Below are 102,912 nucleotides of genomic sequence, written 5' to 3' on the forward strand. Positions count from 1 at the left end.
AAGTAAACATTCTTTCAACCTTTTACGTCATAAATAAGCAATGAACAGAGCGCGAAAAATGTGAAAATCATAAAAAAGTAAGTAAAATATTGAACGTACTTTTATTCAATGTCAACACCGTTCTTCTATTTTCTTTGATATTTCCACTTCCTGTTCTTTTATGATTTTCAAATATTATGTATTCTTAGATGCCACAAAATAATGTGTGCGTAATGTGTTTTTGAGACAAGTAGCATGCTGTTTGTGGATGATCAAATGCCTGAATGGCATCACCTTTACAGTCCACACCGTTACGCTGAATGAGTAACGGTGATGACAACATCGTAACGGTGTGCACAAATATATACACACATTATGGTGTGAATAAACTTCGTTTTCATGTCGCCGATTGTTTTTCAAACAACATCGCAAATTTTACATGGAATTTATCAGACAAAAATGGAGAATTAATACAATTGGAATCAGTTCTGTCAGAATTCCCGAATGTCATCACCATTACGTTCCACACCGTTACGCTGAATGAAAAACGGTGTTGACAACATCGTAACGGTGTGGAGAAATTTATACAAACAATATGATGAATAAAGTTGGTATTCATATCGCCGATTGTCTTTCAAACAACATCACAAATTTTACATGGAACTTATCTGACATACTTTCTAGTAAAAAACACGATGCGAATAAACAAAAATATTAAAGTATAAGATAATCTGTCCACACCGTTACAAATGTGACAACACCGTTACGCCGCATAAAAAGAAGACTTTTATATACATTAAGATTCAACAAAAACTGCAAACGTGTTCTAACATCATAAAGTCTTCAAAAAGGTGTCCGATGAAAGAAGAATTTAGTATATAAACATGTACCCAAACATTTTATAGAAATTCTTAAAGTTGTAAAACGTAATTGAAATGTGTATTTACACCGTTACGCACTTAATGTTCTGATAAAGTCACTGACGATTTGGAATTGATGTAATAGCCACTCATGATCACTTTATACAATGAAACAACGCCAAAAAATTCATTTAAATTTAGTTCAAATAAAATAATATTATGAAACAAGTATTTATGTCCGTAACGGTGTTCTCTTCACAGCTTTTGACGAGCGTCAAATAAGCCTTCATAATCGCGATCTGGGTCACATTAGGTCGTGCCCAGCTTAGGTTGACGTCGGTCTCACATGTACCTAACTGATAAACGGTCTGTCGACACTGCTTTACTAATTGTGTTTTTGAATATTTTTTATTAAGAATGGAACCTAATCAAATATTCACCCAACTCTTAAACTATTGCTGCTAAAGGGTTGACACTTTAAAAACATGTGTACGCACCTCCATATTTTGGTTCAGAGGTTTTGGGAGGTATTAAACATTACTTTTCCGTGCGTCTGTCTGTACGTTCCCGAAGTTCGTGTTTTCAACTCCTCTTTAAACCCAGTAGGATTGATCTCGCTCAAAATTTCACAGTTGAATGACCTTAATGTGTAGATGGTCGTAAAGTTAGGAATTTTGAGTGCGACGAGTTTTGGCAGTTTTATGGCCCTTTGTTTGTTTTTCATGTCCAAACGCTTGTGTTTTAACTCCTTACCTACAGGTTGGATCTCGCCTAAACTTTCACAGTTGAATGGCATATATGTGTAGATGATCATAAAAAAGGAATTCGGTTTTTGGCAGAATGATTTCCCTTTGTCTGTTATTCCACTATATAATATATAGTCCCCAAATTTTGTGTTTTCAATTCCTCTTTAACTTCTGGGTGGATCTCTCTCAAACTTACACAGTTGAATGACCTGAATGTGTAAGATGATTAAATAGAATGCGACAAGTTTTGGCAGAATTATGTCCCAAATTATGTTGTTATTTTTTCACAATTGAATATATATTATCAACATTTGGTGTTTTCAAATCCTCTTTAGCTACTAGTTGGACATCGCTCAAACTTTCACAGTTCAATGACCTTAATGTGCAGAAACTCGTAAGGAAAGGAAAAGGAAAACAATTTAGGTCAGAATTATGGCCCTTTGTCTGTTTTTTACTAATGAATATATAGTCCTTAAATGTTGTGCTTTCAGCCCTCTAACTTCTTGGCCGCTTTAGCTCAAACTTTCACAGCTAAATAATCTGAATATATAGATGATTGTTGAAGAAAGAATTTTGGCTCTGAACAGTTTTGGTAGAATATGGCGCTTTGTCTTTTTGTCAGGCTTAGGATATATTGTCCAAATATACGTTCTCAACTCCTCCGTAACTGCTTGGCGCAATTTGCAGTGAAAGAACTGCATCTGTACATTTTGTTTGTACAATTTTATGTTTGAACATTAAATACTAACAAATAATTCATTCTAACTGTACAGAACACATTTATAGTATTTAGTTACTTTAGCCCCTGCTATATTTTCTTAGCTGCCCTAACTATTCTAATTTGTATGTTTAGGGGGAGGTGTAAGTTGTAAATATTTGTTGGGTTTTCACAGTCGAGCCGATCTTGTAATGTTAGAGCTATTTTCCTTTGCAGCATTAATATCTTCATTAAAATTGCTATCATCATTGAAAATTAAATTTTCTTCACTATATAATACATTAGAATCACTAGTACTTTTATAAACAAACTGATTTCGTGATTAACACTTCTTTAAGTGGTCAACATGTACAGCAAATTCTTTCTTCGAACTAAGATGTTGAATCTGATAGATGATATCAGTTACCTTTTTCAGAATCTTATATGGTCCAATCCACCTTAAACCTAATTTTTGTTTTACATTAGGTGGATACCAACGCAACACAACATCATTTTTATTGAAATTTCTGGGTTTCAAACCTTTGCATAGGCTTTAGTTTGCCTTTCTGCTGCCTGTTGTAAACTTTCTTCACCCTTTTCATAAGAACATATCATGGATTTTATTAGCCATTCTACATATTCCGATGGGCAGAGAATTATCTCTGAAATGTTTGTTGCACTTTACATGATATCAACGGATCAAGACATGTTTCGACCAAATATCAGTTGATTTGGTGAGCACTTTGTACTCTCATGTACAGACGAACGATAGGCTAACATTATGAACGTTAATGGTCATCCCAGTTATACCTCGATTCATTAACGAACATAGGGCCAAAATATATTCGTTCTGTTGTAATTTTCTACCATTATACCGTCATATTTAGGATTATATGGAACTGTTCTGTTTTTGTTTAATTTCAAGCAATTAACACATATGAGAAAAAAGTTGTGATTCAAACTCTGGCCCTTGATCAGCGTGTATCAAAGAGGGAACCCCAAATCTACACATGAATGCAAATGCCTCAGTGCATTTAGTGAAATAATCACTGACCACCATGACGTATGATTTACCATTTCTGGGCATTCGCAATGGACCCATTATATCTAGGTCTATCCTGTCTAATGGTTGATAAGTAATATCTTGCTTTAAAATTGATTTACATTTACCAGGAGCAGGCGTTCGTCTTTAACAAGTCTCACACTCTGCGACCCAACGGCGGATATCAGATTAAAAGTATGGCCAATAAAATCTTGTCTTTATCGTTTTGTCTCTTCATAAATGTCCTGCAGTTCTACTTGTATGGAGTAATTTAAATATTTCGGTTCTTAATATGTCAGGTTCAACCAACCGTTCAACCATAAGCTCCCGAATGTTCTTATATATTGCGGAAATTTTGCGATAACATAACCGTAGCCAGGAGTGGTGCGTTGGGTGCGTTCGCAACCAATATTTTTCGACGAGTAAAAAACATTGAACTATAAGTTGCACCCAATTTTATTTGACGCAATGACAATAATTTATCCTTTTCCGAAATCCACTGAGTCTTCGTGTTTAAACGTTACAATAATGTTGAATTCAATAGGCTACCGACAGTTCACCTTATAATTAATTTCTCGATGAAGTCATTTCCAAGATAGCGCGATATTTTTATTTACAAGTTAACACACTGAGGCGTCTGCACCACTACCAGCGTACGTCTATGACACATAGTCGCCTGTCTTCATTGGCACTTGTAAACATCCACTATGGATTCCAGCACACCTTGCCCGACATCATATCGCGATATTCCCACCTACATCCCCGCAAAATGGAATTGGAATCTTTGTTATAAATACATATTTGTTTTCTGTATAATGAAAAATTATTAACCTGGCACTCTTATCCGTATAAAATCAAAATATAATTATAGATATTTATACTAAATGTTATGTAACCTTTGTCATCGTTATAAATGTCTGTTAAGGCTAACTATAATAGATACCAATGATCATCGCAATGATGAAGCCTGCTTATTGAGGGTTGAAATCCCAGTCCAATAACCTTTTTCGACTATCATCTAAATGGCTGGAAAAACAATTTGATTAACTCGAATAAATAATCTTTTAAAAATGAAAGTAACTGTTAGAAGATAATAACCGGAATGTTATGCCAGCTTCCAAAAATGACTGAAATCAAAAGGACACCATGTCAACTATTGCGGAAGACCAATGAGTCACAGGTTAATAATTTTTCATTTTACCATGATTTATAACAATTACACATTGTGTACAGCATTTCGACAGACTGCGTTGTCTTTGTGTAATATCCCCGTACAACCATTTTCAGATCAACTAAATGGTTCTCCAGCAAAGAAAATATCAGCTATGCTCAAAACAGGATAAAGGTTTAGTTGTATGGCAAGAAAACAAATCATTTTTACAAATAAATGTAGCTTTTTTTAAATTTAACAAAACTTAATGGCATATGTTATGCTCCACATACAGAACTTTCCACAATGTTTTCATTACGTCAAACTTGACACTAGGAAATATGTCCTACTCTTAAACTGTTGTTATACTTGGTTTAAAACGCTATAACATATGATCAGGTGGACGTGAACGTTTGATGTTCATTAACTGTGACGAATCTTGAGCATAATGGGCAAATACGTACATCTTTTTCTTCAACGTCCTGGTATACATAGTTAAGGACTTTGAGACCAGTAGTTTGTGGTGCATGGTCTTATAGCTTAGCCTTAATTGTTAATTAATTGTTCTATGTTTCTGAAATTCGTTTAAAAAATATAACAAATTTGCTAAAAATAGTTTAATAAAAACATAAAAGTAACTATAAAACTTCAGTCTCTAAATACAGATGAAACGTAACCAGAATTCAGAATTTACGTTTCTTTGTCATTTTTTTTATATGGGGAGGCCCTCCAAAACCCTCCCGATTGCAGGAGGGAGACGCCCCCCTCCCGCACCTACTCCCTTCGCCACTTCGTCGCTCAATAACAATCGTTGATGGGAAAATTCGCACCCCCTTTTCAAAACCCTGGCTACGGGCCTAGATAACAACTTTGTTTTTCCTTTATTGGCTTTAACCGTGACCTTTTTTAAATTGAATGATTATTGCTTTATCAACGTCTTGAGTCTGACAATCTTTTATCTCATTTATTGACCATAAGTGTGACCATTTTTCTTGCCCGCTATCAGCATACACCATTTCTTCTACAGAAACGCTATCAACTATGAATGTATGAGGCCAAGTGTTGCCTTGCCATAAATTAACACAAGATAAACAACCGGTATCACATTTTTCTGTCGGATTTAAATCAGCCAATGCTACACCTTTCACCTCATTTACAACACAGTCCGGACAACAACTTACACAGTCCTCTCTCTTACATCTCTTAGAAATGCGTGATAAGGCATCAGCATTATAATGTAATGATCCTTTCCTGTACTGTATATCAAAATCATGTGTGCCAACAAGTGTCAACCACCTTGCCAACATTCCTTTAGGTTCTCTGAAATTTTGCAACGAAGTTTAAGATGCATGGTCAGTCCTTGTCAAGAATGTTCTACCCCACAAGTAGTGCTTGAAGTACTTGACACTGCTGCCAACAACTCAATCATGGTTGTGCAATATTTGCGATGTGATTTGTTCAGTGACAAGCTTTCATAACTGATCACGCGTTCCTCATTCTGTATTTGAGACAACACAGCTCCTATTCATGTTTACGAACCATCAGTATCCAAGATAAACATGCCCTTATCGTCGTGTAATCCTAAAATAGGTGAAGATATTAATTTTTCTTTTAACATCTCTAAGCTATATTGACATTCTACTTACCAAACAAATCGTATTTTGTTTCTAAGTCTGTTCAATTAAAGGCGCAGCCAATAAAGCAAAATTAGGAATACACCTTCTGTAATACTTTAATAAGCCAATGAAACTTTTCACCCATGTCTTTTTTCTTGGAACAGGCCACTTTTGTACTACGTATATTTTTCTGGATTACATGATATTTTATTTTCCGAAATTGATGGCCCAAATAGTCTTCTTTCTTATAAAATAAAGCGCATTTGTTTAGGTTTTAGGGGTAACTTTGCATTACACAATCTCTTCAATACATCTGTTAAGTTATCTAATATTCCCTGAAAACTTTTCCCGAAACAAATAATTTCATCGAGGTAATATAGCCATTTTTTCCCCATTGCATTCCTATTTCAGAAGTAGAACCTGCATTAGACAGACCAAAAGGCATGACCTTAAATCTATAGAGACCAATATGTGAGTTGTATGAAATCATTTGCTTGTGTTTTTCCGACATTTTAACTTGCTAATAGCCGCTGGTGAGGTCTTATGTGCAAAAATATCTATTCCTGCCAAGATATTTTTTTAAACCACATAGCGCCCTTTTCATACTCGAGATGTGCGTTCAAAGGCGCTTTACATTTCCCTGATCACTGGGTTATAAGTCGTCCGTTAACATCTTGGCGCAGTATGCAGCCACGGCACATTGGCTTATTTCCCTCACGAGTACTCATTTATACACCTGGGTCGAGAGGAGCAGATGTGGGATTAATTTCTTGCTGAAGGAAATTCCAGTGGCCAGGGCGGGATTCGAACCCAGGACCTCTCGATCCCTGGTGTATCTGATGCTTCACTGATTTTTTGTAAAGGATTTGCATGTTTTTTGTAACTGCATTTTATTTTCTGTAGTCTACACAGAATCTTACAGACTCGTCAGCTTTCTTGATGAGAACAATGGTAGCACACCAATATTCTCTGTATATCTTTCTCTACCATCTCCCGTTGAAATAAAGGAACCCTACGTTAAGGAATTTAAATCGGTTTTGCATTCTCAGCCATATGAATTTCATGCTCAATTAAGTCAGTATTTGTGACTTTTCCTTAATTGTCTGAAAAGGTATCCTGATATGCTTTCAAAAGAGATTTAACTTTTGTTTGCTCTTCCACAGTCAATGTTTCTACCGAACCTGCCATCAATAGTTTCATATTTTTTGGAAGTGCGTTATTGACATTATGTGAATCTTGTGAGATACCCTTTTCTTCAAATGTGTTAACTTTACTAACTGACTGCATGCTAGCAATACTTGTGTTTCTGTCAACTTTAACATTCCCATCTGTTAAATTGATTAAAAATATTGAAGCATAAGCTTTTTTAGAGTCAACAAAGGTCCTTTCCATCAAAATACCTTTCCTCAACAACAAGCGATACGGTTCAATAACTGCAATTAAACCCTCAATATTTGCTTTGACTTTTACCTCAGATTGTGCTGGGATTTTTAATTTTTTTACACAGACGAATTCTTGCGTTTTCCTATCTGCATAGTACTCTTTGAGAATCTGAGAATGACATCAAAATCTTTCAAGAAATCACCTTCTTAGATAGAGGTGACGTCATTATGCTGTTAAGCAAAGGACTGTATCGCCTGAAATCGTGTAAAAGAAGATTATCATTTTGTGTTTGAATGTTCCTTATATGTAGATTTAAGATGTAAATATATACCCTCATATTACAAAAATATTCAAAATATTCAAACAATTATTTAACTTATGTCTTCCGATATATTTATGTTAAGAAAACTTGAGCCTTGGTCCATGCATCATTTTTGTTAGATTCATTAATAGCTATCTGCCCATTTATATATACTTAATAATTTAACGTATTCAATGCATGTCGTCTATCTATTTATAATGTCGACTATTTTCACTGACTCAATATGTTAATTGCTGCTGTTTTTGTTTGGTATATGAATGAATAGTAGGTATTTATCCACGATTTAACTATAGATTGGTTAAGTTAACCAATAATGGTATTAAATATGTATGTTTGAATGGTAATAATACTGTGTAATCTATGAAATCCATGGCACCCATCTACTATATATTTTTCGAAATTTAGTTTGTATCCGTTCGCACTTATATAGCGATTGTCATACAATTCCTGTGCGGTAACATAAAACATTCATGTAAATAGGTATACAGTTGATAACGTTTCAATTATTATACTCACATAAATCTAATGACAAACAAACATACAATATGTACTCTTCAAACACCTACTATTTCGTTTCGCTTATGTGGTTTTGTCTTAAAATAAATACTCTCTTTTTTGTGATCAGAATCTAATGTTTATCCAAAATCTCATCTATTGTAGTTCATATAATAGTTCATTTTAAAGGAATACAGTGCACTTTAGAATATGTATCACTCAGTGTGTCCTGTATTTGGTGTATTTTTGTGTCAGTTCTTATTATAGTCTTATTATGGTTTTGTGCGACGACTAAATCGACGATAAATTGATGAAACATGTATTGATAAGTATAACTATTCCTCTATAATACTATGTAAACTATGATTCATACACTGCTGTTAATTATTGATAGATATTACTTATGCATGTAAAATTAAAAACCTCGTTGACTTGAAAATGTAAGTACTTGCAATATCTGCGTGTATATGTATATGTGTGTTGTTATCTTTTTGCGTGTACTAAAATGTGTCAACATGGTCCATTGGCTTTCTGGAAATGTTGTAAATAAATATTTAATCTTGAATTGTGAATCTATAATAATCCAATCATTTAGTTAGCTTAATGATGAGGATTACTTTTCTAATAAGGAAACCAGTAAATATGATGCCATCAGTTTACACTATAATTTTATCATATGTAAAACAAAAACAAACTACAAAGTCAATGCGGGATAATATCATACGCCGCACACTAAGAATGTGTATTCAAATGATGGGATAAAAAGCATATTTTTTAAAAGAGAAAGCTCTTTTTTAAATACAAGTTATTTCAAGCTTCATGTTTACGATCCTCTTTTTTGCATACGTACTCTATAGTATTGCTTCAAAATCACAGGCTGCAGCATTTTCGAATATTTTGTACATGTTTTTACACGATCATTGCACTAAAACCGTTGAGGCCCTATTAATCATACAAGGCGCCCCCTTTCAGCAGTCGAAGTATGCGATTCCGAACCAGACGCCGGTCGGGTTGATGGAGGCGTTGATGAGGTCGTGCGGTTTGAGGGTGCCTATGAACTTACCCGTGAAACCCTCTGTCACGTTGTAGCCCTCTCCTTCCATAAGACCGAGCTTAGACAGAGGCATCTGGACCTGCAAAGCGAGTGCTATTGATAACAAGTAGCCACGTTCTGTGTTACATAACTCAGGATAATGCGGATCACAGCGCGCGAACAATACATTTGGTACATTTTCCAACTTCTTGGGGATGACGTATTTCGAGTTAAATGAAGTCGCTTGAGAAATGTAGAAAAGTTATTTTCTCCAAAAACTTACAATATGTCATGCGTCTACCATAAAAACGGATTTGTTCAATGGCATATCACTTAGGGAACATGAGGATCACTGTGCTAGAAAAAGATGTCTTGCACATCTACACTTCACGGTTATATTTCAAGTATATATTCAATGTCTCCAGATATGTAAAATTAGTTTGCTCCACAAACAAATAACATTTTCAATCGGACAAACCAGCAAACGGACCGACGTGACTCTCTTAGAAGTCTACATTTTAAGATTTTCAAGACGCACCCACCTGAATTGGACCACCGGCATCGTTCAGATTCAGAAACGCGAACGCTCCACCTTTGGCATCTACGCTCATAGGCTTGAACCATACTTCAAACGTGTTGTCCTGAATATGTAACATTACACATGCTATAAAATAAAACTTTAAAAAGTTTAATGTGTTTAAGGACTGAACCGTGAAGCAAGTGTAAAGAATAACTGCATGAGTCTCTCTTTCACTATTTAGTAATGCAAGTATATGGCCTACACACCGATATAAATAAAATAAAAATTGTATATGGATGTTCGTTCTTTTTTACACATTACGCAAACATTGTTTGCGATATATAGATTCTGTATTCTGAGTCGGTGACCGATACGTAGAATTAATATAAATAAGTTTAACAAATTGTTGATCTATGTCTCTTCCTCTTTTACACATTACGAATACATATTCTGCGATATCTGTATTTTGTATTCTTGGTCGATATCCTATATATACAATTAATATTCATGTAGTTGTAGCTTAATGTTGTTTTAAACATCAATGACAGCCACCTTAATGATCCTGCGTCCCTGAATCCCGTGAAACTCTTGATTGACCCGTATTACTCCGTCGTTCTGCAGCAGCCGCTTGGTTTCCGGCTTCACGTTGCCCAGGTCAATAGACATAAGCAATGGCGCCGCCATGATGGCCCACATTGCCATCTGTACCTGCTGCTGGTCGTAACTAAGACCGTAGTCACCCACGATTATCTGCAAATCGCATAATTTGGGAATTAATGATTGGCAATTCGCTAGAACCACAAATTATTGCTCCGATTAAAAAAAATCAAAGTTGCCCTGGGCAGGCTTACAATTAAAATTACGTTCGCAGAATGATTAAATATTTCCGCTTAAACTGCCATCGATTTGTGTGAATGACTGGAAAGTACCGCAACCAATCTGACGGAGACTGTCATTGAACTTGCCAAATTATCATGAAACATCTTGTACGCATGTTAACGAATCATTGGCGATAGCTGTATCAAATAATTGACCAAAACTCGACAGTCGTCAACACACAATTTTAATTGTCGCATAGTTCGTCGTGACACAATAAACGTAAAAAGAGTCCAATTCTGATTTCATTAAGTTTTATTTCTGCTTATTAACACAACACAACGTTTTTATAATGTTGGTCAAATACAAGATACATGCGAAGCCCGCAACGGGCCCAGCCCGCGAAAGCAAGCAACAATGCCCTTCTATCAAATCTAACCGCGGAATCTTCCTTGCTACATAAAACATCTCGTTTTATACTAAAATACACATCAACATAAAATAACACAATTCCTTTTACAATATATTTGATTGGTCAAAGCGTTATATTGATTACTCGTAGATTTCTAATTGGTTTGGTCAAAGAATTCCCTTAATGCTTGTTTCTTGCCGATTGGCTGACCGCTAGAGTACTGTTCCAATATGACACCCCCGGGAACGGAATAACCAAATTATTTATGTGTTTACCCATTTATCGAATAATCCTTTCAGACATCTGATTTGACTATTTGTGGTGATAATAAGGTATTATTGTAATCGTCGGTACTCGCACAGTTCAATGGATTTAAGAGATTGTTAAATACACATTGCTGAATAACAGATTCATTCGTCTATAATTATCTTATCTTTGACCTTTCAAATTGTTGATTTAGCCTACTTTAACAATGAATGTAAAGGTATTCTGGTTTTTACTTGCAAGAGATCTTAATTAAAGTTTTATTTTATGTATACTCTTATATTATTTATCATTTAACAAATAATAATAATTTTCAAATAATCATGGCCAATATATCACAAAGATTTATTATTAAATTTCCAAACTTCATTTATGTTATTATTGTTTCTACCATTCAAATATTTTCTTTATAGAACGCTTATAGAGAATACTAGGTCGGTGCCGAATAAAGCAAAGTTTATTTTGCGAGGCTTAGAAAATCTGAACCACGAGCCTTGGCGAGTGGTTCAGATTTTCGTGCCGAGCAAGATAAACTTTGCTTTATTCGGCACCGACCTAGTATTCGATTTATCCCATCAATTTTCTTAATCGTAAATTATTTCTTTAAAAATAGAATAGGAAAATCGAACTAGACGGAAAATCCCAAAGATATTTTAAGCAAACATTGTTTCATAATTAATATCGTGTCGAGCCTCATACATTACAAAAAGATCAGTAACTAACCTGTTTTTCTGTTTATCATACCTCTACGTCCCCGATTTTTAAGAAATATTGAAAAAAGACACTAAACAACTGCATCTTTAGCGTGAAACAACTTGCATTGTGTCGTATGACGTGTTAATAATGACGTCACGATTACGCGCACTTAATATTTGTAAATAATGTTTATTTGCTTTTTGAGTTGCACTTTGTGTTAAAAATATTTACATCTTGGTATCAAATTGTTTGTTTTGTTGAATCTGATTCGATTTTACTAAAAATGATTACTTTTTAGTTGATTCCGAGTAATATGAACATTCTTCGCCGCGCGTGACAGCTTTATTTCAGCACTGCTGAAATAGAGGAAAATTTATTCCACAGTGGTTTATTTCGACAATGCACGTCTGATGATGGGATAAAATATTTTATTAAACATTAGATGCTCTTACGTTACACAATGAAGTTTGTAATTGTACCAACTTCTGGTTTTATGCAGAATATCAACTACTTTCGAGTATTCAACAAGACATTTGATTCAAATATTCTACCCATTTTCAAATATTAGTTCACATTCCAAGCAGAAATAAACCACCATAATATTGATGTCCGTCATTTATGCGATTAATATTTTAGCAATTGTATACGGTCACGAATGACAGACTTGCGAATGAATATTATACAAAAATAGAAATACATGCCATGTTATCACATTATGATAATTATTCAACATAAATTATTAATTTAAGTTTACGACTTCCGACTTCTCACTTATTAACAATGAAACAATGTATATGTATTTCCTGAATCAACACAGATTGTTCGTACCATATCTGGATCGTTAAAGTTTCCGGGACCGGCTACGAGACTGAAGCTGCCAGTGTCGTTGCCATAGAATTGAATAATGTCCTTGACACTGTCCCACGAGTCCTGGATGTCGGCGTAATTACGCCAGATGTTGCAGTAACTCGCGATCTTTTTGTAGTCCGGCTGAAAAGAAACATGGGGGTCGAAAAATGGATTTGTTGCTTTTGCTTTTCTGCTGGATATACACGGTGTGGGATTTTTCAAAGATCACGCTGGTATAAACGAAGTAATATATCACCACAGAAAATGCATACATGTATGTCCATTCTGAGTGACAAAACCACACATGTTCATGTTATGATGGGCCTCCTCTAATACTTTATTTATAAAATGCACACTGCATGAATGGGATGTTTATATGAACACGTATCATAATGTTATATAATATGTAAACATATATTAACATGTTAGAAAACGCTAGAGGTTCTCTACGCACCACTTGTCCATTAAAGACCACATAGGCTGGCCAGCTGCAGGAATACAGCATAGGTCTGCCAGTCTGGTTCAGGAAGAAAGACATGGCGGGATAGCCTGCAATTAGAAAAATAGCATGGTTCTGCCAGTCTTGTTCAAGAAGAATGACATGGCGGGATAGCCTGCAATTAGAAAAACAGCATGGGTCTGCCAGTCTGGTTCTGGAAGAATGACATGGCGGGACAGCCTACAATGAAAAAAGCATGGGTCTGTCAGTCTGGTTCAGGAAGAATGACATGGCGGGATAGCCTGCAATGAAAAAAGCATAGGTTTGCCAGTCTGGGTCAGGAAGAATGACATGGCGGAATAGCCTGCAAATAGAAAAACAGCATGGGTCTGCCAATCTGGATCAGGAAGAATGACATGGCGGGATAGCCTGCAATGAAAAAAGCATGGGTCTGCCAGTCTGGTTCAAGAAGAATGACATGGCGGGATAGCCTGCAATGAAAAAAGCATAGGTTTGCCAGTCTGGTTCAGGAAGAATGACATGGCGGGATAGCCTGCAAATAGATAAACAGCATGGGTCTGCCAGTCTGGTTCAGGTAGAATGACATGGCGGGATAGCCTGCAATGAAAAAAGCATAGGTCTGCCAGTCTGGTTCAGGAAGAAAGACATGGCGGGATAGCCTGCAAGTAGAAAAAAGCATGGGTCTGCCAGTCTGTTTCAGAAAAAAGCACTCTGTTGGAAAACTTAAAATGAGTAAACGGGATGGGTCTATCAGTCTTGCTCAGGAAGAAAGACATTGCGGGCATGACCTGCAATGAAAAAAACAGCATTGGTCTGCCAGTCTGGTTCAGATAGACATTGTGAAATAGCCTGCAATGAAACAAAATCAGCATGGGTCTGCCAGTCTGGTTCAGGACAAAGGGCATAGATAGCCTGCAATAAGAGAACAGCATAGGTCAGCATGTCTTGTTCAGGAATAAAGACATGGCGGGATAGCCTGCAATGAGTAAACAGCATGGGTCTTCCAGTATGATTAGGAAGAAAGACATGGCGGGATAGTCTGAAATAAAAAATGTCTGCCAGTCTGGTTCAGGAAGAAAGACATGCGATGAAAACAACAGCATGGGTCTGCCCGTCGGGTTAAGCAAGAAAAACATTGTGGAATAGCATAGGTCTGCCAGTCTGATTCAGGGAGAAGGTTATGGCGGGATAGCCAGCAATGAAAAAAACATCATGGTTCTGCCAGTCTGGTTCAAGAATAATACATTGCGGGGTAGCCTGCAATAAAAAAATGTGTGTGCCTGTCTTGTTCAGCAAGAAAGACATGAAGGGATAACCTGCGATGAAAAAACAGCATGGGTCTGCCCGTCGGGTTAAGCAAGAAATACATTGTGGAATAGCATAGGTCTGCCAGTCTGATTCAGGGAGAAGGTTATGGCGGGATAGCCAGCAATGAAAAAAACATCATGGTTCTGCCAGTCTGGTTCAAGAATAATACATTGCGGGGTAGCCTGCAATAAAAAAAATGTGTGTGCCTGTCTTGTTCAGCAAGAAAGACATGGAGGGATAACCTGCGATGAAAAAACAGCATGGGTCTGCCAGTCTGGTTCAGGAAGAAAAACATTGCGTGATAACCTGCGATGAAAAAAAAACAGCATGGGTCTGCTAATCTGGTTCAGGAAGAAAGACATTGCAGAATAGCCTGCAATGCTAAAAAACAGCACGGGTCTGCCAATCTTGTTCAGGACGAAGGACATTGCGGGGTAGCCTGCAGTTAGAGAACAGCATGTGTCTGTCAGTCTGTTTCAGAAAAAGGACATGTCGGGATAGCCTGCTATGAGAACAGCATTGGTCTGACAGTCTGGTTCAGGAAAAAAGACATGGTATAATATTGTTTATAACATGAGACAGCAGCAAGGTATTGCCAGTCTTGTTCAGGAAGAAATACATGACGGGATAGCCTGCAATGATAGAAAAGCATGGGTCTTCCAGACTGGTTCATAAAGAAATACCTAGTGGGATAGCCTGAAGTGAGGAAGAGCATGGGTCTTCAAGACTGATTAAGGTCGAAAGACATTGTGGACAGCATGCAATCGGAAAAGATAATGGCCCGATGGGTCTGCTTGATTGGTACAGAACAAAACAAATTTTCGCACAGTCCGCATTGAGAAAACACAATGGGTGTGCTTGATTTTTAAGGAAGAAAGGCATGGCGGGATATCCTGCAATTAGTGAGCTAAATGGGTCTTCCAGCCTGGTAAATGAACAAAGACATGGCAGCATGTCCTGCAATAAGAATACAACATTGGTCCGCCTTTCCGGTACAGAAAAAAATAGCATTAGGGGAAAGGATGCAATTAGAGTTCTGTATTGATCTCTCTTTCTGGTTCATGTATAAAAAAAAAATTGACTGCCTGCTGGCTGGTCTGCGATGAATGAATAGCACTGGTCTGCCAGTCTGATTCAGGAAGAAGGCATGTCTTGATAGCATACAATGAGAAAACACCATCCATTAGCCTTTCAGATTCAGTAGAAAATACATTATTGGGTAGTCTGAAATGATAATTCCATTAAAAATGTTGTTTGGCCATTTACCGTTTACTTTCACGAGACAGTGTTGAAAGCAACGGATTATTGAAACATGTCGATGCGCTTTCCTGGTCAAACTCCAACTGTGTTATTTATGGATTTACTCGCGATCTCCGAAAGGGAATATTAAATGTCGTCTTCAAAAAGACACTATGCTCCGCATTTCAGTTAATTGTTGATTGCCCTTGATTTTCAGCAGTAAAGCTATTTTTGGCCTGGGGCGTAGCCCTAAAGCCATAGCAATGATACAATTTTCTGAGACAGTCAGAATTGGCTGGCTGCCAAAACCCACGAATGAATGAATTCCCAAAAGTCCGATTTACCACTGGCGGTAATTCGTGCGCAATCAAAGAAGTTCTTCGCAGATCTCAATAACCCGCCTTGTAAATACAGAACATCACTATATAACATGACAGTGTCATAAAACGTGTAAAAAATTATTATTGAAGCAAAATTGCTAAGCATTGGCTACGACATAGTTTTTATTATTGTTTGCATATTCATGCGAGAATAAGTTCCTCACTTGAAGGTCTAAGCCGGAAAGATACGAGTGTCTACGGAGACAGTAAGAAGATTTTTTTCTGATACATTTTTGAAGACATTACATTTGGTATTTATATACATATTTTAAAAAAGTGTTATTTTATTTTGCGTTAACGAGACATTCAAGAAAAAATAAATAAAAAAAAAACAACAACAAATATTCATGATCATTCTCGGAAGTATACGAAGTTACCGGATATGATATTTCACTGCGCAGATCGGGCGCGCAAATCGAGCGCACAAATCGAGCGCGAAAAGTTCTACGTGAGACAGCATACACAATCTGTACACCGTTCTTTATCAGGGTAAAAGCCCAGTTTCATAATGATGCCGGCGGAGCCCCTTTGCGTGATCCGGGATCTACCGGGATGAACCGGGGCTCCATCGGGGACGACCGGGATGAACCGGAGAAAACCGGGGCTCCACCGGGAAAGTATTAAAATGTTTAATACCTCCGGTATGAACCGGGAGTACCCGAGAAGGACCGGAAACGACCGGCGCGGCACCGGGAACAACCGGGACGGCACCGTAGCTCCACCGGGGCCCATACAAACCCCGGCAGAGCTACGGCAATACCCCGGTAAATGCCGTCATAGTCCCGGTATAGCTACGGTATATAAGAAAACAGGCGCTCTGCCGGAACATCACCGGCATTCACCGGGGCTCCGCCGGGGCATTACCGACGACGACCGGGGTAAAACCGGGGCGTTGCCGTAGCTCTGCCGGGGTCTGATGCCGGTATAGACACGGTGAGTGCCGACGGTGTTACGGTATACCGGGGCTCTTCCGGCTTTCACCGGGGCTCAGCCGGGGCACTACCGGCGACAACCGGGGCTGTGCCGGGACGCTGCCGGCTTTCACCGGGGCACTACCGGCGACAACCGGGGCTCTGCCGGGGCTTCACCGGGATAAACCGTAGCCAGTCCGGGTTGACCGGGACTCTGCCGGGCTGTTGACCGGCTTCAACCGGGGCGGCACCGGAAAATAGTGTGACTGCGTTAAAAAATTTCTACGAATCATCCCGGTCCTCGCCGGTCGACCGGCGTTAGCACACCGGGGCTCTACCGGCAAAAGTGAGACTTGGGCTTAAGTGGATTTTCTTTTGTATACACATTACAAAGGAAGTATGAGTGTTTTCCTGATCTGTTAATTATGTAATAGAAAGCTATTTTAGGCTATTGAAAGTGATTTATTTGACGCCAACAATAACAGTTTTTTGCGGCCATGTTGTTGTTGTTGTCACAGGTGGTTAGCGTGTGGCTATGATATTAATTAGTGAAAACATCATTTTGAATGATAAATAATCATATTATAACGAAAAATTAACTTTTCTGAAAAAAAATATTTCACTATCAAATATATATATATTTGATAGTGAAATATTTTTTTTCAGAAAAGTTAATTTTTCGTTATAATATGATTATTTATCATTCAAAATGATGTTTTCACTAATTAATATCATAGCCACACGCTAACCACCTGTGGTTGTTGTATATCTTCACCGCCTATGTAGACGAACCTCTACCAGATCTGTAGAGTTGAACACAAGGCTATCGTTCCCACAACCAGTATCGTGTTGTCCTCCACCGTCTATGTACACTGTAGTATATACACAACTATTGTCTTGTCTTACAGTCTCTGAGCTTCTGCACTCAACCGCTATGGTCAATCCGTATAAATTCGGACAAAGGGAGAAATTCGGACAAAACATCGTAAATGCATTTTACGTCACACTAAACCTAGCCCCAGGCCTTCAGCGCCTACAGCGCTTTGATTTATAACTGAGATGAGCAGAATAACTGATTATTGGTGGACGAAATAGTACCCGACATTTCGCAATAGGTTAATAAGCGATTCAACACTGACCGAAATCCATGTCGGAGATATCCGCGTAGCAGCCGTCCAGCTTGACCATGTCAATGCCCCAGGAGGCGAACGTCTCCGCGTCCTTCTGCAGGTAGAACATGCTGCCCGGGTAACCACCGCATGTGAACGTGCCGAAATCCTCGTAGATGCCGAGCTTAAGTCCAAGACTATGAACCTAGCAGAAAAAGTGACGGGTGTCGTTGTTTTTAAGGAAGGACATTACAATTATGTAAGTGTTGGGAAATTTAGGTTGGAACCTGCTTCATTTGCGATAGTCATTATGTAGTCGTAAAGTGAGTACGTGTGTTTCTGTATACAATGTGGCTATGGTTGTGTTTGTTTGTTTGTTTTGAATCAGCCTCATTGTCATAACTTTACGTATACAGTAGTTGAGAAATAGGTACAACGTGCGATACGTACATAGTCGGCGAGCCACTTGATGCCGTGCGGGAAGCGCTTCCGATCGGCGACGAGCGTCCCGTTGGGGTCCCTCTCCATCTCCATCCAGCAGTCATCGATGTTCACGTACGTGTAGCCCAGCTTCGAGTAGCCCTCCGACACGAGCAGCTGCGCCATGCGCATGTAAAGCTTCTCACTGAGCGAGCAGTTAACACATGTAACAACTGAGTGACACTTTGAAAGGTGCAATAATGCGTGATAAATGTGTATTTGTTTCCACTGACCCGATTGACCCTATGCATTTTTTCATATTGCTAATCGCGTATTTTAAGTGCCGTATACTTCATAGCCAATACATAAAATCATACTGCTTGTGATATTAAGCAATTATATTAATTTGATGCAAAAATCCTATAGAAATAGCATTTACACTCGTGTTATATAAAGTATTCTACACTCGTGCTATATAAAGTATTCTAGGCATTTGCAATATAGTGATAAAGTATATTGACCATATTTGGTTGTATTTTTTTTGTAGAAACAATATTACAGGCAGGTGGCTTAGGTAAAAACATTCATAACAATCAAATATTAGCCACACTAATAACGTACAGTTCTTTATTTTCCGAAGGTCGTGAAACCATGGTAGTGTATTGATTGTGTTGTGAACCGATAATTAGAGCAAATGAGCATGAATGTGTGCCATTACTTTAAATACTTGTTTAAATAGGTACTGTTTGCCTTAAGGAAAACTTACTAATTAATGTGTCTAAAGTCTTATATATTGCATCTTGACACTGTAATTATGTTATGATACAACGGTTTCAGTTACGGTCTGGGTCTTTCTGTATACATAGTACATGTAGTTGGTTTGGTTTTATCTAACAGCATTGACGACGCATGTACCTAATGCAGTTGTCTGGATCGTTAAAGCAATCGATGTTGCACCTGTAGCGTTGCCACGACAACCAACCCATCGGCGGGGTCAAGGCCAGCCCGTTGTCAAGGGCAAAGGCCAACTGCGCTAAGGCAACCAGTAGAAGCAGCAACTTCATGATTCCTACATGTAAGGGAATCATACGCAATATTATTCTAGTTGATCCCATAAGCATACATACTTACAGTGCTTAAACTTAATACGTTGATGGTATACAAACAAGGGCATCTGTAAGCCGAACATAATTTCGCACTTAAGTAGACAACTGGTCCGATAGTGGCTAGTTGTTAAATCTTATCGGCTGAACTGTATCAACGATACGATGCAGTAAATATATTTTATTTTCACTACTGAAGCATGTTGAAAGGAGACTGTTTCGACCGAGGACCTATATTTGAAGACAAGCGAAAAACAATTTTCCTGCACTGTAAATGCTGGCCGTGCTCGTTTGTGCTTTTAAGTAATTTGTTGGACTTGTACGCGTCCTAATTTTACATAGATTCATATACATTAAGACCTGTTTTTCGCGAATGTTATTCAAATAAATATGTTAACATTGAACTATTGTTAAAATACAAATATTCAATTAATTATGTAATCACCAAAAATGTTCATCTTTTAGCTTCACGTGCAGTTTTTCGCATCATTTTGCATATGGCCATATTAAATAAATATGCATGGGTTAGATTCTTTAAATAAACCAGAAGTCAATTGTTTAAAACGAAACTTAAACATACAACCGCCTTTACCGTATAAAAGTTGCATATTATGCTTGTTATGCGAATGAGTATTTCTAAATAAAAAACACAAATTAGTCATCGGATGGTTCAATTTTCATTTCGTTTCAACATGACACCATAAAAGGTTATCAAAAGTCTTTTTATAGACGAGTCATCTGCTCGAATTACTCAGGCTTAATATTGTACTATAAAAGGCTTGTATACACCGCGTGAACGTCGTGCATTAGTAATATATACTGTACATGTTCTACAATCGTTGCACTGTTAAAGGTTTTTAAGTTGACAAACATCAAATACAAAAGTCATAAAATAAAATGATAATTTGCTTACCGGTGGCGTGAGGGGAGACTTAAATGTTCGGTTTATCTCCATATAAAGTCAGTACACCTAATCATGTGACAGTCGGATATATCGATAACTGTGTATTTGATAACTTTAATCTCCTCGTTTTTTTTTAATTAAGGGTTATCGCGCTTGATAACTACGTCGGAAAAACATTTTCGGGATGATTTTGCGGCGTTATTTTGGGAAAGGCCTATATCTAAATCAATCGGTTCTATATGTATTAAATAATTGTGCGTATGATCACCACACATACTTTTATCGGGCTATTTGAAAATGTTACATAACTGAACATGTAGTTAGGCCTAAAACCTTGTTAGGCCGATGTATGGAAATATATCAAACACTAGCAGCATAAGTATCCTTTCATTCCAATGAAAGAAAAAGACACACTACATACCGATTCTGTGAAAATCGATCACCACCAAAATATACCATTCAAACCTGTGTTATCAAAGTAAAGCACAGCGGCTGCATAAGAATTCACAAACAAATCTCCTAAAAAACTAATCCAACAACAAAAACCATAAACATGATATGTACAACTGATAACATTAAAAGCTATAAGGAAACGTGATTCGATGCAAAGAAGCAGAATAAGGCAAAAAAATCCAAAAGTACCGAAAGAACTGTACAATGATGTAGCTCCAAGTTCGACCATTATTTGCAAAACTTTATACGTACGATACTAAGAAAACTAATCCAAAAAGGAAAACTATAAACAGGATATGTACAACTGATAACATTAGTAACTATAAGAAAACGTGACTCGACGCAAAGGAGCAGAACAATGAATTGAAACCAACGGATCTCAGATATAACTATTTAAAGCTAGCAATTTACACCATTTACTGCCTGTGAATGAATAACAATAGCCCCTCAACGTGAACAAGAAACAGCTTACAAAGTAAAGGTCGGGCAAAAAAAATCCGTAAGTTCGGTATGGGAACCCGATGAAAACGTAGACATAAAAAACTTGAAAGTGCACAACGTCATGAAGATTTGTTAAACATAGGTACCATACCCGATCAGATAGATTTGGAAAAAAATACAAGAATAAAAAACATTATTTAATGGTATACCAAATCGTTAATAAATAAATTGCAATTACCCAGAAACCAATCGCCAAAAAACAACAACAACTAAAACCTCAAGATGAACAAGCAATTACGTCTTTTTGGTCACACACGCTATCTAGCTCTCGCTTTATACAGAAGTTTTTCTTCTCTAGAAAGATCCACCTCTAGAATAATCTCTTAGAAGATATTTACAAAGCTCTGTCTGTTACTTTCTCTTATACAAACTTAGCCAAACACTTTGCCTAAATTATATCCTAATGTATTTTGCTGTTACCTTTATATACCTGATTAACTTAATGCATGTTCAACCACTTGACAAAACATCTTTAAGTTGATTTTTACCAATACCGGCAGAAAATGGACTGCACATGACACAACAAATCGTTTGACCTGTATCCTATCTATATAGATATAGAAATTGTTAATCTGTTATATGTCAGGCTTCAGACAACTTCTTTAAAAAATATGAAATTCAACATAATACAAACAAGAATATCTTTAAAAAAAAGATATACGGCGTTGAATGTGGTTGGATTTGGTGAAAGGTAAAGAGTTCAATGAATGAGATCAAAGATAACGAATGTCTTTTTCTGTGCAGTTCTTAGCTGCATCACACGCAGTACGGGATGTTACGCGGAGTTTTCGCAGCTTTTTTTACATTATCACATATTGCTTGTCCTATAGATACAAAACAGAAAACCAAAAGAATAATGGAAGTGAAATTAAAACATATGAGTCAACCGGCTACACGCGAAGTATCCGTATATATTTGAAACATTTATGCGCCCGTTCTTCGAACAAACCTGTTTTGGTGGCTTGTCGGGCATTGCTATTTGATTCGATTATTAAAGGGGATCTTTTCACGGTTTGGAAAATTGACAAAATTGAACAAATTTGTTTCAGAATCGCAAATTTTCGGTTTAGTTATGATATTTGTGAGGAAACAGTATTACTGAACATTTGCCATGGTCTAATATAGCCATTATATGCATATTTTGACGATTTAAAAACCTAAAATTATAAAGCGTTGCAACGCGAAACGATTGAATAATTTGGAGAGTTTTGTTGTTGTCGTTTAAATTTGTGAAACTACAAAGATTGCTTAAATAAGGTATAAAATACGCCTGCTATGTATGCTTGGCAGGAAAGCTCAGTTGGCTAATGCGTTTTTACTTCAGAATTCCGGGGGTCACTGGTTCGAGCCCTGCTGAGGGCTACTTTTTTTTCCTTTTTTTAAATTTTATTTTTGATTTTTTACTGTAGCTTTTAAAATTTAATGTTAACATTTATCAATATAAAGCATTTAATGACAAACTTCAAAACATGCCAAAATCTGTGAAAAGGCCCCTTTAACAGTATCGAGAATCATCGCGCTCATGCTTAATACATTACATGTAGTCAATATGGTGGAATAATTCTTGTTAAATTAGTCAAAAATAATATTTTTTATGGTATTGTTTAAAACACATTAAGAAAAATCATTATTGACATACCATAATTATATCGCTGAAGATCTTCATTTAACATATTTCTGGTCTAAAGAAAATTCCAGTTTACATAGTTCACGCGAAAGCTTCTTTATTATCTAACGATTATTGTACTGGCCGCGAACTGACCCCGATACCTTGCGGGTTGGAATGCAATACATTAAAGGGAGGCCAGGCTTTCACTGTTGGAACGACAGCTTGTTTAAACCTTTATACTTTTACCTGTTCAATTTCGAAAACAATTTTAAATGGTTTGGCCAAAACGAATATCATGATAGGAAAAAAACGATACTTTTATGAACTGAAATATACTGTTACACAGACAGGAATATGGAAGTTATTACTAAATATGAGAATATAACCTTTAAGTACAAACGCTCTGGCGCTGGCATTCCTCTGAAAATAAAAGGTGCAAGCACAAACTGTATTGATGTCGAGAGTTGAGTGTAAACATGTTCTATCTATCAAGCCTTTTCATTAGAAATAAAATTATTTCATGCTGAACACGCAGTAAAACAGTGTTACAAAGACGCGGTCATGTTTCCAATGTTCTGGTGGTATGTTAATATCAGCCAATTGAATAAATGAAGTGTATTCATTCGTATCTAGCCGCGGGAAATTTTATTTGAATTTTATTGAACACTTACAAAGGTCAGGTAAGGTGAAAAGCTGGCTTATACCGCTATGCCGAAAAAAAATACCGTCACAAACTCCAAATATATTGATATGTTAAGATTGTGTATTAAAAATCTATATATTATTAATTGTATTTGCACAAACTCCAAATATATTGATATCTTAATATTGTGTATTATAGCATTATTAATTTTATTTATATTTATGTCGTAATGAAGCGGTTTTCCATATACTATATTATACAAAAAGACTCCATATTTTGCCACAATTACAGTTGCATGCTGAGTTCATAAACATTCTAAGCTATTTAAAATAAACGACAAAAGCCCAGTACAATATTGCCGGTTGTAGGTTACAGTACACTAAATAACCGTTTCATGACGCTGTACTCTCTCAAAAAAATACCATAGTTGACAGGAAGGCATGTTTTACACTTTTATCTAGTATTCAGGTGTTATCTTTCGGAGATAATGGTAGAGCATGAATAGATGTTCACTACTGAATCCCTGAAATATGATAAACTTGAGACTATAGTAAACCCAATCGCACATTCTCGGCCCTTTCCGTCAAACATCGGATAAGTACCTCGAAGGAGATAGTATGAATACACATTTCGGAAGCGGTATTGCGGTCTACCTACGCGGGCCTACGCGAATCAAAATTACATAGTAAAAACAAACATGGCCCGTTTTGCGAGTTGTTTACATTTTGCAAAGATGAAAATGGGGATTTTCTATGCTCTGAAGCCAGAGCAAGTACAAACTCTACAGGAATTATGGACGCCGTCGTTGTTATTGTTTTTGTTGTTGTAACATTCTTAGAATGGTATCACGTGGGCGGACTTCTTTCAACCCGTATTTCTCCCGAGTCCGATTATGATAATCTGCGAGGGGTACCGAATGTAGTAAACCATCGCACTGAAAAAGGTTACACTCCACTAAGAAACGACCGAAAAAAAAAAGTTGCAAAAACAGTCGATTTTGATTTGTGTCAAGTTCTTTCTTGCTATGCACATGACATATCTTTTTAATTGCATAAATCGATTCCGCTTAGAATGACCTTTAAGAAAAGGTATGGTTATCGGGGTCTCTATGTGCGAAATGTTGCATTTATTTTGGCCTAAAGTTGTCGCTTTCACATTGAATTATATAGGGAAACTATTTAGTGTATTCTGACCTGTATTCAGTGTCGACTGTTTGATTGGTCAGTCAGCTACGACGTATTCATCTTCGACGACAAGCCCTTTCGCACAATTTTGTACCGCGTCTGCAGTGGATTTCTAGTCTCTGCAAATTGCAGTTGTTTTAGTGGAAATAAAGGTACAGATAACATTTAAGAGTATATTTTTATCTGTTCGCTTGTTAGTAATTGTTTTATTGAATGACATTTGTTATTTTACCTAAGACATGCGTCTGAATTCAGCTGCAGCAAAACGCGGAAGTGAGCGACGCATGATTTGCGCTTCTCTACAACTTGAACTTCAGAAGTCATGCCTACCTGTTTAATTGCAATCCAGTTATTTATGCAAATTAGGCAGACAATGATGTTGTTATTGATTGTCGTAATACATGCTCTATGTGAATTTTTTGAATACACTTTGATTTAAATATTAAATTCATTTTCTAAAATCTAATGGTGATACAGTCAACTCGCCAATAGGGGGTCACACCAATAGGGTGTATTTCATGAAAAAGTATAATCAAATCAAAAACAATTGTTGCATAGTGTGTTCCTTGGTTAAATGTACAGTTTTACAAATTTGTGAAAATATGCTCCGACTGTTGACCTGACAGGGGAGATAATGCTGTAAACAGTGATCCTTTATTGGCGATAGTGAGTGCTTTTGTGTACATCATTTTATTATAGGTAATGTTTATTTATTTTCAATGACACCTTTTTAAATCTGAAATATGGTTGAATGACAGCGTTATAAACTGTTTATTCTATAGTTTTTGTGATCATATGATATTTTTTCATTGTCGTATTTTCATTGGTCATTTTTGCAAAAAAAATCAGAAGTGTACTTCAGCAAAATAATAATACAGAAAAATGATATGATGACATTTATTTTTACATCTTGTCATACCTACACAAAAGCCACACAGACAAAATTCTAATGAAAATATTTAACATTTTTTGGCATGTGATTCTCTATTGGCAAGTTGATAGTATGAAGTTTTTTGTTTTAAGAAATTAAGTTGCACAAAATAATACATACTATAAAATATTGATAACACATAAATCTTTTAAAGCTGACAAGTGTAAAACTCTCTGATCCATTTTTTCAACTAACTGGTCACTTGTTCCATTCCCTTTTTATTGCTTTATGCTCTATATAACTTAGCCTTGTCCATCCTCTAATGTGGATCCCAACTGGAACAAATGTCACATATGCGATCCTTACAGATTCTTTTTGGGTTAGAACAATACAGCCTTTAAACACTAGATACAGGAAAACAACTCTGATTCCCTCATTTATGGTTTGGGGTGAACCAGCAGGCACAATATGCCCAGGACAATGCGTCCAATTTCAAATAATTTCTGCCCATTTTATTGACCCGTCCCCCATCAACATGCCAGGGCAGTCTCTGCAAACCATTTCTCCAGCACCAAATAGACAGGTTTGTATCCTAAACCCCACTCACCAATCGAGAGCCCCCTCAGTCAACCCAATGTCATGAACAGCATTGGTTAAACCATATACAGGCCCAGGTCCCTAACTTTAAGTCATCTTTTTCATGAGTATACTTGGGGGCCTGAGCTTCAAGCACAACATTCTGCACTGGTCAGGGTCTGTATGTCATCTCAGTTACTCAAGTTGACAGTGTTGCTTGGAATGAGACCGCCACACTTAATCTGGTTTGGGTCTTCATATCACCTTAGTCGCCCGAATGGACTCAGTAACTTCAACCGCACCACACAAACTTTATGGTTTCACCATTAATGTACATTACATTATCCAGTTAATGAACCACTAAATGGTCTCTGCATTAGTGCATGTGTAGTGCGATAAAAATAACCCTGATCATCCAATGGTTAACAGGTTGAGTCAATCGGCTTACATCACATCGTATTGTATTTGTCCATAGGCAAGTTGAAAGGAAATTTTGATATGTTCGACGGTAAATTTATTCTTGTCAGTCAAGTCGGCCGTATTGCCCTGTGTAATGTGTACACAGTTAAACTTGAAACTTGATAATGCTGAAATTGCATATGTACTTGCTTTTTTCGATTACTAAAATGTTAAATTCGTTTGAAATTATTTTGCTGAAGTCTTAGCCTGTAGAAAATAGCATTAACTATTTAGAAGTTGCGTGTATTCTGTCCTATAATTAGCTCAAAATCTGCCTATTAGCATATTATGATTTTGACTATTAAAGCAGGATGATAAAAAAACACCATTTTGGGTATTTCAGTATTGTTTGTTACTTTTTCATCTGTTATTTAAATCTAATACTAAATCCCAAAATTTCAGGTATTTAATTGTAAGTCATGTCTAGTGATCATCCAACAAACCCTGCCTTGTTAAAGGACATTCAAAGTGGGGCCCCTCTGAAAAAAGCGGAAACCCAAGAAAAGAACCCACTCCCCAGTATTGGTGGTAAGTAGGGAGCAAGTGTATTGAATTGAGCCTTGCTCTGGGAAAACAAGGTTTAATGCATGCACGTAAAATGTGCTCACTGAACAAAGTAATAAGGGATGGCACTTTTTGTCTTGACTGGATTTTCACTAAGTAGGAACTTCCTTTAAACAAAAAAACCCATAAAAGTGGACAGAGTCTTCCCACATTAACCTGTGTGGACTGCTTTGTTTTTCCAGAGCTGCATGGAGGCTAAACTGTGTGTTTTTGTTTTGTGAGTGTAGCTCCTCATTATTAAACTACAAATAAAGACACCATATAGGTGTATACAGAAATATATAAATATGTGTTATGCAAATTATTTTGCATTTGTTATCTAAGTCTGATACCAAAGTCTATTGTTGCTAGTACCAACAGAATTCCACACCAAATTTATGGAATGTTCACAGGCATTTATTACTGCTGTTAAAAATAACCACACTCTTATATTTTTATAAACATGTACATGTAGACCACAGGGCTTTTACCACGGTTTCAAGATAAGAAATTTAAGCTAACAAAATGAAAACACAAAATATGTAGTAATGAAGTTAATAACAAGTGTCAGACTAGTGTTTGTTATTTCTCCCATTTATCTACATTCCTGCTGCAAATAAAGCTATAACTTCTTAAAATACTTATACAAATGAAAAACAAAATATCATGCAAAATAAAGATGTAATAATAACTTAAAATTGTATATACCATAAAAGGACAAAAACATATTGGCTGAGGAAGACTCCATAGGAAGTTAATTATATATGTGAAAAAAGCTGTACCAGGAAATGAATAGTAATAGTCACAGATTATTAAGATAGCAATGAGTAAGTTATTCATATTTTTTTTATTAAAAATGTTGACTAATTTATATTTAATGCGTTGGAAAAATACTGTTTAATTTTATGTTTTCAGAAGGTGCAATAGATTGCTAAAACATTAAACGGTTAACCTATTATTATTATTAGTATAAGTTAATGGACAGAAATGACTGATGTAAGGGTTTAATTTTAGAGCTCTTGGCTTGGCAATCTAGAATGTATAGTTTAGTTATTGATAGTAATAAATGAAATGTAGTTTACCAGCTTTAATAAACCCAGAACTCCTTTTTTGTGATGCTGAGTTTAAAATGCATGCGTCATTTTTACTTGTGACAAAGAGTCAAATGACATATGGTGTCAATTTCAGCCAATAGTAAAGCAACAAGTAGCATTATTGCACACTCATTTTTTCCAATAAATTACGCGAAGCTACAGCTTTGTTTATGTCTACATTGTGGTTATTCAAGCAAAGATATAATATTATATAATTTCATAATATTAGCCCATTTATTTGATGAATTAATTACATAATAATTTATAAGATCCCTTAGGGTCAAATAATTGTTTTTCACACAGTACTGGGTACACTCATTGACCGCTGGACAAATCACTGATTGCTCCTCCCACCTAGTCATGTGACCTACAAAGAAGAAAACTCTGGACTAGTGGTAGCAGATAATTCACATTAAAATAATTATCCCTGATGATTTTGGATATTGTTTTCTATCATGTAATCTAAAGAAATCTGGTAATTAAACTAAAAATAATCAGTAATTCATATTAATTATTGAAATTCACGTACATTGTGGGAAGTAATTTCATTTAGATCCTGGGCTATAACAACAGCCAAAATAAGTAGTTACATGACATTATAGGAGATAGATAAATCACAATTTCTTTTAATATTGAATGACCTATTTAAAAACCTCTGGGTTGATTTTATATGTGTGAAGATGCTAAAAGAACTTTCAATTGCAACCATTTTGAGCATTTCAATTTGAAACTAGAAATGGCGCGGCAGAAGCCGACGCGTATCCCCACGCCACATGTTTGACCAGGGTTGGTAATGGGGCAATGCATAGTTGAGATTGACCTTATTGTCGTAAGAGATGTTCAGTATCAATAAGAAGTGAATCGGTGTAGAAATGAAGAAGTTAAGTAAAAAGCAATTTTGGATGGGTGTGGCCTATGTGGGCGGGGCGCCCCAGGGTTAGTTTGCATAGTTAAGATTAACCGTGTTGTCATAAGATTAGTTCAGTTACTTCAGTATCAATTAGAAGTGAATCTTGTAGAAATGAAGAAATTATAGTAAAAGGCAATTTTGGGTGGGTGTGGCCTATGTGGCCTAGGCGCCCCAGGGTTGGTAATGGGGCCATGCATAGTTGAGATTGACCGTATTGTCATAAGAGAGGCTCAGTATCAATTTGAAGTAAATCGGTGCAGAAATTAAGAAGTTAATGTAAAATTACATAAAAAAATTAGTGAAAATCTCTGACCCTGCCCAGCCCCAACCCCAATAACTTTTGACCCAGGGGTTAGATCCAAATTCCATCACTGTCACCGTCAGACATATGCTAATAGCTACCATGTATGTAAGTTTCAAGGTTCTAGTGCTAATAGTGTAGGAGGAGCAGGTGGCCAGGATGGACGGACGGACAGACGCACATCACCACAAAATGCGGGGCAGTTTTCCTTATATGGCTATAGAGAAACCTTGTAAACACTCTAAAAGTCACAATTTTTGCCCAATCATCATGAAAGTTGGTCAAAACATTGATTCAATTGATGTCTCGGACGAGTTCGAAAATGGTTGAGATCGGTGAAAAAACATGGCCGCCAGTGGGCGGGGCATTTTTCTCTATATGTATATAGTGGCATTTTTCCCTATTTGGCTATAGAGAAACCTTGTAGACACTCTAGAAGTCACAATTTTTGCCTAATCATCATAAAAGTTGGTCAAAACATTGGTTTTATTGATATCTGGGACATGTTTGAAAATGGTCGGGATTGGTGAAAAAACATGGCCGCCGGTGGACGGGGCATTTTTCTCGATATGTATATAGTGAAAACATGTAAACACAGTAGAAGTCACATTTTTGGCCCAATTTGCATGAAATTTGCTCGGAACATTTGTTTCCTTTATATAAGAGTTGATTTCAAAAATGGTTCCAGTCAGTTGAATAACATGGCTGCTGTGAGGGGGGCAGTTTTCTCATTATGTCCCCCCCCCCCCCCCCCCTTTTGAAGAAGAGGGGGTAAATTGTTTTGCTCATGTCGGTCCGTCCACCAGATGGTTTCCGGATGATAACTCAAGAGCGCTTATGCCAAGGATCATGAAACTTCATAGGTACATTGATCATGACTCGCAGATGACCCCTATTGATTTTCAGGTCACTAGGTCAAAAGTCAAGGTCACGATGACCCGAAATAGTAAAATGGTTTCCGGATAATAACTCAAGAACGCTTATGACGAGGATCATGAAACTTCATAGATACATTGATCATGACTCGCAGATGACCCCTATTGATTTTCAGGTCACTAGGTCAAAGGTCAAGGTCACGGTGACCCAAAGCAATAAAATGGTTTCAGGATGATAACTCAAGAACGCTTATGCCTAGGATCATGAAATTTCATAGATACATTGATCATGACTCGCAGATAACCCCTTTTGATTTTCAGGTCACTAGGTCAAAGGTCAAGGTCACGATGACCCGAAATAGTAAAATGGTTTCTGGATGATAACTCAAGAACGCTTAGGCCTAGGATCATGAAACTTCATAGGTACATTGATCATGACTTGCAGATGACCCCTATTGATTTTCAGGTCACTAGGTCAAAGGTCAAGGTCAGGGTGACCCGAAATAGTAAAATGGTTTCCAAATGATAACTCAAGAACGCTTATGCCTAGGATCATGAAACTTCATTGGTACATTGATCATGACTCGAAGATGGCCCCTATTGATTTTCAGGTCACTAGGTCACGGTGACCTGAAATAGTAAAATGGGTTCTGGATGATAACTCAAGAACGCTTATGCCTAGGATCATGAAACTTCATAGGTACAATGATCATGACTCACAGATGACCCCTATTGATTTTCAGGTCACTAGGTCAAAGGTCAAGGTCACGGTGACCTGAAATAGTAAAATGGTTTCTAGATGATAACTCAAGAACGCTTATGCCTAGGTTCATGAAACTTCATAGGTATATTGATCATGACTCGCAGAAGACCCCTATTGATTATCAGGTCACTAGGTCAACGGTCAAGGTCACAGTGCCAAAAAACGTATTCACACAATGGCTGTCAAGGTCACAGTGACTCAACTTAGAAAAATGGTTTCCGGATGATAACTCAAGAATGCTAACGCCTAGTATCATGAAACTTCATAGGTACATTGATCATGACTCGCAGATGAAATAATGATGAAACTTGACCAGGATGTTTGTCTGGACAATATCTAGGTCAAGTTTGACATTTGGTTAAGATTGAATGAACCGACTCCTCTCAGGTGAGCGAACTAGGGCCATCTTGGCCTTCTTGTTTTAAACATCATCTTATAAATTACCACACCCCACATTATAACCCCCTCTCACCCCCACCCCCCCCCCCCCCCCCCTACCCCCCCAAATTTTTTTATTTTTTATTTTTGAAAGATCGTCTAATAAATTATTGAATATGAACAATTTCCCCATGATGGCTTACATTATACTGTCAAGCACTCAAATAGTCGAGCGCGCTGTCCTCTGACAGCTCTTGTTTATTAGCTCACCGAGAAAATAGTTCTGATAGGGAGCTTTTAAGATACAGTGTTGTCTGTAGTTATTAACTTTTTCTCCTTACTACTTCTCATTATGAACTGCTGGGTAAAATTACTCAAAACTTCACAGAAATGATCCTTGGGTGACCCTTTGTCAAAATTGTGTAAGTAGTATAATTTCAAAAAGGTCACATTATTCATATTGACTTAACAAGTAATTAAATTACAAAATCTTATTCTCAGAAACAGCAAGGGTCCGGGGTTTGTTATTTTTATGCCCCCGGTAGGGTGGCATACAGCAGTTGAACTGCCAGTCAGTCTGTCTTTCTGTGTGTCCGTCTGAAATCTTTAACATTGGCCATAACTTTTGCAATATTGAAGACAGCAACTTGGTATTTGTCATGCACGTGTATCTTATTTCTGCTCATTTTGAGTGGTGCAAGGTCAAGGTCATACTTCAAGGTCAAAGGTCAAAAAAACAAAATCCAAGGGAAGTAACAAGCTTTAAAGTGAGATAATTTCTACTTTATATCATTTGGCAGGTACAGATCATTTTCACAAGGGAAGTAATATTTATTAAAAGGATATAATCAAAAACAAATTTTAAGGTCATGGTCATCCTTCAAGGTCAAACGTCAAAAAATACAATCCAAGGGAAGTAATAAGCTTTAAAAGGGAGCTTATTTCTAAACCTGCCAAATGATACATTGAAATTTTATTTCAAAGCGGTAACTGACAAACACATCTCTTGTTTGTGCGTTAAATTATGAAGTGAACCAGTACTAAGGTTGTTTAAATCACGCACGGGGGTCAGAATCATGCTCCAGGTCTCACAAGATTTATGAAAAAACTTGAAATTAAAATAAACACAGGATCCGCTCAAGAATAAGTGTCAATCAGGGAATAATCTACATGCGCGTCCCGCGTCTATGACGCACAAATATCGAAATAGACGCATAGTTTTGAAATATGTGCGTCCACTCGGACGCATTGCTGAAACGGATCCGTTAACACATACACGGATCACGATAAGTGCAAACCATCTTGGGTATGAGTCAAAAGTGTAGCGATGAACGCTGAGTTTAACGGAATGAGGCTTGAAGACTGCAACAAGTCTTTTGATTGGCTCGAGTCGAGCCGCTGCTGTATAATATGAACCAATTAGAATCGACCTTTTAAATAGATTGTGTTATGATATTTTCCAAAGTCCCCGGATGAAGGCCTACTTTAACTTTTTGTAACTTAGTCATAAATAATACAGAAATAATGCCTCCGAAATAAGGTGTTGAAGCTAGATCCAAAACAAACAACTCTAAACTTAAATAACGGTAGGTCAACGGCTCGCAATTCGGACGTTAACAATAATATTATCAGACTCGCAATTCGGATGTTAACAATAATATTATCATTGACTTGAATCAAGTTGAAATTTTGTAACAGGTTACATTCATGTAACAGACACTTATAGCCTATGTGAAGGCAAACAAGATAGTGATAACCCTGAATTTGTTTTTTGGTTTCAAAATTCACTGTTTTAGAGATTATTAAAAGTTTAATGCAAAATATAGTTATTGAGCTAGTGCCACTAAAATGTTCTTCACTACTTGGTATCTTTCAAAATTTGGGACCCATTCTTTTTCAAGTTGGACTCATTAATTTTGGCCTGGGCCTCATTGGTCTTAAAACTGCAAGTTCAGGGACCCATAGATAGTAAATTCTAGATTATTCCCTGGTGTCAATGTTGCATTATAACAAAAATTCTAGTCTGTATGGACTAGAGTGCAATGACCCCTAATGCACAATTCAAAGCATGTAATTTTGAAAAATGTTGCAGTTTCTACATAGCTGTCAAACTGAAATAATTGTGTCGGTCCTTAAAAAGGCACCCTTACAAAATCAAACAAACTATTGTATGGCAAGAATTTGGAGGAAAATACATCTGTTTTCAAGAGTGGCAGAGCACTGACCTAACCAACTACTGATCAGACAATCAGTACAAAAACAAGTAATTTGGAAATGTGTTGGTAAAACTGAAGTTTTAATTTTCAGTTTTAGTGGTTAATATTTTTTTTTTCACGGCATGAAAACTGTCGGTTATTCAAACCTCGTTAATAAGAACAGTCATTCAAAGAAACCTTACTACATTAATGGAATTGACTATATTATCACTTTAAAAAGTATGTTATTACATAAAAAACAATAAGAACCTTCATAAGTCATACCTTCATAAGTCTTAATAAGCTTTATTTGTATATTCAACTTGATAAACAACACAGATAGCCAAAATAATATAATAATGTTAACATCAATGTATTAAACAGTATGCTGCATAAATGTTTCAAAATTAATTATTTAAACATAGAACCACACCAATGTACATCATTTGAAAGGGAAAAAGAAATATAAAACATCAGAAAATAAAGCATTTCACTTCAAATTGTTTAACAGTTATATTTGGTCATTTGGACATGATATACATCAACTTTTGTTGTTAAAACGTTTTCTGTTAGTGATGGATGATTTCCAGGTTCGATAAAATGAATGTTTTTTTTCCTATTTCCTGACAGAAAGGCCCAGATAATTGCCACCATCTATTTTAGTTGCCTGAAATAACATTAAACATATTTAATAAACTATCAACAACATACCAACTCATAAATGTCCCTATCTTTAAATGTCCGAATTTTAACATATCCGAAATATAGTACATCGAGTGAATGATATACTTTTTATGTCCCCCACCACTTATAGTGGGGGACATATTGTTTTTGCCGTCTGTTGGTTTGTTTGTGTGTTTGTTTGCGTCAAACTTTAACATTTGCCATAATTTTTGCAATATTGGAGATAGCAACTTGATATTTGCCATGCATTTGTATCTCATGGAGCTGCACATTTTGAGTGGTGAAAGGTCAAGGTCATCCTTCAAGGTCAAAGGTCAAAAAAAATAAATCAAAGCGGCACAGAAGGGGACATAGTGTTTCTGACAAACACATTTCTTGTTATTTCAAAAATTGTTTGTATCTTAATCAAATTATATCCTTCCCAGATCATTATAATAATGAAACTATTAAACAAAAAATGCACACAAATACCTGTTGAAACAATTTTTATTTGTTTTTGTGGAAAAATTAAATACTTTTGCCAGCCCCATGGTTTAGATTAAAGAAATAGTTTGTCCCCATGTTTAGTGCTCAATATCATAAAGGAGCTGTTAATCCGAAAATAACCCCCATAAAACTTGACAAAAGCAGTAAAAACACCGTTTGCAACACTTGCACGCTTCATTGATTTCAGTTTAGACTGTGCTCTGTAGGTCGCTTACATCGTTGTAAATCAATATTTACAACTGACAGACGCTGGCCGCTAATGCGCTTGCTTTCGATTCACAGAACATTTTTTTATAGGATTTTACCGATTTTTTAAAATTCACCACTTTTAAAAAATTGGAGCCACTTTTTAAAATTTAGCGCCAATGGTGATCGAAAGTGAAACCCCTGTTTTACGGAAATTTATACTGTGCACAACCAAATATGTATAGATAGTCTGTACATAAAGAAAAACAATATTTAATTGAAATAAAGAAAGAGTCCTGCTAACTTTTGAAAAAGGATGAAACAGTATTGGTGATTGAGTCATCAGTGTTGAGATCACAAAATTCCTACAATGTAATGTCAATTTTTCTGAAAGGTCATGTTCGTTTTCTGGTATAAGCATATTTTCTATGTGATTCTCCATATTAAATAGACGGTCTTTGTCATCTTTTGTGTTTACCAGCTCCTTAAAGTTGTAGGACGTTTATTTAAATACATTTGCCTTAGTCACTTATTATGCCTGCTTTCAAGCACAATTGAAAGGTCATGGCAGGTTTTGGTATTAATGCTTGCACAAATTGGTGCAATGTTGAATCTTTGAAAAGGCTAGTTGTGGTGGTTGTATAAAGTTCCTAAGGTATAGAATGTTTGTTGTTCAGGAAGTTTTTCTATGTCATACAAGGATGTTAATAAGTATTCACTTCAGATGTCAGAGATATCATATTGATGAATAAGCATTTGTGTTTTTCTTGTTGTAGTGTTTTTTTATCATCAGTAACAATGAGTATAGGTTTGTGATATGAATATGATAAACTGTTCCGTAAAGGAAATTATGGTTTAATTAACAATTACTTTTGATCATTCATTCTTCAATGTTCAATGATCTCTTACTGCCTGATCTATCAATGACTAGTATGTGAGCCTCTCTCGGAAAAACGGGGTTAAATGCATGTGTGTAAAGTGTTGTCCTAGCACTATCCGCTTTTATGGGATTTTTGTTGAAGGAAAGTCTCTACTTAGCAACAATCCAGTTTAGGTGGAAAGTGTCGTCCATGATTTACCTGTGCAGACTGCTAAGCCCCATTTTCCCAGACCGAATGTATATAACTATATTTTGGCAAGTAAATAGTGTGATTAGTCTACTTGAGTGATGAATGTAACAAAATTAAATATAATTAAAAATTAATCAAGTAGTGTTTTCTATTAACAGATAATTGTGTCCGCTTCTCAGGCCTTTTCCTGGCGTATCTTCTGTTAAACAGATCCTTTTCCAAGCCGAAATTGTAAAAAAATCTTATTTGAAAAAAAAAAATAATTAATTTATACCGAACACATTTTAAAAAAATCTGAAATATGTGTCTTGTTATTATTATATCTCACGTTTTAGCTCGACTATTATATATGAAATATATATAGTGGAGCTATCCTACTCACCCCAGCGTCTGCGTTAGCGTGCAAATGTTAAAGTTTTCGTACTACCCCAATTATTTTCATTGTCCATAGACATATTGCTTTCATATTTTGCGTACTTGTTTACCAACATGAACCCAACCTATAAACAAGAGCAGACAACTCTATTAAGCATTTTTTCATAATTATGGCCCCTTTTCCACTGAGAATATGCAGCAAATGTTAAAGTTTGCGTACTACCCCATTTATTTTCATTGTCCCTTGACATATTGCTTTCATATTTTGCATACTTGTTAACCAACATCACCCCAACTTATAAACAAGAGCAGACAACTCTATCAAGCGTTTTGTCATAATTATTGCCCCTTTTATATTAGAATATGCTTATTATTGATAAATCTATGTTAAAGTTTGCGTACTACCCCAAATATTTCCTATATCCTTTGACATATTGCTTTTATATTTTGCATACTTGTTTACCAACATGACCCCAACCTATAAACAAGAGCAGACCACTGTATCAAGCATTTTTACATAATTATGGCCCCTTTTACACTTAGATAATTGAACATTTTGCTTAAATTGCTATAACTTCTTTAGTTATGATCACATTTTATTAATACTTTGACAAAACAACACTTACCTGAATACCAAAATGGATTCGACCCAAACAATACCCCACGCCCCTACCCAGAATCCCTCCCCCCCCCCCCCCCAATTTTTTTTTTTAAACATCATCTAATGAATTACCCCACCCCATTATATACACCCCTCTCAGCCCCCCCTACCACCCCCCCCCCACCCAATTTTTTTTTCTCCTTTTTTATTTTTGAAAAGATCGTCTAATAAATGACCACACCCCACATTATACCCCCTCTCAACCCCCCCCCCCCCCCCCCCCCCAAAAAATAAAAAAAAAATTGCCTTTTTTTATTTTTGAAAGATCTTCTAATAAATGATTGAATATGAACAATTTCCCCCATGATGGCTTACGTTATAATGTCAAGCACTCTAATAGTTGAGCGCACTGTCCTCTGACAGCTCTTGTTATGCCCCCGGTAGGGTGGCATATAGCAGTTGAACTGTCCGTCAGTGTGTCAGTCAGTATGTCAGTCTGTCCAACCGAAAACTTTAATGGCCATAACTTGTTTTGCCCCTTTCGAAGAAAAGGGGGGATATAGTGATCGGACTGTCAGTCCGTCTGTCTATCAGTCTGTCTTTCCGTCACACTTTGCGTTTAGGTTTCGAAAAATGCTCTTAACTTCTACAGTACAGCCAAAGCGGAACAAACGTATTTCGCGATCCGCGGCGGCAAGGCGAAATGAGTCGATGCCGCGTCAGTCGTTGAAGCCGCGTCAGTATGCGGCGGCAAGTCGCATTTCGCCGCGAAACTTCGCATCTGTCCGCCGAGGCATGCCGCGGTCCGCGACATGATGCAGAGTCGATGCGATCATGAAATATTTTTTTTTTTAATTATTAGTTACATGTAGTTAACAAATTTTGAAAGAACAATTATAATAATAATTAAAATCATAATAAATTTATTGTGCGCGGATTGTATTAGCATATACATGTAAGCATAGTTAATGTGTCTGGCCAATTATTAAGTTTGTTTCCTGCCCGTAGCGTATGTATTTCACACATAAACAAGGTCACGTAATTATGTTTTCGCACATACAAGTGGTCAAGGCTCCAGCATATGGTGGATTTATAAATTAATTGCATGTTGATTCCGCTATTATATTTTAGCTGAGAAAATTAGCAGTTTGAAGCCACATCAATAATCAAGACGGTGACGACGTATTTGTAGTTTTGTTAATTATCAGCTTATTATAACTATTGTTTGAATATGCGTATATAAACACGTTTTATTTTGTTCATATTATACAGTTAATATCGCTACTAATTACCCGATAATCCCGTATATTCCAGTTTTAAAGCAAATGCTGGTAAATATTTACGATACACAAACATTCTCGATATTTCCTTATGTATCAAATACATTTTGGCATTTGTTACTATTTATAGAGATGATGAAATAACGTCTAATCGGGGCGTTTTTTTCTCCACTGAACACGCGATTTACGCCTGACGTAATGTTCATGTATTTACACAACACAAAATACACCCAAACTTTCCAAACAACGTTCTACATGTCTGCATAATTTTCGCGCGCTTTATATGAAACAAAGGATATTTTAGCACTGTTTATTTGACGCTAGAATTTGCCAAAGGACGCGTTAGCATTAAAATTTGGAAGTGTGTTTCGGATTAAAAATTTAATAATGATAATCGAACGAATCATAAACAGTTGCACGTAATTAATTCTACGCTACACATACAGGTATGTACATGTAGGTGGATATCTTTTCACTCGATCCGCCGCGTACGTATGCGGCGGATTTACTCCGCGAAAGTACGCGTGGTTAATACAGACTCGGCGTCGTTGCGCCGATCGATGCCGAGTGCCACGGCGATACGCCGCGTGAACACACGATTCGGCCGCCGCGGACTAATAATCTGGCCGTGGCGTAGCCGCGGATTATGTTTGTGCCGCTTTGGCTGTACTGTATGTCCCTTGAGATATAACCTTCATATTTGGTATGCATGTGTATATGGATGAGGCCTTTCCATACGCACACAAATTTTCACCCCTGTGACCTTGACCTTGAACTTAGGGTCCGCGTTTAGGTTTCGAAATCTGCGAATAAGTTTCGAAAAATGCTCATAACTTCTATGTCCCTTGAGATATAACCTTCATATTTGGTATGCATGTGTATTTGGACGAGGCCTTTCCATACGCACAAAAAATTTCAACCCTGTGACCTAAACCTTGAACTTAGGGTCCGCGTTTAGGTTTCAAAATCTGCGTTTGAGTTTCAAAAAATGCTCATAACTTCTATGTCCCTTTAGATATAACCTTCATATTTGGTATGCATGTGTATATGGACGAGGCCTTTCCATACGCACACAAATTTTCACCCCTGTGACCATGACCTTGAACTGAGGGTTCGCGTTTTTAGCTTTCGAAATCTGCTTTTAAGTTTCGTAAAATGCTCATAACTTCTATGTCCCTTGAGATATAACCTTCATATTTGGTATGCATGTGTATATGGACGAGGCCTTTCCATACGCACACAAATTTTTACCCCTGTGACCTTCACCTTGAACTTAGGGTCCGCGTTTAGGTTTCGAAATCTGCGTTTAAGTTTCAAAAATTCTCATAGCTCCTATGTCCCTTGAGATATAACCTTCATATTTGGTATGCATGTGTATATGGACGAGGCCTTTCCATATGCACAAAATTTTTGACCCCTGTGACCTTGACCTTGAACTTAGGGTCCGCGTTTAGGTTTCGAAATCTGTGTTTTTGTTTCAAAAATTGCTCATAACTTCTATGTCCCTTGAGATATAACCTTCATATTTGGTATGCATGTGTATATGGATGAGGCCTTTCCATACGCACACAAATTTTAACCCCTGTGACCTTGACCTTGAACTTAGGGTCCGCATTCAGGTTTCGAAATCTGCGTTTAAGTTTCGAAAAATGCTTATAACTTCTATGTCCCTTGAGATATAACCTTCATATTTGGTATGCATGTGTATATGGACGTGGCCTTTCCATACGCACAAAAATTTTCACCCCTGTGATCTTGACCTTGAACTTAGGGTCTGCGTTTAGGTTTCGAAATCTGCGTTTAAGTTTCAAAAATGCTCATAACTTCTATGTCCATTGAGATATAACCTTCATATTTGGTATGCATGTGTATATGGACGAGGCCTTTCCATACGCACAAATTTTCACCCCTGTGACCTTGACCTTGAACTTAGGGTCCGTGTTAAGGTTTTCGAAATCTGCGTTTCAGTTTTGAAAAATGCTCATAACTTCTATGTCCCTTGAGATATAACCTTCAGGGTCCGTGTTAAGGTTTCGAAATCTGCGTTTATGTTTCGAAAAATGCTCATAACTTCTATGTCCCTTGAGATATAACCTTCATATTTGGTATGCTGAGGCCTTTCCATACGCACACAAATTTTTACCCCTGTGACCTTCACCTTGAACTTAGGGTCCGCGTTTATGTTTCGAAATCTGCGTTTAGGTTTCGATAATGGCTCATAACTTCTATCAAAGCGTTTATAGGTGGCATATGTCATTCTATGGTGACAGCTCTTTTTTATGCCCCTGAAGGAGGGCATATTGTGCTCGGACTGTCCGTCCTTCTGTCCGTCTTTCCCTAACACTTTGTGTTTATTTGTTATTAATTTGCTTAATCGGTTGCAAATGGTGCCTTTGGCTTTGTGAGTTTTGGATTTCAATGGTCTTTTTAGCTTGAGTATTATATATGAAATATATATAGTGGAGCTATCTTACTCACGTCGGCGTTCCGTTTCCCTGCCGTTTCCGTTAGCGTGCAAATGTTAAGTTTTCGTTCTACCTCATTTATTAGTTCCCTACCGGTTTCACCTGACGGGACTTATGGTTTTCGCTCTGTGAGTCTGTCACACTTTTCTTGATCCTGCAATAACTTTAAAAGTTCTTAATATTTTTTCATGAAACTTGGAACATGGATAAATGGCAATATGGACATTATGCACGTCATTTCATTTTGTTCATATGTCTAAAATTCTGGTTGCTATGGCAACAAATAGACTAGAAATACTGCTGAAAATGGTGGTTTTCTGGATCCTGCGATAACTTTAAAAGTTCTTAATATTTTTTCACAAAACTTAGAACATGGATAGATGGCAATATGGACATTATGCACGTCATTTCATAGTGTTCCTACGTCAAAAATTATTGTTGCTATGGCAACAAATATATTTTTTGTTTATCTGAAAATGTTGGAATTTCTGACAATGGTGAAGCCGGTAGGGGACTTATTATCCCCGCCGAAAAAAATTCGGAGAGGATATAGTAATTGGTCCTGTCCGGCTGAAACTTTGTCCGGAGCATAACTCCAAATCTATTCAATGGATTTACTTTAAACTTAGAATATAAACAGATGGCAACTACATGTAGGAGAAGTTCAGTGACCAAGAACCATAACTCAATCTACCTTAGTTTTTGAATTATCTCCCCTTTTATATAAAAGCCCTGTGACCTTGACCCTGAACTTAGGGTCCGCATTTAGGTTTCGAAATCTGCGTTTAGATTTCTTAAATGCTCATACTTCTATGTCCCGTGAGATATAACCTTCATATTTGGTATTCTTGTGTATATGAACAAGGCCTTTCTATATGCACAAAATTTTATTACCCCTGTGACCTTGACCTTGAACTTAGGGTCCGCGTTTAGGTTTCGAAATCTGCGTTTAGGTTTCAAAAAATGCTCAACTTCTATGTCCCTTGAGATATAACCTTCATATTTGGTATGCATGTGTATATGGACAAGGCGTTTCCATACAAACACAATTTTTTACCCCTGTGACCTTGACCTTGAAGTTAAGGTCCGCGTTTAGGTTTCGAAATCTGCGTTTAGGTTTCGAAAAATGCTCATAACTTCTATGTCCCTTGAGATATAACCTTCATATTTGGTATGCATGTGTATATGGACAAGGCCTTTCCATATGCACACAATTTTTTACCCCTGTGACCTTTACCTTGAAGTTAGGGTTCGCGTTTAGGTTTCGAAATCTGCGTATTGGTTTCGAAAAATGCTCATAACTTCTATGTCCCTTGACATATAACCTGTATATTTGGTATGCATGTTTATATGGGCAAAGCCTTTCCATACGCACACAAATTTTGACCCCTGTGACCATGAGATTGAACTTAAGGTCCGCGTTTAGGTTTCGAAATCTGCGTTTAGGTTTCGAAAAATGCTGTAACCTCTATCAAAGCGTTTATATGGGGGCATATGTCATCCTATGGTGACAGCTCTTGTTCAATATTGAAGATAGCAACTTGATATTTGGCATGCATGTGCATCTTACGGAGCTGCACATTTCGAGTGGTGAAAGGTGAAGGTCAAGGTCATCCTTCAAGGTCAATTGTCTAATATATGGCGTCTGTGCGTCTGTCCGTCCAAATACTTAAACATTGGCAATAACTTTTTCACTATTCAAGATAGCAACTTGATATTTGGCATGCATGTGTATCTCATGGAGCTGAACATTTTGAGTGGTGAAAGGTCAAGGTCATTCTTCAAGGTTAAATGTCAAATATATGGCGTCTGTCCGTCCGAAAACTTTAACATTGGCCATAATCTCAATATTGAAGATAGCAACTTGATATTTGGCATGCATGTGTATCTCATGAAGTTGCACATTTTGAGTTGTGGTAGTTTAAGGTCAAGGTCATCCTTCTAGGTCAAAGTTCAAAAAAAATAATTCAAAGCGGCGTTCTCATGAAGCTGCACATTTTGAGTGGTGGAAGTTCAAGGTCAAGGTCATCCTTCAAGGTCAAAGGTAAAAAAAATAAAATTCAAAGCGGCTCAATAGGGGCATTGTGTTTCTGACGAACACATCTCTTGTTTCAATTTTCAATTACATCTAACAAAGTATTTAACTATAATAAATATGATTTTGTTCTCCTTATTATGCTCCCCCAAAATATATTTTTGGGGGAGCATATAGTCGCCGCTTCGGTCTGTCCGTGTGTGCTTCTGTCTGTCTGTCTTTCCGTCCGTGCACAATTTTTGTCCGGACTATTTCTCAGCAACTAATGACCGGTATATAATGAAACTTTATGGGAAGCTTCACTACTAAGAGGAGATGTGCATATTATCAGCCGGTTTTGGTCGGATGATTTTTCACAGAGTTATGGCCCTTTGAAATTGTGAAATTTTCCATTAACTGTACATATAGTGCAATTCTTGTCCAGGCTATTTCTCAGCAACTAATGACCAGAATTCAATGAAACTTTATGGGAAGCTTCACTACCAAGAGATGTGCATATGATCATCGGGTTCTGGTCGGATGATTTTTCACAGAGTTATGGCCCTTTGAAATTTTCTATGAAAAAATTCTTGTCCCCCCAACTACTGTGCCCTCAAGACGTTTCTTTTTATCTGAATATATCTGAATATATAGTGCAATATTGTGACAAAAAATCCTTTGGGGAGCATCACCCGTCTCTAATGGTTTCTTGTTTGAATTATTATAGAGAGCTACATGTATGAGAAATATCCTGAAGAAATAACAATAAATAAAGATTGGGAGATTTCTGCATGTAAATTGGTACCTACAACAGAATGCTTAGCGAGCTACCACATTTTTAATGTTATTTGAAGTTTGTGACTGAAAGATAGTGACTATTTAAGTTTTTTGCTGGTATCATACAATGTTTGTATACCATACTATCATGAATCTGTCAGTATTTACCGCTATGTGTGTGTGTGACTGACAACACACCACATTGGACCAATCTGGCAAAATATTGTATTGACCGAATTACCGACTTGCAATGTGATGCAAGGTTTTTTACAAACTTTTGTTTTAGGTTTTGATGGCTTTTGTTTTAGGTTTTGATGGAATGCATTTTTTGTCAAGGTTTTCAAACACAATTTTGTTCCATCTTTTGGAGCACTCATTGTAATAGCATAATGAAGGAAGAAAGAAAGAAAGAAAGAAAGAACAAAAGAAAGAAAGAAAGAAAGAAAGAAAGGAAGGAAGAAAGAAAGAAAGAAAGAAAGAAAGAAAGAAAGAAAGAAGAAAGAAAGAAAGAAAGAAAGAAAGGAAAATAAAATTAATTGCATGTTGATAACAGATTTTTCAGAGCTCGATTTGGCTTTTACTTACTATTTTTGCCATTTGATACAAAATGTGGCCACTTTGGATATCAATGAGCCTTTTTGTGGGCAGTTAAATAGTTTAACTTTACAGTTTGGAACTAAAATAGATGCTGAATTGGCAATTCCATCTGTTCTTCATCCTTGTTGACTGTGTGTGGAAATATTTCCTCATGTGCAGTTGTTACAAAGTGGTAAAGTTGCAACAAACTTGTGGCCATTAGAATATTTCATTTTGCATTAACTGCATTAGCCAGCTAAACCCCTGTTTTTCATGGAAGCCTTCTAAGTTTCTATGAAATAGCAGAATTTATCTGTGGATCACACATTGCACGATAATGAAAACATGTTATCAATCAACTTAATACATACTGAGAACACAAATGGTCTCCTCAGCTTTGAAAGCAATGAGTTGTATCAATGACATGTAGATCTGAGCCACGCTCTGGGAAAATGGGGCTTAATGCAGTACTCACAGGCTAAATGGGGCTTAATGCAGTACTCACAGGCTAAATGGGGCTTAATGCAGTACTCACAGGCTAAATGGTGCTTAATGCAGTACTCACAGGCTAAATGGGGCTTAATTCAGTACTCACAGGCAAAATGGGGCTTAATGCAGTACTCACAGGCTAAATGGGGCTTAATGCAGTACTCACAGGCTAAATGGGGCTTAATGCAGTACTCACATGCTAAATGGGGCTTAATGCAGTACTCACAGGCTAAATGGGGCTTAATGCAGTACTCACAGGCTAAATGGGGCTTAATGCAGTACTCACAGGCTAAATGAGGCTTAATGCAGTACTCACAGGCTAAATGGGGCTTAATGCAGTACTCATAGGCTAAATGGGGCTTAATGCAGTACTCACAGGCTAAATGGGGCTTAATGCAGTTCTCACAGGCTAAATGGGGCTTAATGCAGTACTCACAGGCTAATCAGAGACTGCTGCTTTTATGGAATTTTTTGTTTTAAGGAATTCTCTTAACAAAAATACACTATAGACAGAAAGTTTCTTCCCATATAAGCAAGTGAAGACTGCACAGGCTATTCTGGGACTACACTTAACACACATTCATTAAGCCCCATTTTCCCAGAGCAAAGCTTTTATGCATCTCAACTATATAACATATAGGAGTGTCTTCAACTTATTAAAATTTAGAATATTCAATTATATAACACAATTAATTGATCACTTTTGATTACGCACTGAAATTCATAAAGTGCAAAACAATAAAAAACACAACTAACTGTTCTGAAAGCCTTTGTCACAACCCACTACATCAGACACAGACTGCATACCATTGTACCCAAGCACATGATTTTAAAAAGTAAGATAAAGGCATGCATTGATGAAAACCACGGCAACATGCAGTCAATGTGCTGTAACTAAATGGTTGCCACAAAATTGTTTATTGTTATAATGACATAATTGGGTCAGTGCATGATGTGTTTGATGAGCATGCATCCTCACAGTGCCCAGGGAACTATGTGCTATTATCATGGGATTGTAAAACACTGTCAGGGTGGTCACTCTTATGCACAACTTCATCGCAACTACCTTTGCGTAACAGATTTATAAATCATAAGCATTTTTTGTGGAAAAAAGCGTTGTTCAAAATTGTTTAGGTTTTGCAGAGTCCAGTACTGAATTATTATATTTTTTTGGAGTCTTTTTACTTGGATCGAGTCGGAAACTCCTATTGATTTGTAATTTGCTTTTGGTGTGGGATATAGAATTTGCGTTGTCCCTCAGTCTCTTGTCTGTCACACAATTTATTTTTGGCGCGATTATGCTAGTTTTCATTATTTTCAATATATGTTTTTTATTTCAGACATATCTCAAGAGAAGACAGTTCAGGCCATTGAGACCTTTGATGCTTCCCAGTTAAAACATGTGGAACCACAAGAAAAGACTGGATGGAAGGAATGTAGGTGTTGCTGTTAGCTGAAATAATTCCCGTTCAGAACAAATCTGAACGCTGAAAATCCGGTCTGTAAAAAACATAACGAAAAATAAATACAATGCTATTATGGGAATTACAGTGTTTACATGTATATATCTAAAATCTACACGTTGTTTGACAAATATGATCTTAGATCACAAACATTACCTGCATTTCATTCAAAATCATAGACATGGAACGATTGTTTTCTCAAAGGCAACCATTTTGGCATTGTTGTTGTTGTTCTTATTTCGTACCATAGCTATTTCATGCCTATTACTTTTGGGGTATTTCGTAACTGTCGATTCTAATATTTTGAGTTATAATAGTTATAATTATTCTTTTGCTTCTTCTTATAATTATTATTTCCAATTTCATTTCTTACTGTTTTGCGCATATTGCATACTTTTTTGTTCGAACTCGGTTACAAACATAGTTGAATTAAACCTCCAGTTCGATAGCGATATTATATGTCGAGCTCACATTCACCAAGGGAGATAACATGAACCTTTACTATACAAGGATTTATATTGGATGAAACAAACTTGTAATATAGTTTATAAACAGTAAATTTCAATATATTTTGCTCAATATATACTATTTAGTCAACGTTCTTTCATAATAGTCACAAATGTGTGTATTTAAATTCATGAGTCATGCGACCGAAATTGGTGTCAGAACTCTAGCTATTAAAAAGATAGAGTGGACTATTGACGCCAAGAGTCTGCCAAAGCAAAAATCATCAAAAGACTCTTAAGGCAGCAATTTATATTGACTAGTGTGACTGTATGATGTTGAATTGAATTTGATATGCTTATTGTTCTCTTGTATCATTATAGTGTAGCTCCTCCCTGGCTGGCTTTTACCTTTAATGGGGACTTTTATCTTGCTTTGTGGTTAATTTATCAGAACCTTGAATAAGAGTAATCAATTTCCAAGGTTAACTTCAAATTTATGGAAAATTGCATACCAGGTAATGTGTCCTACTTCCCAAAGTTGACTGATATAGACGCCTACTATCCTCATTAAAAAAAGTTATATAGGCAGGGATGGGAACTAACTTTTTACTATTGGTTGCCAGCACGGGCAACCATCTTTTTCATGTTGGTTGCCCAGCTAAAGAGTAACGAGCCCAGATATATGAACATTTTGTGTCATTTGTACATACTACATTCTTTAAATAAAATAATGGATAATTACATAACATTGCTCACGTAGCACCCTATGCATTATGTATATTTATGAGCCTGAATTGAATCATTTCCTTTGCCTTAATAATGAATATTATTTAAATCATTATTGATCCATAGTCGCCAATTTGTATTCAATTTTCATTGCACTGAATTGTTTCAAGCTTTAAAAAAGTTAGTTGCCCAGCTGGACAACCAACTTTTGAAATTGAGTTGCCCAGGCCAAAATCTACCTGCCCTGGGCTCACGGGCAACCACTAATTTTCATCCCTGATAGGTACCTTTGTATTAAATGTAGGTCCATATCAGCATAGAGGTATGAGAAATATTAGCCTTGTTGTGGGAAATCTGGGCTTAATGAAAGGTGCGCAAAGTGTTGTCCCAGATTAGCCTGTGCAGTCAACACAGGCTAATCAAGGATGAGACTTCATTAAAGAAAGTCTCTTCTTAGAAAAGATCCAATTTATGAAAAAAGTGTCCTCCCTGATTTGCCTGTGCTGACTGCAAAGGCTAATATTGGATGACACTGTATGCACATACATTAAGGCCAGTTTTCCCAGAAGGGGGGCCCTATTATCACTTTGTGCAGCATGCTTCTATATTGATCTTGTTATGTTTCAGCTATCAGCCATGACAAGGCCACACAAGAGCTAGAGAAGTTTGACAAGAGTCAGCTCAAACCCACAGCCACTGAGGAGAAAAATCCCCTACCAGATAAAGATGGTACATAACACCCAAGGGATCATATTAATTTCAGGTTTTCTTGGTCCAGACTGATTTGGTTTAAAAGAACACTACATTAAATGATTGGAATTTGGTTTAACCCATTTATGCCTAGCGTCTAGAAAAAAGGCCTTGGCAAACAGCGTAGACCCAGATGTGCGGCGTCTCATCAGGGTCTGCGCTGTTTGTTTAAAGGAATTTCTGTTGGAAATATTCTAAGTATAGAAATAAATATACTAGACGTCCCTAATTTTGGAAATAAATTGATCCAATTTAGAAGGATGGAAGAGTCCACTAGGCATAAATGGGTTAAGTAATTCTAGCTACATTTTTAAACGAAAAAATCTTGGGATGTAGAAAGCAAAAATTGGAGTGGTGGTGGGCTTATAGTTAAAAATTGGAGGGGTAGGTGTTGGTCTGTTGTTAACAATTTGCATTAACATTTGGTATTCATCATGTCATATTTTCCAAACTTCTTGGCCAATCTTCTGTAAAACGTACACAACTGTTCCTTGGTGGGTCATTACCAAACATATGGGTTCACTTCACAAGATGACTTCATAGATAAAAAATCGGGCAGTGCTATGTGAAAACCCCCTTTTCACAGAGCGTGACTCGTGTGTATTAAAGCTATTTTTACTGATCAATTCACACACAAGTTTTATGAGGTGGGATTTCGCCAAATTTATTCAAACAACTTTCACTTCATTACACAATTCCCAGATTGAGCTGAAAATGTATTAGTAACACAAAAAATACTACACTACTTTTTCTTCTCACTTATTTCATTTGTATGCGTACACTTGAACTGTGCTATTTGATAAAAATTATTTAAATTAACCATTATTTTGTTAATCTATGGATATAATTCAATATTTTCATCCAGCGTATAATTGGTCATGTTTTTCACCAGAAGTCTGAGTTCGGGTCACTGCTAAAGGCCTTTTTTCATGGTAGGGCAATCTGTCGTTTCTCAGTTGAGGGGTTTACAAAAATATAAAGAAATTGGCTTAGACCAGACTTTGTTTTTTAATCTTACCTGAGCAAGAAGTGCACAAAGTGAGCAATCCTGATAACCCCATTTCTGTCATTTGCTGTGGTACAGTGTACAGTGTGGGTTTTCATCTTTTATCTCATTACCACTCTAGATTCAGCATTCTCATCTTGAAAATGAAAATTGATAAGAATGTTTGCATGGACCATATCTAACATGATGTTTTTTATATTCATGTGATACTGATACACTCTTGACATGCCATGTCTGGATTTCTATTATAAAGAAAATGAAAAACCTTGACTTTTGGACAAAATATTAGCAATTATTAACCAGCACTACAAAGTCATACATTTTATTGCAAGTATATATTTTTAAACATCTGGACTAATGATGCCCTCTTTCAGTTTATGCAATTAGATTTGAACAAACAGATGTTTTATTTTTCTGAAAAATGCCCTCATTTACATGTATCAATAGAGAACATGGAGATGTTTGTCAAAAAAATAGATAAAAGATATATTATTATGGGCTGTGAAGGTTAAGATCAAACGTTTGGGTCAAAACGACACTTTTGGTTCATTTGTCACTTTCAGTGAGAACACTTGCATTTTTAGCTCACCTGAGCACAACGTGCTCATGGTGAGCTATTGTGATCGCCTTTTGTCTGTCGTCTGTCGTGCGTCCGTCGTCAACATTTGCCTTATGAACACTCTGAAGGCCACATTTATTGTCCGATCTTCATGAAACTTGGTCAGAACATTTGTCACAATGATACCTCGACCGAGTTAGAAACTGGGTCATGCTGGGTCAAACACTAGGTCACTGGGTCAAAAAAAGAAAAACCTTGTGAACATTGTAGAAGTCACATTTGATGCCCAATCTTCTTGTTACTTGTTCAATATGTTTGTCTTAATGATATGTTGGTTGAGTTCAAAAATGGTTTTGGTCCATTGAAAAACATGGCCGCCAGGGGGCGGGGCAGTATTCCTTATATGGCTATAGAGAAACCTTGTGAACACTCTAGAAGTCACAATTTTTGCCCAATCATCATGAAACTTGGGAAAAACATTGGTTTCATTGATATCTCGGACGAGTTCGAAAATGGTCCAGATCGGTGAAAAATCATGGCCGCGGGGCAGTTTTCTCTATGTGTATACACTTCAACACCGTTATTTAGAAGTCGTCGGGACCGTTAAAAAAACTTCGGATTAACGATAATTCGAAATAAACATTTGACAGAAGACTTCTTTGATTCTGTAAAAAAATGAAACGTTGTGAAATTCACATGGTTCGGTTACACGCTTACTGACAATCTCCACGCAGAGTTGTCAGTCCTTGCTCTCACATACAACTCTGCGAAAGGCTCAGCACGCCATTTTGTCTATAGAATAGCTAAAACCGAACAAACGCATTCAATGTATATTTGATTGGATATTTAAGATCGCATGCGTTAAATTAAGAAATATGACTTTTAAATGTACGATAAATCGTGCAAAAATTTGCGAGTTTTTAATGCAACTCTTTGGAACTATTTTATTGCCCATTTACGCAGATGGAATCATTTCACGCACTTTACAAATGTCAACAATTGAACATAATGTTTATTGAGTGACGTTAGGAATTGCTTCGACTTGTGTATGTTTGTTGGTTTCTTAACATCAAGAAACCATATCAATTTTATAATAATGAATTAAGACTGATATAAGATATCATGGTATGAGATGGTTTTCTTTATTGCAGTGAATGCAATGTAACCGTCGTGCAAGATATTGTTTAGTATACTGTAACCTCAATGATGAACGCTTGGTATGATCATGACATGAATGAGACGCTTTCATAACAATAGTCCGTTCTGAGCCCAACACAGAGGTGAATGTAATGTAACCGTCGTGCAAGAGATTGGCTTACTGAAAAGCGTAAACTAGTCAGATAGCAATAGATTTCCACTTGTAACAAACGGAGGAATAAAACGATTATTTTTCTTATTTTTATTTTTGTCTTGTTACAGAACATATCAAATATAATGAATAGCACAAATTATCAGACATACATACATATTAATACATTTTCGGAAATTAATTAACATTTTTTTAACTAATACGCGATGTCTCTCTGAACACCGGCGTTCGCGCAGACGACAAAGGTGTAATTATCGGCTTTTGACGAGACACGACAAAGGTGTGAAATTACGCTCAGTATTTTGCAGTTTTGACTTCGGATTAAAGATTGTTAATAAGGTGCGAATTATAGTGTTGGGACCGACTAAATCACTTCGAATTAACGATTTCTTCGGTTTAACGAAGTTCGGATTAACAATGAAATTTTACATTAAATAAAGAAGAACCAATATCGGGACCCGAAAAATACTTCGAAATAACGGTGAGTTCGGATTATCGGTGTTCGAAATAACGGTGTTGAAGTGTATAGTGAAAACATGTGAACGCTCTAGAAGTCACATTTTTGGTCCAATCTTCATGAAATTTGGTCAGAACATTTGTTTCCTGAATACGACGGTTGAGTTTGAAAATGGTTCGGATCGGTAAAAAAAACATGGCCGCCAGAGGGCAGGGCAGTTTTGCTTATATGGCTCTAGTTAAACCTTGTTAACACTCTAGGAGTCACATTTATTGTCCAATCTTCATGAAACTTGGTCTGAACATTTGTTTTTATGATAGCTAGGCTGAGTTAGAAAATAGTTTTGGTCTGTTGAAAAATATGTCCGCCAGGGGGCGTGGCAGCTTTGCTTATATGGCTATAGTGAAACCTTGTTAACACTCTAGAAGTAACATTTAAAGCCCAATCTTCATGGAACTTGGTCCGAAGATTTGTTGTATTGATAGCTTGGCTGTGTTCGAAAATGGTTACGGTTTGTTGAAAAACATGGCCGCCAGGGTAGCGGCAGTTTTCATAATATGACTATATTAAAACCATGTTAGCACTCTAGTTGTAATGCGGATGTTGGTGCACAATGATGATGATGATGATGATGATGATGATGATGATGATGATGATGATGATGATGATGATTATGATGATGATGATTATGATGATACTGGTAATTGATTCAGAAACATTAACCACAACCCAAATATCTAATTATAATTATTGCATTACTCAAATTAATTATTGCTATTACTTATGATTGTTATCTATATCTTTGCAGAAATTTAACATAGTGGTAAAACCAATAAAACAACAAGAAGTGTTACATATGAATCTTATTTGACTTTTCATTCACTTATCCTAGGCTCTCTATAAAACTCATTTATACCTGTGCTCGCATTGTTGCCAGGTGGTAATTGTGTAACACTCCTGGAAATTGGCCCCAATTAACTGGGCACTTTCATCAAAGACCTTTGTGTTGATGTCAGATGGAAACCATTCATAAGTTTAGATAGATAAGACATAACAACTTAAAATGTTTTACCCCTTCAATTTTCAGTAAGTCAGTAGTTTGTGTGTGATTATGAAAGATTTGTGATTTTAGCAGGTTTTATTGTTGTTTAAATTGGAAATATCAATGCAAGGTGAGTCCTAAAATTGTTCCAGTTGTTTACAAACACTTTGTCAAAAATGTGAACGATTTGGTAGTAAAAAAACAACAACTTATCACATCTTTTAAGAAGCACAAACAGCTGTTTAAAGAAAAGTTGATTTGCATGTTTTTGCAAAAATAATGTTTTTATGCTACAGATTTTTTGTGCATTTAAATTACAAATAGTTTGATAGTTGTTTTGATATGATACATTTTCAAATGTCTTGTGTGTGTTTACTTCTATATTTGCACACATTTAAACTATAAGAAAGATCAAGTGATGTTTTGCTCTATAAAAGAAGATCAATATTGAATTTCTAGTAGCTGTACATATTCTCATACTCGTTTACTTTTTTATAACTGACTTTGATATATGATAACAATTAACATATTTTATTTAATTATGCAAAAACTATTTTACAAAAACACAATCTCTTGAACAAATACGGTTGTTTTCAGTATCTAAAAGTGTTCTTGCTAAACAGATTGTAAACAATCATCCCCTATAAGATGCTGAGATGCTTACAAAATGTATCTCATGATCTCAAATTTGGACAACAATTTGTTGAAAAATGTACTTCCATTTTCTTTTGCTGATGCTCATTATTAAATTACAATTAAATTACAGGGTGGGTGGGGTCATTTTCTATATAGGCCTATTGTGAATACTTTGGAACACCTTATTTTTAAAGTCAGTCTTGTCATACTAATAACTTAAAATATTTGCTGCAGAGTTTTAATCTTTGTTTCTTTCCATCTAAGTCTCTCAGGTGAGCGACCCAGGGCCCTTTGGAGTTTTATTATGGATTGCTACTCAAAGACATAAATATACATTTTAGAGCATAGACTACCTTGAAAAGCCACTTTATGCTATGTGCAGGTGTCTATTGGCCTTAAACAATAACAACAAAACAACAACATTTATTTCAGCAAATAAAGCTTATACAAGCTCTTAGCCTACACATATACATTTTATATATGCAAGTAATACAAGTCATGGCAGATGTGGATTAAGTGTTAAATTGAACACATGGTGTTAGTGCAAAAAATATATAATATATTCGTTTGAAAAATATATATTCATCATTGACAACAATGTGATGTTAAGAAGTACAGTATTAATTCACTGAAAATTAAGTTAGTATCCAGCAACAAGTTATAGAAATTATTAAAAAAACAAATTATTTCAATACGAGAATTATGGTTATAGTTATTTATAAAAAATAACAATTTCTGAAAGTTGATATAATATCATAAATTATTAATAGCTTAGCCATTTAAAAAAAATATTTCAAAATAAAACAACAAGTTGAGCCGAAGCAAATTAGCATTGTTTATAATGCTATTCAAATTTATAAGGAATGAGAAATTGAATTTGAGTTAAGGTATGTTGTGCGTGAAATAAAAGACTGAATAATTTTAAAGGGTTGTTACGTTCTAAAAGACTAATTACGTATCTAGTAGGCATCGTAAATTTGAAGCTTCGTATATAAACTTTGCTAGACTAATAAGCATAGTTTTATTTTCACTGGACATCAGACTTTGAAACTTTGAAATTGTTGGCCATCTGCAGTACTGTGACTTTAAAAGTTTTCTTCTTAGGTGCGTATATATGGGGCAAACTAGTAAGAAATAGTACTCAGTTTCTACAGTATTCATATTACATAATTTGCACTTACGGTTTTCTTGTTCAATATTATTGTATCGCCCCCTTTCTATTTCTAGGTTATGCGATGATAAACGGAATCTGCTTAGGGCAATTATATATTTTGGTTCATTAATTTTGTCTAAATAACTTTCTAACGATAAACTATGTTTGAATAAACAGTACGTAGAGAGACGGGTAGAGCTGTTAATATCAGCTTCGCCGCGTGCCATGTTTGAGTATAAGTGTCTAATATTCGTTGTTTGCATTGTATAAATTGAGATTCGGTTATGTGTTGGTTTATCCATTATTCGGACATGCCGATGCTGTCGAAAATGGATTTAACATGGTATGCCCAGTTTTGATTGTTGTATGTATGTCCATTGTCTGTATCGTGTTTTAGCATATTGTATGTAATTTTGATCAAGCTACTCTCATTTGATGATAGTAGTTTAAAACAGTATTTAATGGTGTTTATTTTTCGTATTTCATTAAAGGGTATTCTTCCTAATTCTCCATACAACGCGCTAAGGTTGGTTGAGTATATTTTTGCTAGGACATTATTTAAGGTTATACCCCTATAGGTTTTTGTTTCATTTGATTTCCCGCCTTATATATAGGGACGATGTATCCGAGGCCCCAGTCTTCCGGGTATTCGGCATGGTTGAAAAGTTTGTTGTATATTGCTAGAAGGTGTAGTCCTAATACACTAAACGATGATTTAATTAGTTCTGAAGATATATTATCAGGCCCACAAGACTTGTTATTTTTTTGATGGAAGACGGCTGCCTTGAGTTCATGCAATGTGAATTCTTTATCTAAATCAATATCCGTAGATTCGGTGGTGGCAACATTTTCACTTATTTGTTGGGGTTGTTCGCCTTATAAGTGCGTATAAAAGTCTGCTATTGTTATACTGTTATCCTTGTTTGGTGCTTGTTTAAAGCATTTTTTTAAGGATTTCCAGAAATGTTTTGGATCTGATTTTGCTATGTCTCCAAGTTTTTTTCCTTCTAATTTTTTGTATTTTGCTTTATCTTTCTTTCGTATTTTGTTGTACTTTGTTCTCATATTTACAAAGTGTGTTTTGTTTTCATCTGTTTTTAATTTATTGAATATGTTTCGTGCGCGTTTGAATTCTTTTTTAGCTGTGTTGCAGTTATAATCAAACCATTTCTGGGAATCTGCTTTATTTCGAAAATTTTTGTCGTTAATATTTACTTTTTTTCCAAAAATTGTTACTGCATTGTCATAAATATAGCTAGTTAAATGTTTTATTTCACAATTAATGTTTTCCTTGTTTTCATTTAACAAATTGATATTCTCTTTCAGTGAGTCTTGAAATTTTTCAACAAAACTCGAGTTAAAAACAAGCTTAGTTTCCTCTTTGTATTCACCGGTTGTAATATGTCTAGTTTTGGTGTTACATTTTAATGAAAAGTAAACACCTGCGTGATCAGAAAAGTTTTGCCAATTGAGTATTTGAAATTCGTTTATATTATCAACATAGTTTGCATTTATAATAAGATAATCTGTTATACTCACGCCTCTATTTGAGACGAAAGTAAATTGATTGTTCTGCTCTTTGTTGAGACGATCATTAACAATAATATGATTAGCAGCTCTGCATAGATTAATTAGCCTTTTACCGTTACAATCAATTACCTTGTCCGGATTGTTGTGTATTACTGGGAAATGTTTATTTGTATTTTCTGTATCTAATTCTTTAAAACAGTCAAGGTACTTAACGTATTCGAGTATATCTGATAAGTTACCTGTTCGGGAATTGAGGTCACCAATTATGCATATTTTTCCGAGCTGCAAATATTTCACGACCTCTTTCTCAATTTCATCAAAAAAATCGAAATCTCGGTCAATTAAAACTTTCGAATTGACAGGTGGGATGTAAGTATGACACAGATACATATCCGACTCTACAGAAAACAAATCTTGTTTTAATTTTAGCCACACTATTCCATATTGATTAGTTTCTACAATGGATATATTATCTGATAACTCATTTTTATAATGAGCGACCTTTGTTTGTACCAGAACGTTTATTACTGTAAACATGGTAGCTAATATACCCATTAATGTCAGTGTTTAGCGGTTGCTTTTTGTTTAGCCAAGTTTCAGAAATAAATATTAGATCATATTTTTTAACGTATTCTTGAAAGTCAACATCATTTGCACCGACCCACTTCACTTGTTAACCGGCGCTCTTTTCACGGTAGAATAGAGCGTTCTTTTCCCGCCTCTGCTGTAGCAATGCTTTGGTTTGCTGAATTCCGATGCCCAGCCCGGTGGTTTTGAGGTCATTTGTTTTGGTGATAGCCGTCGTCCGTACCAATGCTCGTTGTTGGTAGTAGAGGAATTTGGCCACTATCGGTCTGCATTTTCCGTTACTGGGTTTACCAAGTCTGTGAACTCTGTCTACTGTTATATTCTCCACTATTCAAAGCCTTTCTGAAATTATGGATTTCACAGTCCCCTCACAATTTTCATTTAACACTTCGGGGCAACAATAGAACAATAGATTTTCTCTCATGCTTCTTGCTTCTAGGTCGTTCGTTTTTTGCTCGTTTTCATGTGCTTGCAATTTAATGTTTTGTATCTTTTCTTCGAGTTCTTTATTTGTTTATTAATGTTTTTAATCTCTGTGTCGGTGGATTTGATTTTCTGCCTGGTGTCTTCCAAGTCATTATTCATAAATTGAGAAGATGATTCAATTTCTTTCGTTCGAGCTTCGATGGATTTCACGTTTTGTTCCAGCCCTTCTACTTTCATGTTCAACTTATTCAGAAACTTTTCAGTTTCGTCCATTTTTGCCACGGATAGCTTTATGCTTTTAATGGCTTCTATTAAAGATTTTGCCCACTGAGGTGTTTGAGATTGGTTTAAACAAGGAAGCTACTCTAGTATTTTATGTAACCAAATATATCATATATCAATGACAACTAAACAAGGAAGATACTGTGTTAGGTATGTGACATGGATGGTAAAGTGTTAAATGTGACCAAGTATATCATAAATACATGACAACTATACACATTTGATTGAGCTGCAGGTTTGTAGTTTTAAGGAGGAAAACAACAAAACTTCCTTCAGTTGCTTTCTTCCTTATTTGTCTTCACAAGTCCTATCATATTTAAGTATTATTTTTTGCATTCTAAATAACTCATATCTGCTATTAAGAAATAGAAAACCTAGCAATGTTGTTGTTTAAATTTTATAAATTGTGTAACTCCAGACAATGAGTGTTGTTATAATGGTATAAATATCCATCTTTGTTAATTATGAAATAATGGGAAAATTATTGTACATTGGGTAATAAGGCTGAATGCGCTTTTTTTTTCACAGATCGCGCACAATTTTAGCATGTGTGTGAGAAATTTTGTGCACTCCTTATTCAGCAGCCTAAATCAGTTTTTCTTAAGATCAAAGCAATATCGACCTCGCTAAAAAGTCTCAGAGCCTATTTATGATTGTCTGTCAATTAAATGTATCTTATTACCCTACTAAAGACCACCTTAAGGCCGAGCGTCGTTATATTGGAAAATTGAAAATGGCCAATGAGAATGCATGCTTTGAATGAGCGACAGCACTCGAAGGCTGTCAATACCTGCGGTAAAATCATGCAGACCACGCATGACGTAATGGCCATATGTTTGTGGTTTTGTGTACACCTCAACCATGAAATTTTGGCTAGTAACTCAGAAGACTGATGATGGAAACCTTGTGTAATCCTTGTATAAATTGTGCATCTCATGGATTATATTGTCAAAACATTTATTTGAAAAAGCATTTAAATAAATTATTGTTTAATTCATAATAAACAACTGTACATGTTTGTTTGAATTCTCAAATAGCATTATACAATTTGTCATCCGAAACGCTTCTGTCCGTATTTTTATGTTGACTCGAAGTTAACAAATTTTGGCTTCAAATAAACAGTGCTCATGTATTTCATGTTGATCCTTTGTCTCGATAAAAAGCCCGCAAAAATTATGCTACATGTAAACATAACGTCATCTGCATGGAAGCGTGATTGTATTGATTATTGCATAAAAAGTTTCTAGCGCTGATTCCATCAGGGCTTTCCACAGGACATTTAACGATCCCTCGCCGAGGCTCTTGAATTTCCAAATCAGAGTCTCCGGGGCGCTTGAAATTTTCTGATCAGTGTATTTTTCAGTAAAAGAAAGTGGAGATTGTAAAAAAAATGAAGGTTTCTCTATCAGTGTATCAATGTTCCCTGTTTTAAAAGAGCACTCGGTTCCTACTTTCACAAGTAATCGTCATAAACACCACATGGGGTAATGGATAATCCACTGATAAGAGAATAGCATGACGCGCGTATCGATTATTCTAGCAACATTACACAGTTATTTAAATGCTGACAAGGATGTATCTGGTAAGTTTCCAGTCGTCAAACTGTGATGTTCATCGTCCAATCGGTTACGCGAATGCTTATGAGGGCGGGGTTAACTATCGACCATTATTTTTTATTGACGTCGGGCATGAAGTAAGAGTTTATCGCAGCTTGATTAGCAAGAAGTTGTACCATTAACGTAACATAAAACCGGTAATTAGTACAGTACAGTACATTAAAAACGGTTTTGGGCATCATCATCACACCTTTTTACTGTAAACAAGTGTTACCTTTGACTCATCATTAATACGAGAAATTAATTGCAAGTGGTAAACAATTAATTACTTATAGCTAGTAAGTTGTGCAAATGATGCGATAATAATTTAATTCCAGTACATGTATATTTCATCATGTCCATTCATAGAACTGATTCACCTCGTTTTCTGACATTTATTTGACACGTAATGCGCTTTAACAAATTTTCTTTGAACTAATTACACACACTTGTAAATGTTTCGTCCGATAATCGATACTTAGAAGACTGATGATGGCAACCGGCCGTAATCCTCGTGGACAACGTGAATTTCATGCATAATTCCGTCAAAACATTTATTCAACTCGTAAAGTGTTTAAACAAATTATCGTTGAATTCATAACGCAACTGTTAGGCCACGACTTTTTTTTTTATTGGTTTACAAAAATTATTTTGAAAATGGTCCATCGGGCGGTCGAAAAAAAAAAAAAAAAAAAAACATCATTGGAAAAAAAAGTTAATACTAATAACATCAGAACAAAGACAACATATCTTTTATAACCTTAACACAGAGACAAAAAATCAAATTATGCAATGAAACACATCTATATCTTCAAATGAAATGAGTCCTAACAGCACCTTATGTAACATCAGGCAATTTTAAACACTCCATTACATGACATGCGTTCTTCTCCCATTAAAACGAAAAACTGCGCTTCATTTCCATAATTGGATGCGCACCATTACGCAATGCGATGCCCGTTGCATAAATCTTATATAAGATAAACTACTCATACACAAATTACCCGGTATGTGTTTGCTCTTACTCGACTTATGAGATCGTACATGAAAAAAAAATCGAGGTAGATCGATCCATGCGTCGTCGCGGTAATGTTTGTCAAAGTTGTTGTTGTCATGAAAACTCGTTGATTTACAACGCAAAACGTCTTATTTGAACTGACGCGAATTAATTTAATCATATTTGTCAACTTCGCTTTTGCTTTATTTTGATAATTTAATCCAAAGTTTAATGTTAGCAAGTGTTTTTTTTACTGGAATTGTAAACAAGGAGTCAGTTAAAGTCTTCCGAAAATGTGCAGTCTGTGTGAATTGACAGTTTGACGTCATCAAAGGAAAGCCGCTTTCTGTCGGAAGCAATAAAGCGACAAATTTCGCGCCGAAAAAATTGGCTTCCTTTGTCTAGCAATCAACATGCCGAACCAATCGTGTGTTTGTTTCTCAATTGCAATTCTCCAATTTAATAAAAGCACGTGCATAGCTCCGCCTTCGAATCTTTTGCAGAGAACGGAGGCGGAGTTTAACGGTTAATTGAGCTAGTGTTTTACACAAGTTGAGTTCCGATTTGCCGAAATTACTCGGCCCTAAGCATTGAAACGACAAATACATTTATCAATGATTTTCCGAGATATACCGATTTGTTCCGATTTCCAAACTTTCTGTACAGTTCCTATAAACTATGGCGGACGTGTTTACAAAATTCCTAAACACATATATCGTAAATAATGGCAGTGTTTTATTGGATTATTTATACTTATTATCAAATAAGTTTGATATAATTTAATATAATTAACATGTTAAACAATATAGTTGCGTCACAGACACGGAAATAAATTTTGATGGGGTCGACACTGACTGACGCTGATTTTCTTATTGTCTGTAATTTTTACCCGAAATAAATTTTGAGAAGTGCCCATAAAAGGACTGGTACATAATGTGTCACATTGAAAAATATCCCGATCTCTGCAATATATGTGAACCAATCGTTGATTGTACTTACTTGATTTTATTCGCAACCGTACTCAAACCGGATCGTTTTTTTCTCATTTCGCTCATTTTGCAGTGCGGTCGGGAATAAAATATTTAAAAAAAAGACGATTTTCCGATTTTATTTTTTTTCCCATTTTCCAAAAATTAGGGTCGGCGGTTTTGTAAACCAAGAAATATAAAAGTCGTGGCCTTAATATTTGTTGAAATCTCAAATGGGAATAATTAAATTTGTAATCCGAAACCCATTTTCGTAAGTCGATTGTAACGCGTTTTAAATCCGAAACACACTTCAGAATGTAAATGTTACCGCAACGTTAAAATATTTTTGCTTTAAATTAGCAGTGCAAATTTATTTTGTGTCGAATCTTTTTCTGAATTAAAAAGAGCACATAAATTATTCAGCATGTACAGCGTCGCGTCATTTGTATAGATAGCGTGCGTGTATTGAGCGTTTTAACAAGCACACAACACGTCAGGGGATTGACGCATGTTCAGAGGCAATATTTCATCATAAAATAGTCACTTAAAATTTATTGATACTATAGAAAAATGGCAAGGTTTGTGTTAAAGAAATAATTGAGAGCTTTTATCGTTAATATTTACCAGAAAGTGATTTATAGAAATGGAATAAACGGGATTATCGGGTTATAAATAGAAACTTGAAAAGTAGTAAGTATACAGAAATATAGTCGGTTGAAACAGATGTATTGGGGAATCGTTCGAGTTGGGATTTTACTATCTGTGCCAGAAAGTTTTAAAACAAACAATATAAAAAATTATATATTTTTTTTAATGACTGGGGGATTTTCTTGAAGAGTCATAGCGCACCAAATGATGTCTTTTGACGCTGTTTTTCTTTGAGTTATAACGCACCACAGAACGTGAATTGACACGTTAAATTAAAGAAAAAATCAATATCGCGAGGGGACACCCTTCCCGAACCACCCCTATCAGCCCCGGGGCGCCTGACAAAAATCCTGTGGAAAGCACTGGTCCATGATATCATCAAAGACATGCAAATCAGTAAATGTTTTTTTGTTTGTTTATTATTTTGTTTTATGTTTCAAATGATATAGAAATATCAGATGAAAACATATTTTACATGTTTAAGTCATGTCAGTGCAATACTATGGAAAGTGCTCATATAATTAACAGCAGTTTCCATAGTATCACACTGACCTGACGGTATGTAATTGTTTAAGGTAAACAATTTAACATTAAAACTAAAATGTATTCAAATACTATTTGACAATTCCCCACTTAAAAAAAAAATCCCCACGTGTGGGGGAAGGGAATTTCCAAACTACTTTTGGATTTCTAGAATAGACATTGTGTTATTAAGAGAAGAACTTAAGTAAGAATGGAAGAATAATAATTATGAATAGATAGCTAACACACATATTTAGCTTGGAATGCACAATTCTCTGAATAAAAATAAACTGATGAGTAAAGTGTTGAAAACCTAGTTTTGTGGAGTGGATTATTTTACCGTAATGTATTTTTTATATCTAAGTTAATATTATTTTTCATTTGAAATGAGCTATACCAGCATTTACTAGTATTCAAATGTCATCTTTGCAGTAACCATATGTAAAATATGAAAGACCAGATGCATAGACAAAATAGGATAGTTTTACACTCGAGGGACTCCTACATGTTTGGTTTTAGGATATGAATTGCTCATCTGAAGTGCTTTGGCAAGTGTGCCACCGGGATATGATTAGTGTACAATTTTGTGGTGAATGTCTCCACATTGTGAAGGTTATAGATTAGATTGTAGATCTCACTTGAATGAAAGTACATTGGGATAGTTCAAATGAAAGATTTTTACTGCATTTTGTTGCCCTATCAATAGTGATTTACCTTTCTTTTTAACCACTGCTCCAGCTAGGTTATGAAAAGGGCAGGGGAGAATGTTTTTTTTTATCAAAAGGGCACATTTGACGGAGCAATGGTATCATCCGGGATGATCCTTGTGACATCTAATAATAATTTAATTGTGTCCGGTATGAATTTTTATGTCCCCCACTATAGTAGTGGGGGACATATTGTTTTTGCCCCGTCTGTTGGTCTGTTGGTTGGTTGGTTTGCGCCAACTTTAACATTTGCAATAACTTTTGCAATATTGAAGATAGGAACTTGATATTTGGCATGCATATGTATCTCATGGAGCTGCACAATTTGAGTGGTGAAAGGTCAAGGTCATCCTTCAAGGTCAAAGGTCAAATATATGGGTCAAAATCGCTCATTTAATGTACACATTTGCAGTATTTCAATATTCAAGATAGCAACTTGATATTTGGCATGCATGTGTATCTCATGGAGCTGCACAATTTGAGTGGTGAAAGGTCAAGGTCATCCTTCAAGGTCAGATGTCAAATATATGTGGCCAAAATCGCTCATTTTATGAGTACTTTTGCAATATTGAAGATAGCAACTTGATATTTGGCATGCATGTGTATCTCATGGAGCTGCACATTTTGAGTGGTGAAAGGTCAAGGTCATCCTTCAAGGTCAGAGGTCAAATATATGTGGCCCAAATCACAAATTTTATTAATACTTTTGCAATATTGAAGATAGCAACTTGATATTTGGCATGCATGTGTATCTCATGGAGCTGCACATTTTTAGTGGTGAAAGGTCAAGGTCATCCTTCAAGGTCAAATATATGGGTCAAAATTGCTCATGTAATGTCACTTCTGCAATATTGAAGCTAGCAATTTTATATTTGAAATGCATGTGTATCTCATGGAGCTGCACATTTTGAGTGGTGAAGAGTCAAGGTCAAGGCCATCCTACAAGGTCAAACATCATATAGGGGGACATTGTGTTTCACAAACACATCTTGTTTTGTTTGTTTACGAGGACAGATTAAAAGGGCAGGGCAGGGCCTCGGGACGACAGTGCGCAGCTTTGGAACTGCGCACTCTTCCATTTAGGAGAAGCTGGAGCATGGTTTACTCAGCTGCTTGTACTCTTTCTAACTTTGTCATTCATCATGCTATTTAAAGATAACTTACCACAAATGAGAACCATGAGGAAATGGTGTAACATTAGTCTCCCTACTCAAAAGTGAAGGTCATACTTAGCGGTCAAAAGTTTAAGTGATTTATTGTGGGTTTTAAAGCGGCCTTTTCACAGATTTTGGCATGTTTTGAAGTTTGTCATTAAATGCTTTATATTGATAAATGTTAACATTGGATCTAAAAAGATCCAGTAAAAAATCAAGAATAAATTTATAAAAAGAAAAAAAAAGTTGACTGCCTTAGGGCTCGAACCAGTGACCCCCGGAGTCCTGGAGTAAAAACCAATTAGACCGCTCGGCCATCCTGCCAAGCAAGTATGAAAGACGTATTTATACTTTATATAAGAAATCTTCGTAGTTTCACAAAATTAAACGACAACAACAGAACTCTCCAAATCATTCATCGTTTCGCGTTGCAACGCTTTATAATTTTCAGGTTTTTAAATCGTCAAAAGATGCATATAATGGCTATATTAGACCATGGTAAATGTTCAGTATTACTGTTTCCTCACAAATGTCGTAACTAAAACGAAAATTTGCGAATCTGAAAAACTTTTTTTAATTTTGTCATTTTACCAAAATGTGAAAAGATCCGTTTAAGGCTTCCATTAAATAATTTTGATAGAAATTTAAGGTCCTTAAAATAAAAAACACTATTTCATCTCAATTTCGAATATTAATTTTAAAAGACAAACTGTTCATGGGTTTAAGGATCCCATTTTTAATGCTTTAAATACCAATATACCAATATTAGCTCATAAAAAGACCTGATTCTGTCGCACTTTTAAATAATAAATTGTGTAAGCAGACTTCTATGTATGATATCGCCTCTCTGTTGTACAGCAATCTGCCTTGAGAAACAGGAAGCCGAGTTCCGAGAGTCCATCGGCAGGCATGACCGCAGCAGCATGAAGAAGGTTGAGACACAAGAGAAGGACGCACTGAAAGAAAGTAAGTCCATCTGACATTTGAGCCTTGCATTGGGAAAACAAGCTTAATTCTTGTGTGCAAAGTGTGGCCCGAGATTAGTCTATGCAATTCTGCACAGGCTAATAATGGAAGAAACTTTCAGCCATAAATGGACTTTGGTTAAGAAGATACTTCAAGCAGAGCTCAAAATTAACACTTGCACACTCGCAAAAAGCCAGTGCAAAATACTGATTGCGAGTTAAGTTTTAAGCCACTAGTATTTTTTGGCAAGTAAAGAAATAGTGAAAAAACAATGAGTAATATTGCTAAATGCGCTCGACGTCGTGAACCCTAAACGTAGGTCAATTTATAGAACGTCCGAATGCAAGTATGCAGAAGCGCGCACCTTGTATGTAGACTTGTATACTTATAGTACAGATACGCGGATGGTATTGGTACAAAGAACGTGAAACAGTCTACTAATTTACACGTGTTCATTGAACTTGAACAGGCATGGCGTCGAAGCGAAAAATAACTAGTTTCTTTTTCCCCACATACTGAAATAACAACACGAAAGATAAAGCAAAGTTAACCGTTGAGTTAAAAAAACAACAATGGAAATTAAATTGTTTTCAGCAAAATTTGCGAGAATGTTTTTGATTTTGCGAGTTGGTATTAAAGCTGCTCGCAATGTTTTGCAAGTAGAAGAAAAAGTTAAATTCGAGCCCTGACTTCCTTGAAGGGATGAGTACAATTAAAGTTGAAAGTGTTTTCCCTTAACGCACATGTATAAAGCCTCATTTTCCCAAAACCTGGTTCATTGACATCTTGTGGAGTGTGTACATGACATTATTGTTAACTTGTCAATTGATGAATTGATTGCAAGTGTCTAGTCAAGGCAAAAGTCTATTGTTGAAACAAACATAGTTTATAATCTTCTGTGAATCCATGTTGAAAGTAATGTGTCTCTTCCAGTGCAAATTAAGGTGTCATTGGCCTCTGTGCACTGGTCTATTAAGATAAAAGGTATTTCTTTGGCGATTACCAGGGTAATACCTTACCGGGGCAACCTTATGGTGACTACTTTGGACATGATCAAAGTATGGTGTTGTGGCTGGAACACAGTAGGATGATTTTTATGTTTTGTGTAATAAACAACTCATTGGTATTCTTTCTATGACTATCGGAGTAAAGTAAGGATTCTTTCCTGGCAAGACTTAATAATAACGTCTCCTTGAGTTTATATTTTCTGATCGAAATTCCTGATCAGACCTAATGCCAGTCAAATGAACAGCACCCCAGTTGGATTTGCGTGAAGATGTTTTCTATAACTGACCAGTATTTTCTGTTCTATGATATATTATAGATCCAATTGTTTGTGGACAAAACCAATAGCCGCTAATCTACATGAATTGAAGATTTCTAACATGTGATATCTATAACTGATTTAATAAATAATCCTCGTTGTCCTCAACTTTTTTTATCACCCTCTTGTAAATATTTTGAGGTTTGTAAAGCACATTGCATGTGAGAAGTTAGATGTTTGAAGAAAAGCTTCAAAACAGTAACTTTTGTTTACCTATTTTTAGAGTTACAGTTACTGTCCTTTATTAACAACCTTGCATAGACAAAGCAGCAAGTCTGTGTAATCTTTAATGGCGGCCTGGTTCATTACACATGATCTGTGATTTCCCTTTCAGTTGTAGCTCAGGAGGCCACCCTGAAGGGAGTTGAAAAGTTCAGTCGTAACAGTCTGCATAAAGTGGAAACCTGCGAGAAAAACCCCTTGCCAACAGCTGATGGTGAGAGTTCACTCCATTAATCATATCAACTTCATGATTAGACGCGGTGGTGTAGTGGATGAGGTGTCCGCCTAGCGATCGGGAGTTCGTTGGTTCGAACCCCACTCGGGGTGCGTTCTCATTAACTCCTCCATAGACACCTAGGACTGGTTCTTCCCAGGAAACGGACTCGATAATGTCCCTCTGCCTATACTGCTCGAAAGAGCGGTTGGCAGTATACAAAGATAGATAGATTTTACATAGGGTGTACTAGAGTTCACTTCCTTTACCATAACATTGCCATCATTTTACATAGGTTTACTTGAGTTTACTCCCTTTACCATAACAAATCCACTCCCTTTACATGTCGCGGGCAATTAACCATACCTTCATAATAGTTGATATGCATGCTTCAGTCAGTCTGTTTTATGGAGAATCATGTCTTTCCTTGTAGTGCAGTTTGTGGTGTAACATGTTCTACATGATGTAATGTGTTCTATGTTCAATGAATTAGTCTCTGATTACACACATGATAACAAAGCAGTAAACGAAAATAGAAACAAAGTTACATTTGATAGAGACTCTGTAATTACAAATAAATGAATTGCTTATAAATATGATGTTTTATTTGTAACTCTATAAAAAGTAAACAAACAATCAATGTTAGTGTGAAGGCATTAAAGTTCCTGAAGTTGTTTCAGTGTTTGGTTACATCTTCCATCAACCAGCAATCTTTGACATTTCTTTGTAATATCCTGTATCACCATAGTAACAAACTTGATTCAAACACTGCCATGTTTCCGTTGATTTTGTATTTACAAGAGCTATGATTATTTTTATGCCCCCTTTCGAAGAAAAGGGGGTATATAGTTTTCGCACTGTCCATCTGTAAGTCTGTCTGTCAGTCTGTCTGTCACACTTCGTGTCCGCTCTCTATTTCAAATACTTTTCATCTGATCTTAACCAAACTTGGTCCGAAGTTGTATCTAGACAATATCTAGGTCAAGTTCAAATATGGGTCATACAGGGTCAAAAACTAGGTCACGGGGTCACTTAGACCATTTCAAGGATTTAGCATGGTAAAATGCTCATAACTTATATCAAAGCATTTATAGGGGGCATTTGTCATCCTGTGGTGACAGCTCTTGTAGGATTTAAACTCTGTCTTCATAAAAAACAATCAAGACAGGCAGAAAAGAATAAAAAGATTTTTACTATTTCATCTTATTTTCTTATATCAAGACTGTTGCAATCAAATGGTAACATGTGAAGAATAATTCTCTATTTGTGTGTGTGTGAATACACTTTTCATTACTTAGTAACTTAAAGTGCCTCTCGCCCATTTCGATTACCGTAATTACTCTATGTTTTCGGACACTCTAAGTTTTCGGACACCCCTTTTTTTAGCAAAAACAATTATTTTTCGTGACTCTTAATTTTCGGACACACGAGTTTTCGTCCATAATTAATATCTCTAAGTTTTCGGACAGTATATTTTACTGCGCTATTTTACCAAATTTCGGTCCTGTTTTTGATATCTAAAGACACTTCGATTATGGGGTTTTACAACCGGATTAACATCATAAAATGTGGCAGGTGCATGCCTGAGGGCAACGGACCATTACATTTGCATTATTGGGTAAATAACCTTGTAAAATGGTATTAAACATTGGTTTCGCCCGATAGCATAAGCGTTATGACAATTATCAGGGGTAGTGCCAATTAACAAGTTCAATTATCTACCGCAATGGTATTGCCGATTCTCAGTAAAATAGCTGTTACAAATAATAAACGCTTCAAAGTGTAATGAACCGTATTGCAAGTTTTACGACCAATAGAAGGTGTAAGACAACAACTATCGGAAACAAACAAACAAATAATTCATAGTTTGCTTTTTTATTGCGTTAATTTCAGGTTCATACTAGCGAGTATCGGTACATCACATGCTCTTCTTTGAACTCGTTTGCCAAAGTACAACCTTGTAGTAACTTTCTGTCAAATATATTAAGCATTTAAAATTATTTAAAATGCAATGCAAACATAACTGTTATTTATTCTATATGGTAGTTTACAAGCGCGTGCTATGCCGGTAGTCGTTGATACAATGGACGCTATTTTCGGACACTTCAATTTTCGACTCTAAGTTTTCGGACACCTGTATTTTGAGAATATTTTTCGTATCTAAGTTTTCGGACACGAATAAAAATAATTATTTTTAAATGTCCGAAAACATTGAGTAATTGCGGTAGACCTTCATTATACTAAATCTCAGTTTCGCTAAATGATCTCTTTTCTTTCAAAGAACTGCATCAGAAGGATTAAGGTTAGTATGCACTCTGTATTGGGCCATCCGGTCACGAGTAAGTATGGTTTGTTAAAATGTGGTACATTCATGGCACAGTGTGACTTCCATATAACACAGAGCCCAAATACATGCCCTATTGCTTGGACCTGTTTGATACAAAATGCTGTATAACCTAATCCTTCCTCTTGATTTTATGTGTGTCAATACTTCATTCCAAGAGATGTGTTCTTATTGTTGATTATCAATAAATTGTATGATACTTATTTTAAGTAAGAGATTCTAATTAAAGTAATTAATTAAATTATGAACTTTATTTTCCTTGGTTATAATACCCTGCAAATAAGTCAAAAACTGTGATAAAATATTTTTTCAAAACTTTCCAAGAAATTGTGTATAGTGTCATATGTTTTGTTAACTATCATATAGTCATTTTTTGATGTAACAGAAAAATGTTGCAGTACTGAACCTTAAACTGCTTTGTTTGCACTTTCAAGAAAAAATGTCTTCAAATTGTAAATGTTTAGTTTCATTTGCATATGTGTAATTTTATCACACGTATTAAATTAATATTTGAAAAGTTTTTACTATGAGTCTTAAGCAGGTAATGAATAGATTAAAAATCCCTATTACTAGTAAAATGGTACATATACTTTTATTCATATGGTACAAGCTATTGATTCTTATAAAATAACATGTCCATCATATGGTACAAGCTAATAATGCTTATAAAATAACATGTCCTTCAGTTGTTTATTGAAGTAAGTTTCATTTACTTGTTCATATCATGGAATGCTTTTTATGTTGACATTTTATCTACTCGATTTTACCCATGTAAACAGCAACACTGTTTTGTTTGTTTCAAAAACTTATTTTAATTAACACCAAAGTTAACAAAAAAATCAATATCAAGTTTCTTCATTAAGAGGAGATTTTAAATCACCTTGACCCATAAGCAAAATACAATTTGTTCTTGGAAGTAAATTTATTATGAAGAAATCTGTTTGCAAACATTAACATGGGCTTATTTGGATTACGGAGGGAAAGAATACCAGTGGTAACGGTAGTGTTTTGTATTTGAGTCGCACTCTGTGAAGATGAGGCTTAATGCATGTACATAAAGTGTCATCACAGAATAGCCTGTGCATTCTGCACAGTCTTATCAGGGACAATACTTTTCTCACAAACTTTTTTTCATGTAGAAGAGACTTCATTAAAACCTTTAATTCCACACAAGCAGAAAATGTTTTCTCTGATTAGATGCATGGATTGCACTGGCTAAATTGTGACAACATTTTAGGCACATGGACTGAACCCTGTTATTCCAGAGAGCAGCTTATTTGTATAACAAGCGTTGTTGTGTAGTGATTAGTCAATATAGACAGATTAGAATTCTGAAGCTTAAATCAATTGAACATATAGTCTTTGCTGTGGTGTAACTATTGATGTAGTTTTGTAACTGTTATTAGGTAGAAAAAAGGTAAAAACAATATTAAGACATTAAAACGTTTATTAGTTTTAGTAACTTTGATTATTCACGTTCTTTCTTAAGCCATGTTGTTGATTAAAAACAACAAAATGTTCTCATCATATATAATATTTAGCTGACTGTTTTCTAAACTACATGTACTTTAAAAATAATTACATCAAATGTGTCATTTACTGTATCTCTAAAGATGCAGTCATTTGTTTGCATGAAAATAGAGTCCAGAATATTAGTGACTTTTGCATGAAATCCTCTTTAAAGTGTTTGAGCACAAAATTCCCATTTTAATTGCTGTTCAATGCTTACTTATTTCAGATATTAAGCTGGAGAAAAAAGCTGAGCCCTAGAAACTTCACACTGTCACAGGTTACATTGCACCTTGCTGTCAAAGGGGGAGAACCTGGAGGGAAAATTTACTAACTCTTACTACAATTCCTTCCCTTGGATATTTTGGACTTCCTTTTAAGCATTAACTGTTCAGTATTCTGTCTGTTAAAATTTAGACATATCAAAAACTGTCAATGCCTTAAATCATTTGATTTTTTTTTAATTGTTTGAATTTTTGTTGTTGTTTAGAAATATCCGATTTTATTACTTAAAATATATTCTAGATTAAAAAAATAATTAATTGCGTATTGTCAATTGTTTCCATCATTGCTTGTAGTAAATTTGCTTGTTGGCTTGCTATGTAGATTTTTTTAGCCCAAAGTTTGTTTAGTTAATGCAGGCAAATTGGTGTCAAAGAAAAAAGAAGTAAATGTTTGGAAGAAGTTATTTCTAAGTCAGGTTAGTTTTATTGAAAAAAAATATTTCCCTCCTAATATGCTGCCATTGTTTGATAACACCATTTGAAATAACTTCATGAACAGAAATATTTAGTTTTGTTAATGTATAGCTATAGTGCATTATATTTAGCATAATCATTGTATTATTATCAACATGTATTATGTAGCTTGTAACTGACCATAATATTGTGTTAATTCTTAGCATATTCAGTCATGTTTAAAATTTTCTTTGCTGCTGTCAAAACACTTGTTACAACCTGCACAGTTTTCTAGGGTGAAAATCAATTTTCTTGGCTTTGGTTTTATTTTGAAGTATTGTCTACTATTTTGGATGGATAGATAGATGGATTGACGGGCAGCTTTTTACTCACTTAAGTCATACAGTTTTCATTCTCTCTTCACCAAACTTTCCCAAATGTTTGTTGACATAAATTTGCACCAGACACCTGTGAGTTATTGCTTTTTGTTTATACAAAAAATACAAAATCCCTGATTCCACTCTCATAATTGCAAAGTTTTCATTGAATCTTGATATTAAAAACAATTCCTACAAGGATCAAAACCACTGCTCCTCATATGGTCGAGTTATTGCCCTTTATCAAATTGTCTACTAAAGATAACTATATACCCTATGCTCATGTATATTTCAAGTGGCACTAAGCAATTGCATCCATGTTCACTGGGTAGATTTGTTGTTCCCTATGTTTCAGTATTCTTTTTAGTCTAAGTCATTATAAAGTACCATTTTGATATAGTTGTTAAATATATATTTCTTAAATAAAAGTTGAACATTATGTTGGTGTCTAACATACATTTGTAATGGGAACAGTATTTTGTAAAAGCCATTTATTTTTTTACTATGATTTCGAGAGATTTGGCACAATTTATTTTGTTACTTGTTAAGAGTCCTTCAATCAATTCTTAATATACTACAATGTGTAATATTTTTGTTTAATTTGTGCAATTAAATGTGCTAATCTCTTAAAAAGTTAAATTTGTTTACCTTTAAATGTTGTTGTCTGTATGTGTCACGTATAAGTTGCTGTTTGAAATTTTCTATGTAATTGTCTAGCGCTGTAGTTGTATTTCTGTAGTTTTTTCGCTTACTTACATACAGGTTTTTAGCTCGGATGTTTTCGGAGAAAACCCTAGGTATTGTCATAGCCAGCTCGATGTCTCCCATCCGCTGTCGTCGTGCTTAAACCTTAATATTGCCTCTAAAATCAAAGTGCTTCCACCTACAACATTGAAACTTAATATGTAGATGCACCTTGATGAGTTCTACACGCCACATCCGTTTTGGGGTCACTAGGTCAAAGGTCAAGGTCACTGTGACCTCAAAATTCTGACGAGCTTTCATTTATTCAAAACTGCACCCGCAGCTGAGCGTGGCACCTGTTATGCATTGCTCTTGTTTTTCATTGTTATGGAATTGCTTCTCTTTACCATGCATAATACTTTTTTTGATGAATCTCCTAAGTTTTTAGGTGCAGGGACAACACATAGATTCTAACGTTAACACTGTGTGCCTTTTTTAATGGATGTTTAACCGTCTTTAACTATAATATTGTGGGACCAATACCAATCAAGAAGTAATTCCATTTAAAACATTAAAAAAAAAACATTTTTACCTTGCACACAAGCGCTAATGCAATCAGGACCAGTTGTTTTTTTTATTCGTGTAACGCTTCTGATTTCACTCGCCTGTTCCGTCTCAGTCAATATATCAATTTACCAAGATTTTTTTGTGAAAAAAAAGTTGAGAGTTGTCCTCTTTGACTTAACAATATATTTCTTTGTTTCTGAACACAAATGCCCTTTTTCAACCGATATGTACAAAACCTTTTGTATTTGTAAAACACATGTACAAGTAATCTGCTATAAATAAAACTGAAAATGTATCCATGGTTTATGCGGTGTGATTTTTTGTCTCTTTGATAACGCCACACATGAATTATATGAATCCAGGTCTTATGGAATAGAATAGAAAATATATGTGATGGAAAAGGGGCCAGGGCGCTGAATTAGTTCATAAGCGTCTTTATGTCATTTGTAGCGGGAAGTGCTCTCTTGACTTGCTTGACGGGCCTTCGTCGTTGCCCGGCATTCGTCAACAATTTGTCCAAATGACATGATCTAAACCACCACGCCAATGTTAATCAAACTTCACAGGAATGACTCCATGTTTCTCTACAAATGTTATAGAAATCATTCTGGTTTGTTGCATTTGTAGGCCTCTTGAGCTTAATTGGTTTAATTTAAGTAAAAATGTAAAAGAAAATTAAACCATTTCCGATGCACAGTTGCATAAATGAGTTACCGGGTGGTAACTTTTAATATTTTTCGGGAGAGATAGCTGAGCGACAATCTCAACTTTTTAAATTAAAGCCTGATATAACATGATATGATGCTTGGATGGCCGCGAACATATTTTATATACAATGTAATGCAATATGACATAGCAATTGATATAACGCCTTTTTTCAATTTCAATATCAAATTCCTTTTCAGATTCCAATTTTATTTCACTTTATAATTGTATTAGTATGGCTGGCTCAAAAAATAAATAATGCTTTAATCAATGAACTTGGATACCGGACTATTCTCCTTATTTGATTTTAATGCAAATTGTAGTATTGCTAAACTTTCAAATGAAAGACAAAATAAGAAGAGTCTGAAATACCAACATTATGTGCAAGCGTTTTAAAAATTATACATTGTCAAATAAAGTATATACTAAATAAATAATTAAATATACTATTATTTTCAAAATACACATGTATTGGTTATTGTCAGCGTTGCGTGACATTGTAAACAAGCACAAGCTATTATGGGAGACGACAATTTACACACAGCCATTCAGCCCCGTTTCATTTCCCCGCTCCGCGAATCATGTTATACTTTTACGGAAAATACGTCAACATAACCTATGATGTTACGGTATAACGTTGAAATAAGAACGGATACAATTCATGACTTGTAAAAACGTATTAATAGTGCAAATGGTTTGTAACCTGCAAACCATTCGATATGTTTTCAATTGCTCGTAACCGATGAAATTATTCGAAAATAAAACTACCGTAGATTAGTTTTTTCATTAATGATGACAATAGTAAAACGTGACGCGACTTCGGTTTTCTGTATTAAGATTCCTCAAAAATGATTTATCTCTATTTGTTTATTGCGCGCGGGTTGACGGAAATTTGACCGAAAAATCATTTGCCAAGAAAATAACTTGGACGGCGGCCGCTGCCCTTGACGCCTATTTGCTGACGCCCTTTGAATTCGTATGTCAAACTTTATCCAATCAATATCATTAACTATAAAAACGCAAAGCAACCTGCAAATTAAGACAGGTAATGAAATTACCATTTTCTCCTGAATTTGCTCCTTCAAAGTCAAACATTTCAGTGTGCCGTGCGTGACCTTGGAATCAACCATATTCCGGTTACAACCAATCATGATGTGTCACGAGTGGTCCGGATGTTATTATTATATAAACATCATATCGATTTGCTTATATAAGTTACCAATATAATAATGACAAAGAAAGAGAACATATTCCTATGCACCGCCGAGTTCAAACAATGCGGGCCAATGTGTTATTCACAATACGCTACCTAGCTGCGAACAGAAGCAACCGGTCTATTTTTAAGCCATTGTTATATATAATGCATCGGTGTGATGCAATTACATCACCTGATTGATGCCTATCACACTCGCTAAAAACTGTCATTTGGAGTCAATAATTCAATTTGCACATGTCGTCGATAGGTTTTTAATAATATGAGACTGCACAGATCTTAAAACACAATCCATAGCATGCGCCGAACTCTACGCCCACGCCCTGGAAAGGGCATTGAACGTATGGGTGATCAAACAATAGTATCTGTTTGTCTCATTGAAGGAAATACATGGGTTTTGAGATAAGTCTCTAACATTTTGAAACACTTGTTCATATTAGCAAAACAAAATGCACGTGGTTACAGTTTTTCAAATCGTTATGGTTTGCTTCGGTATCGTCGGAAATGTGCTTTCAATGGCTGTTTGGTCGCGAAAAAGTATGCGATCTTCGACGGGTATTTATTTCTTTGGGCATAGTTTTGTGAACATCGGATTTCTTTCTTCGTTCTTCATTACGCATGGGATTGCGGACCTACTACCTAACGTCGCGTTGGCGTCACCGTACGGCGCGTTCTTCGCTTACGCTGGGTTTCCGATGTGTCACATATTCGCGGTGTGCAGCATCTGGTTCACCGTCGGCGTCAACGTGGACCGTTACATGCAGGTGTGCTGGATCAACAAGGCTAAGGTAGGATACGAACCATCGCATGGCGCGGACGCCACTGATCATACAGCATTGGAAATATTTTTTCATGACTTCAACATTCATTAATGAAATGACATTATAAGCCGCGTTTTAGAAAAACTGGTATTAATTCGTGTGCTTAAAGTGTCGTTCCAGATTAGCGGAAAATGTCGTCCCTGAGTAGTCTCTGCGGACTGCACAAGCTAATCTGGCACAATTAAAGCTCGTGCATTAAGCCCAGTTTTCTTAGAACGAGGCTATTTTTTTAAATGTTGGACGAATATGTTTTTTTAACGCGTCCTCGTTATTTCAACATTGGATCTCTCCAGTACAACACATATACATTTGTAATAAACTTGTATAAATAGTAAAGTTTTAGCTATTGATGATTTAAAAAATATTGGTTACACGTCTATCTTTCTCATTTTTCCCGTTTAGTTGAGGCCTTACATTCCCATTTAGTGTTCTTTTTTCATTTGAATCTCTCGAAAATTTTCAATCAGTAATACTTTTTAAACAGCACGTTATCATTTGTACACATAAGTCTGTCGACAGTCCTCATTTTAGTTTGCAGGAAAAAAAATCATAAGTAAACAACGTAGGAAATAATATGAATCACAATACGTCTATTTGTGTTGTTCATGATATTCAATTCAATGCAAATACGAAAACGTAAACAAAAGAATTATACGTGTATCGGAATGAGGTAATTTTATAATATATTATTGCAGTTTTATCAATATATGATTATGTTAATGGCGTAACATGTACTTAACTCTTTTTTTTACGTCAGAAAGTAGCAAATAGATTACTAAAGTTATTAAAGTCCGGTAGGAGTTGATTAACGATTTAACATAAAACGCTTGCGTTCGTGTAAGACATGAATATAAAACTGCATTTTTCATCTACACAGAAATGGTGCAGTCTTACCAAGTCGCTCGCTCATATTGGGAAAATAGCGGCTTTCGGCGTCGTCGTCAATGTTCCACACTTTCTGATGTACGAGATCTCGCCCGTCGAAGAACGTAACGCCACTGACGTCGCGTACCGCCTGACGTCATTCGGGGAGTCGGGGTTAGCAGAGGCATACGACCTGTGGCTGCATTGTCTCGCTCTTGTTGTCATTCCTTGGATTCTTATCTTCACACTTAACATTCTCATTATCTTACGGGTCAAAGACGTTGGTAAGAAAGTTTTCCACAACGCGATGTTGCACGTGCGAGAAAAGACGAGAAGGTTCGAAAATCAATTGACAGGGACACTGATTTTCGTCAGCTTTACATTCCTGATATTGACGTTACTGCAGTGTGCCTCACAGTGTGTCTACATGATGGACAAGGTATGGGCACCAACTAGAGTCTGATAGTATTGTACATGCTCAGTGATATAGTCTGATTGATTATATATTGTCACCTTAAAACAGTTTCTATGAAGAGATTATTCACAGGGCAAGCAGTGCCAGCAAAAAAATATCGGCCCTCAAGACGCTGTATCGTCAGCGGGCCGATTAAAGCCATCTTGTCCAGCTCTGTCGCAATTTCTAAATAGACAAATGAATACATACATAAATTAATGAATGGATTAACGAAATAATACATTAACAAATAGGACAGGCACAATGTGAGAGGGGGAGTCTTTTTCAATATCCATCACCCCTTTTTTCAACCCTCTGAACATTTCCCAGGCATATATTAAAGCGCCGCAGCCGTCTCGAAAGTGGCTATGATAAAAAGTGGCTTTAATAAGTTGATATTGCATGTAAAACTGCGAGTTGAAGCAAAGTCCGGCGTTGAATGTTTTGATGGCTCCAAACATGGAAGAAATGTTAGCGTCCATGGCCTTTAGAAACTTTTTTAACCTTTACTATTACCAAAATCTAATTGTCGTTTTATCTTTTGTTGTAGAGAAAACATGTCGTATACGCGGAATTGTTCTCCTTCGCCCAACTCGGCCTTGTACTTTACACGTCCGTCAACTTCTTCCTGTACTGCTTGAGTAGCAAGCGCTTTCGGGTAGAGTTACAAGATCTTCTCTGCTTGCGTTGCTGTTGTAAAAACTCTTCCATTGTGGAGACCTTCGACGATGTACCCACCGAGCCCGAGATAGATTCAGCACCGGCTTCGACGGCTCCCGAAGTAGGTGCAGACGCAGACCAATCGTCTTCCGAGTCGGGTGTGTTCCCTTAACGAATACGAACCGTAGTAAAATGTGTGGGGGGTTTTAAATTCAGGGATATTATGTTGGTGGTGTGTAGCCTACAACTGTGGCGTCAATCGCTGATTTAAATGTTTATTTAAAAAATGTGTTGAGATGCCAATTTATTTAAAGACAGTATTAACACATTTTGGACATTTTAGTATTTTCAGATACCAGATTTATATGTTAATCAAATAAGCACAGAAAATCATCATTTGTGCTTGTAAATTCTATTCGTTCATTTCGGTCTTTTCGTTCATATCCGAGGGCAAAGCCATGAGTGCTTTGCACCGTTAACAGTTTTAATTATTGTATATTGATTGTAAGTGTTGTTTTATTAAACGTAATAAATCAAAACAATAATTTCTCTGCTGATTGAGCTTCAGTGGTTTATTGTTTGCCACAATATATGATGTTACGACGGACTGCGTGCGAACGAATTGGCGCTGCGATGTTTTTTTTTTGTCGTGACCAATTAAAACGACCGTAAAAAGATTTGCATAGTACCCATAATGCCAATATATTCATTTATTGTGAACATATTAATATTGTTCGATTTCATTATTATATTGTTCAACTTCATAATTTTTTACAAAACTTTCATAACATATATAATTTGTAGAACATGAATATATTTTAATACATATCACGTATTTTTTTGAGAACGCACACACATTTCTGGGATTATATGAATATATTTCACCTATAATATTGCAATGCTTGTCAAGACAGAGTAGTGCACTGTTGTTTCTCTTATTGACTCACGGCATCGCGAACTTCATACAGAGCAATCGCCAAATTATAAATTTTATTACAGAAGGTAACTTAATTTGAAGGGCAAGCACAAGCATGATGTAATAAAAATAATTTCTTATTCACATGTACAATATGAAAATATGCATTACAATTATTCATCTTCTATGAAGTTTTTTTTTCGTGACATAATTAAACAAATATTTTACCACTGATATTACTGCCAACTGCTTTTGATTTTGAAAAAAAACAACCTTACATGATATTGTAACATAGCAATAAGTTGTATGACAGTTTACTTAATTGCGTATCATCGGTGATGAACGGAATGATTTATAAATATTCGGAAATGCAGATATGTAACGCACAACGCAAATGGGAATTCATATCTAACTGACAATTGCATGAATACCTGACGGGCACGAAATGTGTTTGGCAACATTTAACCACTAAGTAATATAGGTCTCCATATGCTCATTGCAAGCCGGAAGGAGTCGATAATAATTTAGTCGAATATCTAATAAGCCATAGCGCGCATAACCCTCAGTCTCACAAAGGCATATACGATGAATGATGTTAACAATCTTTAAGTAGCACTGAGAAGTTCTGATCGACACATCACACAAGCAACATGGCTAAAGTGTTACTTCAGCGATGTTGTGAATAGAAAAAGAGATGTTCACTGTACTCTCTAAGTTTTTTTTATTGATTTACTGAAAAACAAAGTTAAGTAAAGAACACTCGTTGTGTTATTCTTTTCTTTACCCATGTGAATAAAAAGCATTGATGTTTCCTTCGAAGACGACTGTGAGAAACTTGCGCGATAGCGGGTTTACACTCAACTAAAAAGTAGCCGAAATATTTAGAAAAAAATTACACCAGTGAATTTTTTAAGTGTTATTTGGTGTATGACATACCAATTTTACTTCTTAAACTTATTCCACTTATAATGTTCTTAACTTAAAAGTATGGTAATGGGGATTCTACGTGGAAAATGTTTACTTTATTTTTTACTTAAGGTTTTAACATTAAATTATACAATAACTGGAACTTGTCTATTGTGACCTTTTTTATAACGCGACAAAGATAAATGTGATTTCATTTTCGAACATGTATGCCTGCGGTGGCTTACAATTATCTGCAATTATTGCGTACTCTTATGCACAACCGAGTGTTGTAAGAGAGACCATTTGGAGGCGCATGCGCCCCTCCCCCAACACAAACAAACAGTCCTCGTGAATGTGAATGGTGCCTCGAGGTGATACTGGCCTTAAAAGTAAAGAGGCAGCATATATTAAGATCTCGTATTGTTTTTTTATGTATTAAATTATGTAAATATATATATATATATATATATATATATATATATATATATATATATATATATATATATATATATATATATATATATATTTGTGTTGGCGCGTTCCCGCTGCCCCTCGCCTCGATGAACCCAGGCCTGTCTTTCATGCGTGTTTTTTTTTATATATTGTACATCTTTCCAACAGTTTGATGAGTTTGAAGAATTGTGTGTAAATAGTCATCAGTATAGCCGGGTAAACGTTTGGAAAATCCTTCTATTTCAAGTACATGGAGAATCCTTCTATTTCAAGTACATGGAGAATCCTTCTATTTCAAGTACGAAATTTGCGGTAATTATTTGAGAACTTAACAGTTTTCCAAACAGTAATTCTATAGCGTAAAGAACCAACTTATGGTCCTTTTTTTGTTATTGAAAATCCATGTACCTACTGAAATATGTTTACTTCTTCAGAAAAAAAGATATGTAATTAATGAAGGGACCTAAAATTAGCACAAAGAAGCATGAACGATGAGTTGTGTGTACATCATATATAAGGACAAAGACAATGTTAATGTAGCAGAAATCACACGCAAGTTATCAACACAATAATAAAGACAAAGACAACGCTTGTTGCATAGGGTTATAGAATGAAATGAACAAGGGGTGTAATGCATGTGCGAAAAGTGTCGTCCAAGATTAGCCTGTGAAGTCCACACAAGCTTATCAGGGACGACACTTTCCGTCGAAACTTGATTTTTGCAAAGAAGAAACTTACTGTAAACGAAAAATAGCATACAAGCGGAAAGTGTCGTCCCTGATTAGCCTGCGCGAACTGATATGACACTTTATGCACATCCATTTAACCCTCTTTTTACAGAGCACAGTCCATATTGATTCTAGGCTCATAATCAGCCGACTGTCACATTGATACATTTAACCCTCCCCCGCCTCGAACCCGCTCTTTGGATTGAAGTACCCTGTTTACTTTGGCGCAGTATGCAGCTACGCCGCATTGTGTTGTTGTTTCCATGCTATTAAGCAGCATGTACTTTAATTGGGCGCGCCAATTGACTTGCTCTTCTAAAGTCACGAAGCTTGACAAAGTTCGTACGAACGTACGTCTCGTGAACGAGTGTGTCCGATCTCGTGCGAACTTTAACATATAAGGCAACTATGAAATAACTCTCCTAAATGATTTACCGCATGTAGACACGTATCTAGGTCAATGGTCAATGTGGCAACCTTTTTTAGCTCAGAGCTCAATTACAATGTAAGAGATTATCATCCAGTACAAGTGTAACAAACAGGAACTAACAGGGGAATTATCGGACCACTTCCTAGTTAAGCGAACCGGAAATGACATCTACATGACCACTCAAATGGGATATCGGTGGTTCAAAACAACTGAAATATAACTGTTAAGTACTTGTTTACATATCACGTATGACATTCAAACCGTCGTATCCACTAACGTTGTTCATTTCGAAATGTGTGTCCAGAATCGCGATTATTTCAGTATCGCGTTTGTCCATAAACCAATGCGGCCACGCATTAATAGTTATCCGAAACAATTGTAAGATTTTTACGCGCTCTTTTTGAAATCAGCGTATCGTTTTCTATATTAGTAGCTTCTGCCATTCACCAAACCCTCATATCTTATGCTTTTTAAGAAGTAAATTGACGCACGACTAGCTTTCGAATGTGGCAAAGGTATCTGAACACAAAAGCAAATTAAATGTTAAGTAATTTCAATAATTGTTAGTGATTAAGAGCTTTTATAATAAACGCGGCCGCTTTGCCAATCTCACGCTTAGCATTGCTGTCAATGTCAGCAAAATTCAAGAAGCCGTGTTCTTCGTGCGGACAGTAGGCGTGTTCGACCTTCACCCCAACGCGTCTCAGACGCTCCACGAGGATGAAACTCTCGTCACGTAGCGCGTCGAACTCCGCTGTGAGCACATACGTGGGCGGAAGTTTAGACATGACGTCATCAGACGCCATGAGGGGCGCAATCATCGGGTCTCTTATCTTGCTCCTTATTTCCCGTAACACTGTGTCACTTGGCTTTGCATTGTTATTACCAGGGCGGTTTACCTTCTTAGATTCTTTCTGTAGGAATTCAGGTAAGAGCTCAGGGGATATGAAATCTTCATAGGTAACGAGCGTTTCCTCATCGATGTGTTCTCTGTTATACAGAATGCTAAAATATTGCCTGTGACCGAAAATGTAAGTGAGCCAATAATTAATCATCAACGTTTTAGTGAGAAAGCACGGGCCGTATTCATACGTATGGTAGGACGGCAGGTCAAAGTTGAACAGCTGTATGGCCGGATAGTCCAGCGACAGGGCGGAGATCGCCGGAAGTTCCACTTCTGACGTGAGGTTTAGAACCAGTGCAAGAGCTAGATTTCCACCCGCACTGTCTCCTGTAATATAGTAAATAATATTTTGCGTTAGTGCATGATTAATGATAATGTTTTGATCATTAAAATGTTAAATAGCTATTTCACCCTAGAGACAACCCGAAAGAGTCAGTTTTATTATTAAACAATAAGATAAAAAATTAATGTATACGTTATATTATTCATAGAGTCTTTTAAAATAGGTTACATAGCATGACTATTTTTATTGGTAGCTTAGAATAAGTGTTTTGAAAGAAATGGCCATTTGAAATAATCTTTTGATTACCCTTCACTGCAATTCGGTTTTTGTCCACATGGTACATATCAGCGTGACTTAAGAAGTGTTTGGTTGCTGTGATGACGTCATTAAGCGGTACAGGATACAGGTGTTCCGGGGACCGCCGGTAGCTGCACGAATAAATTGAGAGCTGTCACGCTCGAATCCGCACGTAAAGGGTGGACAAGTTAGTGATTCACTGTGCGACCTTTTTCATCCGCACGTTAACCCGTGACGCGTTATTAAACCTACCCGTAATTAAAGTGTACGTTGCGACCATGGTGGTATGTAAAGCAACTATGTGTATTTGTCACGTTTACTTTTGTTTAAAAAACACTGGTAGAAATGAGTTTGAGGGAAATTATTGGTCAATACACCGCAATTCAATAGATCTTCTGTTTTAGTTAATGCATATAACTTTACTTCTTTACCAAAACAAAGGGCGACACGCATTGGTATCCTTATTTTATTAACAAAAAAAATCAAATAAATAAAAAAAGAAGTACAAAGATTCACTCACTCAATAGACGCTACGACACTATTAGTCGCTCTCACCAGTTCTCGACAAACCGGGCCATAGTGGGCTGAAACAGAACGGTACCCCGCAAAGACAGCATTTAAGCCTCGTTCTGTGAAAATGGGTGTCAATGCATGTGCGAAAAGTGTCTTCCCAGATTAGCCTGTGCGGTCGACCCTTTCCGCCAGAGCCTAGTTTTTCCTTAAGAAGAGACTTCATTTAAACGAGAAATTCCATGAAAGCGGAAAGTGTGGCTCGTGTTTATGTTTATTATAGGGAAAGATCCACGACCAAAAAACTTACAGGGTATTAAACGACTCAAGATAGTTTTTTTTTAATTAATTTGCGTCGGTTTGGAATTCTCTTAGTAATACACATGTATTTAATGTTTATTATCACGATATTGTAAAGATTTATATTTTCACTAGATTAGAGGGTATGAGGTGGAAGCAATAATAGGCGATTTATATTTATTATTAAGCCATGGAATGTACCGGGTGACATGAGCGCCCAGCCACCTCCGTGTATGTGGATGATTGCGGGTTGAAGACCGGGCAATGCCGCTGCGGGCCGGTAGAGCAGCACGGGAACTCCCGCCATCGTCGTCCACTCTTCCTGGATAAAAAACACACGAGTCTAACAGCATATGTACCATTTATAGGTGGGGGAGGGGGGTAGGGTTTGGACGGGTTGGCTACTAAAATATAACGCATGGTTTGTGTACAAGTCATAATTTGACCGTAATTTGGCCGTAATAGGGGCCAATTAGATGTAACTTCCTTATAGAATACTTTATAGAACTATTAATAGAGACCAACTGAGCGCAAGAAATATACTTCAATTGCTTATGAATATGGCTGCATTGAAACAGTCGGGCGGTAGCAGATAGCTAAAATGCGTTTAGTTCTCGCACTTGTTTAAATTTAATAAGCGTATGAGCTTTTTACTATAAAACGCTTAAAACGGAATTTGTGAAAACAATAATCAAAGTACCGCCTAGAAACACTGACCAGCTTAATGACTTACAGTGACGTCAGGCGAGGGTCTGTTCATTATCAGCATGACGTCAGTCATTGCGCGCGTTATGTTGATCGGACTGAAACCTAGGGCGCCTCCGGTGACGCTCTGAAACAGTGAATACGTTAAAAGCTCTTTTAGAGATTTGAAAAGTTAAGAGAATTGCTCGTATCAAATCCCGGGCGTTATTTCATGCCATGCAATGCTGGTCGATTCGAATACCACGCGATGATAGTCGATTCGAATACCACGCGATGATAGTGGATTAGAATACCACGCGATGATAGTCGATTAGAATACCACGCGATGATAGTCGATTCGAATACCACGCGATGATGGTCGATTCGAATGCTAAGCGATGATACACGATTCGAAAACCGGGTATTACGAAATAACGATTTTGTGTAGGAAATTGATTCATTTTCTACCTAGAAAACGTTGCAAAGCTATTATCTTTACAGATATTGAAGATGATACTCTCGATTGCAGTGGTAACCAATAGGGAGGTAACCCATGTGTTTAACTGTGTTGAAATCTTTCTTAAAATGCGTAATACATAATTGATCTAAAACGTCGATTAGCTTGGTATTTATCCATCGATCTTTGGAAAAAGTATGCACTTTTACCCCTAAAAGAAAGGCTTTATCCATTTTATAATATGGGCTCACAAAAATAGAAATAAAACTATTTTGGTGCATTAAGATAGCACATAAAGCAGATATGCATTATAGAATTGCTGAAACATAACACCGTTCAAATGATTTGAAAATACAAATGTATGAAAGATCAATGCGTTTGTTGCATACATTATTTGTGCCGCGCTCTGTGAAAGGGGGGATTTAATGCATGTTTGTAAATTATCGTCCAAAATTAGCCTGTGCAGTCAACACAGGCTAATCAGGGACGACACTTTTCGCCTAAACTTGTTTTTTCTTAGAGATTCTTTCTGTAAACGAAAAATACCATAAAAGCGGGAAGTGTCGTCCCTGATTAACCTGTTTGGACACGGACGACACTTTACGCATATTCATTAAACCACCTTTTCATAGAGCATGGTCCATTTACAGCGGTGGTTCATAACATGCATCTCAAGAATTAAACATTGCAAGACGTTTAAACCATAATAACCTTAGTTATAACCTTAAAACTTGCCTAGAATTTACGAGTTTTCGGTAATTAATATTAGTACTACGCATTTTGAGACACATGTTTTGTCTGCAGTTTGTGACATCTGCTGCAACTTACTCGACGTTCTGGGAAGTAAATGCATAATGGAACACACAATTTGCGTTCGCATTGACTCGAAAAGAGAATATTATTTTAAAAATATACGGTTATCGCTCTTTAAAGCTATATAGCATTCTGCTCGACAATATGATATACTTTTTATTTATGGCAATATTGTTCCAGCGGAATAGCAACCTATAAAAAGTATCGCTTAACTCGCGTCGAAGGTTTCATTGATTAGACTAAAACTCCAAAAACACTTACTTACCACGGCGTGTATTAACTTCACGTGGAGGCCGGCGAGAGTTTTCAGCCACAGGTTGCTGGCGGAATTCGGGAACACGGGCCGGAAGTAGATGGCAACTGTCGCAATCAAGGCGCTTAAAGCAAACAAGCCTTTGAAGAGCTTCATAATGTCTCTTTACATCAGTTCGAACGTGAGTAGAATAGAACATGTTCTAAATATTATTAAATTTACCTATATAAGTATTTGTAGTTACTGATAACACCACCGCGTGAACGTAAATCGTTGAATAAATAAATATCATATGCGGTTACGAATTTACGTGTTTGAGTAGGACAACTTTTAACGGCCTGTGTTATCCACTTTCTTATCGAACCGGCTTTCAGCTTTGTGTAAACATATATTAAAATACCGGTATAACAGCAGCATGATGACCATGATCATGATATTGGTTATACGCGGTTACGAATTTACGTGTTTGAGTATGATACATTTCATCATCATCATCATCATCATCACCATCATCAACATCACAATCATCAACATCATCATCATCATTTTCGTCGTCGTCGTCATCGCCATAATAATAATAATCATCATCATCATCATCATCATCATCATCATTATCATTATTATCATCATCATCATCATCATCATCATAATCATCATCATCATCGTCGTCATCGTCATCGTTTTCGTTATCATTATCATTCAATTTGCCGTGAATGTACATTGATAGTAAATTACACCTTGTGTCAAATAAATAAATGTCCTACGAAATGTAAAAAATCCGTTAAACAATTATTGAAACTTCACTCTCTTGAGATGAGAAAATGGTTAAGAAATTCCACTTTGAATACTGGTTGCCATGAGATCCATGCGTTTTTCTTCCTCTATTTCAGTTACAAGAGTACTGTGAATACTTCCTTACTTGCGTTATAGTAACGACCTCATCATTTATATGTAACACAAAAGAAAACCGAAAACGCAAATACAACGCACTTCTTATTCACAGTACATCTTTGTTGTATCATTACTCTTTTTTTCTACAAATTTGTTGAAGTTTTGAATCTCAGTAACATTTAAGATTCACATTTAAGTTTCTACTTAGCAAAAGTCCAGTTTAGGCGGAAAGTGTCGTCCCTGATTAGCCTGTGCGGACTCCATAGGCTAATCTGAGGCAAATCTTTACGCACATGCATTAAACCCCCTTTTCACAGAGCACGGCCCAAATTTAAATGCGTGGATGTATCCCCTTTAAACGGGGGCATCGCAGTTAGGCATGGGTGCATGATAATAGAGCCTGCACGCTTCAGGGAAAACCTAGAATATGCTTACAGCAAACAGTGTCCGAGTAATGCCATGGCCATTTTAAATCAAGCCCTTACTTGAACCCGATAAAATGGGTTTGGACCTGCTCAAGAGAAAGCTGAGGGCCATGACGCACCAACATTAACGTGCACGTGATTTGAACTGGAATCGGGCATTGAGTCCACAACACTACATGAAACATACTTTTGCATCAATGAGGGAAGATGTCGCGCTTTCATTGCATCGCAAGGTTTATACAAAGTAATGAACTGCGCACTTCGAATGTGTTAACTGATTTGTGAAAAGAAATGGTTCTCGGCATGCACTTGTAAACTAGTTTGATATGCTTGATTTACATATCTGTACAAAATATCAAGTTGACGTTTGGAAAATATGTCAAGTGTATTGTTTAACAACAAAATAAAAAAAATACACGCAACTGCCGAACTTCTATATTTAGAATATTTCTTACAGAAATTCCTTTAAGCAAACAGCGCAAACCCTGATGAGACGCCGCATGATGCGGCGTCTCATCTGGGTCTACGCTGTTTGCCAAGGCCTTTTTTCTAGACGTTAGGCATAAATGGATTAATGAATATACTGTATACCTTTGTTTCACTGTATGCAACACTTATATTTATGGACTTTTCAGTCTGAGAATATCATATGTTCTGTATAATTAAACACTATATTACTCAAAATAAGTTACTATATAACTTGGAAATACAATATTATATTACCGGTATTAAAAAAATAAAAGCATTCCATTTAAAGTGATTTGTTTAATGGAAACGGTAGTTGCTTGTATAAGATTGTGCATATATATGTGCTTTCTAAAGGTTTCGAAATGTGCATATTTTCAAATTATTTTCTCTGTATCATTTCAGAACTAGCGCCTGAACTTAACAGATGGAGGTTATGTTCACTTGTGTTATTGAATTTATAAATTCAAACAATTTGTGTGCACCATTCAATATCCATAAAAACCGGTGTTGTATATCATTTATTTCATACGTATGTTTTACGCAGAGATTTGTATTATGGTACTGGGCATAACGAAATGTTTTAACATTTTCATGCATGATTCGATACGATACTGTATAACTCAACATACTGATTATCATAATAATTAGATAACAACAAGCGAAGACTGAAAATGGCGCGGCAGAGGCCGAAGCATATCCCCATGCCGTATGTTTGACCCATGGGGCGCCCCAGGGTTGGTAATGGGGTCATGCATAGTTGAGATTTACCGTATTGTCATAAGAAATGTTCAGTATCAATTGGAAGTAAACCGGTGTAGAAATGAAGAAGTTAATGTAAAATAACATAAAACAAGAGATGTATTTGTCAAAAACACAATGCCCCCTACTGCGCCACTTTGATTTATTAAAAAAAATCATTTGGCAGGTTAATTAATTACCTCCCTTTAAAGCTTATTACTTCCCTTAGATTTGTTTTTTACCTTTGACCTTGAAGGATGACATTGACCTTGACCTTTCGCCACTCAAAATGTGCAGCTCCATGAGATACACATGCATGCCACATGCATGCCAAATATCAAGTTTCTATCTTCAATATTGCAAAAGTTATGGCCAATGTTAAAGTACATAACATAAAAAATGAGTGAAAATCACTGACCCGGCCACCCCCCAACCCCCATAACTTTTGACCCAGGGGTCAGATCAAAATTCAAGGGTTGCACATATGCTCATAACTACCATGTGTGTAAGTTTTAAGGTTCTAGTGCTTATAGTGTAGGAGGAGATAGTGGCAAGGACGGACGGACAGACAGACATGATTTCTTATTTTATTAATTCATAATGGGTTAGATATATTCATGTCAACAAGTCATGTGATTTGATATCGGGCAAATTGCATGTGAAGACTTGACCACATGTTTTACCGCTTGCTATCGGTCTTTAACATCGAAAGTAATTAAAGCTACATCCGTCCTTTGGTCAAATGTTAAGAATGTAAATTGTGTCGCACAGCTTTTCCTTTAAGTGTTAAGGTCCAGAGGTTTCGATTGACGTCATCATCCGGAACATATGGATGATTAGTATTTCTCAATGGCTCTGAGTGGACATACGGCTAACGATGAACAACCAATTAACTGTTGCATGAAAGTGCATTTTAGATGTCATGAAAAAACAAAGCGAAAACAAAAACTAATCACACACTCGAGGTTAATGTTATTACAGCAAACACATCAAACAATAAACATATTTACTATGGCGTTATGTTGATAACTGTCTGTTCTATATTGAAACAAATATTTGTGTGATTTATTTGACTCGTAAATCAATTACGCGTGCCCTGACTTTTTTTCCGACAATGCCGACTTTGTTCTTGAAATAGCAGACGAAGATGTGCGCTCTGACATTGAGACACTCGTGGAAACGCTGAAATCACCCTGGAAACGGGAACAGACGACAGATCGGAGTTCCTTCCGAAAACGTTTGCCGCTTAAACAATACAGGAAAAAGTTGATCGAAGAGTTGATAACGATGCCTAATTTCGCGATCGAAAACGCTTTGGAAACGACCACATGGTCACCCTGCAATCAACAGTATAAAATATGTAGAGATAGCAAACGATACACATATTTGAAACATGCACTATAATGAACACTTATTTAAAAAGTTTTGCTTATACATTCATGATCGATATATATATTATTAGTATTATATATTATTTTTTACTGTTGTGCACAAAAATGCATGGCGATTGTTTGTCAATTGTCTCATAGTTGTTATTGACGACTCGAAACATCGTTGCTACATACCGACTTCAGCATGAAGAAGCACTGTGTGATGCATTGGAACGCGATCAGCACCAAGAAGGTGAAGGTAACCATGAGCAGCAAACGGGTCAACTGAGCCTCGGACTTCCGGGCCTTCTCTTTGCCCGACGACCCCCGCTTGGCGTCCATCTGCCGGTTGATACTGGTTACCCGCTGTATAATGAGCATGTTCAGCGTGAAAATAGTGGCCCAAGGGACAAGCACGAGGATCATGCAGTGTATCCAGAATTCATAGTTAATGCTTCCGGTGCTGCTGCCGTATTCCGTGAAGCGAAAGCCAATGTCAGAGGCGTTACGCTCGACGTCGGGCACGGGTTCGTACGTAGCGAAGTGCGGTGTATTGACAAAGAAACACAGGAGGGTTATTAGACCGAGACCTATCCAAGCCCTTTTCTCGCTGCACATTTCCTGAACGAAAATAAAGAGTTCCGTATAATACAAGATATCCTTCGACATTACATAAACGAGAAAAGTAGTAATGTGTTACCAATAACATCGACAAACAATATTAAAGGTATGTAGTATAAACTTTATTAATACCCATTCTTAAAATACGATAATGGAATCCATGCCGACATATATATTATATATACATGTAACCTTCTTTCTTTAGAAATGTTTTGTTCATTTCAAGTTAATTTTGTGAAAATGATTGAATGCTTAAATAAAGGGAACATAATTGAATTGGCAGAAATGATGGAAACTCATCTTGGATTTCCAAACAAGTTTAGGTTCGGCAAAAAATAGCATGGCCTGACTTGTGGAAACAAGCAACTTGTTTCGCTTTATAAATCTTACGTTATTGTTAACTTTAATTCTGGATTTAAGGTAACATACGATACAAAAAAAGGACACCGCTTACGATTTAGCAACTTGTTGCAAGACATTTTTCAGAATGTTCTACCTTAGCTTTGTTGATCCAGCACACCTGTATGTAGCGATCCACGGTGACGCCGACGGTGAACCAGATACTGCACACCACGAACAGGAAGAAAATCGGGTAGCCAACGTACGCAAAGAACGCTCCGTACGCCGACGAAGTCGCGATGGAGGGCCAGAACTTTAATATACTGTCGGTCAGCATGAAAAACACAAGCAGCCCCATGTCCGCTATTGCCTGACCGATCAGATACGTGCCCGTGGACGAGCGCATCTTCCGCCGTCGCCATACGAGTACGGATAATATATTGCCGACGAGTCCGAGGCAGACGAAAATAGGTCCGATAATGGCGCTTGAAACGAAGTGCATTTTGTCGGCAAATTCCATCCCCATCGAGTCCGCTTGGACCATTGGATCAATGTCTGTTACCGAGATGTTGCCGATGATGGTGTTGTTTGTGACAGACACCGGTGATATTAAAGTTGTATTCATTTTATCCTTGTAAAAAGGCGTCTGAAAACATCGGCGAAGACACGTGTTTCAACAAAAACAGTAGCATGAATATAATGAATATTATAATAATAATAATAATAATAATAATAATAATAATAACAATAATAATAATAATAATAATAATAATAATAATAATAATAATAATATTATTATTATTATTATTATTATTTCTATTATTATAAAATATATATATTATATAATGTTTAATACTTTAAGTATATTATTTTTATGAAACAACATTTCTTTACTGACCTTTAAGTCTATGTCCGCGATTGCAAAGTGACAACCATTCGTCAAAAAGCGACCTTTTTCAGGAAGGGGTGACAATTGTTTATATAGATTTCAAGATTTCAAAATGTCTAGCCATAAGTCATAAAACAGCCAATCAATAGGCACGGACACTTAATTCATTTTCTTGCTTTTCAAGTGCTTTGAACGTAGCGAGTCAAGTAGTGTATGCTCGGGTCGAGAGACAGAATACGCATCTAGCATACATAGTAACGTTTGGCCATTTGATCCTCGCTCTAGAAAAACGGGCTTATGAATGTTCGTAAAGTGTCGTCCCAGATTGGTCTGTGCAGTTCGCTCAGAATAATCAGGGACGACAAGTGCCACATAGACTGGATTTTCGTTTAGAAAAGTCTTCAGTTGAACGAAACATTACTTAAAAGAGGGAAGTGTCGTCCCAGATAAGCCTGTGCGGACTGCACATGCTTATCTGAGACGACACTGTACACAAATTCATGCTCCCAGAACGAGCTTGGTGAAAGCAATGGCCTGCTAAATCATAAGAAAAATAAACTTAAGAAGACGCTTTCAGTGAAATCAATAAAACGTATACAATTAACAATAAAATTCATTGATTCCCGTTTTAAAGGGATCTTTTCACGCTTTGGTAAATTGACAAAATTGAAAAAAGTTGTTTCAGATTCGCAAATTTTCGTTTTAGTTATGATATTTGTGAGGAAACAGTAATACTGAACATTTACCATGGTCTAATATAGCCATTATATGCATCTTTTGACGATTTTAAAACCTAAAAATTATAAAGCGTTGCAACGCGAAACGATTGAATAATTTGGAGAGTTGTGTTTTTGTCGTTAAATTTTGTGAAACTAAGAAGATTGCTTATATAAGGTATAAAATACGTCAAGGTTGTGTACTCGGCGGAATAGCTCAGTAGGCTAAAGCGTTTTTACTTCAGGACTCTAGCAGGACTCCAGGGGTCACTGGTTCGAAACCTGCTCCGGGCAATGTTCTTTTCCTTTTTTTAATTTTATTCTTGATTTTTTACTGGAGCTTTTACGATCCAATGTTTACATTTATCAATATAAAGCATTTAATGAATAAGTTAAAAAATGCCAAAATCTGTGAAAAGGCCCCTTTAAAGCAACAGAAATGTACATATCCTCTCCATCTTTACGCTTACAATACAACACACTTTCCTTATGATTCAGCGATGTGCAAAGTGTAGTAGAGCATTGTTTATGAACTTTCTAACACACGTATTTTCGTTTCGTCTTAACTTTCCAATTTTCAAAACGAATTGATTGTTTAAATATAATAATGGCGTACGAAAATAAACTATTTCATGTATGCATCGCTAGCTACGGCGAAGTCTCATTTAGATGTCAAATGTTAGGGGGTATTTTTGTTTACGGAAAGTAAGTTCTTTACAAGAGGGTGATCTCAAGCTATCATGCCTCGCCCAGCAAAATTGTTTTTCAACACAAGTGATTTTCTATTTCAATGGTGAGAACAAGGAAACAGTTCAAGAAGCGTCTAGAAAATGACGAAGTGTTCTTCTTACATTATTCTTGGTATTTGACCGAATAAGTATCGTTTTGAAGGCTTGTAATTCCTTGTTTACTGACGTCAGATATTAATATTGTTCGTAGAACGGTTTTATTTAAGTTCATTTACAAATGAGCTTTGCTCTGGTGAAAAGGGACTCAATTAATGTCCCTAAAGAGTCGTCTCAGATCAGCACGTGCAGTCCCCACATGCTCATCAGGGACGACTTGTTCCGCCTAGACTTGATTTTCCTTTAGAACAGTCATCCTTTAAACGAATCAAAGTACTGACAGTACTGGTGTGACGATGCTTTTAAAGAGGATGGATATAAAAGCATATCTACATAACCACAATTGTGTATGTGGGTACGAAAATTTTGGGTACGAACAAAAATGGGTACGAAAATTTTGGGTACAAAAATTATGGAAAAAAATTGGGTACGAAAAAAAAATTGGTGACGAAAAAAAATTTGGGTATGAAAAAAATTGGGTACGAAAAAAAATTTGGGTAGGAAAAAAAAATTGGGTACGAAAACAATTGGGTACGAAAACTTTTGGGTACGAACAATATTTTTGGAGGTACGGGGAAGTAGTACCCGTGGGGAACTTGACCCATTCAGGATAACTGGGAGACGGGTTACATTCTCGATCAAACATAACAAGAAATATCTTTAAAAAGATATTCGACGTGTATTTTCTGTACCACTTATCTTTAAAAAAAACGTTCTGTTACAGTAAAACGTTTGTGGGTTATAACATTACGTTACGTAGCAGATATATTCAAAACTTAACATCTCTTTAATTACACCATGCTCTTTTATTTCACATGTATATCATACCAAACTTTATATTTCGTTGCTTCCTTTCCTAAGTTAATGAGGTTATGTGAACGGACGTGATTTCACATGCCCATGTGCATGAACATATAATGTTTTCTTTTGATTATTGTTTTTTCTCTAATTCAATAAGCTAAGGCGTGTTTCTTCGTTAAGTACGGCAATAATATCATGATGATTCCCGAAAGTAGGTAGATCTATGAGCACATAGTCGAATACGACTTGAATACGTGAGTTCGCCCATGAACACTAAATCTCCGCGATATGACCTAATATGTGTTTAAAACAGAAAACAATATCTAACAAACGAATTAATTATCAAACATAGTGTGTTCACTGCTGTGGCTATGTAATTTCTGTTTAAAAAGTAAATTAAATATGCAAAATGAGAGAGCACGCAAAAGAGCGAGTTTCATAGATTTCGCACGGCTATTATACTGTTTATATACCATACTCGCTTTAACGTTTACAAATGGCAGGTTCGAAATAATTCTTTTCTTTACACTCATGATCGCGTTAAACGTTAATAATACACGTTTTCATTCGCAATTTATTTACAGAATCACGACAAATGTCAAATATAATACAGAAAATGCATAGTTGTTTCATTGATCTATAAACATATAATGGATTGAATATAACTGATTTAAAATTAACGTTTTTAAATTATAATTAAATCTTTTTCCCAGAATATGCTGTCCTATTTATAGCTGAGCTTTCTTTTCCTTTATCAATGATAATCAGCGAGGTATGCCGATTAGAAAAATCGAGCTATCTCAATCGGACTGGCTCGGTCTTTTACATAGGTCGCCATTGTGAAGAATATTTTCATGGTATGATAACTTAGACGAGCTGCTTCGCAGCATCGTCAAAAACTACATTAAAGCAGAAAGTGGCGTCCAAGATTATGTAAGTTGTAACATAAATCTTTGCCCATACACTATTGTTACTGCAATCACCATTATACACTCCCACATACTTTGGATACACAACATAAAACAAATGACGATGAGCTATACACTTTCTGCAAAGATGAATTCGTTTAAGAAACCCGCTTCAACTGACTTAACATTAGATCTTTAGTATTCCATGTAAAGTTTTGAACGCAGCGCCAGTAAGGAATAACTGCCAGATAGTCAATGATGAACTGGTTTATTTAACTCTCAAGTGGATACAACAATTTGGTGAAAAACGCAGTTTCAATGGCAAACCTCCAACAAAGGGGAGTAACTCATGGGAATATATCATGATAACATAACAGTGGTGTAAGGGAGAGAACTCGTACTAATTATGTACTGGCGGAACCTCTTTTCCTTCAAATGAACACAACTCATACTTCATATAATAACACATACAAAATCAGTACAGGATTAGAAAATTAAACCCAATAGATTAAAAATGTCTAATGATAGAAACACAATATTTAACTTCTAAAACTATTAAGTACATAACATGTATCTTGCATATTTAGAATTTGCATCATAAAACCAAGGATAAGAAATCATTGAACAAGTCAGTCATATATACTAAGAGAACCAAACACTATTGAACATGACAAACAAACTTGCACCACTCTAATCATTCTAATACATAATCATCAAGATATTTTGGAGGCTGTCGTGAGCGTTGAGGTCTTTGCGCTGGCTCAGTGTAACCGGGCGAGGTCATACTCATAGAACTTGTTTCTGGAGACACGTGTACTTGGGGGGGTTCACAAAATGATGACGTCATATCCGGCTCATACACAATAATTGGAACTGGTTCTACACTTTCTGGCGTAGTCAATGTTGCAGGAATGCTTGAAGGTGCTGGGGAACCACTATCAGTTGGTGAATGAACACATTCGTCATCAGACTCATGGTCTGGGTCGGAGTACACTAAGGGCCTTTCGCAACACATTTTATCATACGGAACACGGTAACACTCGCTTCGTTTAACTTTATAAGATGAAGCCCGTAACTGATTTCCCGAGAACTTTTTAACAAAGCACCACTCTTCATCGCACGACACAACTAGATACCTATTGCGAGCTTTCAATTTGCTTTTATCTGAGATAAGATACACTAAATCACCGACACTTACATCACCAACACGTACCGGAACACTAGCCTTGGACTTAGATTTTTCACTGTGGGGGTGATTTTTCATACGTGAATCATGCCGCTGGAGGATCACATCACGGTCAGACACAGGGAGTTGAACATGAGTGAACTGAGAGCGTTGGGTCCACAATTCACGGGAAGACAGGCCCGTATGGCGTAGACGTGAATTCAACCTTGCGACTACAATAGCAAGGCCCATGCAAGTAACGGGGCCTCCACCTGGTTCATACCGCAACAACTCATTTTCTAGCTCTTGTATAGCCTTTTCAGCCACAGGATTCTTGTTTATGTTCTTAACACGGCCGATCTCCATCACGATGTTGAGACGTTTCAAGGCTTCGTCGCTTTGCAAAGATGTAAAACCCGGGGCGGGATCTACACGAATAACTGCAGGGGGACCGTCTAATGGATGGAGCTCAGTACACAAACACACTAAAGCATCTCTTAAAGTGTCCCTTTTTTCGTCAGGAATAAGACAGGCTTTAGTATAAGAGGTAACACTCTCACGCACGACTAGAATAGTTTGTTGATTACGTTTCAGTACATCTGCGGCGAACGACATGCCAACAACTTCTGGAGGGTCTTCGCTTGTATGCTTTATAGCGGATTCTGGTAATGACTGTAATGAAGCACACAAGTGGCACTGCCGAGTTACAGTTTCAATAGAGCTACTCAAGTCCAACGCGTAAAAGTGACGCTTCATCACAAGTTCAAGCTGGTGCTTAGATGGATGGTCTAACTTAATGTGTAGAGCGCTGACCAATCCGTCTAAAACGGCACGAGGAACAACTATCAACTCAGATGGTGGCAATAAAGGGTCACTGCGTTTTACCACCAGTAAATTATCTCTGGCGATTGATGCGACTTGAAGGTAACGTTTAACATCTTTGATCTTTGTTAGTTTTTTAGAGGGACGAGTACCTTGTTTGAGATGCGCGTGTGTACGTCGCAGATCTGGACACTCGGATTGAATTTGAAGCCACGAGGATCTTGTAGCAAACGGCAAACGCGATGTTCCATTCACAATACTGTCAATGCAGACGTTACGAACCACAGAGTCTTCAGTATTACAGATAAATGTACAGATTTGACAGGTTGGCACAGAACACTCGGGGGCATTCCTACTTGCAAAGTCTGACGGCACATTGGCAGAGCCAGCAAGATGTCTGACGCTTATCTGGAAACGACTCACAGTTGACAAAAATGACGTCACTCTCGGACTAGCGGAAAACTCACCGCGACATAGCTTCTCTACAGCCTGTACGCAAGGCTGACTGTCAGTAAGTACACAAGCCGACACAGTAGACTGTATTATGTAAGGGCCAAAGTGTTTAACAGCGGACGCGATGCTCAGAGCTTCGATTTCACACGGAAGCCAAGTGACTTGATGTTTCCGCAGCTTGGCACTGAAAAAGCCTGCCAAGTGCAACTTGTCATTTCTCATCACATACAGGGTTGCTCCTATACCACGCTGAGACACGGAACCATCGGTAACTATCCACAAATGATCTGTGGGTCTCGGTATGACAATCGACTTATGATTATGCAGTGCTGCCTGTGCATCTTTGAATGATTTTAAAAAGGAGTCCGTCCACCCCACCTTGTCATGCGACTGTTTACCAGCGGCTAGGTCGTCTAGTGGGCTAACATATCGTGAACAGTTTGGCAACACACGCCCGAGAACCTTGTACGCACCGATGAACGAACGCAACCCTTTCACAGTATCTGGAGGTGTACACAAAGACAACGGGGCAATACGGTGAGGACTTGCAGATAACTGGCCAGCAGACCAAATCCATCCAAGAATTGTAGTGGACTTCGGACAGATTACAGTCTTGGATGGTGCTAGACGCAACCCACATCGAGACAAGGCGTCTAAAACACGCTCCCACTTGATCAATAGATCATCGACAGAGTTAGCGCCACAATAAAGGTCATCGGCAAGTTTTGCGACAAACCCTTCTTGAACGAAATCTCCGAGTACACGGCACATCAGTTCTTCAAGAGCTGTTTCTGATCCGGGCATTCCCATAGCACAACGAGTGTATACTCTAACACCGCGAAATGGAGTTGCTACACCACAATATTTCATTGACTGCTTTGACAGTGGTATCTGATAAAACGCACTTGTTAAGTCCGACTGTATTATATACCTCCATTGTCCTATTGTGCGTAGAGTGGAATCAACATCGGGCATCAGACTAGGTTGAGGCTTGCTGTATCGTCCAACATCGGAAAACGCAGTGACTAGTCTGTATCCGCCCTGTGGTTTTTTCACTAAGAAGGACGGGTTTAGGTATTCAGCCGTCACACCTACATCTTCTGGGCGACTGAAAACTCCTTGACTCTCTAACTCATCAAATTTCTGTTGGAGTTCGACAAGCTTGTCCTTCGCGTATTGTGGCACCCGTCCTTTACGCTGGGGAGGTTGTACAGGGCCCATGTTGATAACGGCTTTAAAGTCACCAACGGCACCGTTGTACCCAGATATATCCGACGCAAACACATCGTCATACTTATCACTCAATGTCAAAAACTTCATGCGTTGTTCATCTGTCAACACTTTATCAGGGTCAGTTGAGATGCATGTTGTATTAGACATGTGTAATTTGGGAACTGATTGATGGCTAAGCTGTGTTCCTGTAATGGGTGTAAGAACCCCAACTTTCATTGTCTCTGTATTCCTTATGAAACCAACATGTTCATGCCTTAACACTCGCTGTGGTTCCTGTGTCTCGTTGGCGATTCTGATGCAACCGCCAACTGATTCGATAACCTGCGGTTTTATCCAGGAAATACCAGAGTCATGTTTGGGCTCAATCGCCACAGTGTCCTCAGGTCCAATATCAGACGGCACATTCAACTCAATGAAGGAACCTGGCCATACGACAGATGACGTAGACTGAGCTCGTAAGACAAAGGCTTGGGTGCGTCGTACGCGGTTACTTGGCGAGTCAGATTTGGAGGAGCCATAATTAACATGTTCAATGCCGCCGATCAGTATTTCATGTTTAGCAGGTCGAATTGAAATGTCATTGGTACACATAAATGGTATCCCCGCTAGAACATCGACATCTAAGTCATTCACTACTAGAGCCTCTAATTTCAGATCAGTGTCACCTCTCGAGACATAGAAAAGTGTCTCCCCAATGATTTGTAATGGAGTGACACCATCAGCCTGGAGCGCGCTCTGGTTTGTTTTCATCACCGGAGCTCCAATGTACTGCACGACTGAGCTTTTTATCATGCTAACCTCAGCCCCACTGTCCAATGTCAACAATATGGGAAACTGTCTATAGAACGTTTTCAAGACTGGTGACTGTTTGGTGCTGACGCGTCGCGAACAGTGAGTTACAACTGGTTGCAAACTATGGGTTTCAGAGTCCAATGTATCATCATGACCAATATCCTCGTTTTCGTTAGAGTATGTAGTGAAGCGGATTTTTTCAGATGATTTCATGTACTTTCTATCTTCCTCTGGTAAGTATGTACACTTACTCAAAAAATGCTGGAAATTCGGTCTTTTTGCTTGCTTGCATATTGGGCAAGTTGGTCGCTTAGGTGGTAATTTCCGTTGGAAAGATGACCTGAGTACCTTCGCATCAGCAAGAGAATGAACTTCATCGAGTAGGCTAGAGATCGCCAACGATATTTCGGGTTTAAGGGATGCAAGCGTTCTAGATCTAAGATCTGTTGCGTACTTTTGTTTCACTAATGCCGGTAGATTTGGATGAATCAATCGTAACCATGTCAAGACTATCATATTCTCGACAGTAGGGGTCAGTTCCTCATCTTGATCTGGGACTTCGCCGTGGTGAGTTATCAATCCACCCCCTTTCAAAAGGTTGTCGTCCACAAAGCTAGACAACCTCTGGTATAGATCCTCAGGACGTTCGTTGGGCTCTAAATGGATCTGATCTAGGTCTAAAAAATGTCCGCCTGTAGATTGGAAACCAAAATGTAATCGAATTGACTGCCATATGTTGTTAATGCTGACTGAATTTCGCACTATAGTGTTTCTTGCAATAATAGGGCAGTAATTGGCTATTTGACCCAACATAAGCTCAAGTTGCGCCACTTTTTGAGCAGCAGTACGACCTCCCTCTCCGCCATCATCTGTGAAATCGCGTAGGGGATTAGCTGCTGTTTTACGACCCCAAGTAGTTCCATCTACCAAGAATGTTGCAAAATTAGGATCTAGAGACAATGTGTATTGTAGATTTTGGCGCCATGCCTCAAAGGTAGTAATACTTTCAGTTCTTGTTAACTGCCACTGTTTAGGGGCACGGTTGGTATGGGCCATGGTGAAATGCGAAAACACAAACTGTCAGAGTTCACAATAGAGGGTGTTAAACTGTTCCAAGTTCACATTTGATGTACAGTGACTTTTACTGCTCTATCTGTTTATGATTTGCAATGTTCCTTTCCGATTAGATGTTTTGTAGATGACCGTAGGTTCGTATACAGTGCTGCCACCACGCCAGTAAGGAATAACTGCCAGATAGTCAATGATGAACTGGTTTATTTAACTCTCAAGTGGATACAACAATTTGGTGAAAAACGCAGTTTCAATGGCAAACCTCCAACAAAGGGGAGTAACTCATGGGAATATATCATGATAACATAACAGTGGTGTAAGGGAGAGAACTCGTACTAATTATGTACTGGCGCAGTAAGACGCTTTCCAGCTGTCGATGATCTCCTCTAAAAGAATAGAAAAAAACCTGTTGTAATCAGGAGCAAGAACAACCATCCGACTAATATGATAAATTAAATGATATTCTGTGTACATGTATATAACTTTTGACAAAAAGAGAAGTTCAAAAACATATACTCGTATAATTGTAAGAATTTCCCTCAAACCTTTAGTTATGCCTTTGCCTTATCCATCATATCCTCTCTGATACTTGTAAGCAACAGCTAGTCTCACACCAAATGTACAAAAAATCCCAAAATACATATATACATGTATTTCCCGTCGTGCTTCTTTGGTGCTTCAACTGTTGACTTTGACCACGAGGTGGCTTTTATTTTCATCCTCAAAGCAAGTATCATGATAAGAGTTATAAGGCATTAGATATTAAGACTTAACTTGCGGGCTTAAACACTCACCCTATAGGTGTAACATTGTCTTTGAGTTGGCGTGACTGGCTTACAAAAAATGCATTTTGCTACTTACTGTACACGGTGTAACTGAGAACACAACAACAACATATTAGTTTTCCTCTATGTAGGGTAAAGGGGATATGTAGTGAACACAAACATTGTCATGCAAATGAAGACTCAAAAATGTACTTTTTAATTGCCATCTTAATCTTGGGTGCCTTGTAAAACACAATGGTTTGTCCATATCGTCGAACTTTGACCTGAAGCCAGCGCGACTGTTTTATATCATCTGCACATTGACTTAATGATTAACATATAAGCAAAATTGAATGAAAATACCGCAACGGGTAAATGAGATATAGAGAAGACACATGAATAGAGGCTCAAATCATTGACCTTAAAGTATGACCTTAACCGTAACTAGCGTGACTGACTCATGCTGGTTGTGCACATCGCCTCAATGACATTTAACATTTAAGCACATTTTTAAAAGCCGTCAAACGATAACGGTGATACGGGGTGGACACTATTTTAATGACAGACATATTAATGGACGGACAGACATTTTTAGTAAGGGCCTTCCTATAGTCGCCCTCTGGCTTAAAAAACGGGGGTAACACTTGTATGCCAAACAACTTGCAGTGAAGTCGTCAATACGTTGTTTCTTTTTATGAGATTTTGTATAAGTGAATGTCATGCACATTTAACTATTGACTTTTTGTCTCATAATTTATATTGTGCCGTTCTTCAGTCAAAACAAACCAGCATACACATCAATATGCTTCCGAGTTTTAGCGTACTACAGGTATTATGTGGAGACTGTTTTCATGTAAATACGTGACCACGACATCTGACTGATTGATCTGAAAACCAGGAGACTTCTTATTGTGGAGCCCATTTTTACGTTTACTTCATTGTAGTAAATATATGGAATCAACCAAATCTCGTACAGAAACATTGATAAGACACAATATAGCCACAGTACGCAATATTATATAAGGATAATTCAAATTCTTAGTTACAATTCTTCTAAGCTTTGTTTTGGTATTTCAATGTCGTTGTGTATTTGATTGAAGCTTAACTTAGTGTATGTATGGTTTTCTCAACATAGTTCTAGATTTTATACATTTTTTAAAATCGCTCTCAAATACATCTCTAAGGCGGCTTGGAACTGCCATTTCATAACCATATACGTTTCGAGAAAATAGTGATTGTTGACTAGGTAAATATCGTGTAAATAATAAACCCCTACATACAAGAAATAAGAGAGGATGTATACTGAAGTCTGGTTGACCGTCTGGTCGTTCTTACGGCCTTTATGTTTCTTGTCCAGGACATATATCTAAAGCTATCAGAGGCGTCAACATGAACCTCCAGAGGTACATAGATCTCACCGCATGCAGAGGTACATAGATCTCACCGCATGTAGAGGTACATAGATCTCACACTCCAGAGGTACATAGATCTCGCACTCCAGAGGTACATAGATCTCAACGCATGCAGAGGTACGTAGATCTCACCGCATGCAGAGGTACATAGATCTCACACTCCAGAGGTACATAGATCTCACACTCCAGAGGTAAGTAGATCTCACCGCATGCAGAGGTACGTAGATCTCACCGCATGCAGAGGTACATAGATCTCACACTCCAGAGGTTCGTAGATCTCACCGCATGCAGAGGTACACAGATCTCACCGCATGCAGAGGTACGTAGATCTCACCGCATGCAGAGGTACATATATCTCACCGCATGCAGAGGTACATAGATATCCCCGCATGCAGAGGTACGTAGATCTCACCGCATGCAGAGGTACGTTGATCTCACCGCATGCAGAGGTACATAGATTTCGTACTCCAGAGGTACGTATATCTCACCGCGTGCATAGGTACATAGATCTCACACTCCAGAGGTACATAGATCTCACACTCAAGAGGTACTCAGATCTCACCGCATGCAGAGGTACATAGATCTCACACTCCAGAGGTACATAGATCTCACACTCCA

General features: G+C 36.7%; 5 protein-coding genes across 7 annotated transcripts; 2 read left to right on the forward strand and 3 right to left on the reverse strand.

Moving 5' to 3' along the window:
* Positions 1-8,828: 8,828 nt before the first annotated feature.
* Positions 8,829-21,506, reverse strand: LOC127878981 (alpha-N-acetylgalactosaminidase-like). Of its 2 annotated transcripts, none has more exons than XM_052425560.1 (9): positions 21,357-21,506; positions 19,623-19,776; positions 18,738-18,912; positions 18,318-18,492; positions 13,335-13,429; positions 12,860-13,021; positions 10,396-10,593; positions 9,866-9,964; positions 8,829-9,423 (listed from the first exon to the last, which is right to left on the reverse strand). In XM_052425560.1, the coding sequence occupies exons 1-9, from the start codon at positions 21,394-21,396 to the stop codon at positions 9,259-9,261; spliced, it is 1,263 nt and encodes a 420-aa protein (XP_052281520.1). In that variant the 5' UTR covers positions 21,397-21,506; the 3' UTR covers positions 8,829-9,258. The 2 variants fall into 2 exon arrangements, with proteins under 2 accessions (XP_052281520.1, XP_052281521.1); XM_052425561.1 differs by lacking the exon at positions 21,357-21,506 and adding an exon at positions 20,724-20,875.
* A 3,583-nt stretch (positions 21,507-25,089) lies between these two features.
* Positions 25,090-73,215, forward strand: LOC127877151 (thymosin beta-like). Of its 2 annotated transcripts, XM_052422808.1 has the most exons (8): positions 25,090-25,256; positions 27,413-27,538; positions 46,413-46,508; positions 48,335-48,436; positions 64,895-65,002; positions 66,661-66,762; positions 69,044-69,064; positions 70,845-73,215. In XM_052422808.1, exons 2-7 carry the CDS (start codon positions 27,430-27,432, stop codon positions 69,061-69,063), a joined length of 537 nt encoding a protein of 178 aa, XP_052278768.1. In that variant the 5' UTR covers positions 25,090-25,256; positions 27,413-27,429; the 3' UTR covers position 69,064; positions 70,845-73,215. The 2 variants fall into 2 exon arrangements, with proteins under 2 accessions (XP_052278768.1, XP_052278766.1); XM_052422806.1 differs by lacking the exon at positions 69,044-69,064.
* Positions 73,216-74,995: 1,780 nt separating this feature from the next.
* On the forward strand, positions 74,996-78,251 carry LOC127877150 (probable G-protein coupled receptor 139). The gene is made up of 3 exons (XM_052422805.1): positions 74,996-75,626; positions 76,537-76,962; positions 77,528-78,251. Exons 1-3 carry the CDS (start codon positions 75,288-75,290, stop codon positions 77,807-77,809), a joined length of 1,047 nt encoding a protein of 348 aa, XP_052278765.1. The 5' UTR covers positions 74,996-75,287; the 3' UTR covers positions 77,810-78,251.
* Positions 78,252-80,399: 2,148 nt separating this feature from the next.
* On the reverse strand, positions 80,400-85,824 carry LOC127877147 (carboxylesterase NlhH-like). The gene is made up of 6 exons (XM_052422800.1): positions 85,584-85,824; positions 84,098-84,196; positions 83,566-83,686; positions 83,075-83,138; positions 82,564-82,685; positions 80,400-82,301 (listed from the first exon to the last, which is right to left on the reverse strand). The coding sequence occupies exons 1-6, from the start codon at positions 85,725-85,727 to the stop codon at positions 81,634-81,636; spliced, it is 1,218 nt and encodes a 405-aa protein (XP_052278760.1). The 5' UTR covers positions 85,728-85,824; the 3' UTR covers positions 80,400-81,633.
* A 2,036-nt stretch (positions 85,825-87,860) lies between these two features.
* Positions 87,861-91,456, reverse strand: LOC127877149 (FMRFamide receptor-like). The gene is made up of 4 exons (XM_052422804.1): positions 91,322-91,456; positions 90,581-91,069; positions 89,659-90,084; positions 87,861-89,430 (listed from the first exon to the last, which is right to left on the reverse strand). Exons 2-4 carry the CDS (start codon positions 91,046-91,048, stop codon positions 89,179-89,181), a joined length of 1,146 nt encoding a protein of 381 aa, XP_052278764.1. The 5' UTR covers positions 91,049-91,069; positions 91,322-91,456; the 3' UTR covers positions 87,861-89,178.
* Between the last annotated feature and the right edge of the window lie 11,456 nt (positions 91,457-102,912).

Source organism: Dreissena polymorpha, chromosome 4, assembly GCF_020536995.1.
Source record: "Dreissena polymorpha isolate Duluth1 chromosome 4, UMN_Dpol_1.0, whole genome shotgun sequence".
Taxonomy (NCBI): domain Eukaryota; kingdom Metazoa; phylum Mollusca; class Bivalvia; order Myida; family Dreissenidae; genus Dreissena; species Dreissena polymorpha.

Excerpts from the sequence above, each read along its gene's own strand:
- LOC127878981 (XM_052425560.1), bottom strand. The coding sequence starts at position 21,396 with ATGGTCGAACTTGGAGCTACATCATTGTACAGTTCTTTCG. Across the intron at positions 13,022-13,334 it reads TGGTCTTTAATGGACAAGTG|CCGGACTACAAAAAGATCGC; the intron begins GTGCGTAGAGAA and ends GTTTCTTTTCAG. Across the intron at positions 9,424-9,865 it reads ATGCCGGTGGTCCAATTCAG|GTCCAGATGCCTCTGTCTAA; the intron begins GTGGGTGCGTCT and ends CTCGCTTTGCAG.
- LOC127877151 (XM_052422806.1), top strand. The coding sequence starts at position 27,430 with ATGTCTAGTGATCATCCAACAAACCCTGCCTTGTTAAAGGACATTCAA. Across the intron at positions 46,509-48,334 it reads AAAGACTGGATGGAAGGAAT|CTATCAGCCATGACAAGGCC; the intron begins GTAGGTGTTGCT and ends GTTATGTTTCAG. Across the intron at positions 65,003-66,660 it reads GAAGGACGCACTGAAAGAAA|TTGTAGCTCAGGAGGCCACC; the intron begins GTAAGTCCATCT and ends TTTCCCTTTCAG.
- LOC127877150 (XM_052422805.1), top strand. The coding sequence starts at position 75,288 with ATGCACGTGGTTACAGTTTTTCAAATCGTTATGGTTTGCTTCGGTATC. Across the intron at positions 75,627-76,536 it reads GCTGGATCAACAAGGCTAAG|AAATGGTGCAGTCTTACCAA; the intron begins GTAGGATACGAA and ends TCATCTACACAG. Across the intron at positions 76,963-77,527 it reads GTGTCTACATGATGGACAAG|AGAAAACATGTCGTATACGC; the intron begins GTATGGGCACCA and ends CTTTTGTTGTAG.
- LOC127877147 (XM_052422800.1), bottom strand. The coding sequence starts at position 85,727 with ATGAAGCTCTTCAAAGGCTTGTTTGCTTTAAGCGCCTTGATTGCGACA. Across the intron at positions 84,197-85,583 it reads TGAAGTTAATACACGCCGTG|AGCGTCACCGGAGGCGCCCT; the intron begins GTAAGTAAGTGT and ends TCACTGTTTCAG. Across the intron at positions 83,139-83,565 it reads CTGGGCGCTCATGTCACCCG|CCCACTATGGCCCGGTTTGT; the intron begins GTACATTCCATG and ends GTTCTGTTTCAG.
- LOC127877149 (XM_052422804.1), bottom strand. The coding sequence starts at position 91,048 with ATGAATACAACTTTAATATCACCGGTGTCTGTCACAAACAACACCATC. Across the intron at positions 90,085-90,580 it reads GCTGGATCAACAAAGCTAAG|GAAATGTGCAGCGAGAAAAG; the intron begins GTAGAACATTCT and ends ATTTTCGTTCAG. Across the intron at positions 89,431-89,658 it reads GCTTCTTCATGCTGAAGTCG|GGTGACCATGTGGTCGTTTC; the intron begins GTATGTAGCAAC and ends TGTTGATTGCAG.